Below are 144179 nucleotides of genomic sequence, written 5' to 3' on the forward strand. Positions count from 1 at the left end.
GGCCTTTGGATTTAATACAAGAATTTGATTAAGTTGGCATTTGATAATTTCCCATATTAATCATTTCAAATATTAATTCCAACACCTAAATAGTACATAGACACTTGCATTTTTAATACAATGAATTCCTAACATACTTAAACTTAATTCAGTAATTAAGTCAATAAGGTTTGTCTAGGACAGGGGTCGGCAACCTACGGCACGCGTGCCAATCATGGCACGCAAGCCGATTTTGAGTGGCATGCTGCCTGTCCTGTGAGAGGAGGAGGAGGAGTAGGAGGGGAGGTGGGGCAGGAACACACCATGCTGGGGGAAGAAGTGGGGGAGGAGGGATGCTTGGCTGCCACAGGACCAAGCTTCTGCTTCCTGCCCCCCGCAGGGGAGAGCGGTAAGGACGGGGCCTTGGGGAAGGGAGTGGAGGTGGAACAGGGCATATCCCTCCCAGCCCCCTGCCATGAGAACCCCCAAGCAACCCAGCCCTCTGCCCTGAACCCTCCCCCCACACCCAGCCTTCTGCCCTGCACCTCCACAGACACCCCAGCCCTCTGCCCTGACCCCTGAACTCCCACACACACCCAGCCTTCTGCCCTACACCCCAGCCCTCTGCCCTGACCCCTGAACTCCCCCCCACACACCCCAGCCCTCTGCCCTGACCCCTGAACTCCCCCCCCACACCCCAGCCCTCTGCCCTGCACCCCCCCACACACACACCCCAGCCCTGACCCCTGAAACCCTGCCCCCAGGTCTGGGGTCCCGACTGCTGGCGCCTTGCCAGCTGGTGTCCTGGCCGCAGGCCCCGCTCAGCCCACTGCCGGCCTAGGTGAACAGAAACCCAGGCTGGAAGCGGGCTGAGCAGGCTGGCGGCGTAAGATCAGCATTTTAATTTAGTTTTAAATGAAGCTTCTTAAACATATTGAAAACCTTGTTTATTTTACATACAACAATAGTTTAGTTATATAATATAGACTTGTAGAGAGAGACACCTTCTAAAAACGTTAAAATGTATTACCGGCACGCGAAACCTTAAATTAAAGTGAATAAATGAAGACTCGGCACACCACTTCTGAAAGGTTGCCCACCCCTGATATAGAATCATAGTATCACGACAAAGTCAGTGGGTTTTATGTGATAATACCAATTGTTTAAATGTCACTTTGCTTTAATGCCATTTAGCTTTTGCTACTATAATTTCTATCTATTTATCATAGGTAAAGAATTTCTTCAACATGTGGAATTGTATTGAACTTCTGACAAATGATGACACAGGAAGTGGACGACTGAACATAGGTTCGAGACAAGAATGTGGAACTGCCCTGTACCAAGAGAATACGCTAGTTAAAATAACTTCCTCTGAAAAGGTAGAATTTATCAGTATCAGAGCTTATTATGCTGGAATTTATTGGAACGACACCTCTACCCCGATATAACGCGACCCGATATAACACTAATTTGGATATAACGCAGTAAAGTAGTGCTCCGGGGGGGCGCACTCCGGTGGATCAAACCAAGTTCGATATAACACGGTTTCACCTATAACGCAGTAAGATTTTTTGGCTCCCGAAGACAGCGTTATATCGAGGTAGAGGTGCATGTAAAAAAATTGTTTTAGACTAAGACTATTACATATTGTCTTTTTTTAATTGTTAAAGCATTACTCTTATCTGTATTTTTAAAGGTACTTTTAGTTGCTTATATTTCATAGCTCTTCTTTTTATTTCTAAGGTCTTGTGTAATCCAAAACTATATGCATGCAACTCAAGTGATGGCTGTATTATTGTGGCTGACAGATCAGTGGCACTTCTTGATAGCATTTGCCAGTCTTTTCAGATGCACATTCAGTTTGGTGAGTTTATTGTTTTGGAATTAAACTAACTAAGTGAAAATTGCCTATGGATTCAGTTAATTAAAAACAGCATTATTATTTTTTAACTGAAAATACAGGAAGTATCCTTCATCAATATATCCTAGATTTAAAAAAAAAAAACACAACCCCACCATTATAACAGAACATTTGTATAAACAATACAGCACCTCTGTTGCCCATAGAGGTCATTAACAAAGCTCCTATTAACTTTATTGGGGATGTGTCTGAGTGCAGAGGTCCACCTATATGAAACTCTTTGCAGGATTGAGGTCTGAAGTCTCAATTCTGGAAACATTTATGGGTGAGCTTAATATTAAATATGTGGGGAATCCTAATGGCTTCTGTAGGACTACTCACATGAATGAAGATGTGTGTGTGTGTGTGTGTGTGTATTTGCAGGATTGGGATCAAAAAGTGAAACTACAGATATGATCCAAAGACTCCCCAATTTGCATCTTGAGTGAAAATTGGGAGAGATCAAATCTATATAACCATGGAGACAAACTATATCTGCTATTTTTATTACCTTAAAAGTATTTAATATGCGAGAAAGAAACATGACCAACTAATATTGCTTTTAGTTGAAAAAGATTTATTAACAAGTTAAACAAAACCATTTATATTATACAATACAAAACCCTGTTGATATTAGAACAGTGATTTACCAGCTCTTCACACAAAATGAATTGTGGACAATTTTTAGAATCATTATATTGGTCTCAAGCCTGATTTTGGGAGGTTTGTGCTGGGCTATTATAAATTGCTGAACTTGTATTTTTAACTTGTATCAAGGGTGCCTACAGCACCATTTCTCAAATGCGGCCTGTAATAGTCCGGTGAGGGGGGTTGTGCCCTCTTAGGGGCCGTCGGGCGCCAGGCCACCTCACTACATGGCCAAATCAGACCTCGGGTTCTGGAGGTCTAGGGGTTCCGCCCCTTAGGCAGGGGCTGAACAAAAGGCTCTCTGCCGCTGCAAGGAGTTCCAGCCCTCAGTCAGGGCTGGGCAGTATACCAGTCCTAAGCTCCGGTTCCTTCAGCCGGAGCTGGAGCTTACAAAGTTAAATAAGCCCGAAGGCTAGCTCAGGGCGGGGTAATACCCCAGGGTTCAAAGGGGCTCAGGTCCTTGCAACAGGAGGAGCTGAGCACTAACAAGCTCAGGAGGCCCAGGCCCTTAGTCAGGGCAGGGCGACAAACAATAGTCGAAAGGGCTCAGGTCCTTGCAGCAGGAGCTGAGCACAACAAAGTCAATAAGCCCAGTCCCTTAGCCAGGGAGTGAGCAGACAAGTAACGGCAACCCAGGCCCTAGGTCAGGGCAGGGCAGCAAACAATCAGTCCCTCTGGGGCCCAGGCCCTTAACCAGGGGCTGGGTCAGTTGGTGGCAGCCCAGGCCCTAGCTCAGGCCCTCAGGCAGGGCTGAGCAACAAAGTCAGTAGTTTAAGCCCAGGCCCTCAATCAGGGCGGGGCAGCACACAGCAGTTCTAGGCTCAGGCCCTCAGGTAGGGGCAGAGCAAGCACACAGTGCTTCAGGGCTCAGGCCCTCAGGCAGGGAGGAGGAGAGACTGCCACCCGGCGTGGGGGGATGGCAGGGGGGAACACAGGCCCACCCTCCATGGGTACCTGCTCCTCGCTGGGCTCGGCAGCGGGGTCCCACACCATGGGCTCCTCGGGTTGCTGAGGGCTGTCTAGGTCGGGCCGTCTAGGTCGGGCCGCTCCTCCGGTCTCTGGTCCGGCTCAGGTTCGGGTGGCTCCTCGGGGTACCGTGCTCGGGGCAGGCTCGGCCAGTCCACCTCAGGGTACCTTCCTCGGGGCAATCTCGGCCAGTCCACCTCGGGGTACCGCGCTCGGGGCAGGCTGGGCCAGTCCACCTCGGGGTACCTGCCGAGAGGGAGGTTGGAGCGGCGCTGGGTGTTTGGGTGCCTGGTTCTGGGGAGGCTCGGTCCGTCGGCGTCCAAGTACCTGGCTCGGGGTAGGCTCCGTCTCGCAGGAGCCCGAGCAGGAGCGTCTGTCCTCTCCGGCCGCTCGGCTCCAACTGAGCGCTGGGGCCTAGCTTTTATACTTCCTGTCCCGCCCCTTGACTTCCAGGGGGCGGGAACAGGTGGCGGTGGCTCCGCCCACTTGGGTGGCTCTTCTGGTTCCTCCCTCTCTGGGGTTGGCTCCGCCCACTTGTGGGGCTGTTCAGGCTCCTCTCTCTCAGGGGCTGTCGGGAGCCAGGCCACCTCACTACACGGCCACAGCAGCTTCTTGGGTGGTGATGGGGAGTGGGGACAGCAAAGCATGTCTCCGGAGACAGGTGGGGTACAACGCTCAAGGAGCAAGGTGAGCTCTCTACCTGGGAGGGGACGGAGGGGCTTAGTGGGGATTGGACTTCAGCCCTGGGGTGGTTAGGCAGTGGGGACTTAGGGAGCCTGGCTGCAGACTAGGGCTCCAGCCATGGGGTTCCAGCCTCCAACCCCTGGCCACACGCTAGTGGGCTCCAATCCCGGTTCTGGCCATGTGGTGCCGACCCCTAATCCCGCCAGCGGCCGCTGGCCCCAGGCGCTGACTCCCATCCATGTGCATTGACCCCCAGCCCTAGTCACTGATCCCAGGTGCCGGCCCCAGGCACTGACCCTGAGCTCCAGTGGCTGCTGGCCCTGGGTGCGGATCCCTGGTGCTGGCCTTGGGCTTCCGCAGGTGCTGGCTCTGGATGCCGCCCCCTAGCCCTGGCCATGTGGCAGCAGGCGCAGGCCCAAACCCTGGTGACAGCCAACCCCCAGCCATGTGCTCCGACCCCCAGCCCTGGCTGCTGACCCCAAGCACTGCTCCTGGATGTCAACCCTTGGTTCTGGCAGGAGCTGGCCATGGGTGCCGATCCCCAGGCGCCAGGCCCGGTCACGCGGAAGCAGGCACCAACCCCAGGCTCTGGCAGGTGCTGGCCCTGGATGCCGAATTCGGGTCATGCAGCAGCAGGCTCTGGCGAGTGCTGGCCCAGGATACTGACTCCTACCCCCAGCTGTGCAGCTGCAGGCACAGACCCTGGTGCCGACTCCTGGCCCCAGTCGCACAGCAGCAGGTGCCAGCTCTGGGTTCCGACCCCCACTTGTGTGGCAGTGGGTGCCGATCCCCAGCCCTGGCCACGCAACTGTGGGGACCGACCCTGGGCTCCAGTGGGTGCTGGCCCAGGGCACCGACCTCCAGCCCCAGGCGCCGACCCACACCTCCGACCATGCGGTGGCGACACCCCCCCCCCCCCCAGCCATCACCCCAACATCTGCTGCCTCACCCCTCCACTCAGGTCTTAACTTGCCAGGACTTGCTGTGAAAAGTGACATTAAACCTACAAATATCACTTTTCACAGCATTATTTTTATTATTGAGTCTGCAAAAAAACCCTACATAAATAAATTGCAATGATCTTGATGTGTATACATGCATATTTATTTGTTTTTCCTAAAGTTAATTAAGTATTTTAGAGAAAAGTGTCAGTGCGGCCACCAGCAAGAGTTGGTGGCCGCATTCTGAGGCCACCAAAAAATTTGTTGAGAACCCCTGGCTTAGAGCATGTGGAAGAATGCTCCTTTCTTAGCACTTCTATAAATCAAAATAAATATTTGAAGGAATTTGAGATGCTGCACTACTAACTTTATTCATGCCTGAACTGCATTGTCTATGACAATCTAATATTTGAAATTTTGGTTTGGAATTTTCAGATACTGAAGTGGATGTGGTTGGTTTGTGTCAAAAAGGACAGTTTCTTGTAGTCGGTGAGAGAAGTGGTAACCTACATCTTATTCATGTACCATCAAAGCAAACTTTGCTAACTAATGTACGGAACTTACTTTTTGCTCCATTCTCGGTTGCTTGCATGCTTTTTTATTTGTCAAATATCAAAATATTAATAAACTGAGTATCTTGAAGGTGACTCTTGCTTTGGCTGACTATGCATGTTAGGTTATAAGGAACTTTTTTCCCCACCACCATAAAATGTCCTGTGAGTAACAGATCTAGTGAACTTTATTTAAATACAAAAAACAAAACACAGCCCCATTTTGTATGAGGATAAGGACTATTTCTCTAAGAGTGTGCAGGATTGATCCCTAAAGTAATTATTTATGTTACCAATTCCTTATTATTCAAAATTGCACGTTAATGCAGAATTTCTGGAGGGGAAAAAAGTATAGGTTAACATTGATATGCATTATTTCCTAATAAACACATAATTTTAATCCAGTATGGAATAAAATTTGTCTTTATGTTGACTTGTATTTTAGGTTTTGGTTCAGAAATCTGCAAATGAAAAGACTTATCTAAACCTTATTATAGAAAAAGATAATGCAGATGGAGGTATGTTTTTTCTTATAATTCTTCCTAAAAATAGCCTGGTCTTAACTTTCAGAAGAAAAAATAAGATGGATGCGATCTTAACCGTGAGTAATTTATCTGTAATAAAAATGTATGTGCTGTGATAGCTGGACTTGACCCGTTAGGGCTCAACCCTGCAAGTGTGGAGCACTCTGGCCCTGATCTGACAGAGCACATCAGCACATGCCTAACTTTAAGCATAGGAGGAGTCCCATTGAACTGCATTCTTAAAGTTAAGCACATGCTTATGTACTTTGGTGGATCAGGGCCAGAGTGCTCTGCACCTTCCAGGGTTGAACTCTTGACTGAGCTCATGTCTGACAACCTCAGGAAAACAAGGAGAAGTGTGCTACTTAGTAACAGTTTGTGTAGGTTATATTTTTCTGTACATCTCTTCTTGCTGTGTGTTAATATTTAAAAGTGGATATGCACATGTATTCAGGATATTGTTTAAGAGGCTGTCTCATTGCTCCTTTAAGGCCAGAGCCTGTAAACGTACATGTACTTAACTGTACACATGTGAACATTTCCATTCACTTTAGTGGAACTTCTTGTATGTGTACGGTTAAGCACAAGGATAAGTGTTTGCAGAATCCAGACCACAATCACTTACTAAAGTGTTTTGGTTAAATTTAATTTCAGATTTTTAATTTTTTTTATTTATAAAATATTGGGAGATAAGCATGTTATTTGGGATGACTGTACTCCAGAACTTTTCATTTTCCACAGCTACTGTCCCAGGAAAGCTGCTCAGGTTTCCTATATATAGTTTTAATTAATTATTATGCCCGACTTGACAGGTGGCACAGGCAATAGGGCCTGATCCAAAGCCCACTGAAAGCAGTGGAAAGACTCCTATTGACATTGCATCAGGCCCAACCTGAGCATCTGGTTATTCTTGTGATGAAATCTTGACTTCTATGAAGTCAACATCAAAACTCCCATTAACTTTAGTGGTGAAGGATTTCACCCTTATACATTGTAAGTACATTAAGTCTTTAATAGTCATTAGTTTCACTTCTGTTAATCTAATCGAAGAAGCCAAATTGCATTGTTTGTAACTACATTTTGTGGTACTAATTTATATATTGAACTGCATATTGATTTTTTTTTTTTTTTGGACAGATCTATTTAAGGTAGTTAGTGACTAAAATTGTATAATGCCTGGTGGATGCTTTTTTAAAAAAAAGTTCTGATGCATGCCTTTTTACCAGTACTGGCTTCTATGTGAAGTACTTTGAGTTCTTTTTTGTTATTTAGAAGTTTGACATCAATATTCATTTTTTCCTCTGTTTGGCATATGTTCCCTCTGAAACTAACCTGGTTCTGGTTGTTTCTTTCTTTATGCACTACCTGTCTTTGCTGAGGCATCTTTTCAAATAGTACCTAGATATGAATGTCTGGGGTGATACATTTTCATTGGAGAGACTGTAACTTCAGCTATCCTTTCCTTCGCTGGTCTGACAGCATTGACCGGTGGGAATTAAGGGGATGAATTTAGGATCTATTCTCTCTGGACACTAGTGTGAGATTTTTAATTTATGTTGTTAGTTTATTTTTAGCAGGTAGCATCTTTTTGGTTGACTTAGAACCAGTTGTGAGAACTTTACTTTATTTTTACATATATGGATGCCTATTGACTTCAGAACCTCATGATTTGGCCTTTAATGGTGCATATGCACTTAGTGACATTAGTGATAAGGTGATTTTTTGTGAAGTTACAATAATACTTAACAGCATCGCTAGTATCCGCAAAGTTCTATGAATGATGTCATTCAGCTGCTGTTAGAGTTGCATGGGGTAATCTCAGGCTGTGTTATGTATGTATGTATGTTCTTAATTTTGGTCCCACATATATTTTAAATCTTTCTGTGCTTGGTAATATTCTTACTTTAACAAATAAAATGTAACTAATTTTCACCAGATTAGAATTTTAAAATAGGTCAAAGTTTGAGCTAAATAATTTTTACACTTTTAGAAACTTAAGTTTGTTGTATTTGTGTTTATTTTTATAGGAATCTATCATATATTCATTCTCACAAGCAATGGATTCTTTTGCATTATGTGCGTCCCACTTGCAAAAATTCAGGAAGGTATGATGATACAACTCATGTTTAAAATAAAATTCTGGATCGCTGTGTATTAACCTATAACAACTAAAATACTTGTGTGCTGCTTTCTGTAGTGGCTAAGGAGTCCAATCCTGTGAAGTGCTGAGTGACCTCAACTCCCATTGGCTTCAGAGGGAGCTGAGAATGTTCAGCAACTTCCAGGAAATGGTCTTAAAAACACTACGAATGAGTAAGATAGTGTGAACTAATTGTGAATGATGCAAGGTTTTAGTTTGTCTAACCCCCCCCCCCCAAAAAAAAACCCCCCTAGTTTTGTATACTATTCCCCCCCCCTCAACTCTCCCTCCCCACCCCGCAAATTACTTATAGTTTACATTCCCTTCACTAATTCTGTTTCTTATTGAGAGTATTGCTTGTTACAGGAATAGAATTCCAAGTCATAGTATTACTGTGTTAGTTATATTGAAGAATATTAGAAATTACTTTAATGAGGTCACCAACAGCACAGGACCACCCTGGGTTTACAAAAAGTTAATTTTCTATAACGCCTGACCACTGGAAAAGCATGTGAACTTTGATTATAGTGGTGTTAGTGCTGTACAGAGCTGTCAGGTTGGCATTACAGCTATCCAGTATGAAACTATGAAATTACGAAACTATATTTTTTGTTTTCTTTTTTTTATTATTTTTATGTAGCAATTGACAAGATGGACATGATTACAGCAAAGAAGGTAAATGCAGTATCTGCTAGTGTGCTACCTGGTGTATCTGTTACAAATTTCCAGTTTACAAAACTTTGATATGTATAGCTTATCAAACACTTTTTGTTTGAAAAATTTTTAATTGCTGTAAAGCTAACTGATAAATGGGTAAACTGAAGTTTTCTTTACATCTTAAAGATAGCATTTAAGTTTTAACAAACTTATTTATTATTCCATAAATAACTCTGTTTTCATTTTTCCAGTTACAAGGAATGATCAAGACTGCTTATATTTCTACAAAGGATTATCACACCCTTGGTTGTCTGAATTTTGTGATTGGTGACTCGATGAACAACATCCTGCTGATAATTGGGGTAAATTTACATACTGATATCTTACTGAAAAAATTTTTATGGAGACAAATGATTAAAATTATCTGATGCATTAAGATGTCTATAAATGTAATGATAGTCTGCAATATCAGTAATCTTTTGATCGATTAAAAGACAATGTCAAGTTTTTAGTTTTAAAGGGACAGTTTGTCATTTCAAAACTGGGCATAGTGCTATGACGGTTGATGGTAAATGTGTGGCGCTTTACTAGTGACTATACTAAATTGCGGGATTTTAGTTCATCTGCATGTGCTCTTGTATTTCTAATCTAATCCTTGTTCTCAGAGGTCCCAATCTAATGTCAACTGAAGTCAATGAGAGTCTTTTTATCGGGCCCACATTCAACAGACTTTTGCCAAAGTACAGTATAAAGTCCCAGTCTGCCAAAGTGCTTAAGCACGTGCATAGTCCCATTGATTTTAAGGGGATGAAAATTATGGACATACTGAAGCACTTTTCTGGACTAGGGCTCAATGTGGTCCGATAGATACATACTACCTATGGTCTTGATCCAAAACCCATTAACTTCATTGCAGGTATTTCCATTGATGGGCTTTGAATCAGGCACCATGTCCTACTTGGATGCAAATTGTCTGTTTGTAAATGTTCCATGCTTTTGGAAGAGCCCCCCCCCAAAAAAATCTATTTTAGTGGGCAAGAATGATTGATTTAAATATTGTGATATAGTCAGTTCCTGAAAATAGGAAAGGAAAAAAGCTACTTTGATTTTTGAAATGTTTATCTTAACTATTAAGAGGCTGTGTAGGATACTCAGCATGACTTGCAAATTCCTAGAAGCCTTTTTCTATTAAACTACAATGAATGAGACAAACTTGACAACTACCAGAATTTCTAATATACAACCAAAATTTGTTTTGTTTTTTTAAACAGGGTCAAGGTGACTGTGTGCTCTCCAAATGGGAGGTGGATCCTAGTAAAAACCTGGTGTCTGTTCAAAGTTTTGCTGATTCGAGTATGATTAAAGGTAAAACTTTAAAAAATTTGCCTGTAAAATAAGAAGTCTATTTATATAATTAGACAGGAATATAACTGAAAATATCTTGAGCTAATTTTTGTAATTGTTAGTTTACTGTTTTAATAATGCATGTAGTATTGCAAAAGGAGACTTTATTTTGTTGACTATATACTGCAAGCCTAAATCTGTGCTTCAAAGTCATTAACTTTTTGAAACAGATTTTTCTGCAGTGAAGTATTACAAGATGTATGACCTACAGCTGGATTTCCATTTTTTACAGGGTTGAATAAACTTTTTCCGTTAATCTGTTTTCAAATATTTGTCTCTAGCTGAGGAGTGAATGGGAGCATTGTTTAGTAATGTTATTATTCTTCCTCCTGGGCTTACTCCTAAAAGCTGCTGAGCACTCTGGTTTGAATCCAACAAAACAGTTCAGCAGATAAAAACTTAAATGCTTTCTGGACTGGGGCCTAACTGTGCCACTAGGATGACTGACTGTGTAAGATCCATTTTAAAAACTCTAAATAAATAAACTGCTTTGTAAATGGGTATTTCTACAAAATATTTGCAATCCAAATAAGTTTTTCCCAGACACACACATAACTTCACATTTTGCTGTTTTCTTTCCTAGATGCAGTGCAGTTACAGGTCATAGACAACTTGTTGTTTGTCTTGGATAAGGAAGTAAGTATAATGTCACTGATCTGTCTGAAATTGCTTTTACAATGATTTTTTTACCTAATGATTTTAAAAAACTTTTATAAGGTAGAAAGATGCCTTTCCTTATAGAGGAGTTGATCTTGCAATGTGCTTTATTCTTTTGATAGAAACACTTCAAGACCTGGTACACTTATTTACTGTATTGTAAATATATTGGTATCCTCCTTTTTGGACCTGCCAATCTAATAAAATATGTCTTGATTATGTCAAGAAAATGGATACCTGACTTTGTTTTCTTCTAGAACATTTTGAGCATGTGGGATGTTTATTCTCTTATCTTGACTTGGGATTGGCCTTCAGTTCATATTGAAGAATTTCTTCTCACTACAGAATCAGATTCTTCTTCAGTCATAAGGTAAATGAAGAATTAAAGTACCATCTTTAGACTATGAAGGGTCTATTACTGCAGGAACTGTCCAACCCTCATTTGACTTCCTGTGGGTCTTGGGGTAATCCCTAGTTGGCAAGGTCAGGAACTAAAGCTGAGATTTAACCATCGGGGAGTCTAAGGATTGAACTGCCTGGTATGACAGATCTCATTTTTGCTTCTCGCAGCATTCCACTGACCTTTTTCTAGCTCAGTAAAGCACAATACTGGACCTGCAGCCCAAGTATCCTTGACTTCCTTCCAGAGAGGGTAAAAATGAGGCCTCCTGCATAGTGACTCTCCTTATTACTATTAAAGCAGTTTAGAACCCTCCCCCTAGAATTGCAAGCATCATTTTGGCAAAACTCATCTGCTGGATTGAGCACTGGAGTATTGCTCTCAAGACTATGTGAAATACTAACATCCATAATAACTAGAATGTATATAGCATTTATCTTCAAAGTAGGAAAATAAGTGGTATTACATTTTGCAGGTTGAGAAATTGAGGCACAGAGTTTAGGTGAATTGCCTACAACTACAAAAGAAATTGGTAACAGAGCAGAGATTAGAACACAAGAATTCTAGCTCTTACCATTAGACCGTACTTGTCTTCCCAGTTTGCCACCACATGCATGGTTTCAAGCTTGGAAATTGAACTCCTATCCTATGTATGGTAACATACTGTGCTACTCTAGGGCCATAAACTGTAGTAGTACAATATCTCAGTTTTCATAGAATATCTACATTTTACAAATTGTTTCAGTATCTTTTTTATAAACTTCATAATTTAACATAAGATTGATTCAGTGTTTTTTCCCCCCCCCTTCTTTACAGACAAGGGATTGCCAGCCTTAAACTAATAACCTTGACAGTACCTGTTAACAAACAGGTACAAATCTTTCTTTATCTATATTCTGTTTTATTTTGATTACACAGCAGTTGAAAAGCATGAAGATATGAGACGGCTAATTGTGCATGTAGTCAATAGTTGCCTTTTTCTCAGTGTTTGCTAATTTCACGCCAACATTCTGTTTCAGTTATCTTAACTCCAAGGCCTGTTCACGTTGGGCAACTATTAGAAAGCAAAAAGTAACAGAGGGTCCTGTGGCACCTTTAAGACTAACAGAAGTATTGGGAGCATAAGCTTTCGTGGGTATTAGAAAGCAAAATAACTGTTGCTTTTTATACCAGTTTGGGGTTTCTTTAGTGCAGACATGCTTGTTTTTAAAAATATAATAAATATAGATGACATCTAAAATGTTCAACTTTCTCAAATTTTTGGCGTTCGTCCTCTGGGAGGCTCCAAAAAGTGCTCAATAAATTTTCTACCTCATTCTATAGAAACATTCCAAAAAGAATCCTGCAAATAACTGTGGGGATTAATTTATTTTATCAGGCAGCACCAAATTTTATGAGTTCTACATTTACCTTTTTGTTTTTTTCCCTTATTTTATAGATGAGAAACCTCATGGTTTTTTCACTGCCTGCAATGCACCTGCTCTATTCTTTAGAAGTATCTGTTGTTTCTTCACTCGTTCGAAGTGGAATCAGCACAGTATGTTAATTAACTTTTTTTAAAAATATAAAGTGTTTTAATATGTAGAACTTCTAAAGTGGTTGCTATGTTTATTTCTTTTAGATTAGAGCCCAAAAAGTGGTAAAAACTATACATGCATATAAGAACAATTCCTTCCCCTGATGATCTTACAATCTAAATTAAAAAAAAAAAAAAAAAAACCCTAAAAAATAATCCAAAGGACGGAGGAAAGAGATAAATTATACAAACAGTTATCAGGGTGGTGCTGAGCCCATGTCTTTTTAGTTTAATATTTTTATATTATTGGCAGCTGCCAATAAATCTTGTTGTTAGATTTATGGTTTGCGTGGCTTTGTTTTCTTAGCGTAAACAATTTTTTTTTAGGTGATGCTGCTGAGGTAGGTTTTTATGCTAGATTTAATTGATGAGGTGACATCTTGACAAATGGATTTTTGGAGGGATATTCCAAACACAATGGGCAGTTTGGAAGAAGGAGCTGAGAGATAGCCAAAGGGTTATCAAGGCTTGTGTCATTGGTAGAGTGGAGCGGGTATTGGGAAATGTGAGTGGATACCAAGACAGAGGTGTAGGTAGCTGTGCATTACTGCCCTCATTTTCAAGGTGCTAAATAAGTTCTAGATTGGCTGTTCAGCACAGTGCAGACCTGGTGAAATGACTCAGGAGTGTAATATGTTTGAAGCACTTGGCAAGAAAGGTTATTTGGGCAATGGCATTTGGAGACAATAGAGGCTAATATCAAAGACCAAAGAAGAGGAGATGATGATAGTCAAGACAGTAGGTGGTCAGGACAGAAATTTTGGCTTTCTAGATGAAGAGGAAAGGTTGACTTTTAAAGATGTGAAGGAAGAACTGACTGTCAAAGTTCAGGGCCACTCCACCTGTATGCCTCTCCATGGTCCCTTAGGGCCTTCACTTTAGACTCCTGGCTCTTGGGTAGACACCTGTGTGTGTCTCCCTCCTGACCGGGTTTTTTCCAGGCTGCACGGTTCCTGCCTACACTGTGATATTCCCAGCGAGCCAGACTGCCTACACAGGCCAGCATCTGTGCTTCACTTTCTTTCCAGAGGCTATGAACAGCTATAATTACCAGCAGTCACAAGTGACCACACAGCTCTTTTGTAAGCAAGTACGTTTATTTTTAAGGTGAAAACATTACAGAGAAAACATTTAAAAATAATAAAGGAAACTACACACTTGCTAAAAAGCTGATCAGAGATCACCCCGTCCCCGACTCCAACCTCAGACTCTGGGAGATGTTAGTCCTTCAAAACCCACAACTGTTTTTTTCCCATTGTAATAAGTTCATAACTGTCTCAGATTCAGAACCAGAACAACCATGAATAGTTAGATTTTTTTTTTCTTTATATTGCTTGGGCCTTTGATCTTGGCCTCCTGTAACAGGTGAACCACAGACAAAACTCCACTCCTGGGGGCATATCTTGAAAAGGCTGGGTTTTTGTATAACCAGAGGTGGGCCATTTGCATTCACTTCCCCCTAGATATTTACCTGGAAATCCACTTTACATATATTGTCCCAAATGTCCATTCTTGTTAGGCATATTGTTCAGTATATTCCTTTTGATTATCCAGGCCTTGCATTCCATTTCCCCCAAAGAGGTTACATACAATCCTGGCCTAAAGTAACACACAAACCATTAATTTAATACATTGGACCTCAAAAAATATTGAAACTTAATTCAATAATGCCTCCCAAGGATACTGCAGGAAATTGCCATATCTGTCAAGGTGATATGGCCTGGATGTAGGAAAAGAAGGTGAGGGCGAAGTCAGAAATGACACTACTGTTGAGGGCTTGAGTGTCAGAATGAAAGTGTCAACAGTAATTGAGATGGGATAACGGGGGGATTTGGGGTAGAAAGACAGAGTTCAGTTTGGGCCATCTTAAGTTTTAGATGGTGGCAGCCATCCTGGACAAAATATTAGTGAGACCGCAATAGATGAGATATTGGATAAGAGAAAAGAAATATCTACATTCCAAATTAATAGCTTCTTCATTATTGCTAGTTGCTTTGTACTGCTTGAGATTTATTTTTTTGTAACTTTAGTTTCTAATAATTGTCTACTGCAGGATACAATATATTTTTTGGAAGGAATTAATGAAAATCACCAAAAGTAAGTCATATATTTATGTTTAATTAGATTACGGTTATATGGAGATGTGTCCAATTATTTTATATCCATACACTATCATAATTCCATAATCACTTTCAGGTCCCCTGAAGGCCCGGTGTCTGTTTTAGTATTGAGAAGTTTAACAGAAGCCTTGCCAGAAAACAGGTATATTTTCTGCTTTGAAATTTTGCTTTCTCTTTAAGTAACTTTGATACGTTATCACGCTTTATTTAATTTCACTCCCTAGATTAAGACGCTTACTTCACAAACACAAGTTTACTGAAGCTGAGAATTTTGCGATTCAGTTTGGACTGGATGTTGAGGTAAATGACTCATACTTGGCAATACATTAAGAGATTAATTTGTGAGATTGAATTTATGAACCGAGTTTCTGTCTCTGTTAATTTCTTAATAGGATATAAAACATTCAAATTGTGAATTAGCTTTTAAAATAAACTGATTTAAGATACACAGTTGAGTGTGAAAGAAGTAAATTTTCATCTGACGTAACTAATATACCTCTGAACCATTCTGCATAAAGTACTGTATGCCTTCTGATGGAGGTTACCCATATAAGCATCAGGGGGTGTAGCACTGCTTGAAGAGCAGCACTTAATGTATGTTGATTAACAATAATAAGACTGGTTGGCTTGAGTCATTGCATTATTATTAGAACTTCCTTGGGGTATTGGATCTAATCCTGCAGGGTACTGAGCTCCCTCAATTCCTATTAGAGACCTCAGCACTTCCCAGGGGAAGCTCTCTTGGCCTTATTGTGAACTTGAACTATTTCTTTTATAGACAGACCCTTCTCGGTTGACAAAAAATCATGTTGGGGACAATGCTGCACTAGCTTTTTCTATGGCAATTCATGGGAGTTTTGCCATTTGACTCGAATAGTAGCAGAAGCTGGACTGTAGCATTCGTCTTAGACACGAAATGCTAATTGTTTATGTGCACTAGAAAATTTGATTAATCATATTTTCTGAAATTGATCACGACAAAGATTAGAATTTATCAACAAATAATTTTACTTAGAAAGAGAGTGAGTTAATGGGTGATCAAGGATTAGCAGCATGTTTTGATTAGTTAACTTTATAGTTCTTCAATGATGAGTTAAAATAGCCATAGGCTCTTTTTTAAAAAAGAAAAAAAAGAAAAAAGAATTTAATCTTTCCAGAGTCCTGAAGATAAATAGGAGTTTATAAAATTAACACAACTTTATAAAACATCATATGGAAAAAGCCTAAAGGACTCTATCACCCACCTTGCACTCCCGCGCAAACATGTAGTTTAGTAAACCAAAAAGTACCATGATAGTTAAATACTTAAATGAGGACACGCACCTTATTTGGACCTAGTTTCCTCCAGAATAATATTGTGATCTGACCATGTGATGATCTTTCAACTACAGAGAGAGATTATCTCTTTAAAGAAGTAGGATGCTAGTTTTAAAAGTGTCTGCCTTTGTTTTTTAAAACAGCTTGTTTACAAAGTAAAAGCAAGTGCTATTTTAGAGAAATTGGCTTCATCTTCCATTGGGAGTTATGGTCAAACAGTTTGGTTAGACCTTGTGGATGAAGCTAAAGAAAATCTGCATAAAACACAGGTAAATGCTTTATATGTTGCATGACTCTTATTGTACACATTCAACCAAGCTGAAAGGGAGCCGAGAATTAAGAATTTTAAACTGTTTCTTTAATCAAACAGGATAACCATTTTGTCGTGGATTACTGTATAAATGCTCCATGGCCAACGTATGAAACAACTCAGGAAATGTTAAACTACGCTAAAATCAGAGTAAGTTTTATATGAAATTGCTCATACCAGTACATTTCTGCTCCGTTTTCCCACTTGACTTGAATGACTGTCACTCCTACAAGGGATGTTGCAGCTCAACAAAGAATGATACTGTTTTGGAGGGCTAGCCAAAAAATTATGCAAACTAAGGGCTAAGCAAAAGGAGAGATGCTGTTGAGTACACTTTGTTGTTGCTGCTCCACTCCACGCTAGGGTAAAGCCTATTTCCAGTTAATGCTTACTGTCAACAGCAAGCATGCCAGACACATTGCCTAACATGAAAATCATTTCTGCTTGTAGATGTGGTGTGTGGGCTAGTTTTCTAGATGACTTTCCTTGTGCTCTTGAGTGTTGTGAAGGGATCCTTTTCCCCTTTCCCCTATGCAAAGAGCAGGACAGGGTTTCGTTTGCACATTGGACACCAGGATTTAGTCTTGGGCAGCAGGCCTACCAAGCCCTTTGCATGGACTGAAAACTAAACATTTGAATTTTTCATTCTTTTCACATTCCAGACTTTCCTGCCTTATTTAAAAGAACCAGGTAGATGTATTATGGCCCTGATCCTGCAAACACTGCATACATATAGAGCCCTGCACAGATGTGTATCCGCATCCGATCCACAAAAATTATCTGCAGGTATCCACTGATATCCGTGGATTTGCTGGGCTTTACACTGGGAGCTGGGCTTAGGCTCCGAGGCATCATTCCCCTCCCCCCCCCCCTTTGCCGGAGCCCAGTCAGGGAGAGCCATATGGGCAGTTGTGGGGAGCCTGCGTCTAGTCACGGACCCTCCACCTGTCCTCGGCTGGACGGAGAGCCTGGAGGCCGGGGACACGGCCGGGGGCTGCTCTCAGCCCACTCCCCCAACACACACACACACCGCGGGCAAGTAGAGGGTCCACCGCAGCTCCCCAGCTGGCCTCCACGCTGGCTTGGGAGGGGGGAGACCTGTGGAGCAGCCTGGGGGCCACTCAGGCCACCTGCCCAGGGGAGGTGGAGGGTCCGCCGCAGCTGCCCACCCAGCTCTTACCGTGACCCAGGTTGCAGCTCTGACCCGCGCCGCCGGCCCCCCCCCCCCCCCCCCGCGTGCGTATTCAGCAGAAATGGTCCACGGATATAAAGCGGATACCTGCAGATTTGCGGGGCTCTACATACATGCAGAGATCCCATGGAAAGATTGAGAACTTGCAGGATCAAGTCCTTGATTTATGAAGATACTAGTTTTTTGTTAGTGTTTACTTTAAAATTCTATAGTGCTGTGCAATATGTGATACATTATGCATCTACAGTATTGCCAACTATTGTGTGTTAATACATTCATTTCAGATCTTGAAGAGAGATGACAAAATGATTGCTTCTTTATCAGATGGGGTTCAAGTGTCCATAACAGAAGTAAGAGAACAAATAAAAATTGCCTTTATTTTAAAAATGGTTAACTTCCTTTAAACAGTTAGGCAATTTTAAAAATTGGATTAATGTCTATACGTCTTAAAAATTTAATCTAAAAATACTCTTAAAATATGAGAAGAGATCCTGATATTGATATTCCTTTCAGCATGAAATGTTTCCTCTTGCTATAGAAATGAATGCTTCTTAAGTACTCTAGAAACCAGAGAGATCAATCTGATGTTTGTCTCTTGAATTTTTAATGTTGTTAAGGAGCTTTTAAACAACTATAAAATGTTTTTGTGTTTATTCAGCCATGTTGTAGCTAAGATGGTATTCTTACAGTGTACAGGAGGTGGAGTATAAGCCATTTATAGTCTTGAATTTTTGGAATAATATGTACTAAGTAAATTGTCCTGCTTGACTAATTGGTTAGAGATTTTGGAAAACACCTGTACCTATCATTTTTATATTGTTTTTTTCTTAACCATTTTAACATCACTCTCTGAATATCTAGAGTTTTCCCTTCAACTAAAATAACTCCTTTATCTCTGTACAGGTACTGAGAGCTCAAGCAAGGCTAACTACTTTCTATGGAGTCTTTGGACCAGAGAAATTCAGGTTTCCATTAAATTTTTTTTTTTTTTTTTTTTAAATGTTGGGGCTTTCCACTTGGTGTCGCCTCCTTCACTCCTACTTTTACTCTCCCCCCCCGCCCCCAGAGCAGGTAGTGGGAAAGCGGCAGAGCTCCACTTCTGTACCTAACATGGCAGCTGAGCTAGCACAAAGGAGAGGGAAGTAACCTGGCTGCAGTAAGCTACTTCTGCCCCAGGAACATGGTGGGAGAAAGAAAGGAATTCTGACCATCAGTCATGGTTCCTTTACTCTGAGTCTCAATTTTTCCCCAGAGCTGCTCGTGGTGTTAGCCAAAGGCTCAATCTAGTACGTCAGGCTTTTTCCTTTTCCTTCTATGGTCTTGTTTTTTAATTTCCTATCTGCATAAGATGTCAGCCTGCTCTGCTGTTTGTCTGCTTGCTTGCTTGATTTATTGATTTATTTATTACAAGCAAATTAAGCAGAGAGAAATGTGTGTCTTCCTTATATGGGGGTCTAATTTTCTCTCCATGCCTGTACGCAACCATTAGGTTGGTGGTAGTTCTGCCACACACATAGGGGAAAATACACTCCAGCGCCTTTTTTTGGACATTAGTATTCATTCCTTCATTGGGCTCATGATATACCATCAAGTAGCTGCATTGTGCCTCCTTGCAAAACAAAATCTGAGGAGGCCAGAAGGGAGCACGTAAAGTAAACCCTGGCCATTTGAACCAGAAGAGAAGTCAAGCCAAGCCTACGTGGTGAAAATATGTAACCTAGATTTTTCTGTTGCAGATGCTTTATTTTAAGCATTATTTAGCAGAAAGTTGGTATTTGTGGATGTGTGCCATGAGGGATATGATTTTTCAAAATCTATATTCACTTTACCACTATCTCTGTTCTTTAAAAACATGTTGGAATGTGTGTATGTATGTGTAATATATCTTTTAAATACTGTACATGAAAGCCTAATCACTTTTCCTCATCATACTCCTAGTGGAATTGCTTGGACTGAATTCTTGAATAATGAAGATATTTTCAAGAACATTCTTTTTCAGCTACAAGAAGGCAATCTCCCTTGTGCGCAATACCTCTGGCTTAGGCATCAGGTATGAAGTCTCAGGTGTTTTTTTAAATCTCTGTTGTTCTAGAAAGACCAGTATTAAACACCTCCTTAACAAGTAGAAAGTCTAAGAGGATCCCATCTTTGATGAGGCTGATTACATTATCCTATTTCCTTTGCATTCTGAACTTGTTACTGGTTAGACAAATTAATTTCTGTTGTAACATTACAGATAAGTCCTTTTGGGGGGATGCCAAAGCCATGAAAGATGACATTTCTGGGACTCTGTCAGGCTTGCCGTCTTGTGTTTACCTTCTCAGGAGCCATGGACCTTGCTCACTAACAGAATTTTTAAGGCTTGCTTAAGACTTGTTTGACTGCTCCCTTGAAAATGCTTTAAAAGCAGCTATGTAAATTGAGATGTAACAAATCCAAAATGGTGGCCACAAGCTATTGAATTTCCCATTGTCTTGCTGGAGAGAGCTAGAGATCCATAACTTTTTGGTTTTCTAAAGCGATGGCATTGTAAGCCCATTTCTGCTTCCACTGAAGTTTGTGGCAGCAAGATTGTGTTCTATATATTGTGATAAATTCACTTCACTTAAGTTTTGTTTAACTTGACTACACTCTCTTTAACATGAGAATTTTTTCTTGATTTCATATCTGTGAATGTCCAAACTCTTCACTAAAATAAAGAGCCATGTTAGAAAGAGAAGTATCTTTATCTGATATTATATAATATCAGATACACTACAATAAAAACATAATTGTTTTGCTTTTATATCTTAGGCAGATTTTGAAAGCAGCTTTGATGTGAAAATGCTGGAGCACCTGCTTAACACAATCTGTACCACCATTCCTGTAAAAGAACTGTGTCTGTGGTTAAAAAATGTTGTGATTCCTTTTGTAAGGAGGGTTGTGCCAAAAGGACAGGTAAAACTATTAAAAGAAACATCCATGCAGATGACTTTTATATAAAATATTTTTTTCAGATTAAGGTATACTGTTATATGTAAGCCTCTTGCAGAAATGGTATTTTTTTATACTCGGAAAAGCCATTTCTTTAGTATTGTGACTTTCTGCAATTTGTTTCAAAAATTAATAATATTACTTCATATTATTGTAAATGTTTTGCTTTAGCACACAACATTTTAATCACTTTTTGCATTTCAGAAAATATTAGCAAAATGGCTGGAACAAGGAGCTCGAAATCTTGAATTAACTGATAAGGTAAAGTACATTTATGCTGCAAAAACCTTGTATTTCTACATACGTTGTATTTCTACACTTGTACTGATAGTCTCACTAATTTCTAATATTTTGGGTAGGTAAATTGGCCAGAAAATGGACTTCAAATGGCAGAGGTGTTTTTTACAAGTAAAAATCCAGGTGAACTGGGACTGGCATCTTCCTGTCGTTGGATTCCCTTGGTAAGGAGTATAGTTAATTGATTACACTATGTTGTTAAATATTTACATTACTGGGACAGAGATCTTAACATGTAGTCTTTTTATAATCTGATTGCTAAAACCCAGCATTAGCAATAAAATACATATTCTTTCGGTGAGGGAAGATTCATTTCAGGGGAATGAGGAATTAGGTTCCCATCTTCCTTTGTCTTATCTTTTAGCCATGTTAACAAATGTCCTTTTTGCTAGTCTTAACGTATTTGCAGTTCTGAAATTGGAATGTGACATGTCTCTCCCTAGCCCAAAGGGGGGCGGGGGAGGGGGAATTACTTATAGCATGTCAGAAAGTTCCTGACTGCTCTTCTCAACAATATTTACAACAAATCTTTTGTGAAATGCTGAACTCGTTTCAGTGATTATACAAACCAAATAAATTATGGTAGCTCTATCAGACAGTTTGTTTACTGCTGTCTCTTCAGCAATCCAACATGATATGTTTTTGCAGTTTGTCACTTTTATTGTGTTGTGACAAATCATAACACTTAGCAGATTCCTGTATTCAGTTCAGTTAAGTTGAGAATCTCAACTCTTGCTATAAATCCCTATATATGAAGGTAGTAAATATACTATAGTACAATTTTGTATAGCACCTGCAATATAACAATATTACAGAATGATTTATGGCTTTTAAAAAAGACACATTATCAAGAGGACATAAACCTATTAGCAAGACACTAAAAGGCTACCGTATGGGGAGTGCCCACCAGTCAGGTTCAGGGTCCAACTCAGGCACACAGATAATAATGATGGACAGCAATACAAAACGAAGATAGAACTCCCTTTGTTTCTTCTTCACTTCTTCTAGAGCCTTCTGGTTGCAGTGAAGAGGGGCAAAATGGTGTTTGCCACTCTACCTCTCACCAGCCTCAATTTTTTTTTTTAAATCCTATTCCTACATGAATAATTCTGGTGTCTATTAGTCAGCTTTTCTTAGCAGCAGCATGAAATTGACATGATTCTTGACAGTGTCACTACTGAATAGAAATGGTGAAACGAATTAGTCTTGTTTAACTTGTTGCTGTTTGCCAAAGTTCTGGACCATGGCAAAGGCAACGAACATGCCTATTTGTAGGGGCAGGAAAATGACACTGAATTGGCTTACGTTCAATTCACATTTGAAAGAGTATCTCCACAGAAGTAAGACCAGCAACTTAGTAGATTTTGTTTTGTTTTAATGAAAGCTTAAATTCCACAGAAATAGGACTTCCCCACCTTCCCAGGCCACGGGAGTGTAGGCACAAGTAGCTTTTTCAAATCTTGGATTAGTCCATGCAAATAAAAGTAAATTTATGTAGGTTATAATAATATGTATTCTATAGATACAGTAGCACCTGTAGATAGGGTGGGACAGAGGTGACAAGAAATAAAGTGCAAAACAAAGCAAACCAACTGCTCATTGTCTCTTCCCACTCCTGATATGTCCCATTTTCAGACTATGGGCTGACTTTTTTTAGTGTATATTTTTTATGAAAACAATAGCAGTTCTGCAAAGTATGCAAACTTCAGACAATTATCGATTAAGCTCCTCAGGAAATTTTTCTCTATTATGTTTCAGAAGTGTGGTGATTGCGAAGAGGTACATCGGTTAAAAAAGCTTGTAAATGATTTACAAGAGTTGGAAGATCTCCACAAAAAGTACAGGTGCAAACTAGCGCTCTGTGATTTTGAGAAGGTAATATTGCAGGCATATTAAAAATAATCTGAGTACTGTCTATATGGTTGACACTTCATAAAAATCACTGAAACAGAATAGTTCTGTGGATTATTGAGCATAGGATTTCAAGCCAAAAATTTACATGGTAATAGTCCCTGCTCTGACACCAACCTTTTGGTTTCATATTCACTTAATGGCATATAGAGTACACTCAGCTAGCATGGGTATAAATACCAGTGTAGATGGTGAGGCACTGCTTAGGTGATAGAGTACAAACATGCCAAACCTTTTTACAAGCCCAAACACTGCCTTCCACATCTACAGTGCTATTTTTAGCAGTCTAGAGTCCCGCAGCCTCCCATCCCCCCCTCCCCCCCCCCCCCAACTTTTCATTGCTGCAGGTAACGACACACCAAAGTGTGGACACAGCTCACTTTTAACTGCAGCATTTGCCACCCTCCTGCATCAACGGGTGAGTGAACTTGATGGGGTCAGCAGTGAAAAGGAGATAGTCCCAGTAGCAAGGGAGGGAGACACTCCCCAAACGACAATAGGTAGTGCCTCCCCCTGGGAATCTCAGGCCTCGTCTACACTGGGGGCGGGGAATCGATCTAAGATATGCAACTTCAGCTACGAAAATAGCATAGCTGAAGTCGACGTATCTTAGATCGACTTAGAATTACTTACTTCGCGTCCTCGCGGTGTGGGATCGACGGCCGCGGCTCCCCTGTCAACTTTGCTTCCGCCTCTCGCTGAGCTGGAGTTCAGCAGTCGACAGGAGAGCGATTGGGGATCGATTTATCGCGTCTACACTACACGCCATAAATTGATCCCTGATGGATCGATCGCTACCTGCCGATCCGGCGGGTAGTGTAGACGTACCCTCAGGCACCCATTGGCCAGCTGGGGGAGAGAGGTGCTGATTGGCCAACATTTCCCAGAATTTAGCCCAGTTCAGGGGCCATGTGGGGCCTCTTTTGGCTCTGTGCCAGCAGCCCACTACCCACTCAAACTAGGAATAAGAACCCAGCCTGACAGATGCTGTGGGTCTAGCCGATCACCTATTTAGGGGGTCAGGAATGAGGTTTTTCCCATGTGCCAATTGGCAGAGGATCAAGGAGTATTTTGTTTTCCTCGCAGCACTTTCAAGCCACAGTGGGTTGAGTAGGAACACACTTAGTACCTGATCACTGCTGACTCACCGGTGCAGCGCCTCTTGCTGGTCAGTCCTGGAATTAGCTTATTCAGCTCAGGAGTACCCTCCTCTGGCCAGTTTCTCCCTGCCCTTACCTGCCACTCTGCAGTCCCTTTATCTCCACCACGTATAGGCCCCACGTGCCTCCTGGACCACGGTGTCCCTTACCTTGGGGTGCTGCCCCTCACCCAGGGAACCCCACTCGCCTCAGTGACCCACTGCCAGTCCTCATCTAGCCCTTTACTCAGGGGCAAACTGCAGTCTGCAATGGCCACTCATCATTGGCTAGGGGTTGGACCTGCAGCCCCAGTACCTCCTTAAGCCTTCCTGTCAGGCCTCTGCCAGGGAGGTCGCCAGGCCTGAGCTCCCCAGCTCAGCCTGCCCCTTCCCCAGCACTGCTCTGTTGAAGGTACCCTGTGCTCCCAGGCAGCCCAGTCCTTCCCCCCCAAGGCTGGAGTGAGACTGCCTGTCTCCTAGCTCACAGCCCTTTTTATACCAGCCCTACCGGGTCTGGATTGGCTGCTACCTGCCTTCATCTGATTGGCTCCTCAGGCAGCCCTTTCCCAGAGCTGGTTTTAACCCCTTTCTCCCCGGAGTGGGGTGCTTGCCCCACTACAGGACCTACCGGGTATTGGGGTGGAGTTGTTTGTTCATCACAACTTGCGTCGGGTTTCCAGTGCAGTTAAGAGAATACCGTGAACAGTTCCCAGAGGTAAAAGACCTGGGATTTTGGTACTGGGCCTTGGGATCAAGTGATAGGGTGAGACTTTGGCCTTTGTGGGCCAAGGTCAGACCTTGTGATCCTTGCGGGCCGAGGTCCTCACCCTGCTACACCCTCTGTCTCCCTTGTGGTGGGGAGGATGATGAGACTTGGAGCTCAGACCTGGGGGTTGGCTGAGTAGAGTCTACCCTGTGTTATGGGCTATGTGGTAAGGAGCCCTGTAACCCCTGCACTGGAACCAATTAAATGCCTGGTATAAGAGAATATGAGTGATAGGCAGGTAGCACCCCTCCATTGTGTTAAAGTTGTGACCCGCTGCTTAATTCCATGCATGTATCTGTCCTCATTTTGCCACTGTGTCCATATCAAGTAGCTACATGTACCCTCCATGCTGTTGCAAGTGTAGACAAGGCCTTTGACTTTGGGTAGATCATTTAATCTTGCTGTGCCTTACTTTCCCTATACATAAGAACGGCCATACTGGGTCAGACCAAAGGTCCATCTAGCCCAGTATCCTGTCTTCAGATAGTGGCCCATGCTAGGTACTTCAAAGGGAATGAACAGAACAGGTAATCATCAAGTGATCCATCCTCTGTCGTCCATTCCCAGCTTCTGGGAAACCGAGGCTAGAGATCCCATCCCTGCCCATCCCAGTGAATAGCCATTGATGGACCTATCCTCCATGAATTTCTCTAGTTCTTTTTTGAACCCCGTTATAGCCTTGGCCTTCACAACATCCTCTGGCAGAGAGTTCCACAGGAATAATAATATTAAACCACCACAAAAGGGTGTCATGAAGTATGTTTATTGCATGGAAAGGCTTTCAAGATATAAACTGCTATATAAATGTGATTAGGCATGGTCCCTTCCCCTATTAGTTTACAGTTTCTGATAGTGTCTATTGGATGACAGTACACCTTGTAGTGGAGGAGAAATCAAACGTTTAGCTCAACACAAGAAGGCTTTGTGGAAGAAGTCTGTAGGGGGTTTGGTTTTCTTTGGGCTGGGCAATGAATATTAGGGTCTGAAGTTTTTCCTTTGACTTCATTGGGCATTGGATAAGGCCCTTAGAGAAATGAAGGAAGAATGCTGTTCGCTGTGCTGTTCTAACATGCTGTGGAGCTTGTGTTTCTGTAACTGTTTTTCTGCCCCCTAGGAGAATGCAAGTACAATAGTATTCCGCATGTTTGATAAAGTTTTGGCACCAGAGCTCATTCCATCCATTTTGGAGAAGTTTGTAAAGCCATACATACATGAACATAATCTACAACAGGATGAACTTCTCTTACAGTATATAAAGGTATCCATTTTCCCTCCCTTTTTAAAGGGACGTTATTTTAGGCGAGAAATCAAGGATGATTGTTTGCTATTTACTCTTACAATTTAGGACCAGCTTCTGATATCCTTACTCCTGTGTACAATCCAATTGATTTGAATGATAAAATCTGTTCCTTAGTGTTTAAATTATCGAATGCTCCTGCCATAATTCTGAATGTTTAATATTAAACTTTATTTATCAAAATACTCAGGACTTGCTAGAACGCTGTCGTACACGATCTACATCAGTGTTTGAAACTGCATGGGAGGCAAAGGCAATAGCTGTCATTGGCTGCATATCTGATACAGATGTAAGTACATTAAATAAATGTACAAGTGGATCTTACGCTTGTTTGTTGTGTTATGAATGAAAAAATTATGTTTGTATTCAAGAACAGAATACATTGCGTGGTAGGAGTAAGGGATGGGCCAAATACTGTCCTGCATTTCAGCCAATCCTAGGAGGATTCTTTGCTTGATCTAGTGCCTTTTACCTTTCCCTTTACTTAAGGCTGTTTTGTTTCTGCTTTCCAGCTATCATGGGTAGTTGTGCAAGTGGCCTTCTGCAAGGTGCAGAGCACCCTCAATTTTCATGATTTTGGGGTGGGAGGGGGAATCACAGTGGTGCCATTTTGGAGAGAGGCCAGCGTGGTTGTGCATTTCATTATCATTGAGCCACTAGGATTACCTCTGTCGTCACCATGGCTTTGTAGTTGTAGGTTTATCTTTTAGAAGAGTTGTTTCATTATCAGCAGTTCTTTTTTTCTCATAGAATACTATGTTAAGGTACATATAAATTTTTGGAAGCATTGCAAGAGCAACTTCCTGAGTCTTTTAGTCATTTAATAACAATTAGACCTACCTTCAAGAACTTTATACAACCTTGTAGCACACCTTGCATGATTTAATACTTTATTTAAAGTTTTTGGAAGAAGCTCTCTAATCCCTTTTAATAAGGTTGCCAAAAGACAGAAACTTAGAAAAAAAATAAAGCATACATCTTAGAAAACTTTAAAAATATAAAACACTGCTACTAACATCAATGGGAGTTCTGCATGTGGAACTCTAACAGAATTGGGCTATAAATTATTCTGATAGTTTGAAGGCTTTCAGGGTGTATCTGTGTTGTGTAAAACTTAGGGATACCCCCTTGTATAAATGGAGTTTGGGAAGGAAACCTTCCATGTCTAACAGAGTCATGGGTAAACGATACTTGAAGGAATTATGTAATGTAGAGCTTTGTTTTCAGAGAAATTTGGATTTCTTTGCAGCTGATATTTGATGCAGTACTGCAGATAATGCATGGTGCTGTGGTGCCTTGGAGTGCAGCTGTGGAGCAGCTGGTGAAGCAGCATTTGGAAATGAAACATGTCAAGTAAGGGAACATAACTTAACTCCTAACACCTATCTCCTCAAAATCTTTTAAGATATTTTACTCTTTTTTTTGTTTTTTCTTTCAATTAGAATTCAGGGTTGAACTCTACCTTTATTTTTTTTTTAATATGCAGTTAGAAGAAGCAAAGCTATTAATAATAGTGACACATCTATTTGTAGAGTGAAGTTATTGCAGGAAAGTTCTAGACTGATGGAGATGAGGAAGCTGTTACGGGGCTATGGAATGAGAGATACTAATCTTTTAAAGGACAAAGAGATGATAATGGTAAGTGACGAGATACTACTTTTATTTATATTATTTTTACTTTGCTTCTATGATATATATTCAAATAAAGATTACTACACAAGGCTTTGAGTATTTTCACAAGACTTTAGGAGCCAGATTTTGAAAAGATCTTACCACCCAGCGGCTCCCATTGTTCTATTATTTCTTTTGAAAAGTCTGGCCACTTCCTTTAGATGTCTAAATGAGAGCCGAGCTCTATTGAAAAAAATCAGACCACACAAAGACAATCCAGAACAAGTAAAAATAAAATTAGCAAAACAAGTGTAACTTTTAGTCCTCATTCTCCTGCTTTCGGGAGACAGGAACATTTAAGAACTACTAAAATGGTTTGTTGGCTGGATTAGAAGTAAGCATTTGTAGTCTACTGTTGAGACATGTTCAGAAAGGTGCTTATTAGTTCTTTCCATTGTTAATGCTACCACAGGCTATTATCCTGTACAAAGGAACCAAACACAAATGAGAGGATTACAAAAGAAAGAAAATGTAGTCCTGCATTTTCTAATCCAAATGGGATTTTGTAACTACCTGTGGTTTGGTGCACTGTCCTTTTTCTTAATGAGATGCCTGGTAAAGAAAAACGCTATTCAATACAGATCTCTGCAAAGTATTTGAAAAGCAGTCTTAGTCTGCTTCCCACCCCCCATCCGCCGCAATGCACCAGTGGCAATTCTCAGACAAAGTTAGAGATTAGATCTTTAGCATTTCTCATGTCCCTTGGGCTCTGTCTACACTTATGGCTAGGTGTAGAATACAGACAATGAACACCCATGTGACCATGGTCACTGGAGGGCCTATGCTGAGAATGCTCAATCAGGCAGACTGCAAAGAATAGGGCAGACAACCTTAAGACTGGTGGTGTAGTTTATAATTAGGGCCCTACCAAATTCACAGTCATGAAAAATGCGTCCCGGACCATGAAATCTGGCCTCCTCCCGTGAAATCTGGTCTTTTGTGTGCGTTTCCCCTATACTATAAAGATTTCCTGGAGGAGACCAGTGTTTCTAAAATTGGGGGTGCTGACCCAAAAGGGAGTTGCAAGGGGGTCGCAAAGTTATTTTAGGGGGGTTGTGGTATTGCCACCCTTACTTCTGCGCTGCCTTCAGAGCTGGGCAGCTGCAGAGCAGCGGCTGTTGGCTAAGCATCCAACTCTGAAGACAGTTCCCCACCAGCAGCAGCAGCGCAGAAATAAGGATGGCAATACCGTACCACGCCACCCTTACTTCTGTGCTGCTGCCTTCAGAGCTGGGCGGCCAGAGAGTGGCAGCTGCTGACTGAGGGCCCAGCTCTGCAGGCAGCAGTGCAGAACTAAGGGTGGCAATACCATACCAGGCCATCCTTACTTCTGTGTTGCTGCTGACAGTGGCTCTGCTTTCAGAGCTGGGATCCCAGCCATCATTCACCACTCTCCAGCTGCCCAGCTCTGAAGGCAGTGCTGCTGCCAGCAGCAGTGCAGAAGTAAGGGTAGCAGTACCACAACCCCCCTCCCCCTGATAACCTATACACACACACACACACACACACACACACACACACACACACACACACACACACACACACACACACACACACACACCTTTTTGGGTCAGGACCCCTACATTTACAACACTGTGACAATTTAAATAGCTGAAATCATGAAAGTTATGATTTTTAAAATCCTATGACGGTGAAATTGACCAAAATGGACCGTTAATTTGATAGGGCCCTATCTGTAATTAAATTTCACCAAGCCAGTAACTAAATAGCTTCTGTAATGCCTTACTGGTTATCAAGAAGCCAAAATACAGTTCCCTTTAAGCATTCCAGCCTTTGGTTCCCCTCCAGACAGTCAAGTCTAATATAGTGAGGGTTACTGAAAACCTTATTCACTATATATGAAGTTCTGCCAATCCCAAGAGATCAGATACATTACCCACCAAGTCAGTGAATATTTCAGATCTTACCCAAGTACATGCTTACAGCCAATCCTTTTTAACTAAATCTAAGATTTATTAATAAAAAGCGTTGCTATAGTTAAAGATCTTTATATATACAGATATGAATACAGTTCTTAGGTCAGTTTCATAGCAGAGATGGTGAGGTTGCTGATTTGTAAAAATCCTTCTAGAATCAATTTAAAAGGTTATAGTCCAATAGGCTATCCATGTGCAGAGTTTGTTAAAATTCTTCCATGAGAAATTGCAGGTATAATCCAGAGTAGACCTGGAGACCTCAGTCTTGTGACTTAGACTTTCCCTGACAAAGTTTAAGCAGATCTGAGATAAAACAGGATCAGGTATGACTTCCTTTACAGTGGAAGCAAGCTGTGGTCACAGCAGGGCTTCCTTGGCTGAAGAATAGGTAATGTATATAGTTGCTTTGAAGCTAATCCCTATTTCCTAGGTTTACACCGGAAACTAGTTGCATTTATTAGCATAAGGCAATTAACCATCAGGCAGTTCACAGGTAGTCTACTACAAATTTCAAAGACAAATGACAATATTATTACACCACACGTTCCATCTAAATATTAATATCCCCTTTTGATTGCTGAATCAATAGAATATAGTCATGAAACATTATTGACAGGAACAGAAGTTTAGCATCTACAGGCTAATTAGATCACATTGTTAAACTTATAACAACATATAGGTAAACACAGACAAATACAATTAGTATCTATTCTTAATTCTCTAACAATTCAGGCCTACATTTCAAGGACTGTAGTCTATTTCAGTGCTTCTCAAAGCTGGTCCGCCGCTTGTTCAGAGAAAGCCCCTGGCGGTCCGGGCCGGTTTGTTTACCTGTTGCGTCCACAGGTTCGGCCGATCGCGGCTCCCACTGGCTGCGATTCGCCGTCCCAGGCCAATGTGGCCTGCGGGAAGTTGCGCGGGCCAAGGGATGTACTGGCCACCCTTCCCACAGCCCCCATTGGCCTGGGACGGCGAATCGCAGCCAGTGGGAGCCGCGATCGGCCGAACCTGTGGACGCAACAGGTAAACAAACCGGCCCGGACCGCCAGGGGCTTTCCCTGAGCAAGCGGCGGCCCGACTTTGAGAAGCACTGGTCTATTTAACATGGCTTTGCTAACTATCTACAAGGAATGGCCCTGTTTACCATTTCAGTACTCTTCTAATATGTCCTTAAAGGTTATTTTTGGGTCATGCAGCCTTCTGGTTGTTTTAACCCTTGCTGGCTCAGCATCACAGCCCAGCTAACACAGGTATAAATAGCAGTGTAGTTGGTGAGGCACTGTTTAGGCAAGTAAAATCCAGATGCACTAGATCTTTACGGTATGTACCCTGCATGGCTCTTTACATGCCCAAGGAGTGCTTCCCACATTTACATTGCTATTTTTAGCAGCGTAGTGTACTGCTGCCTCCCTGCTGCCAGAGCTTTTCCCTGCTGTAATGAAAGGCTCCAGCATTGTGGAAAAGCTCAGGCAGGGAGGAAAGGCTCTGGCAGTTCTGCTTCTAACGTTTCCAGCAAGATTTAGTATCCATGTCTGTTTTCTTGTTTCAGAGACAGGTGAAATACATTCTCAAACAAGATACCCCTACTTCTTTGGAAGATGCTTTGAAAATTGTAGCAGCATATATGTTGCCAAGTGTGGAAGTCTATATTTTGAGGATGGTGGACCTGATTGATCGAGATAGGGTATGAAAGTTTTCGTAGTCATTTGATATCTACCTTAAAAAATACTTGGGGCCTATTTTTCAGAACTGCACAATTACTGCAGTTTGACAAACATCTGTGTATGCAATTCGTGCAATCATACTAACACTGGTTGTAGCCAATATTATAGTATTGAAAATCAAGCCTATATATATAGACTAAGATATGAGTAAGTTAAATTTATCATGGTTTTCCATGAACTAATGCATAATCACTGAAAGCATGTGTACAATACAGAAACTACCATATTTTGATATAAAGTGAAAAACATGGTAAATCCTCCTTCATTCACTGCCAAAAAGAATGAAAACAGTGGATGCTAAAATAAAATATGCTAGAAATCTTCTAATAAGCTTTTCTGCAGTTGCTGTTGAGTGTGGTTGACTTTCTCCAAGCCAGCAAGAAAAGAGTCCATTTCTGGCTTGGCAGCATTGCCATATTGCCACAGGGTGTCAAAACATGTCAGTTTCCATGTTGTAAAGAGGGCCTAAGAATTGGAGTATGTCACAAACCATTTTTTGTGGGAAGGGCTATTGAGCAACTCTTTACTGGCACAAACACCCTCCTTCTGCATCCCTATGACTAGCAGGTGTTTTCCTCTTCTGCAGCGCTTTCTGACTGGACAATTTAGGTCACAGTTCACCAAAGCACTTAAGCACATCCTTAAGTCCTACTGATGTTAGTGGGACTCAAGAATGTGCTGAACCTTCAGCATGCGTAAACGGGGAATTAAATGATTTAGCACCGCTGTATTATGAGAGGAGTCTGTTTAGTCATTGAATTGCTGATCACCTTTATCTATGATTTAAGGCTAAGATTTTGTTATGGTTATTTTTAGTAAAAGTCACAGACAGGTCATGGGCAATAAACAAAAATCCATGGAAGCCGTGACCTGTCTGTGTGACTTTTGCTGCTGCAGCTCCATGGTTTCCCCCGCCCCCATGGTGACTGGGAGTTGAGGTTCCCCTTCTGCCCGCGGCAGCTGGAAGCTGCAGGGTGAGCATATTTCCCAAAGAGAAAACAGGACACTCCCAGCCACTCGCCGGAGGTGTCCCCTTCCCCCCTTCCTCCCCCCCCCCCCCCCACAAGGCTGTCACCAGTCACTGGAACCCTGAGGAGGGCCCCCTCAGGAGACTGTCACCTATCACTGGAACCTTGCAGGGGGCCTCCTGTCACTGCTGTCACTAGAACCCTGCCAGGGCCCCGCTGGCTGCCAGCCCGAGTCCCACAGCCCCTGGGGCTGACCAAAGAATGTCAGGGAGGTCTCTGGACGTCATGGATGGATTCCGTGACATAAAGGTAGCCTTATCTATGATTATTCTTGCATATCAGGATCTGGGTCTAGGATATTCCTCCCTGTAATGGACCTGCAGTGTGGTAGGCTCCTCTAATTGAGGAACTAGACAGGCCCCCTCCAAAGTACAATTTCCCACCCTAAAAATCTGAGAGTCATTTTTTCAACACTAACCAACTTCTGCTATTCCACTCTCTTACCAGCATGTGGTAATAAAAGTAGTCATACTTGCATAGTCCTGCTTACAAATGCTATGTAATCAATTGTTTTGCAAGAACTCTTAAAGAAATAGCTTTTTTCTTTACCTATTGTATTTATCAACAAATAAACTTGTAGTTTAGCTGCCCTCAGATCTCTGAATCAAAGGATCTACACATGTTAAAAACTATTTTGGGATATTAGAGAGTTTGTATGTTATGGCAAACTGTGTGCTCTATAAAAGGGGAGAGTTAATAGACTCCCCAAGTTGTAAATTGAACTTAAAAAGTCTCTCATCTGGTGGGGTGCCATTATAATGTCAGACAGTAAAGAGATAATGATAAGATAACTGACAAGAAAATTAAAGTTCTTTCAACAACAAATACTCACTCTTGTCAAACTATTTTTGACTTCTGCCTTATAACTTTGTTTTCAGGGAGAGGACTCTCTAAACTTATTAAAATCTCTGCCTATTGCTGAAGCTGAGGAAGTTGCAGAGAGATTGTCTATATGGGCAAGATTGGTATTGCAGAAAGAAGCAGATAATTCTGAAGAGGTACTAACTAATTTCACTTCGTAAAATACATGTACATTGATCATTCTAAATGCTGCTTTCAACACGCGTAAAAAATGGGGGTGATTAATGGAGAACTGGTAAAAGCTAATGTACCTTTCAGAGATATAAAGGTGCACATCTCTTGCTTTCTGTATCCATTCATCCATTTGTAAAAAAGCAAATCATGTAAGGTAAAACCACTGTGTCAGAAATGTTCCCTGTATTTTTGAGGCACATTTTCATCTTGGTACAGAGACTTGCATATTTGACTCCCATGAGTATTAATTAAATTACAAATGTAAATCCTAATGCATTACAACTAATTTTACCCCGTTGTAAATTCAGGATTTAACAAACAAATATAGCTCAAATAATTTTAAAATAAATGTGGTCTAAGATCTAAAAAAAGTTTGTAAATGGTATAGCATTGACATGTGCCAAAATTACATAAAGTTCTTCTTTTAGGAGTGTCCTTGTGGGTGCTCCACTTTAGGTGTCTTGGCGCCCTGCGCTTCTAGTCGGAGACTTGTGGTAGCAGTGCCCTGGTTGGCCATGCATGCGCGGCAGCTGTCTCACGCTGCTCTGAGTGGTTACTCCGCACGGGCAGCCAACCGTTACCCAGTTCCTTCTCTACCACCTTTGGTTTTGGTCGGAACGATAGCAGCACCCTTAACAGCTCTCATATTCCTCTAATTTCTTCCCCTTCCTTAGTTATTTCCCTCGTTATTGATTTCTCCTTTCATTTTTGTTCTATTTTACCATTTAGAAAAAAGGGGAAAAAATCCCGCCCCCCCTTTTTTTTTTCTCCCCACCTCAGGTGCGCAGTCGCCGAAGAGGCATTGGCCTGGCTCTCCAGGTTTCAAACGCTGTCTGACATGCAGACTTTCAATACCTGTGGCAGACGGCCACGCACAGTGTGTCTGTTGCCTGGGGGAGACACGCATTTACCAAAAGTATCCTCACTGCAAGAAACTCACAGTGAGGACAAGAAAGGCTAGGGGCCTCCAACTAAAACTTTTAATGATGGAGAGATCCTTCTGACCTGCCTCCGACCCCAAGTCCAGGACACCTCCTCGCCAGTCCTTACCTGCAGCTGCCTCAGTTATGGGGTCCTCTTCAAAAATGGCTGCTAAGGACCCTGGTCCTAAAAAAGCCACAAAAAAGTGGTCTCGTGCTTCTCCACACCGTGATTCGCCTCCTAAAAGGTGATGTCCACCCGCAAAAACTGCCCCGGTACCGACAGCGCCGGACCGCGAGGCACCAGGGCCGTCCGGTACCGAGACGTCCCAAGGAGCAAAAGACCCAGTGCGGTCTAGCTCTCATAGTTTTTCTCCTAAGCCTCATAGCTTGGCTCCGAGGGAACCGAACAAACCTCAGGCACAGAGCAGCGCTATGGCCCACATCCTAAATTCATACCCAAGGTTGCCTCCCTCTTCCATCTCAACGAACCCATTTACTTACCTATATTCTTTCCCAAGCTGCACATCGATAATCTGAGCTGTGTACCTAAGACTATTTACCCACCAAAGGCCAAATGAAATATTAACCTTTTTTTTTTTTTTTTTTCCAGCGCAAAACACAAATGTGTATAACAAAGACACTTGTGGAGGTTCTTAAATTCCTGCTTAGCATTCAGAAAGGTAAGTTGTAACTTACCCCTTTATGTATTGTCCCAGTAAGTAGCTCAGTAAGTAACTATTTTTCCTATTTTACAGAAAATCCTCTGAAGGAAGATGAATGTAAAGCAAACTTAAAAATGTTTGAAACACTTGCTAGCTTGCAGGTAAGTATTTTATAGTTACAAGAAATTAAAATAGGTTTGAAATTACCCTGATTAATGTTATTAAATGATGCATTTTTAAAAATGAATCCTATTAAAATGTAATTTTAGCTACAATTTTACTATGTTCTGTGTGTGTAATAGTAGCTTACAAATAAATTAAAAATATTCAAATGGCTATGGATGATGAAGATTGATCAACAGATTTTGTCATTTAAAACATTATTTCCATGCTAGCATTTTAGGGAATATAAAGCAGAGTGGATAAAAATAAATATATATATTTTTAAAAAATGAATAAATTAACCCTGATTTTATTTACATTAAAGGTTAAAAAAAAAGAGGAAAATATATTTAAACAGGTTTATTTTTAATTTGAAATTATGACAACTTATGTTAAGGCCTAAACTTAGTATAATTTAAATAAATAAAACTAATGTGCTGCATCAGTGAGCCCTTCTCAAATTTTTGAGTTAAAGGGGTCTGCTTATTTAATTATATACAGAATCAGGGGGAAAATATCCGCTCACATTTTATTAAATGTCACAAATGTCATGTACTATATTCAGTAACTATTATTATTTTCAGTCTTTACAATGATGTTGGTATTTACATTTTTTTCAAATGTGAATACTTCCAGTTTCTGTTGTGCAGAAATGATTTTGCCTTAATTACTTTTCGTTGCAGTTTAGCTAGCAGGTGCAGAGAGAACACTTTTTTTAAAATTTAATTCCAGTTTCCATCTAAATGCAGCTTGACCGAAGTTGTGTAATAAAAAATTAACGTATAGTAAATAAGAAATGTGACTCCCATTTCCAACATAATAAAAAATGTAAAAATTAAGAATTTGAATAAATGTATGTTGTGCTTTATAACTGCTTAAATAAATATGTATAGATATAGTGTATCCTCCTGGTTAGCAAAACGCGAAGTGTGAAACTTAGTGTAAAAACTATATTTAGTTGCAAATCAATGAGAATGAACCTTTCTTTGGGAAAATAACCAAAAAGCACAAGAAAACAAAATTAAAATGGATTTAAATCAAGGCTTCCTGTTTGCTGATTTAAATCAGTCCATCCTGGTATAAAGTTCCCAGGCCATATGTTGTTGGTGGCTGAAAAAAATTCATACCACTTAATCTTGAGTTAGGGCATATCTACACGGTGCAGCAAGACGCATGCTAGGGGTGTGATTCTTACTAAACAGGAAGTGTGGTCTAATGGACAGAGCACATTAATGGTACAATTTGAAATGGTCGTACATTAAAGAACATCAGGGAACTTTTATTGTGCACCAGCAGGGTCGCAGGGTCTACATGGACCTATTCATGCACAATGCATTAATGTGCTTTAGAAATCACACCTCCATAATGCGCATTGCCATGTTGTGTAGACAAGCCCTTAGTGGTGTTGATGTTCACCATTACTTTTGTGGCATGCTCCAAGCTAGTCACTGCCTTGTTAGCACTGACTTGCCCAAAGCCATGCAGTGAGTCATTTGCAGAGTTGGGATGCTTTTATATTTTTATGGGTTTAATTGTTTGTTTTATTATAATAGGTTTATATTAAAGTAGTTTGGCTGTAACGCAAGGGACCTACAGGCCATATCCTGCATGTTGAGCTAAGGCAAAGTTAGCATACATAGGTTTGGGACTAGGTAAATAGTAATAAGTTAAGCATAAGGTTCATATATGGCTGTAACCTTTAACTTAAATAGATATGCAGGTTGGCATAGGGGGCTTTCCGAAGTTCATGTCCTCTGTAAATCACAGCTACACCACAAGGTACACAAAACAGGTACACCACAAGGAAAGAACCAAAATAACCGGAAAAACAAAAATAACAAATGTAAAAATAATTCAATGTTATTAATATGTATATATATGTTATTAATATGTACAAACATACCTGCCTATAAAATAAGTGTACCCCAACATTTCGGTGGGTAAGAAAACTAAGTTTGGACATGGAAGAAGGGCTCAAGCACCCACGCCCTATAAGAGGGGTGACCCACCATGCCAAGGAGGCGTCTAAGCTGCTGCTGCTTCTAAGTTTTTTGTTTTTCTGAGCTTCAGAGCTTGTTTACTAAGTTTTTTCTAAGCTCCAAGCTTCTTCGTTCTTAACTTATTAGTCTGTTAGTTTTAATTTTAAGTTTTAAGTCAGTCAGTTAGTTAAGTCAAATTCTAAGTTAGCTTCAATAGCTTTTGCTCTCTAGCTTCTTCTAAACTCTGTATCTCCCACTCTGTATCTCCCACTCAAAACCTGAGGCAAGGCTGGTCCTTTGACTCTTATCACCAGGTCATGAAGAAAGGGTGTAAGTATTTTAATCAAAAGCTTTATAGTATATCATATGTATCTTTAGAATAATAGTACTGCATTTGTAACTCTAATTATTTTACCATTTAATTACTATTTAATTATAATTCTGTTTATCCCAATAAAAGTCTTTAAGAAATATTGGTCCCAGTGTGAGCGTCCTGTCATACCCCGAGGGTCTTTTGCATACGCTGTGTAGCCTGATTCTGGGACAAGAACTTTATTATCTTCTGATTAGATTAATTGGCGAGCCTATAACCCATACTGTCCAAATTAAGAATATTAACCTCCTAAATCAGGCAACACTAGTAATATATTTAAACTATCAAGAAACAATATCATCTTGCCAGTTCTCACTTCACTGATCCAAAAATCTGATGATCTTGCCAAAAATCCTAATAATTCCACCCACTTCTCAGCAAAGATGTTCTAATAGTGCGGTAATGTTGCATATTACCAAGAATTGATTACCTTTTGCATAGTAGACTGCAGTATATTTGCTCTATTAGGAAGTATTACATAGTTAAAACGCTTTTTGATGCAATCTCTTTTATTTTGTTTGTTTTGGTTTCATACTAATTAGCTATATTCTTTAATCTACAGTGGGTTTTCTAGTGACCAATGTGAACTAGTAAACTCTATTTTGTGATCAAATTCATCTGTGAATGAGGGAACCAGTGTAAAAACTTAAACAAAACAAATTTCTAAAGTAAGTCACATGAATAAGAAGGTTCTGTTCTATTTGACTTTTTGTTGCAGGAGGATTTTGATATCTTTATTTCAGTCAAGGATTATGGGAATCCTTTGTTGATGTCTCAGCTCCTTGAAGAGCACATAAAAGCCTATGAAAGTATCCGATCCACGGCAAAATCTAGAAAAGTGCAAGCAACGAATTCCAAAGATGATAGTAAAACAAAGAACTGTTCCACTGAATCAAGACTTTACAAACTAGCTTTGCTTCTGCAAACAACAGAGCAAGAGTTGGGGACAAAGCTGGCACTGAGGTCATTAGATGCTGGAAAAATTGAAGAGGCACTAAAGCTATGCAGGTAAAATTTCAGAAGAGTTTAGGACTGGTTAGTATTAAAGTAAGAAGTAGGCAGTAAACTATTTCTGGTACTCTGCAATAGCTGGTAGCTGTAATGCAAAGGCAAGATTGACTAGAGGGAAGAGGAGCCACACAGCTGATCCACTTAAGCAATATACTGTGTTGCGTAGAAGGCTGCAAGAGTAGGTTCACCTTGGATTGTTTGGTGTCTCCCAGGGTGTTTTTCCATAACTTGGTTATTAATGCCATCTCTTTACTAAGGCTATGTCTACACTAAAAAGTTAAGCGATGTAGCGACATAGTTAAGTTGACCTAACCCCCAGCATAGACAATGCTAGGTCAACAGAAGAATTCTTCCATCAACCTAGCTACCACCTCTCTGGGAAGTGAATTAACTACAGCAACAGGAGAACTCCTTTCCTCGCTGTAGAGAGTATCTACACAAGCCCTACAGCAGCGCAGCTGCAGCATTTCTGGTGAAGATAGCCTAAGTAAAGGATCTCAGTAACACAGCTGAGCGAGAGTGTGTATTTTAATTCTAGCAGTTGAATACTGTTGTACTGGATGAATAATCATTCAAGTAGACAATATTAGCCAGCCACTATATATAGCTGAGCTTCTTGAGTCCCAGGAATACATGAAAACCATCCAAACCCTAAGCTATCCTGCCTTCGGTAGCTGAAACTCTTTGATCAGCATACCTGTTTAGTTAGGGCCCTCAGTTACTTTTCAGTTATCTTCCTGAAAGTGGCACAAAATGGAAGTTAAACTAAAATAATTTATAACTAATTTCACAACAGACAGTAGTTGTATACAAGGTAAGCACTAGTTGTCCTTTTTCTTGCATATCAGTTTATTCAGTTTTCAGGCCCAGCAGCATCACCTATTGGTGAGCTAATTTACTTAAATGTTGTTGGATAGGGTTACCATATTTCCACAAGCAAAAAAGAGGACACTGGGGGAAGGGGGGGGAGGAGCCCCGCTCTAGCCCTGCCCAACCCCCATCCACTCCTTCCCACCCCCTGATTGCCCCCCTCAGAACCCCCAACCCCCCCCCGCTCCTTGTCCCCTGACTGCCCCCTCCTGGGACCCCTGCCACTAACTGCCCCCTAGGACCCCACCGCTTATCTAAGCCGCCCTGCTTCTTGTCCCCTGACTGCCCCCTCCTGAGAACGCCCTACGACCCTACCTGTCCCCTGACTGCCCCGACCCTTATCCACACCCCCACCCCATATTCACACACCCTGCCCCCAGACAGACCCCCGGGGACTCCCATGCCCTATCCAACTGCTCCCCGCCCCCGACAGGACCCCCAGAACTCCTGACCCATCCAACCCCCTCTGCTACCTGCCTGCCTCGACCCCTCTCCACACCCCTGCCCCCCGACAGCCCCCCCAGACCCATCTAACCCCCCCGCTCCCTGTCCCTGACTGTCCCAACCCCTCTCCACACCCTTGCCCCCCTGACTGCCCCCCCCCCAAACTCCCAACCCATCCAATCCCCCCTCCCTGTCCCCTGACCAGGGCCGGCTTTAAAGAGCCCAGGAATTGGGCTGCGCTCCGGCCAGGGTTGCGGGGCTTGGGGCCGGGCCGGCGCTGCTGGGGCCCGGGCCGGGCCGGCGCTGCTGGGGCCCGAGCCGGGCCGGGTCCGGGCTGGGGGTGCTGGGGCCCGAGCTGGGCCGGAGCCGCTGGGGCAGCCGGGCGCCGCTCGGCCCGGGCCGGAGGGAGCCGCTCGGCCCGGGCCGCGCCTCCCCGGAGTTCTGCTCCTCGCGCCCCCCGCCCCAGCTTACCTGCTGCTGCCTCCCGCTTGCCCCTGCTTCTTTTCAGACTTCCCGCGAAGATCTGATTCGCGGGAAGCAGGGGAGGGGGAGGAGCAGGGGGGCGGAGCGTTCAGGGGAGGGGAGGAGGGGGAAGACAGCTGCGGGCCGGACAGCATGGTAAGGCTGCAGGGGATGGGGGGAGCCGGGAAGGGGCTTTGGGTGCCCAGCGGTGCTTGGCCGCCGCTTTTCTATCTATAAATAGCCGACCGGGGGGAAATCCCAGACATTTTTAGATTTTTAAAAATCCCCCCCGGACGGCTATTTATAGACCGAAAAGCCGGACATGTCCGGGGAAATCCGGACATATGGTAGCCCTATTTTGGATTAATATATATTCCTCAAAAGAAAGACAAGTTGATTTTTATCTTAAATAAAAATCTAGCATAAATTCCCCCCCCCCTTTTTTTTCTTTTCTTTTCTTTTCTTTTCATTAAGAGATTTATATGAACATCACTGTAATGAACAAACAGGGAAGTTGCTGTTTTTAGCTTGTCAAAAGCTTTGTGATATGTTGGGAGCTGATGTTCCAATGATCACACCTAAAGAACTGAACTTTCCAGCAGTGATAAATGAGATGGCATGCCAAGCAGCTACAATATGCAGTCCAGGTAATCCAGTATCATAGTTTCTTATTTCAGAGTAGCAGCCGTGTTAGTCTGTATCCGCAAAAATATTTTTATAGTTTCTTATTTGTGTTCATGTTGGAAAGTAGATTTTCAGACAAATCACTTTTCTATGAAATATGAAAATAAAAAGTGAATTTCTATGCATGCATACCTCTGTAAAAATGGGTGACACCAAATGGTGATTTTCTTTATAATAGAGAATATATGACTTACATAAAAGAATGACAATAACTTTAATTTCTCACAGCTCTGTTATTAGATTCTCTGGAGCTATGTAAATATACATTGGCTGCTAAGGAAATTTACGGGCAATGCCAAATAGAAAACTATGGATTTATAGCAAAGGTAACATCTTCAAATTTGAACAATTTGATGCTTTAATTTTTTCTTTTATAGTGGTTTATTAAATATTCACTGTTTGTGCATCTTTGTCAACTTGCCGAGGAATACCCAATGATAGGTGCTAATTAGCTACTGCCATCCAGACCAAAATGATTTTATCAGCTCCTCTGTCTCATGTCTCCTATATCTCAGAACAAAAGCTATTGTATCTTATATTATGTATCTTGTGTTCCCAAAACATCTGTTTGTGTACCATTATTAATACTCTTAATGTAATGTCTATTAATTTCTGTTGCCAAGACAGCTTGAAATCATAGAACACTGATTCTGAAAAATCTTTTACAAAAAAGTGGTGAGGTTGTACAATGATATCTATATGGGTGTGTGGGTGGTGGGTTTTTTGATAAATACATGTAGAATTTGGAGACACTCCCATCAGTTAACAACTTTAAGGTACCATTCAAGAGTTTGACCTATCCCTTTGTTACTGTTTTTTGTTGTTTGTTGATAGCCAACAGCAGTTTGGGCTGCGAAAAATGTAAGGATCTTAGTCTAACTAGCATAGACCAAACAGGTGGAACAAATAAAGGCACTTGTGGCCCGGTGCAAAACTCACTGAAGTCAATGGGAATCTTTGCACTGACTTTAATGAGCTTTTGATTAGCCCCTGATTTGGGATTTGAGTCCAATCTTAAATGGTTAATTTTCAGTTCCATTTAGTTCTTGTGAAAACTAGTATTAGAAAATGCAGATGTTCTCTGGAATGCTAACAATAAATGAATACACTTTAATGCACTGTTTTTAAAAGCCAAATTAAAAAATGTCTCCCTTTCAACATTAGTGGGCGTTATGCCCACATAAGAAGAATGTCTTTCATTCCCAGTGCCCAGCAAAAATAAGTATCTTGAGGACACATTTTCAGACATGAGCATCTTTTCTTCCTGAATTTGGAAACTTGATCTGTAATGTCATGCAATTTATTAGTTTTACAATTATACATACTTTTTAGCTGATCCCTTTATGGAACTTCACGAGCATTTTATTTCCTGTTCATATTTTTTGCAATGTGTTAATTTAGGCAGCATCTTTTGGAGCTGATAAGGATCCTTATGAAGAATGGACTTATGATGATTTCTTTAGTGAAGATGGGATAGTTCTTGATCCACAGATGACGCTCCCAGTTGCATATGAAACTATTTCTTCCCTTGTGCCTATTGCTGGTAACCTTTTTTCCTTAATGTTATGAGTTAGTGTACAGTCTTTATCCCATTTCATATTAAACTGTTTTTAGGTAGGAATTTAAATAATTCAGTACACAATTTTTTTGAAACCGATATCATTCCCCAAGCTTCCCCATCACATAGTTTTTTGATAACTTCAGCAATTATGAATAGACATTTGTATTGTATTAGGTTTTGTCAAGAGACTTGTATTTTCAGTTATGCATCAGAAACACTGAATATTCTAAAACTATTTCTTGTGTAGAATGGTAAATATACACTTTCATTTTCTTAATATTTCATTGTATAAATATTTCATTGTATTCTAAATATTTCGTTTTTTATCTATAAGCATTCTTGGATAGGGTCAGATCTATTTATAAATGATATGCTAATTGACTAGTAAGCTAAAAATCAAACTTTCTGAGTATGAAGGAAATTGTGTTTGGCTGTGGTGGTTTTGGTTTTGGTTTTTTCCCTCACATGGGAAAACGTTTGAGATCTATAGTCCCGTCCGGGCAAAGGAATTTACACATAGCTCCTGCAGGGTTAATGGAAACTATCTGTTTATATCTCTTCAGGCAGAGATGAGAAAATGGTTCCCCTGTTATGAAGTAACATCCAGTTATACACAAGAAAATCACAGAAAAGGTCCTAACTCTCTGTCAGAACGGGGCACTAATTTAATTATAACATAACATAATTATTTATCTAGCTTTATTATCTAGCTTTATTTTTGTATTGGTTTCAAAGTATAATATTTTAATAGTAATTTCCAATGTTTATAACTTTGCTAAGATCTTAGTGCACTGCTCACAAATATTTGTCTTATTTGCAGATAACAAGATGTCTCCTTTGGACTCTGTGAGCTTGGCAAACTGTCCATTTATTAAAGGTACTGTGAAGACCTATTAACAGCACAAGAGTAAAATACTCTAAAATGTTACTAAGTGTTTAATTTAATCCCACAAAAGCAAGAATATACCTATTTAATGCTAAATAATTGGTTAAGACTTCCCACTAATATGGAATTTTTACACCCATACATCGCCACAACCCTCTGTTATAAACTACAGCTGGACCACTTAAAAACAGTGCACAACACAGCTTTTAATTTAGTTACTGGTACTGCCTGCAGGGACTATATTGTAACTGTGCTCTAGAGATTGCCCTTCCTTCTGTTTTATTGCTTGGTGTTCATTCTGACCTATACAGCTCCGCATAGTAGACAATCCTCTGCATCTTAGAGAACCCATCGCTACATGTCTTATCCCAGCAGCTGATCAACTTGGGTGCTTGAGCTGCCTATCTTTAGATAGTTTTTATCTGGGGACAGGGTGTTCTTAGTGGAAGGTCCATTATTAATTATTATTATTATTATTATTATTATGCATTACAATAGTGCCTCAGGGCCTTGTTGCAGGCCCTGTACACCTGCCTGCTCTGAAGAGTTTACATTCTAAATGGACAAGACAGGCAAAAGGTGAGAGAGAGGAATAACATACAAGTAGAAGATGGGAAACTGCAGTACAGATAGCCTAAGCAACTTGTTTACCATGTAGGAAATTTGTAACAGAACTGTGAATTGAACCCAACCTATCCTGAGTTCCAATCCAGTACTTTAACCACAAGATGATCCTTCATCTCTCATTCTTGAATATGAATCGTACCCCTGCCTCCCTCAGTTATCTTACAGGGTACATTACAAAGCTATACACTTCCCCAGGGATGGGTTGAATGTGGATGAGTGGGTTGAAGATGGAAGGGTTTTATTTGTATAGTTGAACCTCAGAGTTACGAACACCAGAGTTACCAACTGACCAGTCAGCCACACACACCTCATTTGGAACCGGAAGTACACAATCAGGCAGCAGCAGAGGGACGCGCACACACACACAAAAGCAAATACAGTTCAGTACTGTGTTAAATGTAAACTACTAAAAAAAAGGGGGGGGGAGCCACATTTTTCTTCTGCATAGTAAAGTTTCAAAGCTGTATTAATTCAATATTCAGTTGTAAACTTTTGAAAGAACTATAACATTTTGTTCAAAGTTAAGAATATTTCAGAAGAACCTCCATTCCCGAGGTGTTTGTAACTCTGAGGCTCTAATGTATGTGTCTAGCACTTTTGGACAGGCCCATTTGTATATATCTAAAATGAATATAACTGTCCAAAAATGGACCTTACATACAGATTGAACAAGAAGATTGACATAATACAACTCTATGGTAACCCACACAAGAGTGTTCTTGAAACAGAAAAGCAATCATCTAATACTATACTAAGGAGGCAACATGGTCCAGTGGATAGGGCACTTGATTGGAAGTCAAGAGACCTGTATCTGCCACTCACCTGCATGCCTTGGGCAGATAATTTTTACTTTTATGCGCCTGAGTTTCCTCATCTGTAAAATGGAGAAAATGTTACTAACCTTCCAAGCACTTTGAGATACAGATGACCAGCTAATTAGTAGTAATAATACCCTGTAGGTCATTTCATAGAGAAGAGAAGAGAACTGCTCAGAAAAGACTGATTGTCTCTGCCAGAGTCCACAGCTGACAAACAACATCTGATTGTTAAACTAAAGAGGATTTTTTTATTAAGGCATTAACTTCTGAACATCAAGTTTGTAAAGGAGGCTAAAATTGACCTACCAATATCATCTGCACCATTATCATTATTTTTTTAACAAAGAATACCTTAATGTGGAGAGAGAGAGAGAGAGAGAGAGAGAGAAATCAGCCTTCAATGTAAATTTCAAGAACTTAATTAGACTTGGCATACAAGTTTCGTTAATATATACGCTAATCATTTTCTTTCTGGTGAAACATTCCATAGGACAGAACCTCCTGTTGCCAGTCAAAACGCCCATCTGTGCACTGCTTCAGAATCTAATGGAATGCAGTCAGTGTGAGTTAGCCTTGCACCTAACAGTCTGTCTGTTTGGATCCTGTCTTCAGCACTGTGTATCAAACAACATGGATATGTGCCTGGGTGAGAAGGTATGGACAAAACCTATGCTGAATTTCACTGAAAGTAAATTTACCAAATATGGCTGAGGAATAGGTATTGAGATGAACTTCTAGTGAGAGGATGTGTATCACATCACCATCTGATGATCTGTTTAGTTGCCTGTATGAAACAAGATGGTGGTCTCCCCTTCTAGTGGTTTCACATTGCAAAACCACTATCCTAACTGGGACTCTTGAGAGACTCTTTAGGGAGACCAGGGGTTGAATGGGTGTTGATAACAAATATACCCTGCCACTATCTTCCCTCTTCTGAGGTGGCTTCTCTTTTCCATCAGCGTTGAGGGATATTGGCATAGGATGGTGAGGGGAACAGTGCAGGTTACACTATCCAAACTACATCCTTCTTCTGGATAAACAGAGGACTTCTGTGTCCAGTGCTCTGTCTGAAATGTTTCTCAAGCATTGAATTTACTCTGAAAATATAACAATTTACTTGCAAGATGACAGGTTTCAGAGTGGTAGCCGTGTTAGTCAATGTCTCTTAAGTGACAAAAAAAAGTAGTAATTTGAAAGTGATTTTTTTTTTTTAATCCTTAACAGTTACTTTCCTGTCTGCTTTTTTTTTTATTTATTTATTTTTTTTCCAATAGTTACATGATGGCAAAATGCTAGCTGATGCCAAAAGCTTTCTTATTGCTATGAAACAAAAGTCCACTTCAGTGATTGTCGCTGCTGTCCTGGCCTTATTACACAAGGTAAGCATACTGTAAGGTAAGCATACAGGGCAAACTGGTTGAAACTATAGTAAAGAACAAAATTGTTAGACACATAGATGAACATAATTTGTTGGGGAATAGTCAACATGTTTTTTGTAAAAGGGAAATCATGCTTCACCACTCTATTAGAATTATTCGAGGGGGTCAACAAGCATGTGGACAAGGGGGATCCAGTGGATATAGTGTACTTAAATTTTCAGAAAGCCTTTGACAGGGTCCCTCACCAAAGGCTCTTAAGCAAAATATGCAGTCGTGGGATAAGAGGGAAGGTTCTCTCATGGATTGGTAACTGGTTAAAAGATGGAAAACAAAAAGAAGGAATAAATGGTCAGTTTTCAGACTGGAGAGAAGTAAATAGTGGTATCTCTCAAAGGTCTGTACTGGGCCCAGTCCTATTTAACATATTTATAAATGATCTGGAAAAAGGGGTAAACAGTGAAGTGGCAAAATTTGCAGATGATACAAAACTACTCAAGATAGTTAAGTCCCAGCAGACTACGAAAAGCTACAAAAGGATCTCTCAAAACTGGGTGACTGGGCAACAAAATGGCAGATGAAATTCAATGTTGATAAATGCAAAGTAATGCTCATTGGAAAACATAATCTCAACTATACATATAAAATGATGGGGTCTAAATTAGCTGTTACCACTCAAAAACGAGATCTTAGAGTCATTGTGAATAGTTCTCTGAAAACATCCACTCAATGTGCAGCAGCAGTCAAAAAAGCAAACCGAATGTTGGGAATCATTAAGAAAGGGATAGATAATAAGACAGAAAATATCATATTGCCTCTGTATAAATCCATGGTACACCCACATCTTGAATACTGCGTGCAGATGTGGTCATTCCATCTCAAAAAATATATATTGGAATTGGAAAAGGGTATGGAACGGCTGCCGTATGAGGAGAGATGAATAAGACTGGGACTTTTCAGCTTGGAAAAGACGACTAAGGGGGGATATGATAGAGGTCTATAAAATCATGACTGGTGTGAAGAAAGTAAATAAGGAAGTGTTATTTACTCCTCATAACACAAGAACAAGGGGCCACCAAATGAAATTAATAGGCAGCCGGTTTAAAACAAACAAAAGGAAATATTTTTTCACACAATGTACAGTCAACATGTGGAACTCCTTGCCAGAGGATGTTGTGAAGGCCAAGACTATAACAGGGTTAAAAAAAGAACTAGATAAATTCATGGAGGATAGGTCCATCAGTGGCTATTAGCCAGGATGGGCAGGGATGGTGTCCCTAGCCTGTTTGCCAGAAGCTGGGAATGGGCGACAGAGGATGGATCACTTGATGATTAACTGTTCTGTTCATTCCCTCTGGGGCACCTGGCATTGGCCACTGTCAGAAGGCAGGATACTGGGCTAGATGGACCTTTGGTCTGACCCACTATGGCCGTTCTTAAGTATACAGAAAGAACCATTGCATGGGGCATTCCTGTCTCTGATTTGAGTTCTGAGAAACCCCCCTCTAGTCCATTTTCGTCACTCCATGTCCCTCTCTTCTGAAGAATACTAGAGGGCTCACTCCAGAGCCTCACTATTGCATTCTTTTATTACTTCTTCACTCCCACATGTAGGCTGTACAGGCCCCAACTGAGCATAGTATCAGCTTTAAATGATGAGGTTGGTCTTGTGGTTAAGGCACTTGACTGGGAATCAGGAGACCTGGAGACTTGGTTTCAGTTCCCAGTTCTGCCACAGGCATCTAATGTTACCTTGGGCAAGTCACTTAATATTTCCGCCTCAGCTCCCCATCTGTAAAGAGAGAGAATTAGTATTCCCATTCTTTGGCTGTCTTGTCTATGTAGATTGTAAGAGGGAGGCCTGTCTCTTACTATGTGTATGTACAGTGATTAGTTCAATGGGATCTGATCTCATTTGGAGCCCTCAGGTGCTATTGAAATAAAATAATAATGGCATGTATGATTTATATGCATTCTCTATCCCTATTTACTGTACTTTTCATTTTAAGTGATCTTTTTCTCTTATTTCTAAAAACCTTCTCAAATTGAATCAAGGTTTTAAAAGGCTACCTGTGAATCCAGTAATGTACAGTTATACAACAGTGTCCAGTTATACAAAAGTCTGTTGGGCCTTTAAGACTAGTAACCAGCATTTTATTAAATTTACTTCAGTAATAATCCTTTTGCTTTTTAGGAATAAACTTGGAAAGCACTACTGTATCTTCCCTACTAAATTATAAAAATCTTATTTTCTAACTTAACTAAAAGGCCCAATAGACCTTTGTATAACTGGACACTCGATATGTATAACAACTGGACATTTATTTAACTGGCAGTTTCTAAAGTATGCTTATTGTGGATTTAATGTCTGTAGGTTTTCAACTGTCGTCTGATAGATCATAACCTGGCATTGGGTTACTGCACAATTTTGCCCAAGGAAGATATGTTTGAAAAACTCTGGAATGTCATAAACAACACAAGGCAAAATTACAACAAAATTCTGGTAAGCCTGAAAAGGCAGTATACTTATCTTGGCATATACATACTATTAAAGTGCTGCTTGGAGACGTTAACTACATAGTGTAGCAGGGCATTAGAGTTGCCCTCACTAAGGTTTGAAAGTGTTCTGGAGAAATTTGAAATAAGCTTGCACCTGCAATAATTTAAAGGGGAAAAGTCTTCCAGGCAGTAATTTTAAAGAATGGAATGGGCCTTGAGGTAAGGAAGAAGGGAAGGATTAAAAGATAACAAGGCAATGGGGAAAGAGAAGGAAAGAGTGACAGAATATGTGTATTTTAAAAAAACTCAGTTATGTTTTAGGAGTTTCTAGTGACATCTCATTCTGTCTGAACTCTGTTCTTAATGTGAAGAAGAGGAGGTAATGATGATTATTCTCATTTTCCAGATTGGGAAATTGAAACACAGAAGTTATGGCTTCCACAAGGTCATGCAGTGACCTGGATTTCATGATTTCCAGTTTTCTAGCCACTAGACCATGCTTTTCATTCACACCTTTTTTTTGTTTTGTTTTGTTTTTTAAGGCAGTAGCTCTGGTTGGAGCGCAGCTTGCTAGTCACTATGGTGAAGCAGGAGAGAGACAAAAATTCAAGGAATTAATTATTGATGCAGAGTGGGGTATCCAGCTTGGTAAACTTGGTGTGAGTATACTTTTAAATGTTTTAATCAGTTACGTTCTTAATTTAAAATGCCAATGTGGTTTTATGAGAGAGAGTTTTTTCATATTTGTTGGCGTTCACTTAAGAGCAGTTTCTTGACAGTTAAATTAAATTTTTTTTTTTTTTAATTTACTGCTTTTCATGGACACACATCATTCAGGATGTGCACTGAACTTAAATTTGTGGTAAATTTACCACCTTGAAGGATCCATGCAAGAATCCTGCTTAAATACTTTGCTGAATGGGGCCCATAGTAATGAGGTTCTAGCACCACCACTTCTGGAGCTCAAACAAAGATCCCTATGTTATAGAGGGAGAACAGAAGTTAACGGTTGGAATAGAAGAGTGCAAATGAATAGTACCAAGCATACTGAAAATAATTCCTTGATTGTGAAAGAATATTTGAAGCACCATTACTAGACTACCCCTTTTTTGTATCTGCAGATTTCTTTCCAGACTGTATTTAGGCAGCCATCAATAAGAAAGAAAGAACTCATAAGAACCCTGGTACAGAATCCGAATGTAGACACAGACCTTATATTGAAATATTGCAGGTAATATCTGAAGCAAGTCAAAATTGTGTTATTGCTGCCATAATAAGTAATGTGTTTATATGATTCTGTTTCAGTTTAAATATCGGCTGTTCATGAATAAACAAACTCGAAAAATAACTATCCACCTTCGTAAAATGCAGTATGAGTAATTCTGGCTGTTGTGAATTTCTTCATAATGAAATCCACACCCTAATCATATTGATTTAAAATGAAAACATTTTCTCCCTTTTCAGAACTTTCATGTTGGACAGTGATGCCGCACTGCAGCTTTGCATTGAAACACTCCTTCTCCAGAGTGCTAATGCAAATCAAGTTGAAGGAGACTCTGCAGGGGATACTGTGAAGCAGCCTCATTCCACACTACTGGCCAAATCAGTAAAAATAATTCCTTTACTGAAAAGCACAAAAGACCTGGTCATTAGCCTCAGTGGAATACTGCACAAGGTAAAACAATTACAAAGCATGCATGTCACTTCAAACACTACTTTCATAGCTATGCTCTCACTCTGATGAATGTGGCTATCATTTATTAGATAGCTATAAAGGAATCTTAAGAACTACATTTAGATCTTTGTTACTACTGTTAATGTTTTGTTAGTTTAATTAAGAAAATACTACAAGAGACAATGTGTTAGTCAGAGTTTCCTCTTTCTTTTTTTTTTCTCTCTCTCTCCCCCCCCTTCTCCCTATTGATTGAAAATAAAACAAAAAAAACCTAGAAATGCTTCAAAAGTTTCAATTAAAAATATACATCTATTTGAGTGTATCCTGGGAGCTTACTCTCTCCTCTTCTTTCTGTTTGTTCATTACTGACATAATTTGGCCTCTCTGGAATGCCATGACCACTTTGTGAGGTTTTGAGATTATGGTATGAGTAGTGATCTAATTTTCCAGAATGGAAGTAATAAATGCCAGAAGTAAATAAGAAGGTGCTTTGAAGCACTCGGGTTCTTCATCTTATGCCTATTTAGTTGAAAATAAAATTTGAAAAACCATGAAGATTGAATTTGAATCCGTTCTTTTCTTGTTTTGTTTCTTGGACCAGCTTGATCCATATGACTATGAAACTATAGAAAATGTACTGAGAGTGATACAAAGAGCTGATGAAAATAGCACAAGTATCCAGCTTAACCAGGTACAATTAAAAATAAGCAACTGTTACTTTCTTTACAGCCTCTAGCTCAGTCTTTGTTTATTTGTATAGTTTTAAACTAATTCAAACACAGATTCTTGCATTACTCCATTTGCCTAATTCCACTGGCATCAGTTGGAGTTGCATGTTTGTACAGAGGGCAAAATGGATGCAACTAAATAGTGAAGTGTAGCTGTTTCTCAGCAAAGGCTCACAAGAGGGGGAAAAAACACTATAGCTATACAGGAATCCTGGCAAAAAAAATATACCCAAAACTTATGGGCAGATGTTGAGACTGGTTTTTTACTTCAGAAAAATAAGTAGTTATGTAACTTTTCTTCCTGTTTTTTTTTTTTTTTTTTTTTTTCCTTCTAGGCTTTGAGCTTATTGAAACACCTGGAATCCTATAAAAGAACTTCCCCTCCTGTGGATCTGGAACACCAATATACTTTAGAGCATGTGATTTCCCTGTCTCCAGCTGCTCAAACCAGGCTGCCTTTTCATTTGATATTCTTTAGAACCACGCAGTGTTTCTGGAGTATTATATGTACGATCAGTATTCTAGCTATCTATGTATATATTGTACTCATTGTACTATCTGAAAGCCTCACAGATGTACAATCTTTAATGTATTTATCCTTCCAACACTCCTAAGAAGCACTGTTGCCCCCATTTTACAGAGGGGGAAGCTGTGGCACAGAGAAACTAAGGGTCATTTGATTGTAGTGGAGCTATGACAATTTATACCAACGGAGGACCTGCCCACAAGTGACCTATCCAAGGTTACACAGGGAGTGTATAAAGGAGGATGGAATTTACACCCTAATCAGAGAACCATCCTTCGTCTCATCAATAGATTCCTACATTTAGCAAAAAAATTAAATTACTTCATTTCTTAGGGGGAAATTATATTGGGACAGGGTAACTTTTTGTAGATCATTGTCTGATTTTTCTTACAGCTGCAGAGCTTACTGAGGAGTCCTTCCCATCTCTTCTCTTGATTTCCAAACTAATGAAGGTACGGCTGTGCCTCTGTCTAGGGGGATTTTTATTTCAGAATCATTCATTCTTTTCCTGTGGGGAAAATGCATTTTTTTTCTTTTGAGTGTTGTTGGCCTCACTGTATACATGTCAGACTTAATCAAATTTTAACCTGCACCCGATACTCTTCTAGGTTTCACTGGATACCCTATACATGTCTGCAGCCAGGCATGTCTTTGAAAAAAAATTGAAGCCAAAAGTATTTGAACTGACAAAAGCTGGATGTTCATCAGTGATTAACAAGGAAACTACTAAAACTGTGCAAACCATTCAATCCTACCTGCTATCTATAGTTAATCCAGAATGGGCTGTAGCTATTGCTCACAAGATTGCACAAGAACTTCCAACAGGTATGGTGTGCATGTGTTTGGTTTTTTTTTTGTTTTGGGTTTGATGGGGATTTTTTTGGGGGGGGAGATGGGAGACTTTCTAGTTTTGCTTCTAACAAGCATTTTTGTGTAGCATTTTTGGAGACTAACCTACATCTAGCCTCCCCAAATAATTTGCCATTTTTGTTCCTAAACCTAGTTTGGGCAAAATGGAAAGATGCCAGTTGCTGAATATAGGTGGAGGTGATGTTTTACATGTTTATTTGTTAATAAACATTTATGTTGTCATGCCATAACTTTGCATGGCACTTCAACGGTTTTGTTTGTTTTTTAACCATGTTTCAATCCTGTCAATGTGATGACCCCACTGAAGGAAGTAGGTCCAGCTCCCCTCTGCCAGAGCAGGTGCCCCCATTTGGTCAATTGAGAGGGCAGGCAACACCTGGCGGTTGTAAAGGATCAGGGAGAGATCCAATGAGGGGAAGTCCCTGAAGGAAGTCAGGAGAGGGAGTCCTAGTGAGTCAGTGCTGACTGGTTCAGACAAAAAGGGTTGATGATTGCTACCAGGAGACTGAAAGGTACCGGAAGGAAGTAGAAAATGTTTCCTGGGGGAAAGGCTGAAGTCAGGAGAGCAGCAAGAGGGATTTGTTGGCTGGCACCCCCAAGCTGGAGAGCCAGGGGAGCAGTGGAGGAGCCTACCTGCTGACCTCTGTTGGAGAGCTGGTCCCAGAGGACCCATGAGAGGGCCAGAGGAGTGAGGGATGCTCTCCTGGTAAAGATGATCTCCCAGCAGAGAGTCTAAGGGGGTTCTTGCAGGGAGGAGCAGGGTTGTGTTTCATCTGGAAGGGCTAGGATGGCTGTCCTGAAAGTGGGAAGGAAGTGAATGGACAAGGCCACCTAGGTGTGGCAGAAGACATCAGGGTTCCGCAAAGATGCTTCCCAGAAGGGATGTTGTGAGGGTTCCCCCTGGGAAGAGCGGGAGTATACTCCAGCTGGAAGGGCTGGGGTGGCTGTCTTGGTATAAGGATGTGAGAAGACTTACGGAGTTAAGGGCTGTGGTGGAGAGTTGGGGTGTGGTGAGAGACACCAGGGTTGTGTGTTTTATGTACTGTTCAGACTATGCTGGGGGATGATTAGGGAGAGCAGAGACTGCTAGGAAAGAGCAGAGTCCTGGGATCTGGCACTGAGCCTCCAGCTAGGAAGGGCTGGGAGTAGTCTGCTAAGGAGAGACCCTGAACAAGCAGGGGAATGACAGCTCTCCAGGCAGAAAAGTCTAGGAGTAGGAAGAGGAACATTTGTTTGTGGGGCTGTAATTTGGGACTTTGAGTTTTCATTTGAGTTTATTTTCTGTAAATAAACCCGGGCTCCTGGGTATTTTGGGGTATTTTGACCACAGAAAAAGTAGTCTGTGTAAGGGGCCCTGAAGGAGTGAAACAGAGGCAGGATGTCGTAGAGTGACCTCTGATCCTAAGAGTCCTCAACATAAATGCGACTAGTCAAAGAAAAGGGGTAGAGAAAAAAGGGACAAGGGTTACACAAATCACTGAGTCTTCTTTGTGTTCTGATATTTTGAAGTCAAGACTGAGGTGAAGTGGCAAAGGCAGAAGTGGGAAGCAAAGTGAAAAGTTACATTTTGGGAAGAGTTAGAGACTTATCTTGCTATTAAATTTCTGTTAGGTTAGGGTTGTTCATAGGATTTAAACAAGTATAAGGCTAAAAAGCTAAAATCTGGTACTGGTTACTTACCAGAGTAATTTCAAGTCATAGTTTTTAGAGTCTTGAAAGTAAATATTCCAGCAGCCCTAAAGTGTTAAACCAATGAACTTGCTTCTCATTTATGTTTTAGCTATACATGTAAGATAATTTTCCATCTTTTCTTGCTAAGGAAAACTGACTGAAAACTCGATCAAGAGAACCTTAACAGTTAGCTTGTAAACATTTTCTTAATATTCTAAACTAAATGCTTTTGAACCCCAAGAGAAGGGACCAAAACATTTTAAACAGGTTACTCTATGTACCGTAGAAGGGATTTATGAAAACATATTTATTATTCTTTACTGTTTTCCTTTTAAGGGCCTGACCAGATTCAGGCATTGAAATTCTGTCTCTATTTAGCTGAGAAATGGCTAACGAATACTACAACCAAGGTAATGACACCAGAGCCACAGGACATACCTGAATATATAGAGATGATGATTTTTATGTTTTTTGTTTTGTTGTAATTTGGGTTACAAAGTGTGCATCATATCAAACCACCAAAGACTTTTTTCATTCAAATAAAAAAAACCCTATAGTATAAAGAATAAAACCCTTTTTATATAAAGTGCACCAATGGGAAGTGACTGACTGGAAAAAATGGCATCTACTACAGAATTACTCTCTGTCCAATTGTCATTTATCTGTTATTTCTTAACAAATATGGGTTATGGGTTGATTTTTTGTCTGTCTGGGGGGGAGGGCAGGGGGATATTCTCATACTTTCCTATTTAACTGCATTTCCTTTGATTAATTTGGTTCCAATTACAGAACCTTTACTGCTGATAGATTCTTTCTAGCATGCACATCCCTAACTCGACTCTCAGATTCCAGGCTGAATTTCTGGGCTGGCAGTTGGGGGACAGAGGAGGGAGGGGGAAACTTGCTGTGGAGTCACTGAGACAATGAACATAAAACATCACAGTGAGATTTTTTCGGAGATTCAAATTAGATTAGAGCCACTCTTAAATTGTAGGTTTATTATGCTTGCTAGGCTTATAGCTGAACCCAAGTTTTCTTCAGCTTTATCCAAACTCTTTCCCATAAGGTTGCTTATCTACTATTACATAGTAATAGTCTACTATTATCTATTCTCTACTATTACATAGGGATAGCTCAGTGGTTTGAGCATTGGCCTGCTAAACCCAGGCTTGTGAGTTCAATCCTTGAGGGGGCCACTTAAGGATCTGGGGCAAAATCAGTACTTGGTCCTGCTAGTGAAGGCAGGGGGCTGGACTCGATGACCTTTCAAGGTCCCTTCCAGTTCTAGGAGATAGGCTATCTCCATTAATTTAATTTATAATTTATTTAGACATATCACTTTTGCTGGCTTTTCCACAGTGCTCATTATTGTCCAAGGACATTGGCAATGAATAATACCATTAAAATCCTTAAACTACTGTTACATCCCTAGCAGCTGCTCCAGAGAGCTGTCTCTCTGCTTGGCACATAAAGGTCTAGAAACTCAGAAGGAAATACTACAAAAGCAATAGGCTTTACACACTAGTTAAATGTTCAACTGTTACATCAGACTGAATGTTATAGTGAATAGTCAACATTGTTTTTCAAGCTTCTAAATGGAAGGAAGTTTATTTAGATTTGTTACAAATGTCACTATTTTGATAAAGGATGAATCGCATGAAAAAGCTGAAGTATTGCTGAAGAAGTTACGTATGCAGTATCAGAGATCAGCCACAGAAACTGTGCTAATAACCCACAAATTAAGCACTGCAGAGCATCTGAAACTTACTGGAAAGCCAGCAAATCTTATTGTTTTACTATATGAGCACAGCAGCATAAACCAAAGGATTCAAAATCCAACCAACAGAGATTATCCAGGTTAGGAAACTTTCTCTAGTAAATTTCTGAGGGGCAAAATGGATATAATTTACAAATGAATCTTGCTGAGGATTTTAAAAATAAATTTGCATTTTCTATGTATGTAGATATTCATGCAGCAGCTAACGAAATAGCTGAAATTAACAACTTGGATATGAACAAAATCTGGGATAAATTGCTTGAAAAATGGCTGTGTCCAAATATACCAACAGATGAAGTAAGTAGGGAATGAGCTTTATATTTTATAGAAAACGATTATTCTCAGCGCTTCACAAACCAGGGTTGTGAGCATTGAGAAGAGAGATCTGTGCAATGTATCTAAAACAGACTTCAGGCCAACTTCATTTCAATGTCTTTTTTAGGTCTTTCCAATCTATTATGCCTGATAACAATTTGAAATGGCTTTCCTTGTACTCTGTATAGAGATCAGGACCCTCATTCTCTGGTCTGGTTGTTAGTTCTCTTTAGTGCAGATCCCAAGAAAGGTAGGGAATAGTAAAGATGGCTTTACACATCCTTGAGCTTGGAGCCAGCTTGGGGGTAATTCAGCTCCCAGTGCAAGTTAGAGCAGTGTTGGGGTTGATTGCCCAATACTCTGTACTGCATGTCCATCCCAAGCAAATGGATGGACAGGGAGAAGGAATGGGGAACCCTTAGCTTCAACATTCCTTGTCCCCAGAACACCAGCCAGCAAAGTGAGGAGTAATTAGCACTTAATGAAAGGATAGCATATATATTGGAGCAACAAGGTGCAGAGCAGAATAGGAATTGTGACAGAGGCAAAAATTTATTTCCAGTGCTCCTTCTGGGGTGGCACAGCTATGCACAGCCCCTTACACAGGATTTGAATAAAGGCTCAATCTAGCCCTTGAATGATTTTTTTCCCCTTCAAAACCTGCAAGTTCAAATAATTCCATAACTACTTTTATCCACTTCTGCTTTATAGAAAACTCAAAGCTTTGGGGATGTACAGGAAGATGAAGAACTCGGGAGGTATATTTGTCTTATGATATATAGTCAGTTTTTGTTAACTTAAGTTTTAATGATTTTTGGCTTCCCAGCAGATAAAACACAATACTGTAGCCCCTAATCAGGCAAAACTCCCATTGGCTATAATGGGACACTGGCTTAGGCAAGGAATGTAGTATTGGGCCCACAGTACTGTTGTGTTTTTAAACATGATCCTGCTGCCCTGCCAAACATCCAGGTGGATGCTGTAAATTAATTGATAACGTGCGTAAATGGGCTGTATGTTGGATGTGGCTGAACAGATGGCACTTTCATATAGTTACGTCATTACAAGTTACAGGAGCTAGATTGTTGCCTCTTTAAAACCTGCTCAAAACTAGTTTGTAAGACTACCACATAGTGCAAAATCAGAATGGGCAATCATTGTTCTCTAAACACCAGGGAAATGGAAAAGCACTATGTTGCACATCTTGTATTATCCCATCTGTATTTTCTCTGACCATAAGGCTTGAATCTTCAAATACTTATTCCCTCAGGTAGTCTCATTCGTAATGAAACTACATGTGAGGTTAAGCACTATGCATGGAAGTAAGGGTTTCCATGACTGGGCCCACAGCTTTGTCGTCATGTACGCTGTAGGCCATATCCATAATCTAGGGTTAATCCATATCTCATATTGGTAGTAAAATATATTTGTCTGGAATAAAATGAATATGCTGTATTATAATGCAAAGTCTATGCAACACTGTACTTTTATTAAAAACAAATGATATTTTTCAGAGTTATATATCTACTTCAACCACGCCCAATGGATTACAGCTCAAGAATGCTTTTTGCAATTACAACATCTGCCACATCTGTAAGTTTAGAGACTACTTAAAAAAAAACACATAACAGTGATTTCCCATCTTTATTATACTTTAATAAATCTGTTTAAAGGAATTGGTGTTAAATATGAGGCTTTGTAACTTGCTTTAGCATATGCACATAAATTATTCAGTTTTATACTTAATCATTTTTCTCTTTTGGTGTGAAATCCTGACTTCATTGAAGTCAATGGGAGTTTTGCCACTAACTTAATTCGTGGCCAGGAGTTCACCCTTGAACTCCAGGACTTTGAACTATTGCTGATTGATCTTGCCTTTGGGTGGTATCAGGACTAACTTTAAGAGCACTTGATTAGGTAGCTTTATAGTGCACTAAGCTATTGGCTCACGTTTTCTTAGTGGGGGAGGGGAACGCCAACCCAACAGTTTTATAGATTCTAGGACTGGAAGGGACCTCGAGAGGTCATCGAGTCCAGTCCCCTGCCCGCATGGCAGGACCAAATACTGTCTAGACCATCCCTGATAGACATTTATCTAACCTACCCTTAAATATCTCCAGAGATGGAGATTCCACAACCTCCCTAGGCAATTTATTCCAGTGTTTAACCACCCTGACAGTTAGGAACTTTTTCCTAATGTCCAACCTAGACCTCCCTTGCTGCAGTTTAAGCCCATTGCTTCTTGTTCTATCCTCAGAGGCTAAGGTGAACAAGTTTTCTCCCTCCTCCTTATGACACCCTTTTAGATACCTGAAAACTGCTATCATGTCCCCTCTCAGTCTTCTCTTTTCCAAACTAAACAAACCCAATTCTTTCAGCCTTCCTTCATAGGTCATGTTCTCAAGACCTTTAATCATTCTTGTTGCTCTTCTCTGGACCCTTTCCAATTTCTCCACATCTTTCTTGAAATGCGGTGCCCAGAACTGGACACAATACTCCAGCTGAGGCCTAACCAGAGCAGAGTAGAGCGGAAGAATGACTTCTCGTGTCTTGCTCACAACACACCTGTTAATACATCCCAGAATCATGTTTGCTTTTTTTGCAACAGCATCACACTGTTGACTCGTATTTAGCTTGTGGTCCACTATAACCCCTAGATCCCTTTCTGCCGTACTCCTTCCTAGACAGTCTCTTCCCATTCTGTATGTGTGAAACTGATTTTTTCTTCCTAAGTGGAGCACTTTGCATTTGTCTTTGTTAAACTTCATCCTGTTTAACTCAGACCATTTCTCCAATTTGTCCAGATCATTTTGAATTATGACCCTGTCCTCCAAAGCAGTTGCAATCCCTCCCAGTTTGGTATCATCCGCAAACTTAATAAGCATACTTTCTATGCCAATATCTAAGTCGTTAATGAAGATATTGAACAGAGCCGGTCCCAAAACAGACCCCTGCGGAACCCCACTTGTTATGCCTTTCCAGCAGGATTGGGAACCATTAATAACAACTCTCTGAGTATGGTTATCCAGCCAGTTATGCACCCACCTTACAGTAGCCCCATCTAAATTGTATTTGCCTAGTTTGTCGATAAGAATATCATGCGAGACCGTATCAAATGCCTTACTAAAGTCTAGGTATACCACATCCACAGCTTCTCCCTTATCCACAAGACTCGTTATCCTATCAAAGAAAGCTATCAGATTGGTTTGACATGATTTGTTCTTTACAAATCCATGCTGGCTGTTCCCTATCACCTTACCACCTTCCAAGTGTTTGCAGATGATTTCCTTAATTACTTGCTCCATTATCTTCCCTGGCACAGAAGTTAAACTAACTGGTCTGCTGTTTCCTGGGTTGTTTTTATTTCCCTTTTTATAGATGGGCACTATATTTGCCCTTTTCCAGTCTTCTGGAATCTCTCCCGTCTCCCATGATTTTCCAAAGATAATAGCTAGAGGCTCAGATACCTCCTCTATTAGCTCCTTAAGTATTCTAGGATGCATTTCATCAGGCCCTGGTGACTTGCAGGCATCTAACTTTTCTAAGTGATTTTTAACTTGTTCTTTTTTTATTTTATCTGCTAAACCTACCCCCTTCCCATTAGCATTCACTATGTTAGGCATTCCTTCAGACTTCTCGGTGAAGACCGAAACAAAGAAGTCATTAAGCATCTCTGCCACAGTTAAAACAACTGTGGTTCCCTCTCCACTTTACAAGAACCAGCAGTCCATGCAAATTTAAAAAAAACAACCCAATACAACAGGCCATAACTATTTCATCTCTACTGTAACATTCTAAAAGCCTGGAAAATCAGGTGGGCCCAGCAGTGTGCCTCGAAGTTCAACAAATAGTTTAACTGGACAACAAATTCTTATAGGTTGAAAGGAAACCTGTCCAAGTTAATCTGCACAACATTTGTGCTAAACAGAGCCCATGAATGTTAGACTGAATATGTAAATTATTTTAAAAAATCCTGTTTTGTTACTGTTCAGCAAATAGGTGTACTTTACCAATAACCATCTTTTCTCTTTCAGCCTATTGGTGTAAACCAGTTGACATTTGCCCAGAGAAGCAGAGCTCTTAAGTGTCTGATCTACTTAGCAGATGCAGATACGGTTGAATCACTGTTTAAGAAACCCATTGAGAAAGTAAAGTAAGCTGAATATTTTTCTGTATTAGAAATTATTTCAATGAAATCCAACTGTGCGTCCATAAACCTCTTAGAACAGCACTTTTGCTGATTTTTTTTTAATTAATTTGCTTTCCCTTTTCTCCTCCATTTTTTAACTTATTTCAGAAGCACACGCTTTGTCTTCTTGCATGTATCATACAATACTGCATAATAGTAGTGCCCATTTTTAACTCTGAAAGTGACTTAGAAATTTCTATGATGTCTGTGCTCAGGCATGAAGCTGATTTTTAACTACTTTCTTTGTAGAGATTAGGGTTATTTCCGTAATATTTGAAGCATTTTCTCTCACCATCTATGAGCCTTATGTTCAGTCCCTTTAGGAGTCTTGTCTTGGGTACACACCTTCTCCTTAGTCAACAGACACTGTATTTGGGGAGGATATTTGCCTCTGCAGAAAAATTATGAGTAATTGTAATTCTTTTAAGGTATTATCTCCTGTAGAGCCACGCTCTCCAACTCCTCTTGAGAATTTGGATTGTGGATTTCTTTTATAATTAATCTGGGGCAAGGGCCCATTTTATCCATAGAAAATGATGTCTAGAATGCATAATGCTGCGTACCTACATGTGTCTGTGTAATTCTATTAATCTCTGTGGGAAAGTGAGATTCTAATGTAAGAGTTACAGTAAGTTTTTAGTCACTAGTGATATTTTGAACTACCCATCCTTCTGTGATGTTCCCCTCTGGTGTTATCTGGACCGGCGATCTGCTAGGTCACTCCAATCCTTGACTCTGGGAGCCAGCCATACCCTGCTCTGCTGTGAGAATCCCCACTCCTGGGCTGTTCACACACAGCCTCTGGCATGTAAGCTGCTCCTTGGATTGTGCAACCGAATGACACTAGCCAATATCTCTGGTCCCAGACACAACCCTAGGAACCTCTGTCTTGCAGTGCCCAGTTATGCCTGCTGGACGCTGCAAGCTTATATGAGTTTGTCAATTTAACAAAGAAATTGATATGTACCAGGCTTGTTATCCCAAGGGGAACCTCTGATACGCTTCAAACCAAACACACTGCTTCAGGTAGAATAAACAAGCACATTTATTAACTATAAAGATAGATTTTACGTGATTATAAGGCAAAACATAACAAGTCAGATTTGGTCAAATGAAATAAAAGGAAAAACACATTCTAAGCTGATCTTAACACTTTCAATGTCCTTACAAACTTAGACGCTTCTCGCCACAGGCTGGCTGGTTGCTCTTCAGCCAGGCTCTCCCCTTTGATCAGTGCTTCAGTTGCTTGGTGTGGTGTCTGTAGATGTAGGTGGACGAGAGAGAGCGAGCATGGCAAAGTCTCTCCCTTTTATCATGTTCTTTCTTCCCTCTTGGCTTTGCTTCTCCCCCCTTCAGAGTCAGGGAGTCTCTCGAGGGAGTCACCCCCCTTCCTTTGGTCAAACAGATTCTTTTGTTGCTGCCTAGGCCAGCGTCCTTTGTTCCTGTGAAGCATGAAATTATAACCTATAACATTACTGTAACAATTACTGTAACATCACTATAACAACCATGCTCAGTGCATCATGAGCCTTCCGAAGACACCTAACATGACAAACTTTGCATTGGATACCACACAATCCTTTTATAAAGGTGAACCTGGGGGTGTAGGGTGTTCTCATTGTGCAGTATCTGGTTAATTACTAGAAAAATGTTGTGTCCAATAAAGTTGCTTTCATAAGACTATAGTTGATATTGGTATTGTCTCTTCTTCTTTTTTTAACCAGTAGTGCATTAAATTTAGTTTTATCCTAACCGGTAAGGACTACATGGATTATAAAACAGCTGTCACTATAAGTATCACAACTCTTCTGTTTTTGCAGGTATTTTCTACGATGCTTCATTTATCTGGCAGAGTTGGAAACAATGAACATTCCATATACCTATGAATCCTTTCACAGGAGTCCTAAAGAAGGAATGATTAAGGGACTGTGGAAAAACCATAGCCACGAACCCAGGGTATGATTAAGAAGAGAGAGTAAATTTGATGGTGTATATGTGTGAATAATTATATTATACATTTTGTGTGTGTGTGCATGCCTACATACTGTGTGTTTTGTATATTTTTAGTCTTTAGTTGCCTGCTGATTATTTTTCAAGGCCTTTTTAAAAAATTACATAATTTCACAGTGTAAAAATCTATTCTATTTTAATGGTACAAATATCAAAGGATGAGAGGTGTATACCTTTTGAGCAATTGTTAGTTATCTGACTATGCTAAATTGGCAGTGGAGCCTTAGCTATACCCGGTTATACACTTCATTTTGAATTTTTTGTTTTACATCCAGTGATTTGTTGCGTTAAAATATCCAGTGCTTCATTTATAACTTTAAAAAGTTGAGTTAAGGAATAACTGAAGAGAAGACAGAGAGGCAAGTTTCTGCGGAGAAATTATTACATGTGCAGAAAGGACACTATCCTACTGAGGAAAGTTTCAATGACAACACTTCTGTTTGTATACCCATAAGATGGAAATGGTCAGATCTTCAGCAGAGGGGCATAGTTCAAAATATGGAAATAAGAGAGCGAATGGGGTAACGGAAGAAACACCAACACATCAAATAAAATGTGGGGATTTTTAAACATGCTAACATCCTGCTTGTGTGTCTAAACCAACTTTGGGGATATATCATCTAGAAAACTACAGAGGATTCTAAGATAATGTAATTTAATGAAATAATTCAGTTTGTCTTGTTTTGCTTTAGGCTGCGAGACTGGTGACTGAACTTAGTTTAGAATATAAAGTGTATGATCCTCAACTCTGGAGTGGCTTACTGCAGAAACTACTTGGTTTCAATATGGTAAGGAACTTTTAGGTAATATTTGAAACATACTGTTCCATAGGGACATTAAAGAGATGCTACATTGGGGCAACTGTGTTTGCAAGCAAATGCAAAACAAACACACACTAGGCACATCAGCCTCTGATTGCTAAACAGTGAAATTAAAATGCATGTTATACAAACTTGGCTCGTGTAGGGAACAGTTGGCGTGCTGCAAGCTGCACTAACATGCTGCACACTAACTTTCCATGTGGACCCTGCTACTGTGCTCTAAAAGTTCCCTAGTGTTCTTTGATGTATGCTTATTTCAAAGTGGAATACATCAAAGTGCACTAAGAAACTTTTTAGTGCACAGTGGCAGGGGCAACACAGCTAGCTAGCATGTAGCATGCTGTAGATTTACATATCAGCATGCCACACAGTCTGTCACTGTGGGTTATTGCTGTCTTATCTGTGACTGATTATTTTTTTGTGCTGTTGGTAGTGAGAATTTCTAAAGCTTCAAGGGGTTTTGTATTTGTTTTTTAATTTATTGTGTGAAAACTTGAGCAGAACCATTCAAGATCTACATCATGAATTTTGGAAAATGACTCCTTTCAAAGTTAGTTGTAGGAGTGTATTTTGTTACACCACCAGATACAGACATATAATTGATAAAATGTTACATTCAACTTATTGAGATGCAGGATACATTGATAACATTCTTAATTTTGTAATACAAAATATTAATGTTTGCTTGGGTTGTCCAATTTAGGAACTGCAAATTCACAATTTAATGTCAAGAGCATAAGTATAATTTAATCCTTTAGGTTCTTGTATAAATCTATAAAATACTAAGACATTTTGTAATGGAATAATTGTTTTTCAGATTCATTATCTCAGGAAAGTTTTGATCGCAATTACTGGGGTTCCTTCATTATGGCAGGTATGTAAATCTCTTATGAATTTGCTCTGCGCCTCAGTTCATCTAAAATGGTATACTTTCCTTTTTGTAAACAGTTTTGTCATCTGTTGATGGAAAGTGCTAGACACAAGTATTCCATAATAAATGGTACCAAATTTTATTGCCATTTAGATGTAATTGTTGTTTTCTACTGTAGTGTAAGATTGTGTCATTGCTTCCTTTATTAGACCCTTATTTTGAGGGATTTGTAAATTGGTGGTAACGTTATTTTGTCTAGGTCAATCCTGCAAAGTCAGGAGTCTGGTAAAGACTAACTAGGAGGTCTGAGATTTATTTAGTGTCTGATGCCATTGCCTCTGGGAGCCATGGAGTTTAAAAAGAAAAATGTAGAGCTTAGACACTAGCCTCAGAAGGCAGACATCCAAGAACCCAATGTTTAAAATCTTACCGCTTAAATTCTAGAATATAGACTATAATAATGGATATTACCTTAGTCCAAAGTTGAGTTGTTTAAAAAAATGAATTTGATAGTTTCCAAAATTCTATATTGTGCTGGCTTGTGAATATTATGGGTGTTGTTTTAAAAATATATTTACTTTCAATAGATTCCTAACTTTAGCCGAGCTTGGAGAAGTGTAATTCTGGCACCATTTCTTGCAGGTAGGTTTATCCTTAGCTCTCTTTCATGGTTGTGTCATAATTTGGCAGTACTGTATTTTAGTTTGTCAATATCTCCTTTCTTTTTTTCCCCTCAGCTTCTTGTCCACCAAGTCCTAAGCAGTTAGAGGCATGCTGTGAATGTTTTGTTGTTCTACTGAAGTAAGTAAATGTTACATCCTGCATTTGGTTGGAAGATTGGAGGTGGGAAATACTGTGCGAGAGATTCTCACCCCTCCTCCAACCCTTTGCACCTGGTAAAAGGCTGAATCAGTGTAAAGAAACTCTAAAAGTCCTGGATCTGACTGGGGGAAATCCCTGTGGTGCTGGAACTAAGACAGACAGCCCCCTTCTCTGCAGGTTTTTAGGGGGCAGGGCCCAGGACATAGTGCTGTAGATTCTTGGCAGCACTGCTGTCCATAGGCAGCCAGGAACAGGTACCAAAAGTTAGACAGCCACTCACAGCATCTAAATTACACCAGGGCCTGCTCCAGCCCCTGGAGAAGCCCAGTGTCTGGACAATCCGAAGGTCACTTATAGCCACTTCGCCACCCTGTCCCTTCCACTGGGCTGTGAGTTCTGTGCTGCCTTTAGAGGCGCATCACAGAATCTCACTCTAAAAGTGCAATTAATCATAAAAAATGTTTACAGAGCATGAAGTGCACGAGAAACTTCCCAGACCATTAGTTTATAGCACAAGAAAAATGTTAAATAGAAAAATCATGTTGATTTATATTCTTATAGAGAATAAACATGACATTTTAAAGTATTAGCACTAATAATCAAACACAGACGTTTATACACAAAGTTAATCTATCCAAAATCGAGTTGTGTATGCATAAATGGTTTGTTCTCCCTCATCTGTATCCGTCTACATTCTAGTGAAGTCCTACAATTTTGCCACAGCTAGTTGTAGAAATTCTTGTGGCGACTTCAACAAAATAGTACCTAGCTCTTTTTAAAAGCACTATGTTTACTTATGGAAGTGTGCTTGCTTATGCTCAGTAGTAATTCTGTCTTGCATTTGTAACTACTAACTTGGTAGAAGATACAATAGCACAGTGGTTCTCAATTTTATTTTACCCCGAGACTCCTAAACTTAAATAGACAAACCTGCAGATCCACAACTCCTCCCTCATTAATTTGTTTCTTTCATGTTACTTTAATAGTTATCACAAATATTACTGTAGAGAAATTATTTGAACAGATCAACAAAAAACACAGCAAATTAAAATACTGACAGCTTACCTGATACTAATGATAAATTACAGCATTACTAGGTGATATATATAGGTATTTAGGGGGTGCTGGAGGCATGACACTACATATCCCCACACATGTTGCTTCTGGTAGGGACCAATCCATTCACAGACCTCCTTGATTTTACTGGTGGGCCCCTAAGGGTCTGCCAACCACTGCAATAGCAATATTTACAATAAATATTGGTGTGACAGCAATAGCAGCACAAAAGAGAGGAGATTCAAGCCATGGTTCTAACTTAGAGCACTGGTATATGTAGTTATACTATATAGAAGAACAATATTCTAGGCAGAGCTGATATTGCTGCTTAATTTGCTCTTAAGGTTGCCTGACACTTCCCATTGTCAGATCCTGTTTTCATTTGCCTTAACTCTGCCAAACTTTAACCATTCAGGCTGAAATTTCCCATGCTGGGTGTATGCCTTAAAGGCTCAGCCAAAATGGTTCAGCTATTTCTGAGAGTATGAGTAGATTCATAGATTCATAGATTCTAGGACTGGAAGGGACCTCGAGAGGTCATCGAGTCCAGTCCCCTGCCCGCATGGCAGGACCAAATACTGTCTAGACCATCCCTGACAGACATTTATCTAACCTACTCTTAAATATCTCCAGAGATGGAGATTCCACAACCTCCCTAGGCAATTTATTCCAGTGTTTAACCACCCTGACAGTTAGGAACTTTTTCCTAATGTCCAACCTAGACCTCCCTTGCTGCAGTTTAAGCCCATTGCTTCTTGCTCTATCCTCAGAGGCTAAGGTGAACAAGTTTTCTCCCTCCTCCTTATGACACCCTTTTAAATACCTGAAAACTGCTATCATGTCCCCTCTCAGTCTTCTCTTTTCCAAACTAAACAAACCCAATTCTTTCAGCCTTCCTTCATAGGTCAAAATGCATTGTTTTGCCCATGTTCAAACATTTTTAAAATGCTCTAGTGCTTCCGTGCTTTGGTGCTGGGACTTCAAATTTAGCAGGAAAGCAGTCATCCTAGCATCAGGTATGTGCCTTTTGCCCTCTCTGCAAACATCTGTCCAGATTTGCTCAAATTATAATCCCCTGGAAAAAATCCTAGTTCGCACAAACTCAGATTTGTTTGGCAGTTAAATTCTGTAAAGATTCTATCTGCACTGAGCATGCTTCAGACCAGAGGTACTAGAGCTCAGCAGGACTTTTTTCCCCGACAATTGCTCCTCCCAGCTGCCGGAGCACCTGACCTGAGAGCAGGAAGACTCTCCTGTGCTCTGCCACTTTTCTGGTGCTAAGGCATTGTGGAGGAGGAGAAAGAAGCAGCCATACTGGAATGCAGAGGGGTGAGAAATGGAGTGGGGGGGGTGGGAGGGCCTATAACCACTAGAATACACTGCTTTGTAGAATCTGAAATTGAATGCAGAAGTCCTCAGTCTCCACGTTCCCCTGCTGTCAGCAAATAGCTGTGAAATCCACTGGCAAAATGTTTCATCCCCACTTAGTGAGTGGTCCACATAGAGAATATCAGCCTACTGCTTTTACTAGTTACTTCCACTAGCTCATGTGGTACTGTGCCATGGAACTAATGTTCTGACTTCTACTGATGACCCTTGTTGGGGGTCAGAATAGCGTCACATGATAGCATTGATGGGGGGGGGGGGGCTTGGGTTTTTTTTTATCCATTACACATGAACTATGTTTGACTTTGCAACCTTAGTGTTCTTTTAACAGTTTTTAAAAATGCAATCTTATATAATGTCTGGGGGTCAATGTATACAATAAATATTGGTGTGACTGCATTTTTAATTATGTGGATTAGTATTTGAGAGATACAAGCAAAAAGTGACATAAGGAAGGGGAGGGGAAGGTGTGTTTGGCTTTTTCCCCCCTTGCAGACATCATTTTTAAAAAAGCACTCTTACCTGACAGAGAGATGATGTATTACATACATCTGCAGTTTTGGTAACTTCCCTAATTTGCCCCCATTAATTTCTGAATTTGCAGCATGTTATTGATCTAATAATACCTGACTGAAGCAGCAGATGCTTTTTAACAACCTATTTCTGTTAATTCACTGGAGAAATGGGGGGTAGTGGGGCACATTAGCATGGATTGTGTGCTCCCTTCCTCTGGTTGTATGGGGTTCATCAGAGCTGAGTGAGACAACAAATATTAAATGCAGTTGTTAACTGCCAATATAAAAATACCCTTTTTAAGCAACTAGTGAATAATGTAGGTATAAAACCATGCAACCCTGGAATTAATATAAGCTTTCTCTCAAAAATCTGAAGAAAAGGATAAGAATATTAACTAAGACACCTCCCCATCTGAAGGTGTCCTGTTCTAGCTGATCTAGATATAATTGGAATTGCAAGGCAATATGCACAGTTGGACCTTACAGCTTTTGCTCTGGGATGCTTGCTGCTGATTCCCCAGACTAAGAAGAGAGAGCAACAGATTCAGGTAAGCAGTGGTTTACATTTCTATGCACCTGAGCTGGCAAAAAAGCTCACAAAAGAAGGGCATGGAGCTTATTGCTCATGGGAAATGCATATTAATCGGCTTCTTCCATCAATACTGAGAATTTACATTAACCAAAACTAAACATTAGATTTCAACACCTGCTTAAGGTGAACAGAATGTGAAGAAAAGTAACCTATGTGCAGAAGCAATTAAAATTGATGCTACTGTGATAATGTTCAGTGTGATTATCATGGGACTAGTCCCATGTAAGCTATAAAATAGTGCTGTGATGCCTTAGTTAAAACAAATTTGTTTGCCCTAATTTTTAAAACTTGTAATCTGCCTAATAGTTTAGTTAGTTTCCTTAATATGAGACGCTTGACACCTTTGCCTCTCTTTAGAATGAACATTTGATGTGAGCATCTCACATGTTGTGACCCACACCTTTTCTTTGCATTAAAGCTGTGTCCCAGCTGCCAATTTGTATCTTCACTATTCCCTTTCCTTTCTCTCAGCATTTGCTCCTATGGAGTAAAGGAGGAGGATGGAGTAAAAGCTTCATGGGGCCCTGCATGCTGCTCCTACTACCAAGATAGCATTGGCAGTACTAATGCACACATTTTTAATTTATTCATATGGCACAATATTAATTTGTGAATACATCTACAAGCCACCCAAGGTTTAGTTTGTCTACATTTTACAAATGCTTGTCTATTTTTAGTTTCACACATTTTTACATTGTATTTGTATTTCTTTATGCAATATTTTTTCTTTTGTGGAGAGAGAAATTCCTTGGCTCAGTTTCCCACAATGGAGTAAATCCAAACTGTTGACCGCAAGTGTATAATAAATTCTGCTGTAGAACATGTTGCAGGAGTTAATCAAAACAAAAGCTTTTAAGCAAATAGTATGTACTGAAACCAAACAATTTCTCATTTGTTCCCCTGAGAATTTTTAGACTATAAAAATTCTGCATGTTTAACGTCAAACTAATTTTTCCAAGGGTTTCCTATCTTCATGTAACCCAGAGACTGTCCTACAGCAAGTAGATGAACACATGGACACTGGTGAGGTAGCAGGCTTTGCATCACAGGTAAATAAACTAATGTAATCTCCTTATTCATAGACTTTAAGAGGAGAAGGGGCCATTAGACCATCTAGTCTGACCTGTGTATCTCAGGCTATTAACTTTCACCCAGTTACTCCTATGTTGAGCCCAAAAATGTGTCTGGCTAAAGCCTATTTTCTAGAAAGATATCCAGTCTTGATTTTGAAGATAGCAAGAGATGGAGAATCCCACCACTTCCACTGGGAGTTTGTTCTAGTGGTTAGTCACTCTGTTAAACTTGTGCCCTATTTCTAGGTTGAATTTGTCTGGCTTCAGCTTCTAGCCATTGGTTTCGGTTATGCCTTTCTCTGCTAGATTAAAGAGCCCTTTAGTACCCAGTATTCTTACCTTGTGAAGGGATTTATACACTAATCAAGTCACCTCAATTTTTCTTTATGATAAATTAACCAGACTAAGCTCTTTAACGCTCACTGTAAGGCATTTTCTCCAGCCCTGGAATCATTTTTGCAGTTCTTCTGCACCCTGTCCAATTGTTTGTGGTTTTTTTAAGAAGTAAACACCAGAACCTTATGCATTATTCCAGAAGCGGTCACACCAATGCCATACAGAAAGATCACCTCCCTACTTATTTCTCCCTCATTTAAACATCCAAGGATTGTACCAACCCTTTTTGCTTGATTAATAAGATGGTAACAAAGAAAAACACAAGTTTGATGCACAGAAGGGCATTGTTAGTACACTTTGTTTGTTACCAAAATAAGTCAGTAGTAGTTGTAAGGAAATAAATTTTTGCAGTCTGTTAATTATTCTGTAATTGACTCACTGACGACTGTGATTACACAATGCTGTTCCGTAGCACACTCCATGTATGGAGGGCAGCATTGTTTGAAGAATAGCTAACTGTCAGATCAGTAGTATGGTACTAACTAAACACAGCAAGGCTCTAACCAAACAAAACTGCTAAGAACAGCTCTATACTGTTTTTCTGGCTCTGTCTGACTCACTGTGGGTGAGTTTACTTAATTTCCCTATCTGAGAGACAAGAATATTTAATCCTCAAATCATCCTACCTTCTTTATAAGAGAGCTTATATTTTCAAAGTGCTGTAAAAACATTAAGTGGAAAAAAGCTAGTAAGATAGACCCTTAACAAACAAATAAGAGCTCAGTATAGGAAAATTTAATTTAATTGTATCTAAAATATTTAAATAACTCTTCTGCCACTTTCAGATTAGGTGTTTAATTCTGGACAACATCATAAACGAGAAACAATATGAAAGATTTTTGAAAACAAAATACTTCCCATTATTGAAGCTACAGGTGATGAACACTCACAGAGTGAAAGAATTAGTGGATTACCTTGTCAACAAGAGCTGGTAGGTTAACAAGGTGTAGTATGGTGGTGCACTGTAGATAAAATTAGAAAAAACTCCTATGGAAGTTAGAATCTTACAGTATTTACTGTAACTTTTTTGTTTACTAGGACTCTAGTGACTTACCAGCACACCGTATCCAAGAGTTTTACAAGCACTGACAATTAAATGTTTTTTCTTTAAGGTGACTAAGAAATCCTCCATGCTCCCTGGCACTCTACTTACAGTGCTGGGGGCATTGTCTGAAAGTAATGGATCACTTATTTGGTAAAGTTATTTGTACCAAACTTCAGGAGTTGGCATTTTGCTCCTTGACTCAATAAGACTTGGACATGTGTTCTATTGAGATGAAAAGAGTAAGCTTACTGAAAGTTCCACAGAACAGCAGTTTTCAAACTGCAGACTATGAAACAGCCTATTGAGCTGACTGGTCACATGGGACTGGCTCTCTAGGGTTTTTTTATGGAAATTAGCAGCGGTAAACAAATATTTACTCTCCCAGATGAGCAACTATACGTGCCACAGTGTTTTGTGATCACAAATGGGTGAGGCTGCGTGTCTGTCATAGATTCCGTGACTTTCTGTGACCTCCATGGCGGTTGGCTCCGGGGCTGCCCAAGCAGCTCAGGCAGCCCCAGGGCCAGCCGCACCAGCCGCTGCTGGGCCAGTCTCAGGCCACCGTGGACCCTCTCTCTCAGCAGCAGTTTAGGTGTGGGAGGGAGCTCAGGGCTGGGGCAGAGGGTTATGGTGTGGGGCAGCACTTACCTCAGGGGGGCTTCCTGGAAGCGGCAGGCATGTCCCTGCAGCTCCTAGGTGGAGGGGCCAGGGGGCTATGCACCCTGCCCCTGCCTACAGCCACCATCCCAGCAGTCAATGTGAGCTGCGGAGCTGGCGCTCGTGGCAAGGGGCAGGGCATCAAGCCCCCCCCACACACACACATGGCCTTCCCTCCCCCTAGGAGCTGCAGAGACATGCTGGCTGCTTCCAGGGAGCTGTGTGGAGCCAGGTAGGGAGCTTGCCAGCCCCACCAATCTTCCTCTCTCCCCCAGCACCAGCAGGGGTCCCAGACCACCATCCCAGGCTACCACCTCAGGGCCCAAGTTTCAGTTAGGGCTATATAGTACAAGTCATGGACCGATCACGGGTTGTGAATTTTTGTTTTCTGCCTGTGACTTGTCCATGACTTTTACTAAAAATACCCCTGACTAAAACTTAGCCTTACACATGGATAGAAATCCACTGTAAGTCTAAACTCCTGCTATAGGGTATAGCAGGTGTTGGCTTTTCATAAATAACTAGGTTTTAGGGAGACCTTTTTCCCTTCCAGGATTATCTACTGAAAAGGGGTAGAGAAAAATAGTCAAAACTCCTGTTAGGCCTTCAGGGCAGGGGTGGCCAACCTGTGGCTCCGGAGCCACATGCAGCTCCTTGTATAGGCGCCGACTCTGGGGCTGGAGCTACAGGCGCCAACTTTCCAATGTGCCAGGGGGTGCTCACTGCTCAACCCCTGGCTCTGCCACAGTCCCTGCCCCCACCCCTTCCTCTGAGCCTGTTCTTCCCTCCCATCACCACCCCTCCCCGAGCCTCCTGCACACCACAAAACAGCTGATCAGGAGGAAGGGGGAGGCGCTGATTGGCGGGGCTGCTGGTGGGGAGCTGATTTGGGGGGGGGGGGCTGGTGACATTACTGTAGCTCTTTGGCAATGTACAGTGGTAAATACTGGCTCCTTCTCAGGCTGGCCACCCGTGCTTTAGGGAATTGGAAAAGAAGAAGAGAAATCACAAAAACTTTGTTTATATGCATTGTTTTATAGTTAAATGCACGTTGTCTAAATTCTCCGCATTGTGGAGTATTATGGGAATTGAGGGAGATTAGTTTTGTCAGCTGTGAAACAAACTTTATTTTGTCCTTTACAGCATGGATGATGCAGCAGCCCTAATAGTAGAATATCAGAAACGATGTGGAAATCCCATTCTGGCAGATAGATCATCTTGTGATATTTTGAAGGTAAAAGGCTTTAGTTATCCGACTTATCTTGGTTTAAAGAGAAAATACTGAAACCTAAGACATTCATTCAGACTAAAGAACAAGATGCTCTTAGACCAGTTAAAGACTCTCATATATTAGTTATTTTTCTATTTTAGTATCATTTCATGGTAGAATTCTAAGTTTCAAATATGCAAATAAAATCTATGCAATATTTCTTATATAAAAAGGGAACTTTATGCCTATTTCAATGCTCCTATCCCATTTTCCTATAAACTTATCCATTTGTAATACTTCTATTCCTATAAAAAGTTACTAAGCTCTTGTGTGTTCCTCTTTTCTTCCCCTCCAGATGTTTCTGAGTGGACCAGAGTAGACTTCTGCATTTTCTTACTGGAAACAGCTATCCCGAGGAGCATGTAACTTGATCTATATCCCTTCTCTTCCAGGGGCAAGATTGTTTCAAACTGTATTGGTCACATGCATTGTGTTTAAAGGGGAACTAAGCTGAAACCTCCTAAGTACCCTTTCAACAAAAGTTACCATTCACTTTTTTTTTTTTAATTGCTCCTGGCTAACAGACATTCACATTAGTTTAAGTGTGCTGTCCCATGTGAAGGAGTTAAAGGCTTCCCTTACATTGTATGACCGCTTTCTTCTCTTCCACTTCCCCCTCCCAGACAACTTGGTTTAATCTCAGCACTTCAATACTGGAAATAATTAAGTGAGAATTTTAAACTTCACTTCCTTTCAAGAGTTATATGAAGTCATTGCTGTGGCTTTCTAATTTCTCCTCAATGTCAGGCTTTTTTGCTTTGTTTTTTAAACAACCTTTCCTAGTCTCAAATCCTATTAAGATAAAATTCACTTTGTAAGCTGTGTGATAAGGATTTCTAAACAAGATTGTAAATGTTAGTGTATCTTATGTAAAATATTTTGTAGACTTGGTTTTCATTCAAGGATGGACACAAATAAAACAGACAAGCTCAAATTTTGAACTTAACGTAGAAAATACTAATGTTTGTAATGTAAACTAACTAACTAAGACATTCTCCCCAGACTTTCTATACATGCTACTTGAATAGGGTAAGTTGGTACTGATTTCAGTGAAATTAATATTTTAGATAATTTCTCTAAAACCAACTGTGTGTATAAACAAACAATTTAACTGCCATTGTTTTATTGTGACACTATTCTTTCTTTGAGACAAAAGTATATGGATGAATTCCTCCAAAGAAAACTGAGTACCTTCCTAAAACTGAGTGGAAACATGCCAATAAACTGAGCACACTTAAAATAGATACAACCAACCTGTGCCCTTATATCTTTAAGACCCATGTATATATTCTAGTAATATCATACTAACAAAAGTAATAACCAGATGGCCGTTTAATTAATCTAGCAATAGTTCTGTTTTTCAGCTGTCAGCTAATGCAGACTGAATAACACAGTAAAACAGATAAGGGACTAAGTTGAATAAGTGTTATACCAGCTGAGTGAGGAGAAGGAAATTAGAAAAAGCTTTGTCCTTGAGTTATAAGAAGATACACCTACAATAAATACTCTCAGCACTTGAAAGGAGAATCACTCTCTTTCGTGGAAAAGCAGTTTCTTGTAAAAACAGTTAGCTATTCTAGTGTAGCAAGCCACTCTCAGAATGCAGAGAAAAAGATGCTTGCTGTTCTTTATGAAACAAACATCAATAATACTCTACAAGAAACGCTGCTATGGCTCCCTTTCTTAGTGGGATAATTAGTACAAAATGGCAGGCATGAGCAACAGAAGCTACCCTACTATGTGGAGCTTGGGTTGAGTGGTTTCAGCTGAGAATAGGAAATCCACAAGTCCTAGTATTTCAAAACCAAAAATGAACTATGGTCTTCAACTTTCTAAAGATGAGCAAGTCAAGTGAAACTAAACTGTCTAAACTCTTGTATACAGACGGGACCACTTCTATATAACCTCAGTTTAACATTTTATCTTGATTTACTTTTTCCTTTAAATCTGGAGTAAGTAAGGCAAAGCTAATCAGATGGTCATTGGTTAAACTGGAACAAGTAATTGAAGACAGTTTGTGTATGCTCCAAAACTGGTCATGCAGTGCTTTAGAACTAGTTTGATTTCATAGAGAAGTTGTACTTTAAGTAACAGAACCTTAACATTAGTTTTATCCTGGTAATTTCAGGAACAGTATTAAATCATTTTACTCTTGCTCTTGGCTTAGACACTAATCTGAGTGAGAAATATTAAATATGGTTTAAAACAAACACGTTATGGCTCACTTCTTACTGTTTGTTCACACATGCTTCATTTTAGCTATTCCAAAATAATTTTGTGCGGCCACTTATTCTGGAATAAGTGCCAGTTCCAAAGTGGATTAAACTAATTACAAATAATAAACTCATTCCACCACATAGGGCATATTTCAGAATAGCAACTGCACTCTAAATTCACACCCTACTTTAATTCAGTTTAAGTTTCACGGGTTAGACAAGTCTTTTGCTGTCAAGAGGCTTCAGCTAATTTTTTTCTAAAAATGGATAAATTACTTTAAATTGCATTAAATGTGCAGGTTCTGTAAATGCTATTACCAAAAGTAGAGTACTGTCACAAGCTTATGAATAATTCAGTATATTTCAAAAGAATTTCAACTGTTACACGTAACTTTGCCTTAATGGTTTATCATTCAAAATATATTTTATATAAATAAAACCTGACTGATTGAAAAACAAGTTTTATTACAACATGAAAGGTAGTTATTTAACAAGACTGATTGTACACCTAAGGCATTTTGCACCATAACAGGATATTTTACAAGCTGAACCATACATAGAAAACAAGCAAGAATGTGCCATTGTTTGGAAGCTATGTATTATAAACTAGTTACACTGCTATAGGCTACAAGCAGTTAGCAAGTGTTTAATACTGCAAACAATCAAATATTGCAGACAGTTTGTGGTTCTTGAATGCTCAGTTACTTGACTAGAACAAGAGGAAATGAGATGGTAAAGAGCACCAGAAGATTCATTTTAGGGTTTTTTGTACTCAATTCTTTCTACTTTCACATCATCTCCAATTAGTTGATACACATAGGTCACTACTGTGGAAGCTTGGATATCCATCAGCACAAATGAAGGAATGATGTTGCTGGAAAGAAAAACTGATTGTTAATATCAGGTAATTATAAAACTCCAACATTAGGTATTTCTCAAAGCTAGATTCCTTAATGAGTTGCTCCAAGGAATTTGAATTTTATAAGCATGATCTAACAAAAAGTTGGAAAACAAGACTAGATATTTCAACAAACTCATCTTAAGCAAATGGATTTAGAAGGTATTGTAGGAAAATCTTTGACACCAACAGCACAATGTGTTTTGGTTATCTAGCAAATAACCCTAAAAATTAACTCAGGCACAGCAGCTGTTTCCTCTGATAATTCCCCAGCAGTGATGTTAACTATCTATTCAACCTGACAAAGATTAGGAAGGCTTTAGTTATTACTTTCTAGTCTGTGTGCACAGGAAAGAGGCAGCAACAATAAAAACACACACATGCTGAGCAGCTGTTTTCAACCTTTTCTTTTCTAGACCCAAACCTTTGAGAAGTGATACAGAAATGCAATACTGAAGTTTCAAAAAAAAAAAATCATGTTAGTGTGGATAAAGCCTGTTAGTATGTATACGGCTTGAAGATAAACATGTATCATGATAACAGGTGTATTAGAACAGTTATTACTGTAAAATTAGTGCTGATGAACAATGATGGGTGTGATATAAAAACCTAGGTAAATAGACAACTGTCCAACTTATTTTAACTCACTTCTCCAAGGCACTATAAGCTCCTGTGGCTGACCCGGGGTTGATGTAGAACTTGTTTTCATGCTCAAATGCCTCAAATTTGTGGGTATGCCCTGAAATTAAAATGTCCACATCAAACTGCCTTTGTAGCAGTGCCAGGCTGGCCATATCTCCCCATGGTATAACTTGATGGCCATGGATCAGCCCAATTTTGAACTGCCCAACGGTTACAACTTTCTGTTCTGGATAATTCAGGTTCTAAAAATTAAACAAATATACAACATACAGATTACATATACTGAAACAGATTCCATCTTCAAAGGAAATTAAGTTATTTGCTATGTATTCATATCACACAAAAACCTGCTACTCCTGAGAATGAGCTAGAGACCCTCTTCAACTTAAGTTTTTCTTCACTGAAGAATGCAGAAACTTCTAGCAGGAATACCACACCCAGCCAGAAATCAACTGCATCAAAGCCAACTATGTTGCCTTAAAGGTGACACCAAGACTGAAAAGCTTATAGAAATATTGCAATAATAAATTTATTTACAGTTTCAAAATTAATTTAGAATTACAAAACTGCATCTGACCAAGGAACTTCAACATCTTGGCAACAGCGGCTATTTGATGGCAAATAGGTTCAACTATTTTATTACAATGCTTAATCAAATGTAATTAAATAAACCAAACTACATGAATTCAAGAGTCAGCTTTGTCCTTCTTGGGCATGGGGTAAGAAGTAGGCTTAAGTCATTTTACTGGTTAGGACTATAAAGTACTGCTTATTTGCTTTTTACCCTGTTCTTTATTAAGTAACTATAACTGTCTCAATTTTGTCCATTTCCTTAAATGGTGTAAAGGGAGTTATAAATAACTCAAGTGTCAGACTGTTTTTAAAAGTCTTTGTAGAGAGGTCATTACCTCATCAAAGTCTCCTCTTACGATGTGAACATCCCCAGCCAAAGTCTTGAGATAGTCATAGCTCTCCTTGGTGCAGAGGTTTCCGGTGCAGAGGATGTGCTGGATCTTTCCTGGGACCAGCAGTTTTTTGAACTTAGCTGGGAGGTAGTTGCATCGATGTGGGATGTGAAGGTCTCCTAATACTAATACCAGCTTATCAGGTGTCAAGGACAGGAAAAAGAGAGAAGAATTACAGAACCTAACTGGAGCCAATAAAAATCAAGAAGCAAGAAATTTGCAAGCTTGGTTATCTTCAATTTCACAATTCTGCATTTCTGATGCAAAATTATTGAAAAAAGAACTGAAACTGAGCTTATGATTGGGATGTGGGTCTCAAAGTGAGTGATGTCTCACTAAGAGAGTGGTACAGACTGATGCCTTGTCTACACTACAAGGGTTTTGCCAATATAGGTATGGCATTAAAACCCTCTAGCAATAGATGCACTTAATATGAAAGTCCTTGTACTTGTATAATTTATGCTGGTTTTGGGAAATGGCATAACCTATACCAGTACAAGCACAGTTATACTGGTGTAACTGCATCTACAGTCCACCTTATATTGGTTGTTAGTAAAAAAGACACATTCCTGTCAGACATAGCTTAAGTGGTAAAATTTAAGTTTAGACCAGGCCTAGGTGATGGCTACTTCCCTTTCATTATTTCAAGTTTCCCTTTACTTCAGTATTTAATCATTTTGTTTTCCTAAAATGAGTTTGCAGTGTGTCTCAGTGTTTAAACTGAATAAAAAGTTTGTCAAAAGCCAAAATAATAAAACCATCTTAGCTTCCATTAGACTGTATCAAGTACATCTTTGTCAAAAAGTTGATTTTAATAGAGCATTGTAAGCTGAACATGAACCAGACCAGAATAGAACTATGAATACATAAAACTATTCAAGAAAATGCTCTATGAAGCATGGTAAGTGCTGACAGAATACAAGTGATGCAATCAACCAACAAGTAATATCTGTTAGTCTATCTCTCAAATCTAGGATGTCACCATTATTAAATAAATCACCTGTACTATCATCACACCTTTAATTTGAATAATTGATTACAAAGGTAGCCTACAATGTAATGTCACAGACTTTTTAAACTTGTTATTTAGGAAACAAAATTAATGCAGACAAAGTATCAATAAGCCAAGCTTAATTTGATTATGCAACAACTCTGAAAAGGGTTGTAAAGAAAAAATTGTTACAGGCCACATGAACATCGGATAAAAAGCAAGCATTCCTATTATTCTGATAAATAAGTCAATATACTACTTGTTTTCTTCCAAGTGTAGTGTTGTTGATTTATGGTAATACCCAAAATGTAATAACATTGGGCTAGTCTACACTGGCAACACTTTAACGTGGCTTGTGTAGCCGCGGCAGAGCGCTGGGAGAGAGCTCTCCTGGCCCTAAAAAAACCCACCTCCGTGAGGGGCATAGCTACCAGTGGTGGGAGCATGGTTCCCGGCGCTGGTGCACTGTCTACACTGGCGCTTTACAGTACTGAAACTTGCTGGGTGAGTGGTTTTTCACACCCCTGAGCAAGAAAATTGCAGCACTGTAAATTGCCAGTGTAGATAAGTCCATTGTAAACAAACATATAAGCTGCTCTCCAGACAAATATAAAAGTTAGATATCACTACTTGTAGCTACACTATGAATTAACCATAACCTTGTCTAGATTATAAATTTCGTCCTTTGCATTTTATTCCAGCAAACATGCAGCAGCACTCAACAATGTTAACAGAAGTGCAGATAGGGCTCAGGCATTTTTACCAGTGTTGTGAAAGCCTGCTCAGTGTAAGGGTACGGCTACACTACTCGCCGGATCGGTGGGTAGTGATTGATCTCTCGGGAATCGATTTATCGCGTCTCACCTAGACGCGATAAATCGATCCCCGAACGCGCTCCCCGTCGACTCCGGAACTCCGCCGCTGCGAGAGGCGGAAACAGAGTCAACAGGGGAGCGGCGGCTGTCGATCCTGTGCCGCGAGGACGCAAAGTAAGTCAATCTAAGTCGATCTAAGATACGTCGACTTCAGCTACGCTGTTCTCATAGCTGAAGTTGCAGATCTTAGATCGATTCCCGCCCCCCAGTGTAGACCAGGCCCAAGTATCCAAACTATGCAAGAGAGGGGAATTGAAAGAATTGGTAAAGTGATACAGAATCTTTAACCTGTGAGCCACCGGTTCAAGTCCAAGTCAGTAGTGATATAAAGCACTTACTTCTTCTGGTAGTCTCAGAAATAAGAAGGCCTTCCACTAGTTCCCAGTGGACAGATGTCTTATTACTCCTAAAGATGGTCCCTCCAGCTCAAAAAGGAAGCACAGTGGCAAGACAGTGAAGTTTGCTGGGCTAGTGCCAGTGTTAGTGTTGTACCTGTTCACTGGATAGGCCTTCATTCCTCAGGGCTGTTAGGCTTTTCACCAGCACTTTGTTTATATTAAAAATTCGATAGGGCAAGGGAGGGAGAAACTTAAATTCTGGCCTTCCTGTGCTACAAACTTTAAAAAAGTGAGCTAACATACTTGAGCTCCCATATTGTTAGAAAATTTTAAAATTTACATTATAACAATGTTATACCCTCTACATACTGATAGCATAACCATGTTAACTGAAACAGTTTTAAAACAATTTCCTAATATGGCTGATTTTGTAGCATAACTGATTTTGATGGCAACAAAACAATATGTGGGGTCTTTAATCAAGTCTTACAAGATTTACATGCAACACTAGCTAGTTACATATGTAACGCCCTCCCCCAAATTATGCTCTCAGTTAGAGACACTCAACCTCGCTGAATCCAATATGTGTTGATGAATTGAGAGAAACCATTTTAGCCCCTAGTTCAGATTCAAGTTTCCACCTATCAAGATAACTTGCTAGACTACAACAAGCAGCATTTTCTGCTGTACTAACTGTATCACATTTATCTCTGATAGACACAACAATCATGACAAAAAGCACATAAGAATTTGGCTTTCAACAGAAATTTAGTTGCGGTCTTCACTATGGATTGGCTAGCAGCTATTCCATAATTCATACCTATTTTAACATTTAGTAACATTGACAAATCATCTACCACCAGTGTTAGCAAGAGCCAAGAGGAGTAAACTTACTCTGTGCCCAGCCTTATTGGAATGAAGAAGTTGATTGCAGACAGGGGGAATGAAAAAACAGGGTGAAACATGAACAATGTTAAAAGAAAGCAACAGAAAAGAAAAAAATAGACATATGAATAGCCAAATAATGATTTTTTTTTAATGTTATGAAAGGAAGTGTTAAAAAATCAGCTTTCCTGAAACTGTCTGAAACAATATTGGAAGACTTTTTCAAGTTGCCACTTCACAAAATATTCATACCACCTGTTGAAACTTTCCAGTGAACCAGTTATTCTTTTGAATATTTTTCTTCTACCCCAATCTTTTTGAATTTCACATTAGACTGACTTAGTAAACAGTGACTGATCAGAATTTCCCCCCCAAAAACAAGAATCTCCATTGATGTCAATTTCATGGATTTCTATTCTTCCAATAAATTGGTCACATATACTTCCAAAAAAGATTATTCATATAAATGAATACTATTAAAGCAAACAATGTTGAAGATTACATGGTTAATACAAAATAGCATTCAAAAGAAATACAGAGGAACCTTGCTAATTTGCCTAGATGCCTGGGGGCCCAATATGAATTTCTGAACTTGGCATTAAGATGCACGTGAACAAGAGATAAAAAGCCAGGGACTGTTTTATAAACAGTTGCTTAGTTTTAGTTATTCTGTTACTTCGCAGTAAGCGGGTTAGTCTATATGTTGTGTCAAGTTAAGTGTGAAGAACAGCAAGGCCCCGATACAGAACTGTCCCTACAATTAAAGCTTTGGGACGAGGAGTCCGTTTTCGGTGAGCGTCACGAGACGGGAGGATTAGCACGGTTCTGCTGTATCGCCGTGGCTAATGTAGCTCCGATCCCAGGGGAGCAGGGACGCCTCTGGCCCAGGAGCGCGATGGGGAGGGGGGCGGGACGGGGGCCCTGGGGCAACAACGCACTGGGGGTGGGAAGGGGAGCATGGCCCCGGAGCTGGGCCCTCTCCAGCGTAGGGTGCGGGTCGGGAGCTCCCTCTCACCGCCCACAGTCCCCGGGGTGGCTCACCATCCTGCTCCAGTCCACTCGTCACCTCCTTCCCTTCCGGTCCGCTCCGCTCCGCAAAGGGCCAAGGAGCAGCGGGCCGTCACGGATTCCGGAAGCCAAGGGCGGTTACAGCCTACGGCAGCTAGAAGGGATCATTCCAAGTCGGTACACACGAGGGCGCGTTCCTTAGCCGTCAGGCCTCGCGCTTCACCCGTCACTGTCAGACCGCGAAGGATGAGCATCATCCGGGTTCCTGAGGCGCAGTTGGCCCCGCCCCTCTAGCAACTGGCTGGTTTCCCGCCCTTTTGGGACGTGCTGTGTGAGGGGCGAGGCTGGGTTGGGAAGGCCTGACTGAGGTGCTGTCGCCCAGCTCCCAAACCATGAAGTGTGTGATTGGGGGGACCCACCTCAGAGGTAGCACCCGCTGCAACAGGGGGATGTGTGGGGCTGCTCAGGGGCAGGGCAAGGGGGCTACACCCAGGGGCTGCCCAGGGGAGCACATCATTGGGACCATGAAATAGGGAGCTGCGCTGAGACCTGCTGCTGGGGACACGGTGACAGACCTCCAGAGTGGATGTTCGGGGGCAGAGAGTGGGGAGTCAAGGCTACATAGATCTCTTGGAACAACAGGTGTGACAGCATGTGGAGGCCAATGACGCCATATTGCTGCAACTTAAGGTGCTTCCCCCCCCACACACACACACAGAGCCCTGTGAGTGTGTTTTGCCCAAGATCGGCGACATGAGGTCTTTCATCAACCGAAAGGTCTCCTTGGAGAGCACCTGATGGGAACTCTGTTCAAATCGTATTGTCCCTACCTGTGAGCAGAGCTCAGTGTCTCCTCACATGCATGCAGAACACGCAGCCCCTTGTGCAACATGATGAAAAGTACTGCTACTTATAGTGTTGTTTCTAGCAAAGGCCTCTGGAATTTGGGTTTTAAGACCTGTCTATTCCTGTCATACAAAATATACTTTAAACAGATGTTGCCATGTAATTTAAGACAAAGTGTGATTTGGTGGACCTTAAAATGTTATTAGAAAGAGGAGGACTTTTTGGTATGTAAAATGGCTGCTTTTAAATAAAGACTCTGTCGCTCATTTGAGCAACTAGGGCTCTGCATATCCCCAACAGAATCTTTCTTTACATTAGTTTGGTGTTTCAAAGGAAGTGCTGCAGCTGCCAGTGCCAAGGATTCTGGGGTGCATAGATGGAAGGAGAGGGAGAGTCAGAAAATCTGGCCTCTAATTCTGACTGCTATTGATTTGCTGTGTGATCTTGAGCAAGGCACGTAACTTCTCTGTGCCTCAGTTACCCCATCTATAAAATGGGCATACTGGTTCTTACTCTCTTGTAAAAATCAATCTATGAAAGAAAGTGTGATACAAGTTCAAACTATTAGTAGTAGTAATTCTTTGGATACAAGATTATCCCTACTTATTTAAATTTTATTTTAAAGAAAGCCAGTCTTAAGGAAGCATTATTCTGGTGATCATCTTTGACGTGGTGTTATTTTAAGATTATTATGGTGGGTTTCCCAATCATTAATGTAAATTACCAAGGTACTCCTATATTGTTTCAAAAACTATTTTATTTCAGCTATGCAACCTTAAAGTTTATTTCAATATATACAGCAATAATCTTTAAATAAGTTGGCTGCTTTTATGCCTAAAAGCTAGTAGTCCTAATAGCAAATTTCAGTACAAGACCTAGACCAAAAGTAAAACCATTGCTCTTGTGCTTCCTGATGGCTTTGTAACAGCATTTCAAGAACTAACTCTGTTAATTGAGTAGTGCGCCACTGCTGACCGGGTGCACAAAATAAAAACAAATACAGCTTGGTAATTTCAAGTTCGTGTTAAGTATGGGAGGTAGGGACTCAATAGGTCAAATACTGGAGTCCTACTCAGTGGAAATTTTGCCTTTAATAGCAGTCTTGATTTGGTGTTGTGCTTTTTTATTTTCGTTTAATGGCTTCAAGGCTCCATCGCCAGATTTTTCAGCTGTGACCACTGGTTTTATGTGTCTCCGTTTTTAAGTGCCCAATCTAATGTACCTTGGGGCTGATTTGTAGATGTGCTGAGCAGTTGGGTTTGTGAGTGCTTAGCACTTCTGAAAATCAGGCCCAGGTTATCTCAAGTCGGGCTCCTGAAACTGAGGTACCCAGCATTGGTGGCAACTTTTCAACCTGTGGTGCATTTCTGTTGCCATTGTGAGCAATACAGAAGAGATTTGCTGTGAAACAGTAATTTTTGTCTTTATGCTCCTCATTACATCATAACTTTCCTTTAAAATAGATGTAGGAAAGTTAGAATTTTTCTCTCCTTTAATTAATCTGGAGACAATGTTATATCACTTTATTTTTATTTAAAAATTACAAAATGCAAATTTCACATTTCTTTTGTCTTCTCTTACAGTGTTTGGACGAGCAATACATGCCATAGCACGAATTAGTGATGAGTTTTGGTTTGACCCAAATGAAAAAGGTGTAAGTGCATTTTGGGTTTTTTTAATCATTTAAATGGCTTTTTATGGGGAAATACAGTCTCAACATTAATTTAGGTAGCTTTTTGAAAAATTTTCTATACACGCCTTAAAGCATAATTCAAATGATCTTCCTTACCATCTCTCATTTTTTGCATGGCCACACTCCATTTTTTGGGTATCATCTTAACTATGCGAATGATATCATGGAAACTCTGTTCCTGCTTTTTATAGTTTTCCTGCTTTTTCATAGTTGCCAAACTAGAATTTGTCTATGACAGTAGGATTAGTGCCACAGATGTTTAATTATGACAAGTGGTCAGGGTCTCAGTTTTACATCTAATTTAAAATTACCTCTTAAGACCATATTCCAGCATTTCTTCATTTCTGACTCCTGAAGAATCGTCAATACCACTTCCTGCAGAATTTGGCATTTCTGTGGTGGTCTCATCCAGACATGTACTGACCAGTCCAATCCTACTTAACTTGTGCAAAGATCATAGCTTAAGTTGGGGTGATTGCAGGCCATCAGATAAAAAAATAAAGATATTATATTTTTAATTTGTAATGTAAACCAGCCTTCTCATATAGGCATTAATAGACCCATGCACACCCACTTGGATCAGGGAAAGGAACTATTAGATTTTGCTACCACAGGCTCTGATCCATCAATGCCCTTAAGCACAAGCTTAATTTTAAGCATATAAATAGTCCCAGTGGGGTAAAGTGGAACTATTCACATGCATTCATTTTGCTGAATTGAGGCCCTAGATTTTATCAACCAGTTCTGACTAGTAGGAGGAGTAAAACTGATTTGTTTACACATGATGATGATGTATGTATATGCATCCAACCAACCAACCATCTGCTGTATTTATTATTAGATGTATACATACATATATGTGTTTTGTTCTTATATATGATATTGGAGTATAGAATTAAATAAAAATATATATTTCATCATTTTTGATTATAGTTTCAATATAATAAAATATTAATTTTTAATTATATTTTTAGCTTGCTCTAAGATCAGTGAATTCTTCTAGGTCAGCGTATGCATGTGTCTTCTTTTCATCTATGTTTTTTCAACATTACTGCTGGACAGCTGAACCTGAACTGTGTCAGAAAAAAAGACAGTTACCCCTTACGTGTAAATTAGTAATGAAGGTAAATCTTAATGGACTAGTAAAGATGACTTTTTAAACAGCAAGGCAATTCAACTTTCTAATGGAATTGTGAGTGTTGTAGGGGACAGAATGATATATTACTCTATTTGAATAGAATTCATCCTTTGTGGAACTGGGGACCATTTGTGGCCTTTAAAGCTCTAACTTATAGCCCTCAAGCCAACTGAGGCAGGAACAAAATTTGTATTTATTTATGATTAGACATGTTCCCTGAGCTATGCCCTGCAGTTTCATCTAAACTGAAGTGTTTGAAATAGCTTCATCACTACAGAGAGGCAGTAGGGGGCACCATGTTTCTAATTGCCTCTGGCCATTTACCCTGCTGTCCCAAGAGCAGGGCTGGTGTGAGCCAGGAACACTCTGAGCAGTTACTGTCCCATCCCTGTTTCAGCTGTTCATTAGCTGCCCTGTTGGCCACCTGTTACATTGTAGGGGTGGGAGGAGAGGGGCACTCTGGTTGCTTCATTCCCTGCTTACTTGCCTGTCTGTGGAAGCTATAAAGATATCAGGACAGGAGCTTCAGAGGGTCTGCTTGAGACTAAGAGAGCAACAGGTAGTAAAATGTGGCTCACTTCTACTACACAGCCACCTAGGTCAGCCCAGGAGAGGGGGAAAAAGCAAAGCTGGAAACCAACAACTAGATAGGACTCCTTGATTCTCTACCCCAGCCTAGGTTACAGTAGTCTTTAGTCATGGACCAGCTGGAGTTATCCAGACTGAAACACACACTCCAGCCACTATTCCTATCCCAATCCTCCCCTGACATGCCCCCCCCCCCGCACCATGGGCTGTGGGAAGGAAGGGGTAGGAGCTAGCTGTGTTGGCTTTACAGCTATTGAGGAGTCCTCCTGAAACCCTATTTCTTCTCTCTACACTACCTGAGCTTTCAAAAGGAAACAGAACACAGCAGGGAATCTGCCACAAACTATTGATTGTGGGTTTTTGACCTTTTGAAATAATATATTTGGTCCTCAGATTAGAAAAAATTGATGCTGCTGCTGTGCACTAAATACTATTCTTGGAAATAAAAATACAAATATATTTGTATGTACAGAACTAACTCATGGATCCATCTTTCTCCTGTGCTTTTGCTAATTTAATTTGTTTTAATTGTGTGGTTGTGTAATTTTACCTGACTGTAACTGTCATTGCTTTTCTTTTTAATGTTTCCATTTGTGATTCACATGCTATTATTTAGCATTCTTTGTGTTGCTCTTATGGTGCACACTGTTAATGCACTTTTTCTTACAGTCAGTCCTCCCTGTGTTTAGATGTCTAAACACACTAGAAAGGAATGTAGAGAAGTGCAACATTTATACAAATGTTAATGATTGTCATATAACTTTTAAGCTCTTCTGCAAACATGGTAGGTTAAATGTATATGACTTTATAGAAACATTAAGTACTTTAAACTTGTAAATATTTTGTCACCTTTGTATTTTTGATTATTAAACGTATTTTCTGTCATTGGCAGAATGTTATGCCTAACATTTTCCATTATAAACGATTCTTGCAACCATTTCCTATCTTTTGGGTGCTTGACTTTGCAAACTAAAAAGCTTTGCAACCTAATAAAATCTAAAGTGGTTTTGTATAATATAATATAATATAAGACACTAGTGTATTCAGTTCTCATCTGCTGTTACAGACTGATTTTTCTCTTTGGGCTGCAATTACGCATATGATAGATGATTAATTTTTGTTAATTTCCTCACAGTATGTAATATTATTACTTTTATAAAAGGTTGATGTTTGTTGATAGTTATTTAGGGGAACTTGTCATAACAGTTGTGTTCTACAAAATAGGCATTTGGTAGATGGAATAGCAGTTTCACATCATAATCATTAATGATGTTTGTTTTCATGCACCTGGTCCTGTACAGTAAACATGGTGACTATAACAAGATTTATTTTATGCCTCAAATTCTTTGAACGATCCATGGTGGCATATCCTTTGTTCATCGTCCAAATAAATGCATGTGGCATGGGGAATAGAACTCTCAAACTTCAATTCCCAAAACATAGGATACTACCGCACTGAGATAAAGGAGCTGCTCCACTAACTGCCAGTATAAGAAACTGATACATTTGAAGAGGTCTTGGGATAGTACAAGGAGATGTACCTAGGAGTAATTGGATGAAGTTAAGAAAGGGAAAATGTAAGAGAAATATCAGGGGAAAACTTGGATAGTGAAATCTGGTACAGTAACTCCTCACTTAAAGTCATCCCGGTTAACATTGTTTAGTTGTTAAGTTGCTGATCAATTAGGGAACATGCTCGTTTAAAGTTGCGCAATCCTCCCTCATAATGCTGTTTGGCAGCCGCCTGCTTTGTCCACTGCTTGCAGGAAGAGCAGCCCATTGGAGCTAGCTGGTGGGGGCTTGGAACCAGGGTGGACCGGCAGCCCCCCTATCAGTTCCCCGCTCCCCTAAGTTCCCTGTGCAGCAGCTGCCCAGCAGGCTATCAATTGCGGGCAGTTCAGCTGTCCCTCGCCCCACTGCCATGTGCTGCTTCTGCCCTCTTCCTTGGAACTGCTCCCAGTAGCCTCCTGCTTGCTGTGTCAGGGTGTCCCCCTACCCCCCGCCTATCCCTTCTCCATATAGAGCAGGGGGGAGATACAACAGGGCTCAGGATGGAGAGAGCTGGCCGCAGCTGCTGTCTCAACTTCCTGATCTTTTTAAAGGCAATGTACTTAGAATGTGGTGTCAGCATATTTAAAGGGGCAACGCACATCTATCTCTCTCTCCCACACACAGGGTGTGTGTTTCTGTCTGCCATGCTGTCTCCCCTCCCTCCATTAGTGCTGCTTTGTAGTGTGAGGCTACATTAACAACAATGTGTTAACCCTTGAGGGCTCAGCGGAATGCTAGTTCATCATTTAGCAGTAAGGCATTCCCTGGGAAATATCCCACCCTCTAACTTCACCACCTCAACCAAGCTTTACAATCGTTGCTGTGTACAGTATTAAATTGTTTGTTTAAAACTTATACTCTGTGTGTGTATAGTTTTTTGTCTGGTGAAAAAAATTTCCTTGGAACCTAACCCCCCCCCTCCCCCCATTTACATTAATTCTTATGGGGAAATTGGATTCGCTTAACATCGTTTCACTTAAAGTTGCATTTTTCAGGAACATAACTACAATGTTAAGCGAGGAGTTATTGTATAATAGTGGAATAGTTTCCTCAGGAAAGTAGTGAATGTTCTACTGCATGCACATTTAAAAACTATGTGGGACAAAATACTGAAAATGCATTATAGGGGAAAACACCTGTTTTGGCAGTTAGATGGACTAGATGATCTAATCAGTCTTTTCCATCTCCAAGTTACATGGTTCTGTGAATTTATAACAGGTCTGACATATTCTGTCCAGTAGAAGACAGTGATGCACAATCACTTTCTGCTGGAAAATAAACCCTTAAAGTACCATTATAATTATTTCTGCCAGTATGGTACATAATGCATTTTCTAATATTTGAAACATACTTTTTTATATGAATAAGTGGAAACAATGTATTAAAGCTCAAGGCAACAAGTTTGATTTAGTGCTAGCTTAATGTGTGTGCTCCACTGAAATAACAGATTTCTTGCCATTTGTTGTTTGGGTTATATTTAATTTTGAAAGTTTGCATTTTAGAGGTGTATTTGGAAAAATGTAACTATATAATTTTCCCTTTTTAAAATTTGTTTTAAATTTGTTTGTATTTTTATAAACTTGCTATATATATATACAGAGGACCTGATAGCAAAAGGTTATTATTTGATAATCTTTCATGCTTTTATTAATAAAAATTATTAATTTGAATAGTGGAGTAAAGAGAACCCAACACATACATTGATAGTGGAAACGAGCCTGTGACATCTCTCACTATCCACCACAGAGCACTAAACACCATCTTTCATAAAACCTAAGCCTCAGACTATTTGGTATACTTGTTTGCAATAGTAAATGGTAATTAAGATAGCTATTCAGTAAATGTTTATAGAAGTTTATTATTTTCTTTTTTTTCATTATTATTATACCAGCCAACCACTCTGCCTTTCTTTTACATCCCAAACACCAAATGTACTTTCTGGGAGCTAACATGCCTGACACTTTGTTCTTATGGATCACCTGAGATTCTCAGAGAACTCTTGAGACCCACAAGTTTTGGAAGTGGAACCTTCAGCTTTTTACACGATGAAAGAATTCCTAGAAAACTGAGTTAAAATTCATGGAGTTTCCTATACGTAGGCAAGCTATTCCCACACAGGGCAGAATGGGACCTCTGTTGTATTTTTTTTTACAGAGATTAATGAACGTGTTAATTTAAATTTGTTAAGTTTAAGATAACATACAAACATATGTTAATTTCTACACCTATGCTATATCTTTAGGTATTGTAAAAACTCATAACCTGGCTTTTCATGAAAGTGAACCTTTACAAGCTGTTTTTTCAAGGCATATGTGTCCTAATGTACTGAAGATCCAATCAAGGTAATGGATTCAATATATTCTTTGTTTTAGAAATAATATAGGAGGAAGTAGTGCACTCAGAGTCCAATTAAGAGAATCAGGGATGAACATATTTTGGGCACCTAAATGTCACATAGTAATAAGCAATGTTTGATTAGTTTCACACTACTATACTAAATAATACAACATCTTGGGGACCTTAGGTCACGGCTGCATCAGCACTGCCATTAATCCAGCTTTGAGTAAAGACGATAATGTATAACTAGCAGCTTTCAGAAGCTCCTACAGAATATAATAAATACTGAAGTTTGCTTGAGTTGTTTAGACAAAGGAATATAAAGGTAAAATTACAAAATTTATAATAGCTACTTACAGTGCAGTTCTACTCTGAAAAGTGGCTTTCTGTAACAAGCATGGAATTCAACATTTATTGTCTCTCCATGACTTCTAGATTAAATTTACTCAGTTTAACAAAGAAAATGATGATTGTCTGACTGTCATTGCTGCAAACTCCACCTGCAGTCTGAAAATTGAGCTGGGTTATTTTGGCTCCTGCGTTATTGCTATTATAAAGATTCTAAAACTGAACTTAGTGAACAATTTTGTTGGTGATGATTAATGTGTTAGATATGAATCACGTTATTCTTCCTTAGTGGCAGCACTAACAAAGGTAAAAGAGAGCAAAATTTTATTTTTATACAAAAAATAAGCTTTGACTGTATTTATTCAACATTGCTGTTGAGTAAGAAGGTTTCATTTTTACATAGTCAACTTCTCTCACCTTAACCATCCTTTAGCATTATTGATAACTGTATATTATATTTTATATATTCACAATAAATACATTAAATATTGGCATAGGGGAGAGATTACTGGAACTTTTGTGAAACAGGTTTTCTTTTACCACTAGAAAAAAAGAAAAATAGTACCCTTTGTTGTGTACTTCTGGTGAAGGGAACTGAGGTATATGGCAGGAGTGAGGAGTATGACTGTGATATTCTGAGTATTACTCCTGGCAATTAAAATCCTGATTATGGCAGCTACACTACTCCCCCAGTTCAGGAGAAGATATGAGATATTTAATCATGGTGCTACAGTGACACTAAATGATAGCAAAGCACTTGCATTTCATATTTTGAAACAGGAAAAATAACTAAATGTTACCAAAACAGCAGAGTAGACTGATTTTCTCTCACAAAGCCTTGTTTGCAAAGACCTTATTATTGAAAATTACTGCACCTCTACCCCGATATAACGCTGTCCTCGGGAGCCAAAAAATCGTACTGCGTTATAGGTGAAACTGCGTTATATCAAAATTGCTTTGATCCGCCGGAGTGCGCAGCCCCCCCCTCTCCCCCCCCCCCGGAGCACTGCTTTACCGCGTTATATCCAAATTCGTGTTATATTGGGTCGCGTTATATCGGGGTAGAGGTGTATTAAGAATATAAGCAGTGGAATGTTATAGCAAAAATGTATTCATATAATGGTTACCAATTCAAAATGAAATATCAACCTTTCTATAATAGCCATTAGAGGGACAAGGTGGTTGAGGTAATATCAACAACACTGCATACTATAATGTACATTGGTTACTGCACAGAAGTAATTATACTATGCACTTGAAAATACCAGGGATTTTGACGTGCAGTCTTACTTATCTCAGTCAATTCTTCGAAGTAAAGAAATCTTATCTGTAGGTTTTTTGAAAAGTCACTCTTTTGAAGTTTGAAATCTTTTGGTTAAATATTGCTTTTGGGAGAAGTCATCATTAGTTAGGAAGTATTTGGACATTCAGTAAAAACAACAGTAGTATCACAAACATATATACGCCAAACGTTTCTACACCGTTCGCTGAAACGTTGCTCTCTTTTTAGGATTTCTTTTTTAAGTGCTCCCTGCTTTCAGCAGTCTCATTGTTAATTCACAAAAGATACAGTTTTCAAACTGAGGTCAGCAACAACAGGTCAGTTGCTCCAGGTGCAAATGCTATAATTAAAGGATTATTTAATATCTAATAGTCTTTGTCCAATACAAATTTGTACATCAGGCAGACATATTTTCTAGTGTACAAAAGGGAGCTAAGATACACAGAAGATATACCAGTGACTTGGTCAGAACCGAGAGTTGCAGTCAGGGAGAATATGTCTTGAGAAGATACCTCAAAGACTTAGAGCATGATCCAAAGTGCACTGAAGTCAATAGAAGTCCTTTCATTGACTTCACTGAGCTTTGAATTAGGCCTTTGTTGTGGTATGAAGATAGAAAGGTTTTTAATTGTCCATTGGTTTTTTGTGTATAGTTGGTTTTAGCACAAGTCAGAAAAAAAAAATCCAATGATCATATTAGCATAAGTAGAAAAAAGCTAAATATTTTTACCAGTGGGACAGTGAAGTTTGGAACAAGCATTGTAAGGGTGCTACAAGTATAGTTCTTAAACGTGCCATGCCAACTGAACATATAGAGAAAGATTTTAGCTAGTCTTCTGAAAAGCAAATTCTAGAACAGTGAACAAGAGCAGTCTGTTCCTGTAGCCATTAAAAGTGTATATAGGTTTTAAAAGTATTTACCTATACAAAAGAATATTAGCCTGACAAAGTTATATCTCAATTGGTCTTATATTGACAAACTTGCTGTTTTTCAGAGATCATGCAGGTGACATTCTGGAATGCATTAGCTGCTGCTTAGTGTGTTTAAATACAGGACTTGAAGATAGAGCTTGCTACAAAACTCAGTTTGTCTGTCTTGCTCCCATATCCATCAAAGTCAATGAGAGTCTTTCCACTGACTGCAGTGTGCACTGAATAGGATCCTGTATCTCTTTGTTCCTCAGTTTCCTCATCTGTAAAATGGGGATAATAATATTTACCCAACACACAGCATTCTTAAAAGTATTAATTAATTACTATTTGTAAAGAGCTTTCAGATCTTCATATTGAAAATGCTGTAGGAAAACAAGATATTATTATCATCATTTAATTTGGTAACAAGACAACAGCTGCATAGGCAGGTTGGAAGATCCTCCTTAATATCATTTGTGATAAAAGCACATCACTACCATTTTGAATGCTTGACATAAACAGCTACAGTTCTTCCAGTATTTTTAAATATTTAAGTTAATAGCATTTCAAAAACAGTCTAGGGGATTTAGGTCCATATCTTCCATTAATTTTAATAGATAATGTGTCTAAATTCCCTATTTTCCCTATCTCAGTTTCATTGTTTCATTGTTCTATAGAAATAGAAGTCTATAAAACCACAAAACATACTTTACATGATATTGTTTGTATAATTGAAATAAGTGTTTTTAAAGACTTGGTGTAATGCTCACAGTAGGAAGTGACTGGGTACACATCATGTGAAGGCCAAATGTTTATAAATATTTATAATGTTACCTATAGCATGACTCTGCACACCAGTATGTGCAGAGTAGATTTTTTAAAAAATTAAACATTAATTCAATAGAGTTGACAAATTGGTAAACATCCATTAAATTTTTCATGAACCTATTTTTAAAAATTGAAGCAGTTCAGTAAGATGGATATGTTTTTGCCAAGCTGGAAAAACTGTCACACTTGACTTTTTTTAAAAAAGAACAGTAAAAAGGATGTAAAGTAAGAGGTCATCTTTTTTTAAAATATCATGAAGTTGATACTGTCATGATAGGCTACACAATAAGGAATATTTTTAAGGGTCTTAATAATTCTCTGCCTTGCATAAAATATCTTCTATCATGGGTCTTTTTTTTTTTTAAATTATGATTTGGGAGGAATCATTCTCAATGTAAAAAAAGGGGAAAGGGGAGTGGTCTTGGATTTTTGCCCACTTAGTTTTTATATTGCAGTAGGTCTGACCTAGGGACACCAGTTAAGGCTCCGTGCTCCATTGTTATATAGACTGTACAGATATTCAGTAAAAAGAGGGTCATTGCCTCGAAGTACTTACATTCTATTGTTCAACTTAATGAGATTACTCACAACGCATCAACTCAGGAAGCAGTGTTGAGGGGTTTTGGAGAGAGCTGTGTCCCAGCCTTCCTCTTCTGGAGAGAGAGTTGCCACAACTATAGCACAAAGCCTTTGGGGATTGGAGGAGATATGTCAGGATTTCTTGGAAAAAGAATGATCAGTGTATTTCTTTTTGCAATCAGTATATGGAGAGACAGCCATCAATTGAACCTGTTTGTCTGTAGTAAACAAAATTTAATGCAAGCATTTTGCTTTTCCATCACCTGCAAATTTATGAACAAAGTAAAAATAATAAAAATATATCTAAAATGTTTATTTGGCTCTTGATATATTAATACTAAAAGGAAGACAAAATCACATTAAGATTATCATAATTATCATGATAACTAGATATTAACTGTTTAACAGTACTGTTAGATTAAAATATAATTATTATACATTATTGAAGCATAATATATAAAATCATAATCATATACTAAAAGAAAAGAAAATACAATTAAATCACATTTAAAAGTGGGGATAATACACAACAACCTATATTTTCTCTTGAAACGTTTTCAACTCATGGCAAAGTGACACTAATTTTTGTTACTAATGTGAATAGATAATAATTTGTTGTCTAAATTAATCTTAACATGCTATACAAAACATCTTAGGCTGCTGACTGATGTAATGATTCATTTTCCAACCTGTCAAGAGGAAGTAACTGTAGCTGTTACACCAATGAAAGTTTGTTTCAAGAGTTATACTGAGGAAGAAATCGGTAAGAATTAATTCACAATATTTTTGAAGGATAAGAGTGCTTTAAAACAATTGAAAAAAATAATAACTTTGCATCATGGTGGGAAAAGGTATCACATGGCTGAAAGTTAAACTGATTATTTAGATATCTTAAATGAAGCTAAAGGTGTGCAGAGGGTTTCAGGTCAGAGAACATGCCAGAATAGAAGATTAAAAATAGGACTGTAATCCTTAGAAGTTTTTGAGGAAACCTGTACTGGTGCATCAGTTAGACTTTTTTTGGTATCAATAGTAGATGCCACCCGAGCAGTACATCGAGCTAAAATTACGCAATTTGCTGCACGCTTGGACTGAGATCATTATTCTACAATAGCTGTAAAGAAACAGCAACAAACTGGGAGAGGAGGAGAATTTTGTATTTAAAAAGGAGATAAATATTTAAACATAAATAACATCATTGTAATGGCCATCATCAGCAGTGAGCATATTTCTAAAAGTGAATGTATGACAGCAATATTACATTTTAGCTGGTCTAGAAGTGTTATGTTGTGCACTAATGTGTGAGAATATAAGATGGAGAGAGTGTTTTCCTGACATCTGATTTGGAAGTATTTTGAAGATATAACTCTGTTTCTAAAGCATAGTGTTCTCATGCACGGCACCAGAAAGTGATGCTATAATACAGTTTTACAATGGTGTAATCAATTCATACACGTTTTGAGGGAGACACCTATAAATGTACTTTGTCACCCGTGCCTCGTGTGAAATACTTGCCACTGCATTTGGAGAGTAAGACCCCACGCTTTTGCATCCTTCCTGAAATGATCCAGTTTGATGGTGGCGCAGTTAAGGAAAAAGATGCTTTTGCAAGCAGTGGGGGGGTATATGGATTGGTGTGAGGGAAGGCTATAGAAAGGGAGGGCAGAGAGGCTCAAGTAGTAGAAATGGAGCAGAGTGTGAAACAGAGAAGAGAAAATAGATTACATCTTCAAGAAGGAGACGTTATTAGAAACAAGCATACATTTAAAGAGGATGAATAATTTGAGAAAAGAAACTGCATAAAGATTCATCAAGAAACAGAACTAAAAGAGCAGAGTAGGAAGAGAAAGAAGGGAGGGACAAAGGAGATGTAGTACTTTTTTTTTTTTTTTGTATTATAAAACATTTGCTTAATAGAACATATTAAGCCACATTCTATATATAAACTTGTGCAACGAAAGCAATATTTATACCTTTGAATATATGATTTAGTGGTGGTTTGGATGTCTATAGAAAAAATAAACCCTGAAAAATGGCCTGGTGTTGGAGATGGAGAGGGAAGGGATGACACCTCCTCCCTAGACCTGCCTTCATTTGCTTATTATAGGTCCTACATTTTGTGAGTTGGCAATTACATTACAAAATTGTGGTTCTTCTACCTTATAGAACACTACAGGGTTATTGTTTCATGTTCAACTGTGCATGGATGGAGGTTAAGAGAAGAAAATTCCAACAGGAAGAGTAAAAGACTTGAGACTGGGAGTAATTTATAGTACTGTTCTGTTAGCCAGTTAACTTTGAAAGAGTTTGGTTTCCACAGGAGTTCACTATTCATACTGCTTTAATATTTTCTGCACCTCTCTGAGACTCACACACACATAATAAAAATGTCTTTATATTTTCTTTCTGCACCCCTTCAAAGATGAGCACCCATGAGTGAAGAACATCTTTCATTCGTCTTACAGTAACTAAGAGAATTGCAATGTTCATTATAAGTGATATAATTTAATACTTAAAAATGAACTGCATAATATTTTCCCTTGTTTATATCAATTGTACAATGTCAGTGAAAGACTATTTTGTTAAAAAATCAGGAAACAGAATCTAAAAAAAAATCTAACTTTTTTGCCTTCTTTTATACTTCAGATGGCTGTCAACTATGATTAAGTCTATTTAAAAAAAACACACCGCAGCAATTGCCTTCAATTAATGTTTACATTTTAAAATAAACTCTTAAATAAAAGCTGCTGAATACAGGGTTTATATTGAACACCTTATCAACACTAAAGTTAGTGGGACTTTGCACAAGGGACTTCAGGGTCAAACCATAGGATGAAAAAAATGTAGAGTGCATTAAAAATAATTGGAAATCAGCATTAGAAGTTGTTTTAAGCAATATTTTTAAATGTTTTATTTAATTTAATAGTCATCTTAAGCTAACTTAAATAATCAAAAATATTTGTCTTTAACTTCTAGGTCACAGGGTAAATTCTAGAATTTAAATAGTTTTTAAAAATGGTTAGACAAACCATTACATTAACCAAAGCATTTCAAGAGTATTTTACCTAAAACAACTTTGACATCTGATTTACAGCTCTCTTAAATGGAACTTAATTTTCTGAATTCCAGTCTTCCTCGTGACATTGTCAAGACAGTAACTTCCAGTTTGATTGTTAATTCTTTTTAGTTGTTTGATAAGCTTAAAATTAGTTTAAAAAGTGATTTACTCTTCTTTGTGATTAGATGGAATTATTTTAATCTTTTTTCTAATACACTGTTTTCCACTGTAATTGTGCTGGTAGGGTTACTCTTGGAAGATAACAGGTGTAAATATTGTGACTGATATTATTTCATAATTATCAATATCAGTCAGTATACTGTATATTTACAATAAATACTCGTATACATGTTTGTAAGTTATTTGTTAGACTTTTACAATTGCTGGTCCAAAAGACATCTAGTTTCAGGGCCTGTGAATGCAATCATGGCCCCACTGACTTACTGGGGCTAGAATTTCACCCTCTGTTTTTAATCCTTGCCTTTCTCGTAATTTTTGAACAGATTTTTCAAAGGCAATGCACACTAAAATACATCTTAATCCAGAGGAATTTGACTACTTTCAAATTGGAGTAGACTCTGAAGTAACGTTTTGCCTTAAAGAACTGAGGGTAAAGATACGAATAAAATGTTCTTGATAGTAGGATATTTGTGTAGTATATATAATGTTTAACTATGGCGCTGCAGGACTCTCACTGAGGCAGCTGTTTTACAGTGCCTCACGTGCACAGTAGAATTTACTACCTGGATGAGGGGTAGCCATAAAAGCAGGCTTCCTTTTAGCACTGGAGGTTTACCTTCAGAGGGTACGGTGGGGAACAGGGAAGTGAGGATAATTTTTTGGTAAAAGCTTGAGGTTCGAGTAAAAATTAATTTATTAGACATGTATTGAAGATTTTATAATATATAGCTATAATAATGCATCTCATACTAGATGTGGAAAATATTATCTCTGGGAAAATCTCAGTGCATAGAAGGCAAGAATGTATACATGTAACAGTAGATTGGTATCCCTAATCCATGAAGATTAATCCATGGGAATAATGTAAAGGAAAATGTAGCGTTTAATATTTGTGTTTTAAGATACTTTAATAATCTTTTCTTTTCCATTTGTAGGGTCTACTAGCATTTGCAGAGGCTACTAGCGCTACTGTCTCAGTTCATTTTGATGTGTCTGGAAAGTAAGTTTTTGGGAACCTAACTGTATAGTAGTATTTTAGTAACAGCTCTGCATTCGATTTTCATCTGCAGTCTGGTTTATGAGTAATATTTAGCCATTACAGTAGAACCTCAGATTTATGAACACCTCGGGAATGGAGGTTGTTCGTAACTCTGAAATGTTCATAACTCTAAACAAAATGTTGTCCTTTCAAAAGTTTACAACTGAACATTGACTTAATACAGCTTTGAAACTTTACTATGCAGAAGAAAAATGCTGCTTTTAACCATCTTAATTTAAGTGAAACAAGCACCAAAAACAGTTTCCTTACCTTGTCAAATCTTTATTTTAAACTTTCCCTTTATTTATTTAGTAGTTTATGCTTATCACAATACTGTACTGTATTTGCTTTTTTTTTTGTATCTGCTGCTACCTGTTTGCGTACTTCCGGTTCCAAACGAAGTGTGTAGTTGACCAGTCAATTCGTAACTCTGGTGTTCTACTGTATATCAGTAAAGTGGTTCCCCTTTAAAATAACCAATAGCGTTCACTTATTAAGAGCTGTGTTTGTAATTAACCACAGTAATACAAAAGTTGAATAGTTTGTTATCAGATTTACGGAGCTTACTTTTATATGATAGACCTTATGCAAAACATAATTTGTCTGATTTTTCTGGATTGCTGAGCACCCCACATCCCACTGAACTCAAGGGAAACTTCAGGTGCTCAGTATACCTCTGAATATCAGGCCATCAGTTTCCTTTTCTGGGAACAGTTAAGGAAACAATTTTTTATTTAAATCTGAACTTTGAGCATTTGTCCACAAGTGTGGAAGCACCTTTGGCACTAAATTATTTTAAGCACAAAATTCCATAGTATTTACTCACTGCAGTATATAAAGCTGTAATGGGAAATAAAGAAGTTTCTCATGTTTCTTAAATAAGTAGTGAATAGAAATAGTCTCTATATCAAGCATCTTTGTGTGTGTGTGTGTCTCTCTCTCTCTAGAGAGAGAGAGAGAGAGAGAAGTATATGAACTAGCCTCCTTCCTCCCGCCCCAAAAAATAAACCCCACATATATATGTTTACACATACAATTCAGTCTCTGATTTTATATTTTTAGACCAATTGCTTTCAGTATTGAGGACATGATGGTAGAAGCCAGCTTTGTTTTGGCTACATTAGCTGACATTGAAAATAGGGAATCCTCTCAGCAATCTCTATGCCTTTCACAAAGACAGAAAAGGTAATGCAGGATTTAGGATTGTTTTGGCATTCTGCTCCTAAAGGTTGAACATCCATTGTCCTTTTTTGCAATTTCCAATTATGTTAGATTTGAGGTGGGAGGGAAAAGATGTATTGGTTCTTCTACAGCATTCATTGCTATGATAACTCATATTAGGGCATTTGCACACAAGTGATGTTTTATTGGATTAAAACAGGGGTTCTCAAACTGGGGGTCGGGACCCCTCAGGGGGTCATGAGGTTATTACATGGGGGGTCGCGAGCTGTCAGCCTCCACCCCAAACCCCACTTTGCCGCCAGCATTTATAATGATGTTAAATATATAAAAAAGTGTTTTTAATTTATAAGGGGGTCACACTCAGAGGCTTGCTATGTGAAAGGGGTCACCAGTACAAAAGTTTGAGAACCCCTGGATTAAAAGGACGATCAGGTTCAGATTAAGGAGCCTGATCACAAGATGAAGAGCTGGTATGATAACTTGAGACCCAAGACAGTGCACCAATTATGAGGAGAGGACACTCTTTCCTACTTGCTGCCTCTCTTATCCAGAGTACATATCTATCTTTCCAATACTATGGTGGCACTTGTCACCATAATTTCTGACAGCCAATACGTGTTGAAACAGGCAACTCAAACAATATTTTAATCTTTCTCATTGCCTTTTCAGATCTCTCCCTATTTCTAGTTTGTGGGGATGGCTTTCTGTAGATTTACATTACCTTCTCAAACACATGCTTCAGTTTCATGAAATAGACTGGTGCAATACCCTCTCCTTAGGAGTACAAGAGGAGCCAGCATCAGGGATTTTCAGCAGAACAAACAGCAGCACTCTTACTATTGTCAGTTTTGCCTGGGATCCATGAAGCTTAGCGTGGGGGAAGGGTCACACTAGATGAAAGCCTAGTTCTAGAGTCATCATGCTTTTCATTAGTCATTTGTAATATCTATTTATTTATATGGTTTTATTATTTATCTAGTAAGACATCCAAAGTCAGGTTACTAACGTGTCTGTTAATCCCTCAGGCCTACCTTGATGAAGGCCTATGCAGATAATGTTGAAAATGTCTCAAACAACTCTGCAGATAATGATAGTAATACAGAAACAATAGCTTCAAAAAAGCCTTGTTGGACTGAAAGAGCACATAGCAACACGGAGTCACCTGTAGAGTGTAGGAAACCTCTGTCAAAAGGAGATATTATTCCCATAATCTCAAAAAAAGACATGAAGAACATAGAAGTATTGGACATGAGTGCAGCAGGTGACATTAAAATTGTGGAGGCAGTAGTACCCTCATATTCTGATCAGTACAAGGTAAGAAGAATTCCAAATCAAATCTACATTGTAAGCTAAAGAAAAATGAGTTTTGCCCAGACAGCAAAATAATACTTTTAACTAGTACTTACACTAGTATTTAGTTACTAAATGTAGCCGCATTTATCACACCACAGTGTTCAGTTCTATATAAATTGCTGTTTCAGTCAAGTTCAGTGCAACAGTATGATTTTCAATATATGTAGAATCTACAATTAAACAGTTCCCCTATAGACAGGTCCCCATGTACTTTGCAATACAATGGACCCAAATTCTGTGGCAATGTTATTTCAGTCTACTGCCCCACAATGCCCTTTATTCTCCTTCACACCTACCTATAGTTCATATTTGAAAAAGTTCATCCACCACAGAATTATTTTTACAAGGATTTTTTGCTATGCTGTACTTCCCAAGTTCCCATTATGTGGTATAGGAGTCCATCTCAGCATCTTTCCTGTCCATTGTGCGCCAGGGAGTTGCAGAGGAGGTGGGTTGGCTTGTAACTGTTTCAGTGGCGTATCTGCCTGATTCCTCAAACCTTAGCTGTTGTGCTGTTCTCCAGATATAAGCAGCTAAGTGGGGCTATTCTCTGGCTGCCCCCATGCCGTAGTTGCAAACTGAACTCCAGTTCTGGCTACTAGACGACCACCCCACCCCCAACTGCCTATACAATCCTACAGACAGCAAGCACTATAAACCAATTAACTCCTCTTGTGAGGAAAGCTAAAGAGCAAGAGGCAGCTTAAGGCAGTCCTGGTAAAGCACAAAGACAGAACAAGATAACAGGCTATAGGTTTCAGCAAAATGGCAAATTTTGCAGCAAAACACTGACCTCCATATCATCATGGAAAAATTGTAGATTTCACAGCTATGAAGTTGTGGAATTCAACAGAGTCCTGTTTTTGATGAATGGGATATTTCAGGTTTTACATAGAGTACAGCTGATATCACTGGCTCAGTTTATGCTTGATTCACTTTTTGAGGTTCTTCCGTCATAAAGGACTAGAATTTTTTCTTCCTGTAACAGGTAAATTCCTATGCCGTCCACCAGGCCTGACCTATAGATATCTTGAGAAGTAGTGAGCTTTATGTGATGCCTATTGCTTTATGGATTTGAGAGTATGCTTTAGTTAAGGTGACAAAGTAAAAGCTACATTGGAAACCAGCACAAATAAATCTGACTGGCTGGAGACTAAATCCCGTAAAAAAAAAATCATTTCACATCAGGGCAAGTTATAAAAAGAGCTTGATCTGTAAAGGAATATTAACAATTGCATTTTTAAACTAGCTTTATCTCTATTATCTTAAACATAAAATCAAAGTCTTTTCAAATCAAATTTTTCTCTTGTAATACTTATTGCTGAACAGCCACCGACACCTGATATTGTTCCCATTTTACAGATAGAGGAAGCAGAGGGAAGGTGACTTGTCCAGAGCCTTGCTATAGTTGAATTGGTACTAGAAACCAGTATTTCCAGTTCTATGCTTGCTCCTGAGCCCTAATCCTTCCCTCTTTAGTTTTCCTCCAACCCCCACACTTAAGTAAATTTGTGCATGTGTGTGCTTGCTGGTTTCCATGGACCAACATGGTCACAGTTCAGTGTTTTTGAGCAATCTTACTGTTGTTTCTGAGTGACTATTTAATCATGTTGAATAGGTATGTATTCTGAGACATGAGTATGAGAAAATATTTAAAATTAAAAGTCCATGTTTCCTCTTGGATTTATTATTTTCCTCCCTTCCTACTCATACCAGGATTTGAGCCCAATTCTTCCTCCTCCACCCCTTAGAGGACACCTGTATGCTTCCTATTACCCCCACCTCATGCTCTGACCTGTTTGCCCCCCCCCCCCCACCTTGAGAACCCTCAGAGGAACACATACATGCCAGCAAACACCTGCCCACAGAGCCTTTTCAGTGTCTACTTTAAGGCAGTGGAAGGCTCCACGATTATCACTACCTGTTAAAGTAGTGTCTGTGAAGATGCAGCAGTAAAATCCAGGGCATCAGCAGATGTCTTCACAGAAATGTCAGATGTGCTTGCTTACAGTATCAGCTGCTTCTCCCTCCCCCCCCCCCCGTTGAGGAGTGGCGGCTTGTCAGTTATTTCTTCTGCCATCTGACCCTTTCCTCTCTACCCTTCTGAAAAGGTTTAGCAGTAGCTGCTTCCAGCCCGTTTCCAGAGGGTTGAGAAGACCAGGTCTGGCAATGGCGTCTTCATGTCCACCTACCATACATAAGTGTATATATAGGAGTGCTGTATATTCAAAAACTGTGTCCTATGCATACCATAGCTGCAGACAAGTATAATCTCTGCTGTTTCATTTATGTGTGAATATTTTAAATATTTAGGATTTAAATATTCACATCTTTCCCCTGTTAAATTCAAACCTCTGAGGCAGCCTTATGTATAGGTCCAACTGTTTTCCTATATCTAGACTTTCAAATTTGCTTTAAATACTGAATTAGTGATTGCAATTAAATCAGCTGGCAAATTACCATACACTGGTACACCTCTAATGACAGCTGGAAATATTTGTAGATGCCAAATGTGTTTGTTAGTCTACATTGGTTACTAATTTTTTTTTTTTTTTTTTTTTTTTTTAAATAATGTGCTTGCCAAAAAGACTTAATCAGCAGTAAAAAAAAATCCCAGGAATATTGTGTGTACAAAAACTCACTTTATTAAATATTGCATTTTCCAGTTTCATTCACTTTTCTTTGGAGCAGTTTCATTTAAGGAGCAAGATGTCATCAGCCACACACTCCATAGTTTGGCCACAGCTAGTGATGCCGAAGACGATTTTGACAATGAGCAGCTCTCCCACGTTGTCTAGGGATATGTAGTGCCTGTACAACCTTTGCACAGATGTTTACATTCTCTTTAGGTATTAAAGTGTATTTTACATGCATAATGAATAGCTACGGTCTATTTTATAAACTTGTTGCAACACTTCCATTATGGAAATTTCCTAGGGTTTTCTATTTTTAGATTACATAGAAATTAGAACAGTAAATAGAAACTGCTGTTGATATTTGTATTTTATATTCTAGCCTATTACTAGTGTTAGTGATTTTGAGTTTAACACCTAAGAAGGCTAGAGTTTCAAGCTCTCAAGTGAATAGAGCTTGTTTGATTGTGCAGGTTCCCTCTTCTGCAATAAAAATACATAAAAGGGACTGGTTAAGACTCTTCAATGATTCAGTGTTTTATCATTTCCTGTTATAGTCACAGGTTAAAACTTGTAAATATTTTATATTCCAACTTATGTGGAAGTTTAACAAATATGTAATATGCATCCATAAAGCTTTAAGCACGAGTGTTTTACCCTCTGTCATTACCATTCTATGTCAGCCAGTTGTATGGATATGTCATCTTGAAACTGTAGTTTAAATTTTCATTTTCATAACTCAGTACTGGTGTAGTGCTGGATTAAGAATTTTAGATTGTCAAGTACACATGATAGCCCTAAAATGGGTTAGGGGTGGTGTTTTAGAGCAGGGGTTCTCAAACTTCATTGCACCGCAACCCCCTTCTGACAACAAAAAATACTACACAACCCCCGAAGGGAGAAGGATCGGGATATTCTGCAAGGAGACTTGGATGACCTTGTAAATTGGAGTAAAAATAATAGGATGAGATTTAATAGTGAGAAGTGTAAGGTGATGCATTTAGGGATGACTAATAAGAATTTTAGTTATAAGTTAGGGACGCATAGGTTGGAAGTGACGGAGGAGGAGAAGGACCTCGGAGTCCTGGTTGATCGCAGGATGACTATGAGTCGGCAATGTGACGTGGCTGTGAAAAAAGCTAATGCGATTTTGGGATGCGTTAGGCGAGGTATTTCTAGTAGGGACAGGGAGGTGCTGCTTCCGTTATACAAGGCGCTGGTGAGACCTCATTTGGAGTACTGTGTGCAGTTCTGGTCTCCTATGTTTAAAAAGGATGAACTCAAACTGGAACGGGTACAGAGAAGGGCCACTAGGATGATCCGAGGAATGGAAAACCTTTCCTATGAAAGGAGACTCGAGGAGCTCGGTTTGTTTAGCCTAACCAAAAGAAGGCTGAGGGGGGATATGATTGCTATCTTTAAATATATCAAAGGGATTAATACCAAGGAGGGAGAGGAATTATTTCAGCTCAGTAGTAATGTGGACACGAGAACGAATGGATATAAACTGGCCGTGGGGAAGTTTAGGCTTGAAATTAGAAGAAGGTTTCTAACCGTCAGAGGGGTGAAATTTTGGAACAGCCTTCCGAGGGAAACGGTGGGGGCGAAAGACCTTTCTGGCTTCAAGATTAGGCTTGATAAGTTTATGGAGGGAATGGTTTGAAGGGATAACGTGATTTTAGTCAATTAGGCATTAACGTGCCATCGCGGGTAAAATGAGGGTCCGGCTGTAGAATCTTGCCTGTATGCTCGGGGTACTGCTGATCGCCATATTTGGGGTCGGGAAGGAATTTTCCTCCAGGGTAGATTGGCAGAGACCCTGGAGGTTTTTCGCCTTCCTCCGCAGCATAGGGCAGGGGTCGCAGGCTGGAAGATACTGTTGTGGGTGGGTCAGCTTTTGTGGCCTGCATCATGCGGGAGGTCAGACTAGATGACCATATTGGTCCCTTCTGACCTTAAAGTCTATGAGTCTATGAGTCTAAGTTGAGCCTGCCTGAGCCCCATTGCCCCAATTGGCAGGGGCCCAAAGCCAGAGCCCTACCACCCCAGGGGTGGGAGGGGCAAAGCCAAACCCCCAAGGGCTTCAGCCCCAGGTAGGGGGCCTGTAACCTGAGCTCCACCACCTAGGGTGGAAGCCCTCAGGCTTTGGCCCCAAGCCCCAGCAAGTCTAAACCAGTCCTGGCAACCCCATTGAAACAGTTACGACCTACTTTGGGGTCTCAGTCCAGTTTGTTCTAGAGGCTCCATAGTTGTTATAGTCACCTGAACTACTGAGTACACTGCTTCAGGAGAATTAAGGCTATACATGTGACATTCAAAGTACTGGGGTAGCAAATCCATGCATTCTAGCTAGGGTTGTCGATTAATCGCAGTTAACTCAGGCCATTAACTCAAAAAAATTAATCGCAATTAATCGCAGTTTTAATCATACAGTTAAACAATAGAATACCAATTGAATTTTATTAAATATGTTTGGATGTTTTTCTACATTTTCAAATATATTGATTTAAATTACATAGTACACAAAGTTGATAGTGCTCACTTTTTTTATTACAAATATTTACACTGTAAAAATGGCAAACAAGATAGTATTTTTCAATTCACCTCATACAGGTACTGTAGTGCAATCTTTTTATCGTGTAAGTTTAACTCACAAATGTAGATTTTTTTATTACATAACTGCATTCAAAAACAAAACAATGTAAAACTTTAGAGCCTACTAGTCCACTCAGTCCAATCGCTCAGACAAACAAGTTTGGTTACATTTACAGGAGATAATGCTGCCCACTTCTTATTTACAGTGTCACCTGAAAGTGAGAACAGGCGTTCGCATGGCACTTAGATACCTTGCAACGCCGGCAACATAAGTGCCAGTTATGCAGTTAAACATTCATATGCCCCTTCATGCTTCCGCCACCATTCCAGAGGACATGCTTCCATGCTGATGATGCTCATTAAAAAAATAATGCATTAATTAAAATTGTGACTGAACTCCTTGGGGGAGAATTGTATGTTTCCTACTCTTTTACCCACATTTTGCCATATATTTCATGTTCTAGTAGTCTCGGATGATGACCCAGCACGTTAATTTTAAGAACACTTTCACTGCAGATTTGACAAAACACAGAGAAGATACCAATGTGAGATTTCTACAGATAGTTTCATCACTTGACCCAAGGTTTAAGAATCTGAAGTGTTTTCCAAAATCTGAGAGGGACGAGGTGTGGAGCATGCTTTCAGAAGTCTTAAAAGAGCAACACTCCAATGCAGAAACTACAGAACACGAACCATCCAAAAAGAAAATCAACCTTCTGCTGGTGGCATCTGACTCTGATGATGAAAATGAACATGCGTCGGTCTGCACTGCTTTGGATGGTTATCAGGCAGAACCCATTATCAGTATGGACGCATGTTCTGTGGAACGGTGGTTGAAGCGTGAAGGGACATACGAATCTAGTGCATCTGGTACATAAATATCTTGCGATGCCAGCTACAACAGTGCTTTGCGAACGCCTGTTCTCACCTTTCAGGTGACATTGTAAATAAGAAGTGAGCAGCATTATCTCTTGTAAATGTAAACAAACTTGTTTGAGCGATTGGTTGAATAAGAAGTAGGACTGAGTGGACTAGTAGGTTCTAAAGTTGTACATGGTTTTATTTTTGAATGTAGTTTTTTTGTACATTATTCTAGATTTGTAAGCTCTTTATCACAAAAATTGAAATTGCACTACGGTACTCTTATTAGGTGAATTGAAAAATACACCTCTACCCCGATATAACGCGACCCAATATAACACGAATTCGGATATAATGCGGTAAAGCAGTGCTCGGGGGAGGGCGGGGTTGCGCACTCTGGCAGATCAAAGCAAGTTCAATATAACGCGGTTTCACCTATAACGCGGTAAGATTTTTTGGCTCCCGAGGACAGCGTTATATCGAGGTAGAGGTGTACTATTTATTACAAATATTTGCGCTGTAAAAACCAAAAGTGAGCACTGTACACTTTGTATTCTGTGTTGTAATTGAAATCAATATATTTGAAAATGTAGAAAACATCCAAAACTATTTAAATAAATGGTTTTCTATTATTAACAGTGCGATTAATTGGGATTATTTTTTTAATCGCTTGACAGCCCTAATTCTAGCACAGCCAGACACATTTATTGCTATAATAAATGGCCAGTAACTTTTGCAAGACTAGCTTTTAGGTATAAAACTGGTTGCAATCTGCATTTCCACAGCACCTTGCAATAGATCTTTTTAAAATTAGAAGTATTTTAATCTACTTGACTTGTATATTGTAGGATATTTTGTGAAGTATGGAACAAGATGCAGTGAATTAAAAAAGTTTCATTTTAGAACTTAGTAATTCTTCACCCGCCAAAAAACCAAAGAAATCAGAACGAGTTTGGTTGTTTGATCCTGGTAACTGTCTGTTACCCACAGCAACCTATTAAACAGTAGTCAGACTTCGCCATTGTCATTCTTTGCTCAAGATTGCTTCACTGAATGAGAAAGGACATAGGACTGCTTTTTCAATACATCAAAAGAATAACTCCATTTGACTTGTACTTTGATCGAGGGTGGGGGTTTGTGTAGTTTCTTAGAATGCATCTTTACCAAATGCCAAAAGTAATGAACATTTGCCAGTATACAGTCCTTATGTACACATTTTGGAATACAATTGGTACTCTGGGACTGTTTGGCAAAGCTGAGTGGACCTCTTCTGTATTACCATAAATATGGTTAATTTAGTCACTCTCAGAGAAATGTCTGGTGCCATTCATTTGAGTGAGAGAGAACAGAGCATTGTAATTTATGTTGTAATATAGGACTCAGGAGACTTCAGAACAAACAGCTCTTTCATGCACATATGGAACACAGTTTTAAAAAGTTGGCTTTTAGGTAAGCCAAATGACTTGGTAGAGGGCTGTTCACAACTATGTTGGAAAGATTATTAGGTGGTAGTTCTTTAAGGTGCAGATATTGCAAAGGTTAGGCTCTCAGCAATGTAAGAAACGCGTTCTTTGAACTTGCCTATCAGCATGTAATGCAAACCAGCATTATCTTCAGAAGGATGTTACATCTCTTGATTATAGGATTGCTATTGCTTGTATAGGTGACTCACTATTGAAGAGGATTTAATAAGTGAAAATGAAGTCTAGAACAATGGAACATGTGAAAAATAAAACATCTTATAGACACACACTCCAAAGCTGAGACTCAGTGGCTGGGCTCCTCTGCAACACACAATAGGGCTCTTATTGCATAAATGGAAAATAAGTTTGAAGTCAGTTACTTTAAAACCATGTTAGTATAAATACTATATTTATTAAATATCTTTACAGTTCATTTAAATGTATTTACAGAACTATTCCTGCATACTTCAGACATCCACTTCCCATAATTGCCTCTTAGGTAAGTATAGGTAAAATGATAGTCTAACACAAAAGCATCCTCATTAGATACAGACTCAGATTTGTTTCGTTATCTCAGCTATCTTTGTCAGAAACAACCACACACAGTCAACTTCTACACATTCATAGTCTGGTTTTCCACTGAGAAGTTACCTATTACCAAGAGATATGAATTCCAATTACAAAATACTTACATCATCTTTGCTACACTTTCACACACCCCGTCAGATAGTTTTGTTATTATCCAGTCTGGTCCCAAATTCTAGATAGTTTTTCCCATTCCTTCTTTATGGATGCACAGGTAACAACTCTTAAATGAAACTGGATGTTGTAGCTCTCCCAAAGATAGCTATTAATGGGACAAGGAACCAGGAACATGTCAAACCCTCCAAAAGCGTATTATCCTAGGCCTCTCTCACCTGCAGACACCCAGCTCCTGCAACTGCTGTTGCATTACTTGGTGTGATAGGTTACTGGTATACAAAGCTGTTCCATCTTTTCAGATTACTGTTCCCCACCAAACAACTGTTGATACAGAGCAAACCCTCTCCAGCTGGTGAAAGCTTGTTCACCTTTCATGTTTCCAACTCAAATGAATACACCTGAAATGTCTTTCCTGTGTGTCCCTCTCATGATAAAATTACAATAATCTAATTCCTAGGAAGGATTACTGCTTCATGCATCATTTTAAGGTTACTTTAAATACACGGGTCCTGTCATTTCCTTTTCTGTAAATATTTATTGTGCGCAGACAGCTTAAATTCATAGGAAGAAATTAGGTTCTGATATGTTTAGAGTGCACATCTTAAAACAGAAAAACAAAATTCTCAAGCATGTGATAAAAATATTAACTCTTTATAATACAGTATTGCTTTAACAGATGGAAAAAGCTATAAACTTTGCTGGTCTTTGGTGTGTCCAGTGAGGGATAAATTTACAAATTGTAAATTAAAATCCAAATTTGTTCTTTTTTTTATAAAGATCTATGACGCAAATGGCTTTATATATACTATTTGACTAAAAACTGCATTAACATAAAAACAAGATTTAGAATCAGACCCATTAGGTGAGACAGTTCAGCCACTAACAGGACAGCTGAATTTCTATGACCTAGGATTCCAGACCCTGGATCAGTAGAGGCAGAGCACAGTGACAACTGAGCTCAGGGGAGAAAAAAGCACCTTTGCCACTCACTTATCTGATCCACATACATACCCTAATTTGTAGTTATAGAAAATAGTGAACAGGGAGGGCTGAGCAGGATTATACAGTGAGGAAACAGTCCAGCTCTACAGGGGCATAATATCAGAGTAAGTTCAAGAATAGGGAAAGATAGTAATTGATCAAGTCTGCTCTAACAAGGAATTGTGACAGTAAATACTGGAGAATTTAGTGTAGAGAATGTCCAGATTTGAGAGACATTCCTCAAACACTAGAAATGAAGCCCTGTACCGCAGCATGAATACATTCCTTCCACCAACGTGTACCTAGATACAGCTTGCTCAAATTTTAAAAATGAAAGGGACTGCAAACAGTTTGTGCTAAGTTGTCTGCCACTCACTGTTACTTTTTTTTATTTTGTATATACAAAATAAAAAAAAGTAACACTAAGATTTTCTTCATTAGTATAATCCTTCTCATATCCCCACCAAACTACTACTATTTTGGCCAAGTTAGGGTAGTTAAGGCATTTTGACAAGTAGTTAAAGGTGATTTAAAATGTATCTAACATTAGGTCAATTTATGACTAGCAGATAAATTACTGAACAGCTTCCAAATTAATCACTCATTCTCAAATGAAATGCCTGTTACAAGCATGATGCATTAAAATATAGTAAAATGACATGTACATGGTACATGTTAAGTGATTTTAAATAAAATAAAAGCTTGACATACCATTATGCAAATATACAGTACAACTCCACCAAAAAAAATTCTTTTAACAATTTGACATTTCCTCAAAAACTTAACAGTTTTAATACAATGAACCAGGTAGTAAAATCTCCTTTCAGATAAGGAGAGATTCCTTACTGACCAAGTTTAACTGCACTCATCTAAACATCGTTACCTGACTTTTATATAAAACATGGCTTTAATTTATTTCTAAGTACTTTTCTACCAGCAAAAAAAGTTAATGAAAAACTGACCAAAAATATATATGATCTTTATAGCTATCAGCTTTTATGCACCTCAGAAAGAGAGCTTGCAGAAATTGGGGAAACAATTGCGAGCTACTAAAATTCATAAGGAAATGCTATATTGCAAAGTGGCTATTAAATAATTGTAAACATCATGAAGGTTCATTCTGAAAACCCTAAATATCAGTTACTGAAATGTAAATTTTGCTAGTTACTAGTTAACTATTTTCCATTTGTATACTTACTGCTGCTGCCGCCACAGCATAAGCAGAGGTGCACATTTGAGTCAGCATGACAATCAAATTAATTTGGTACAGATTCTATTTTATACAAAGCAAGAATGGCAATATTAACACAAACTATGCCTAGTTAACAGTAAAGTTCTCTGCAAACAAAAGCAAGGAAGTTCAGAACTGAGGATTATCTGTTCTTAATGCAACCCATCATTCTTAGATATTGCAGCATACATGGCATGTCACCACACGCTGATCAGAGACAGATTAAGGATATTATGCTAAACCTCAACTTTGAATATTCTGGCTTTTGTGAATTTGAGTTACAACTTAACATATTAATAAACCTTTTTTAAACAAAAAGTTCCCCTCTGCCAAAAAACATCCAGAGATACCAGGCTCCATTATGGACGAATTATTTGCAAAAAACTTTCATGTATAAGCTCACGATTAAGCACCTGAAATCACAAAACACTTGTGCATCCATACAGCTCAAACTAATTTTGTTTTTTCAAATTTTGTACTAGAAAAAGGCTAAGGCTGACACCATGTATGCCAAGAGCAAAATGTTTACAGCAGCTATAAACCCCTTGAAAATTGGAGTTTATATATAAACAAACCCTCACCTATCACTAACAAGACTATGTTTATGAAAGTATGCTTTGTAACATCTCCTTTGTTGGAGAATGGCTGATTCTAGCAGAATAGTAATACACCCTCTTGTGGAGGGTTTATCAATTTTATTTATTAAATCTAGTTTTGAATTGTAACCAATCAATATCAATCATTTGAAACTAGTCACATTTTAGAAGTAGTAACCATATGGATCTGGTTTCCACCACCTTGTGAATGATTACTAAGTTTTGAGAGACAAGCTTCATGCCTTAAGTTTCTTCATTTCTTGCTGGCAGACGAAGACCAGTGTACTACAATAGTGGTTCTTAAAGGATCTCAATTGTGTCATAAGAGGCAACAGGCTTGAGTAACTGGCCATTGAGATCAGCTGCAAAGAAAGAAAGCGATCCTGCCAGCAGGAAACAGTACACACAAAGCTAGAAACTCCAGAATAATGAAAAACAGACATTGACATTTTAGGCAAATCAGTCTGTATATTCAGCTACTATAGAAAGAAGGACGGTGATGTCATCTGGCTTTCCCCCTGTAATGCAAGAAAATCAGATGTTTTAATCTGAAGATCAGATCAGGAAACTACATAATGAAATAAGGCATGGATAGTTTGATGAAACAATTCTACATGGAGGTTTTGGGGGTTTTTTTGGTTAAGAAACTAATCAAGATTCAAAATTAGTAATATGTTTAGACACATGCATCTAAAAGCCTCTAACTCCTCTACTTCCTTTTCCAAAGTAACTGATGGCATCAGAGATACCTATAAGAAAAGCACTTTCCTATATACTATTTTAAGCATTAGTGAGAACCTTCAGCATTGTTTTTAACAGGTAAGTGGAAAGCCTATTTTCAAATTATCTTTTAAAAGAATTTTCTTCCCCCCTCCAAGTCTGGACATATATTAAAACCTGATTCAGTACATCACTGAACTCAGACCTAGTAAATCACTCAAAAATAAGGAATGTCTTTAGATACCTCCCCTTAAAGAAGATTGTTATTCACATTTGAAAAGCAGCTGAGTGAGTTTAATAGTCTTTGAAAAACTTTTATAATTTTGTAGTGCATATATTTGCAGTAACAAAATGACTTGTATTCTACAAAATGCAGGTGTATACACACCCACATGATATATTGCAAGGATCTCAGAGGGCTACTGATCTATTTTGCTAATGCAAGATACTACCAAACTCTTCAACTGCAAAACCCATTAAAAAGGATTGTGGGTTGTGGTGCTGTAAGAATGCAGTGTAAGGTTCTGGTGAAGTTACTCTGTGAAGTGGTATTTTGTTACACAAACTCCCATTAAGCCTGTGGATACAAAGGACCAGCAGTCACAAGGGAAGCAGCGAATGATTGTGCTCTGCACAGCTAGCAATAAATTCTCTGGCTGGCAGGAGTTAAGATTAGAGATTCACACCCACAAGGCAGATGGAATGATGAGAGAGGCACACAGGCTAACAGCCCCCCAACAATAGGAGGGGGTTTCAATGGGCCTTGAAGGCAGCCTTGCCCACTACATTAGGAAGACTTTTTCCTTTCTTTAAAGTGAATTATTAAATGGAACCCTCAGGACTCTGCCAGGTGTACTAGAGACCTCTCCAGAGAATGGAAGAGGAGGATCACAGAGGGTAAAGGGACTGAACAATGTCAGATGAACGGGGAGCATTCTGCAAACAGACTACTAAAATAAAAACAAGGGTTATATGTATTCTGGTAATGCCTATAGAAGAGTTTACAATCTAATCAGACCAGAGGATGGGAGGGAAAATAAAGAGGGGAGACATGCTATGCCCAAGGCCACACAACAGGTCAATGGTAGAGCCAAAAACAGAATACAGGTCTGACTATTTCATCAATGTCCTATGCACTGGATCACACTACCTCCCAATTATGACTGGCATCCTTCTTTCCCAGAACATACCTAAGATCACTTACTATTCAGGAACTCTGGCATGCATCCAACAAAGGAATTGCATCTGACACCATCAGATTTATGTTACCCAAGAGAAGGAAATCTTACCTCTCACATTCAATCCATTGTCACATGCAAACTGTGCAAAAGGTGACATGTAAGTGGGGTCATATGCCAGTTCGTGAGCTTGCTCAGCAATGCTTCTTGCTGTCTGTTGTATACTCTCATAATTAGAATTCTAAATTGATGGAAGAACAAGTTATTCTTACAAGAGCAACCCACCACAGGAATTTTATTCAGGCACATACACATTATTGGAATATTGATACAATTAACATGATGTGAAAATAAACATCTTTCTGTTGCAAGTTATATAGTAGGTATATCTCCATATATTATTTATACCTATCTCGTAGAGCTGGAAGGGACCCTGAAAGGTCATCGAGTCCAGCCCCCTGCCTTCACTAGCAGGACCAAGTACTGATTTTGCCCCAGATCCCTAAGTGGCCCCCTCAATGATTGAACTCACAACCCTGGGTTTAGTAGGCCAATGCTCAAACCACTGAGCTATCCGTCCCTGTCTTTGTAGACAGTGGTCATTTAAGTCTGACAAAGGACAAATTTCTGAGCATATCTGAATTTCCCTAACAGTTTGGGGAGTGAGCAGGCTTTGACAATTCTTGACTCAACTTTCCATCATAACCCACATTTCTATTTGCGGTCTTACCCAAATGTGCCAATAGGTGGCGCTCACGTTTCCCCTGCATATCCATTCTAGACTAAGAATATGTTGTTTTAAAAGTGTTAGCAGATAATGGTCAACCCTAGGCACCCCTCCAACACATTTTTCAAGGTGTTGAACCCTGTCTACTACACCTTTAAAAAAAAAAAAAAAAAACCCACAATACCTAACCTAGCCATAGCTTTAGACTGAAATGGAGCCTTTCAGATTTGAATGCTGTTTGGAAAAAAGGATGAAAGATGAGAGATTTCTGGTGGAAAATAATGAGAATTTCTCCTGTTACCCACAAAAGAGCAAAATTTCAAGCAAGCGTTTAGACAATTCCTAGAGCATCTCCGACTCACTTTGTCTACAAGGCAGCCACTTACTTTCTGTCTACCAACGACTTTCAGTAATTTATCTCAGGGATAAGATCCTATCAGCAGACAAGCCTCTTTTGAAACCACAAAATGAAAGGCCACTGAAAAGTTAATATGCAGGATAATATCAAAATAGCTTCCTCGAGGATGTTACACAGGTTTATACTAGTTCTTATACTCCATTTTCAGCTTTTACAGCTGACTTGTATTGTATTTTCAAGCCCAACAATCCTGTCACCCCAGATAAAGTTGTTTAATACAATGGTGTTCTGATTCATTCGTTACGTAAAAAAGCCATTCTTGGAACATTTAAGAGGCAGTAACAACTTTTGCCCATTATTCATATTATAAATCAGTTATAGTATCGAAATTCAATGGCACACACTTCATTTTCGGTTACCTTCAGCTTTTTTAGCTCCTGAAGAATCATATAGTCAGGCATGTTATCAAAAAGTCCATCTGTTGCTGTCAGAATAATGTCTCCTAGCTGAACATCAAAAGTAGTACTGTCAGCAGCATCCGGGCTGTGAAGAGAACACCACCATGTCAAAGAAATGGACATTAGCTTATGCTAATGGTACCAAATCCTGTTCAATTACAGCATCAATAGGTTTTGCAATTCACTGACGTTATGAAATCTGTTTTCTGGAAAAATACAGCAGTGTAGTTTGTCATGAAAGCCAGTATAACAGAAGTATAATCACAAATAGGTGGCATCTGAAACACTACACCAGAGAATTGCACTGAAAATGCTTGATTGGGATAGTTCTTCAGTCTAATATATTTTGCAAGTATATCTCCATTGTAACCATCAGGCGGTACTGCAGTTTGAAGTTTCCTTCTCATTCCCACTTAAATATGTAGAACAAGGCTATAACCGAAAGGCTAATTTAAGATTGAAATGGCAAGCCTGCTTACTGGATACACCTTTTATCAAGAAGGATCCCAAAGTATTTCAGACTATTTAGGTACATCACCAGCAGTGGGCAGTAGCCAGATAGTCCACTGGTGCAGAATACACAGGAGAAAGTATTTATTTTGGCATAGACAAGATCCTGCCGGGAGATTTTTGGATAAAAAAAATGCATAGCACACCATAGAAGGATGCAGGGTTGTGATTTAAACTTGTAGTTTCAGAAAGGTTAGCATTTCCAAATTAGAGTTTTAGGTCACTTGACTCTCACTTGGATAGAACCAGTTTAACATTAAGCTTAGTCGATAGAAGAAAAATACTGAGATTTACTCTGACTTTTAATTACCTTTGCAATTAATGTTAAGAGTGCAACAGACTAGGTGACTTGATATAACCATGAGTCAGAGTGGAAGTGTGGGCATCTTAAAAGCTGATCATCTCACACTTTCCTTATTTCATGATGACTCAGTCTTTGTTTTTCTAATTTCCAAGAACGTTATTCTTGATAGCTACTTTTGTCTTTTCATGTAATGGACTCTACTTTTGCAGATACCTAGATTTCACTCAAGAACTATTAGAACAATGTACAGTTACTGTGCAATAAAGACGACTTTTAAAGTGCACGGATTTCAAATTCTTATGACAGCTCTCCTCCCTTCACTCTTTGTATACTTTCCTATAATTAAAGCCATACACAAAGAACAATCAGTAGTTGGAACTATTTCCAAACATCCTCAAAAGAATTTTTTTGGTATTAAAAGTTATAAAGCCCAAACCTTGCCCAATTTGGAGTCTACAACCTCAGAACAAGAACTTCAGATTCATACTGCATTCCCTGGACACAGCTCTATCACTTTCTATAGTCAGGATTAAAAAAAATAAATAAAAAGAAAAGAAAAAGAGAGAGAGCACTTTAATGAGTCTATAATCTTTGATTTAAGAAATGTAACTTGTACAATGTTTATATAAAATAATTACCGAATAAGTCAAGAAAAAGCATTTCCTTTATTACAAAAATAGCCCAAGGACAGACAGACAAGGAGGTATGTCTTACATTTTGTGTTTTAGGGTTCACTAGTGAAGTTTCATTAGTTTAGAAAAATTATTAGCCAGCAGTGAAATACAGATTGCTTTGAAATCATGTCCTCTGCTAGTCCTCTGTTTTGAAATGACTTCGTTTCTATTGGACAGAGTGTACTTCTGTAACATTCCCATCTCTGAGCTCGGAGTTCTGCCAAAAGGGAGTTTTGCTCATTTTGATTGAACAGAGTGTGCTGCTGGAAACTTAACTGTACTGAAATGCAAGCTGCAGTCACATGCTTCCCTGCTCTGTTCCTCAAGTATTCACTACCTCACTGCCTGGCTATGTAAGTTAGTGTATTCCCAATCAGTCCCAAACGATGCATGGGGGTTGGGAAGGAAAACCCGCAATAAAATGAGGCACTATTGCAGTATACAACAACCTGAACAAACTGTATTTGACTTAAGTCAAATGGGAAGGAAAAAAAAAAAAAAGTGTTATACATTAGGCCAGCTTTGCTAGCTAATTGTGCACTGTGTGTTATAACTATGTCAATCTTTATTTGCATCTCACTGCAGATATGTTGCAGCCAGATGCCTGGCAGTTACTTTTCCATGCTTCAATATTCTTCCAGATAATGGCATAATATGTACTTTACATAGGTTCCATAAAGTAATTCTCCTATTTTAGTTTAAAATAAATAAATAAATAAAGCTTACTATAGCATAACATATTTTATGCCATCTTCCCTGACCCTAGATGGGCTACCAAAAAAAAAAAAGGAGAAAAGAAAATGCACCAAATACTGAATCATTAGTAGGCCAATATTAAACTTGCATTTGAGGCTCCTACAAATGCTGCTAAATAAAGAGGCAGCAGCCAAAAGCTATTTGCAATTGCAATAATGTTAAGAGCTCAACTTAAATTGCAGAAGCAATCGAATTTATCATGAAGGTTACTACAACCTGAATTTTTCCTGTTGTGTCTAGATATTGCAGCACATGACAGCTGAAGTCATTTCTAGGAACTAGACATAAAGTGGACACATTTATGGTGTACAATGTACAGAAACAGGTATATTTGTATTTTCATCAGAACAGTTCCATAATACACAAGTCCCTGTGAGGATATCAGAAACGCTTTATATTCAGTGTGCACCTAACTTTACAGAAAGGAATCACTTGCATGTAATCAAGATCGTTGCTACCCCGAGCAGAGATTAGACCATGGCAACAGCCTATAAGATTCGATAAATTCAAGCCTGAGAAATGCTTACACTACCTTGAAGAAAAACAGGTGGAGAAGGGGATTCGCCTTTCAAATGGGAGCATTATTAAAAGCCTGTGTGTGAAGTTTCAGTACAAAGACCAGAACCGTGAACCCTTGGGAAGAAAATCTCAAGTTCTTGATCCATGTTTCTGATTAATTCCCCATCTCACCTATCACTTAAGACGACTCCCTCTGCTTCTGGTGGAGCTATTGACAGCTGGAATGGAGTGTTGAAGTAATGTTGCTGCTCATCAGACCGATGTACTACTTCTCCTCCTCGGACTACCAGAAATCCAGAATCTCCTAAGTTTGCTGTATGTAAACGATGACTTGTTCTGTCCAAAACTACTATGCAAGCTGTACTGCTTCCTAGGGGGAAAAAATAATTAATTAGATCAACTGGAGATAGATCCTATAATGTATATGCTGCTACTTCTAGTCTATCTGTTCAACAGATTTTCTTCTTAGGCCAGCTGTTAGATTACCTATCATTGTCGGCAAAAAACAGAAGTAAATACCCGTTAACACAAAACAAAGTGAATATGCATTAAGAGTAGGAACAAAGCACTGAGATTACTGCAATCATTTCCAACCCCAGCTACAGATTTGTCTCATTATATTGTGCCGCTACATTCCAGTACATTTCCTATTACAAAATATTTAGGTGTTGCTATGTCAGCAGAGTCTCCTATAGGAGGCTTATTTTACAGACAGTACCACTCTGAAACTAAATAATGAAACTCTGATTAGTGTGAAGGTATTAGTAGCAGGATTCTGTAGCACTTACACTATGCTAGGTGTTGTCCACATGCTTTCATTCACTACTACAAATAATTTGTAAAGAGTAAATAGATTAATGAAAGTGGTCAGTAGACATTGTTCCAGTAATGGTGGCAAAGCAACGAACGTGCTCCTTTTTCCTTTTAAGACAAAAAAACTTTGTAAGACTGGCTCCAAAGGAGGTCTAGATTTTAAGAGGAATGTATGGTATATTAATATAATTCATTCAGAAATAAGTGCATTGCTTTAAAGCTCAAGAAATTAGCTCCAATATTTAAACAAGTGCGAGAAGGCACTGTTAGCTGCTTAGACACTTTATAGCTGGCTGATCAACATTCTGACAACTGGGAAAGTTTCTGTAACATTTACAACAGCATATGCCAAGTTTTTAAACTAGGACTATCAGAAGTTCATTCAAACATTATCACTTGTTCTGTAACTGATAGCTTTGCAATTGTCTTCAGTATTTATCTCGGGGGCCGGGGGGGTGTCTTAAAGAAAGTTCTTGTCTTGTTTTTGGTATACTAACTTCCTACTAAATTTCCTTTTGTGAAACACTTTTGTAATTACCATTCTAGATGGATTAAAATGTAGAATAAGAAGGGGAGGAATTGAAACATCCCTGATAATTTCAGAAATATTCCACTCATGCTGAGGGCATTGTAGAGTTTTCATTCATTCCAATGTAGCATCTGCGACTGGTTGCTCATGGTGACAGTAGATAAACTACAGCAAATATTATATTGTAAAAGGGCCAACACTGTCCAGGTCCTTCATAGAGAAGGAAATACACTGACTTCCTTAAAGAGGGTGGTAATTCTAACTAGAAAAAACAAATCTTTCCTAAAGAATGTGAAGTACAACTGAAGCTAAAGCGTGCTCTCACACTATTAGAAACCATCTCCAGCAGACGTGCTGATACCATACATTAGTGAAAAATCTGGATTTTCCACTAGAAGACGTTTCAAAGCACAGCTGCGTTTTTAATAGACCCTGGTGTTTACAGTGAGCTAGACTCAGGATCCAGACCTTTTATTTAGCACACGGCCATTAACTCTTCTACCTCTGACAGAGGTCTTTGTTGCAATTGAAGAGCAATGAAGTCCTAACTCTTGGGTTCATATAGGACCCTGATTCCCCCAAACCTTAGAGAAGGACAAGTAAAAATCATGTCAGCTTAAAAGAAAACAAGCTCAGCAAAAAGTCACTTTACACTTACAAAAAGTAGACTGTTAGACTCCAGAATTAAGAAACTAACGGAGTCCAAAACAGAATGGACAAAATAGCACTGCAACACAAATATTGTGCCTGGAATAACTTCAGTTTTCCTCCCTCTCCCTTATTATTTCATGTCCAAGTATTTGCAGGATTCTGCACTGAGGAAACCAGCATCAGGCCACAAGCACAAGCAAGGAAAGATAGTTCATACTTTGGTGTTCTTAAGCAGAGGAACTACTGCAAGATACGACATAAAAAGATCAGAGGGTTGGGGGGGGGGGGGTTAAAGAATAAAAACATGGAGAATAACTCCCACCACAAGTGACTCTTTACAGTGCTTTGAAGGGAAGAAAGAGCAGGAAAAGACTAAAGTTAGAATATGAAACTAATGAACCTAACAGGTACTGTAACTAGAAATCCATGTGTGGAATGCAGATCTTGTGACAACATATGCTGCTCTTGAGAATTTGAAAGGTCAAGCAGCACAAAGTTGGCCTCCCTCTATAAAAGGGCTGCTAGAACTCATTACCAGTGGTCCACCTTGTAGATCACTTGTTTACTTTGACTGTTTTGTACAAACAGCCCCAGTATAGTTAAACACTTAAACCCACCGAAGGAACAGTGCTATTCTTAAGTGACAAGGTCATTTCTGGGGTTTGTACCCATTCTTTACATGTATAATAAAAAGTGAACATCTGTTTCTGAGCTCAGCAAACTCTAGCTAAATATAGTTTACATAGAGCTCTTCTGGCAAAGAAGTTTAAGGTCAGGTGAGAAGCATGTGAGTGAGGCAGAGTAACTCGCTCTTGGTCTGAAAGGTTGTAAGTGTCCCCTTAGTGTTCAGTTTTCAAGGTTGCCTATTCAGAGCCAAATTCTGCCTTCATGTCCACTCATAATTCCCATTGCTTTCCAAGGGAGTTAGTGTACATATCCAAAGGCATACTAGGTGCACAACATTTAACAAACCATTATTTCTAGCATATTTCTTTAGTTGTGCTTCATATAATCTCTTCCCACAAAGAAAAGGACATACAGTAGGATACCAATGACTGTACAGCACAAGCCATTTAGCGTACAGTCCCTTTCAATGACATTCAGTGAAGTCTAAAACCCACAGTGCACAGGAAGCTCAAAAGTAGCAGTAAGGCAAGGAGACCCAGTAACCAGAGTATCCTGTTACTATCTTCAGAAAAATATGGGTTCAGGCTGAGTTTGGTCACAAAACTACAAACTCCTAAAAGGTTTCAAATTGAGAATGAGTTTGTTGAACATATAGTGAGTAGCTGACTTCAGTAGGAACTTATTTTGTATCCATTCTGCAAGATGCTCACAAGACACACTGGGTTACAGACCTGCAATTTCATTTCATGTTTTCCTTTTTAAATTAAAAAGCTGGCCCTGGTTTGTCGTGCTGGTGTACTAAGTTTAAACATTAAAACCATTTTGAATCTACAAATCTGTGTCTAGAGGACATGCACAATGAACAATATTTACTGCTCTTACCAAGCAAAGGTACTTTGTTCTGCAGCAGCTCACAATAACTTGTGGTAAGAATTCCAACAGGATTGCTTGGTACGAACCGTCCTTCTTTTACTAAACGTTCGCATGTTCGCATTAGCGTCCCTGAGAACTGAGAAGGGTCAACCCCATAGTCTCTCCAGCCGCCTACACCATCTGCTACCCCTAAAAAGAGGGGAAAACACAATTTACTGTTAATAAAACAAAAGTTTCAAACAGTTTGATATTCATTTCATTCTAGCATATATACATAGAAGGTGCAACAGCTAAAACACACACCACAGTTTGCTAACCATAATTCTGTAAGAAACATTTTTTTCCCAAATAGTTATTTACAATTTTACTATGACATGAGATGACAGAGATAATCTAACAGAATATCGTTAGAGACCTGGAAGGGAATTTTTGGTTTTAAAGAAGTACACATATAAGTGAACTTCCAATGTTAGCTGTGGGGTAAAGGTCCAGACACATCTGACAGCTAGTAAAACAGATTAAAAGTCTAAAGCTAAAAAAAAAAAACAAAAAAAAAAACACACAACTTAGAATTATGTTCTGTGAAGAGACTGACTTTGCTATAAGATAGATTTCTTGGCTAGTTAAGTAGCTTTTCAGGGATACAAATTACACTTCCATCCCTTCCTCTGTGTGGGCTAATGAAAGTGTTGGGGAAGAAAAAGCGTAAAGAAGATTTTAAATAGAACAGAAATGAAGATAATGCAGAGAAACTCCCTCCCCATCCAATATCGCCAGATAGGTGTTCTTTTGCTGCTCATTCACGGTGAGGTGGTCCCTTTCGTGAGTGGCAACTTTTGTAGAAAGTAAATTTTTTTTTTTTTTTTTTGGTTAATGGAAAAGTGTTTGAAGAAAGGCTTCCAAATGTGAACTATTCAAATCAATGCAATGTTGTGTTCTACACCAGCAGAAAGAGCACTCCAGCACTTCTGTTGTTGCTTACACCTTTAACCACGCAAGAGAGTTAAAGCGCACTAGGGCTCACTGTAGCTATTCAGAACAGCGTTGAATCAACCCTGAATCAGGTCAGTTTCACTCTGATAAAGCTTTTCCAAGCTTTGAGCAGCAGCAGAGGCAAGTGCTAAAGCTAGAGCACAGTGGAGCAGGAAGGGGGGGGGAAATTAGCACAGTCCCTCACTACTAGCAGCAGTCTGGAGTCTCTGGGATGTGAAAGTGAGGAGAGAGAGATTTCAGAGTAGCAGCCGTGTTAGTCTGTATCCACAAAAAGAACAGGAGTACTTGTGGCACCTTAGAGACTAACAAATTTATTAGAGCATAAGCTTTCGTGGGCTACAACCCAAGTGGGTTGTAGCCCACGAAAGCTTATGCTCTAATAAATTTGTTAGTCTCTAAGGTGCCACAAGTACTCCTGTTCTTTTTGAGGAGAGAGAATGTTCCTTTTCTCTCTCCTAGTAGGAATAGGAAGTAGAGGGAGGAAAGTTCAAGGTACCTATTAGCCAGAGGCTACAAGAGATGAACCTCTGAACTGGATCCAATGAGGACTCTAGTAAAGACCCCACCATCCTAACTTTTTCCAAAAAGTCTGCAGGGCTGTGCATTCCCTGACAGTGCCACACTTCTTCCCTTTTCTGTATTATCTTTGGTAAGTTTAGTCCTTTGGCCATTAGGTGCACGGTAAATTTACAATTCCTATGGCAGAAGGGGTGCATGGACAGTGGCAGTGGGGGAGATATTGACCAAAAGTAGGGTAGGGAGGGGTTGTTTGTTTATTTTGCAAGGGGAGTGGGAGAGAAAAATATAAGGGAGCAGATAAGGTAAGGAAACAAGGGGTTACAAGGGGTGAGGGAGAGAAGGAAAAAAATGAAGCCCAGAAGGGATAGGTAGAACAAGGGAGACTTTTTTAAAAAAAAGATGTAATAACTAAATAGCGGATTGACAACATTACAAACACAACCGATTTACTCCTTCAAATTATTATCCAAGGCTACCAGCCACCCTATAAGTGCTGAGCAAAAACGTTTCAAGACTTGTTTTAAAGTGACAGGGCAGTAAAAGATTAAGATAAATCACAATAAAAAAGGAAGTTATAGAAAGTTGAGCTACAATAGTTTATAAGATATGACTGGCTCACCTGACCACAAAGTGATTTTAAAGCTTTTAAATGATAGCAGTGTGGTGGTTTGTTAACAGCTAATGCTAAAGTGCTGTCTGTTCGGCTAAAATATTTGTACAGTCTTTCACAGTCTGTTCTTAATGCTAACACCACTGCATTCAAATATTGTCTGAGGGACATATTAAGATAGATTGCAGATACCCAATAAGAAAAATAATCCTATTTGAAAATGTTTCCATTATTTAATTTGGTGGATCTGTCTGATCTTCAGCATGTAAGTCATAATTTGAAGGAATATTCTGTATTGTATGGTATTTTGGGGAAAAAATGAAGCTATTATTCATGATACTGCATGATAAGTCACTCTTTCAGAGCATGCTTAAGTAAAAGATGTATTTTGGAAAAAGGATAGAACTAACCTCTAGTTGAGTGAAAATTTAAACAGTAAAATGCAATTTGTTCATCTACAAATGCTCTTCACATAGGATGCCATTTGAAATCAAAGTGGAAGATTTAGAGTTGACCTTGGCATGAACTACATAATCCAACAGCAGGTTAGAGCCAGATTCTGTATAGCTCATCGACAATCAGATTTTCCCCCAAAATAGTGCACAACCTTTTAGACACCTGCTTTGTGTGTGTGTGTGGGGGGGGGGGGGGGGTTGTTGTTGTTTTAAAGTACACTATGCAGTAGCCAAACCCCACTCTTAAAATCTCTGAGCAGAAAAAACACAGAAGATCATCTGTCTAAGAACTTGGAGCAGAGCTCACCAGAAAGAATCCCAGGAAACCCCTCTTCTAGTTCCTTCAAAAACAGCCTCTCCACAAGAGAAAGTTACACGTAACTTGTCAGGGTAAAGTATGTTATTGTACAGAAAAGGAATGTGACAGAGCTTCAGATTAAAGAGTTACTTTATTTTATTTCTTTTCTTCAACGGTCAAGGAGGCTGAAGTTCAGCAAAGAAATTTTGAATATTTTTCAATACGTTGAATAATAGACTGAAAAATTGACACTCCAAGATCAGTAAAAAGGAAGAATTTAAGACAACTTCAGATGCTACCGATATATAGACAAGACTTACTTGTAGGAGTATAATAGCACATCAACTCAGATTTCACTGAAATAAAATTCAGAACTAATCTACTGGTACTTGTTATGTTGCTGCTGAGGAATCAGAATGTGCTGTACTGATTTATACTATCCTTGTTTACCTTGCTTTCACCTTGGACACAGAACATCAATACAAAAAGATCATCAAAACCGTAGTTGTCTTGAGTTAACAGCATTGTTAAACTTCAGTTTACTTACTACTTCCATCATATTTCATAACATGCAATGTCCTCAAACCCTGAACACCCATATAACACAGTAATTGGTTAAGTTTTAAAGTTTAAAATGTTGCTTAAGTGACAGAAGAATTACTAAATTTAAGTTCTTTGAAACCTTTGACTTTGTCAGTATACTCAGTAAAAGTCAGAACACCTACAGACGCACATTTCCTTGGACATATGTATTACTCTATTTTCAAAAGCATGCAAAAGGTTAAGTCAGGGCTTCTGTATAGGAGAACATAAATCATGGCAAAAGGGAATAACGTCAGCAGGTAAAGAAAAACATGTGAAGGGCAAGATTCCCTGGATTACAGCTTCTCCTACAGCATTCATTTATGGGAGTTATCCTGCTAAGCTAGAGTTACTGCGTATGCACCAGTTACTGTGAAGCTGGCTTCATCCAACCTCTTCACGAGTACATCAAGGACCCTCAGAAGTCTCAGAGCAAAGCATGAAGCAAGTCAGGCTGCAGTGCTAAACCCAAGGGAATCAAAATGTGGCAAATACCACTTGCAGTTATTAAATTTTCAGCATACTGGATAACAAACTTCAGCAATAGTTATAAATTAACTGGAGGAGAAAACAACAAACATACAAAGCTAACAACGGATGGGTTAGTTGTGCACATTCCTCCCCTCCACATACTCAGCCAACATATATAAGATACTTTAAAAACCATTGTGACCCCAAATCCCCCTCGATTACAACTGGCAAAAGTTCTCTATTCTGTAACAGCAACTGCTATCAGGCCTGAAGAACTCACCACACCCAATGTATTGCTGTCATAGTATTTATCTATAAAGAATCTTGTGTGAGCTCTCAAATGAAAACCAGGATCGCGCTGGTCATTAATATCATAGTGGCACCTTAGAGACTAACAAATTTATTAGGGCATAAGCTTTTGTGGGCTAGAACCCACCTCATCAGATGCATGGAGTGGAAAATACAGTAGCAAGTATATATACACAGCACATGAAAAGATGGGAGTTGCCTTACCAAGTGGAAGGTCAGTCTAACGAGACAATTCAATTAACAGTAGGATATCAAGGGAAGAAAAATCTCTTTTGTAGTGGTAATGAGAGTGGCCCATTTCAAACAGTTGACAAGAAGGTGTGAGTAACAGTAGGGGGAAATTAGGTTTTGTAATGACCCAACCACTCCCAGTCTTTATTCAGGCCTAACTTAATGGTGACCAGTTTGCAAATTAATTCCAGTTCTGCAGTTTCACATTGGAGTCAATGCCCCTCTGCCATGCACATTGGCCAAACCGGAGTGGTTTTTTTCCTTCCTTTATACCTGCTACTGTATTTTCCACTCCATGCATCTGATGAGGTGGGTTCTAGCCCATGAAAGCTTATGCCCAAATAAATTTGTTAGTCTCTAAGGTGCCACAAGGACTCCTCGTTGTTTTTGCTGATATAGACTAACACGGCTACCACTCTGAAACCTATTAATATCATTGTGAAATGTATGTACAGATTTTAAAAAGTATGTCTATATACTGAAAATATGTCCTTATAGTTTATATCAATGTGTTACTCCCCAGCAGAAGTGAAGAACTGGTTTTGCCAGACAAAGGAATGCATATTCACGTTTGCCTAGGTTCCTATGTAGATTAAGCTTTGTAAGCCAAACACAATGGCAGCTACATTTTCCTTTCAAGTCAATCCAAGGATAGGAAGACAACTTGGAGCCAGCACACTGGAGAACAAACAGGGAGTCTGGGGTCAAAACAATGAGTTTGGGGAAACAAGAAGCAAACACACCATTCTGGTATCCATTTACTGAGGAAACTCCTTGTAGGGCATAGGGATATTCATGAAAACTTGAATCCTGGTTTTGACTGAAAACCAGCAGCTTTGTCAAAGACTGAATCCTTGGGAGAAAATCTATTTTATATAATAGGAAATTTAACCATTAATAAGCATAGATCTACAATTGCATTTTATGTTTTGTTTTATATGTGTAACCAGTTGTTGTTTCTACTCATTCTCTCTCAGTGCTGTGATGTTGTAAAGGACCTGATCCACAGTTGTACTAGTCAAACTGTGGATACACTTCTCACTTTGTGGAAAGCTTAGTTGGTAATTATCGGGAGTGTCCAGTGACAAAAGCTGGATACTGCAGGGAGCACTCTAAAGACTCAAGGGTTGATATGTACCTAGCACTTGCCTGTACAGAGAGGGTGAGATGTGGGGGGACCTGGAAGTCAGTGCATGCGGGGCCAAAGGCTAGTGGTTTCAGGGAGCTGAATCACATCAGGCATAGAAAAGACTGCTTCATGCTAAGGGCAAGTAGTGGCAAGGTGCGTCACAAACTGGACAGGGGGACTGAGGTGAATTTATATCCCATTTAGGTCAATTTTCCATGCAAGACCAGATCTAGCTCTCAAACTCAGTGACAACATTTTTACTAACTTCAACAGCAGAGCTGGGATCAGTGTAATAGCCAAGTAGGAGGCCATTTGGAGGGGGGGGGAGGGGGGCACAGGAGAGAGTGGGACTTTCCAAATGCTTAACACAAACTTGTCATTTGAGGAACTGCTTATCAACAGATTTAAAAGTTACAGGAACACAGTGAAGTCTTGTCTACACTAGGGAAGTTTTGCAAGAGTTTCCCAGCATAGCTAACACTAGTTCAGCATCACAGTGTTGAGCAATATTGGGAGTTCTTGTGTACCTGGACTACCAGCTGCTGCTGGCATTGGAAGCATTGTCATCTATCCCTGCACAGAACAGATCTAATTGACCCAGTATTTAAAACGCTGTCGCCTGTCTACACTAAGGCTCCCAATATTGCTAACAAGTGCAGATGAAATAGTGTAAACAACAGTGGGATATTTTTGCAAAGTTTCACCAGCATAGACAAGGCTTGATCTTTGCCTACTGTGTTCAGTTTTGCTTCTTGTTTCCTTGCACAGAATTGACAGAACAGTGTTCTCCCTTCAGGCAGCCACACTCATGCCTTGGGTATGCAAGGAAAGTTGCATATTGTTCATGAGTGTCAATAGTGGGTGTGGCTGAACATGCGTCTAACTGTAAGCACAGGCCAACAAATCATGTTCAACACCGTTACAGAAACTGTGGTTAAGAAAAAGACCAAATAAAAGCTGTTTTTGCTGAAGATGTATGAATCATGTTTCCAAAAGGCTACATTCAAGCAGTATTTAAGAGTTCTGTTGACGTATCCATTATCCATCAGAGAAAAGTGTCTGCTAGAAGCCGTATTCCCTGACATACCTACAAAGAAACTGTATCTTATTGACAAGACAATATTTGTTTAGTTCATTCTTCATATATTAAGTAAAAATGTTACACCTAATTCATGGGTCTACAACTTTTAATTTATGTGTTTGTTTATTTTTAAACACAACCACTAACCTCCCTGGATTACACTCAATGTACTGAACTAGGCATGCCATTGGTCTGATCCAGCACAAGTTTCTCTGAACAATGTCTTCAGAAACAAAAATCTTTTAACATTGCCTTCTATGCCCTTCTGGCATCAGATACAGAACACACTCCTGTTCTCATCTACCAAAATAGTTTGACACTATCTTGATCATTTTCGCAGATCCTCCATTGTTTGCTTTCCCTTGGGCCTTTTTCCTGCCCAGTAAAGTGACTGACACGAAGTGGGGTTTTTTTTAACCCTACCTACCTACAGTAGTATGTTACAGTGTAAATAAGAAAATGGAAAGCGGGACTACCTTGTAACTAGACAGACTGCTGCCACATTCAGTTTCAAATACAGCACTATTCACTAAAGTTCTAACTAACTACACTACATTCTTCCACGCTCTAGATTTTAAGCAGAGGGAATAGTTGCCAAATTTGAATTTTACACTGGACAGTAATGCCCTGCTCTGGGCCAGCATTTGGAAGCCTCAGCAGCCATGAAATTGGCAATGATCACATGAAAACTATGGATAGCAGCAGCATGCAATGGAAATACTCATGAAGGTACCAGAAACAGAGGTCAGGGATAGTAATAGAAATTGGCTTCTTTTCGCCAAGGAAATCCCAGAAAAGAAAACAATGAAGAGGAGTCTGAATTGGTAAGTTTGTTCTCCCTTCCAGTCAGGGAGTAAGGTATCTGTTAAACTTGCAGCCAATCAGTTCTTGGTTAACAGGAAAGATAAAGCCTCAAGAACCACTGGTAGTAATCCCAGTCCCATCCCGTCCCCTTTACCAACTGCTGCAAGATGAGTGCGACATGACTTTTCATCAGGGTTTTGTCCCGGATCTTGCTATGAAAGATTGGCATATACTTCAAAGCTTGAAAAAATTACTAGTTTCCTAGAAGTCAGAGACTACTGAACTACACAGCACACATGAAACAGTGATGACCAGCATTTTTGTATTTCAAAGGCCTGGTCTACACTACGACTTTAATTCGGATTTAGCTGCTTTAATTCGAATTAACGCTTGACCCGTCCACACAACGAAGCCATTTAATTCGAATTAAAGAGCCCTTTAATTCGATTTCTGTACTCCTCCTCGACGAGAGGAGTAGTGTCAAAATCGGTATTGTTAATCCGAATTAAGGTTAGTGTGGCCGCAAATCGATGTTATTGGCAATTAGATGTTATTGGCTACCCACAATGCAACGCTCTGGAAATCGATGCTACTACGGTAGCTTGGACGCACACCACCGAATTAATGGTGCCTAGTGTGGCCGAATACATTCGAATTTATAAAATCGGTTTCCTAAATTCGAATTATATAAATTCGGATTAATCCTGTAGTGTAGACATACCCAAAGAATATCAGGGTTGGAAGGGACCTCAGGAGGTCATCTAGTCCAACCCCCTGCCCAAATCAAGACCTAATCCCCAACTAAATCATCCCAGCCAGGGCTATGTCAAGCCTGACCTTAAAAACCTCTAAGGAAGGAGATTCCACCACCTCCCTAGGTAACCCATTGCAGTGCTTCACCACCCTCCTAGTGAAAAAGTTTTTCTTAATATCCAACCTAAACCTCCCCCACTGCAGCTTGAGACCATTACTCCTTGTTCTATCACCTGGTACCCCTGAAAACAGTCTAGATCCACCCTCTTTGGAACCCCCTTTCAGGTAGTTGAAAGCAGCTATCAAATCCCTCCTCATTCTTCTCTTCTGCAGACTAAATAAGCCCAGTTCTCTCAGCCTCTCCTCATAAGTCATGTGCTCCAGCCCCCTAAGAATTTTTGTTGCCCTCTGCTGGACTCTTTCCAATTTTTCCACAGCCTTCTTGTAGCGTGGGGCCCAAAACGGGACACAATACTCCAGATGAGGCCTCACCGATGCCGAATAGAGGGGAATGATCATGTCCCTTGATCTGCTGGCAATGCTCCTATTTGAACTATTTGAACAGTTCTATGCTAAAAAACAACAAAACTGTCTGACCTTTTCGCTATTAAAGAGAGGAAAAAATGTGTAGCCTCTTTGATGTTAAGTCAACTCTTTTTTGACCCAAGAAAGAATAAATCCCAAGTACCCATGCAAATTTTCCACTGAATGGGAGTGGCTCCACACCCACATTCAGCCCACTCAGGCTTGCTCTTCATAAACTACTCTGCCAAAGTATCTGGCAGACTTTTGTCACTGAGTGACTAATAGGAAAAATCAAATCTAAATGGAAAAAAGACTTTGCAGTTGAAGGATAAATGTAAACAGTCCAAATAGATTTATATAGGCTATGTCTACACTACAGACCTTAGAGCTGCACAGCTGTAGCGCTGCGTTGCTGTAAGGTCTCCTGTGTAGCCACTCTATGCTGACAGGAGAGCGCTCTCCCATTGGCATAATTAAACCACCCCTAACAAGTGCTGGTGCTTCTGTCAGTGAAACTTATGCCGATCAGGGGTGTGTTTTTTATCCCCAACCAAAGTGCTAGTATTCTGCTCTACTATAATACTAAATGTACAAGGCTCTTCATTAAACAAATTAATGAGAAACTAGCTCTAAAGATTTTGAAAACAGGAGACCAAAATAAAAAAAAAAACAAAGCAACACTTCAAATGCAAGAGGGTTTGGAGACATAGGAAGAGTTTACAGAAGAGAATTTTAAGGAAAGAAAAGATGCCAAGTGGACAAGAGGTGGGAGACCAAGACAAAAAAAGGAGACAGGGCTGGGAGGAGCACAGGAGGAAGAGAGGAGGTCAATACGAACAGTGATCAGACAACTAACATAGTTAACATCAGTGTAAATGGCAATGGATCTGAGGCTAAAATAGGAAAACGAACAAGTTAACTTGTCCAAGGAATTCTTATATGTCTTCAAGTCAGCAGGGCCGAATACATCCTAGAATACTTACGGAACTGGCTGAAGAGATTTCTGAGCCATTAGTAATTACCTCAGAGAACTCATTGACGACAGGAGATACACCAGAGGACTGGAAAAGGGGAAATATTGTACCCATCTACAAAAAGGGAAATAAGGACAACCCAGGGAATTGTAAACCAGTCAGCTTAATTTCAGTACCCAGAAAGATAATGAAGCAAATAACAAAACAATCAAATCTAGAAGCGCTTAGAAACAAATAAGGTAATAAGTGACAGTCAACATGGATTCATGAAAAACAAATCATGTCAAATCAACCTACCATCCTTCTTTGACAGGGTAACAATCCTTGTGGATGGGGCAAAGCAGTAAAAGTGATACATCTCTATTTTAAAGCTTTTTATACTGTCTCACATGACCATCTCAAACTAGAAAAATATAGCTTAGATGAACCTACTATAATGTGGTGCACAACTAGCTGGAAAGGAGTTATCGATGATTCATAGTCAAGCTGGAAGGGTATATTGAATAGGGTCCTGCAGAGATCTGTCCTGGGTCTGGTCTAGTCAATATCTTCATATATGATTTAGATAATGGCACAGAGAGTACACTTATAAAGTTTGCAGAGGATACCGAACTGGAAGGGACTACAAGCGTTTTTAAAGACATACTTGGAATTCACAATGGTCTGGACAAACTGGAGAAATGGTCTAAATAGGATGAAATTCAATACAGACAAATGCAAAGTACTACACTTTGTACAAAGTACAATCAATTACACAAATACAAAATGACTACCTAGGAAGTACCACTGGAGGAAAGGATCTGGGGATTATAGTGGATCACAAACTAAATATGAGTTAATATAATACTGCTGGAAAAATAACATTCTGGGATGTGTTAGCAGGAGTGTTGTAAACAAGACCCGAGAAGAAATTCTTCCACTTTACTCAGCATTGATAAGGCCTCAACTGGAGTATTATGTCTAGTTCTGGGCATTACACTTCAGGAAAGATGTGGACAAATTGGAGAAAGTCCAGAGGACAGCAACAAAAATTATTAAAGGTCTAGAAAACATGACCTACAAGGAAAGATTGAAAAAAATTGGGTTTGTTTAGTCTGGAGAAGAGAAGACCAAGAGGGGACATGAAAACGGTCTTCAAGCACATAAAATATTGTTATAAAAAAAAAAAAAGGTGATAAATTGTTCTCCTTAACCACTGAGGACAGGACAAGTAGTAATGGGCTTAAAATAAAACTTCCTAACTGTAAAGGTAGTTAAGCTCTGGAACAAATTGTCTAGGAAGGTCATGAAATCTCTGGTCATTGCAGCTTTTTAAGAACAGGTTAGACAAACACCTGCCAGGGATGGTCTAGATCAGGGGTAGGCAACCTATGGCACACGTGCCGCCTTCGGCACGCGAGCTGATTTTCAGTGGCACTCGCACTGCCTGGGTCCTGGCCACCAGTCCGGGGGGCTCTGCATTTTAATTTAATTTTAAATGAAGCTTCTTAAACATTTTAAAAACCTTATTTACTTTACATACAATAGTTTAGTTATATATTATAGACTTATAGAAAGAGACCTTCTAAAAACATTAAAATGTATGACTGGCACGCTAAACCTTAAATTAGAGTGAATAAATGAAGACTCAGCACACCACTTCTGAAAGGCTGCCGACCCCTGGACTAGATAATATTTAGTCATGCCTCAGTGCAGATGATCTATCAAGGTCCCTTCCAGTCCTATATTGCCATGATTTAAAGCAATATGGATTGAGATACAAGGTTGAATTTTTATGTCATCTAGAATTATATTGGGTTCTGATGTCCACAGAGCATAAAGTAATTTTGAAGTTATTGGTACATTTTAATGTTAGAAAAGCAATAAAAAGCCAATTAAGATGGCTTCTTCTATAAATTCTATTAGTCTGCCAGTAATTTTCTGTTTCGCTTTCCTATTTAGTATATTTGAATTTAAATAATAACTCTCCTTCTGCCTGACCCTGCAGCGAAGTTACAATCCTGTGATTGTCGTCATGTTGCCATGAAAATTAATGAAAAGAAACTCGGCATTGTAATTCTCTGCTGAGTCCAGCAGGAAGGCAAGATGGGCTGGGAAAAGAGCCGCACACAAATATGATATGGCTACCAATTATGGTACCAAAAAAAATTGAAGCGTCAGTAGATCCACTAAGTGGAAAATGCCACCTTCCTTTCACCTTCCCTCCCCCTCCCATGCACAGAGTCCACCTATCTGAAAAACAAGTTCCCCAGGTGCTTCATTTCTGGGGAGACTGATCACTGAACATTCAGTCATCCATCAGCACTGGACTTGTACTGAACTTCAAAAAACAGCCAATATGGGTCACAGATACAGCAGTCTGACAGCTACTTTTAATGGGGGGGAAGGGGGAAGAGAAGAAGAGAAGAGAGGGAAAGACTCAGACCCAGTGGAAAAGATGCAGAGTACTGAACACACGGATCAGATTTCCATGTCTCCCGGACAGCCACAGCATCATCCACAGCTCCCTTAAAGGTGAACAGAAACATTGTTTCTTATCACCAAGTTATATACTTTTCTGAAATAATGTCTCCGTCATATTCAAGTAATCAAGTTACCACAGACGCTCCACATTCTGAAGTACTGCCAATATCACAAAGTCATGACATATTCCAACACAAGCCCACTGTTATGGTCTAATCAAAAAAGGCTGGAATTCCATTAAGATCTTTTTAGTACTATAAAGTTATGGTGCAAAGCTGGTTCAATTGCTGAGAAGCTCAACCCCTGAACTTTGATTAAAATTCAACCTCAATGATGTCTGAAAAAGATCATGCGCCCCCACAATATTACTATTTACAGACTGACAACAATTATCCAGACTTATTCACTGCTCGTGATGACATCTGAATCAGAGTAGTCCTGTGTATAAATCAAAACTGTACTGTGTAACCAAGGTAAACTGGGTGCTGAAAGTGAAATCTGACATTTGAAACCAGTCTCAATGTCACTTTGCCTTTCAACTGACAAGGGCATCGTGTGCATTGAAAATAGGAAGTGTCTGTTTCAATGACCTTTTCTGTTAAAGTTATTTACCACTCTTAAGTTTTAACCACTTAAACAAGGAGCACTGCATGAACAGTTGCCTTTCTGCTTTTCACAGACATTAGGCCTTGCAATTACAGGTAAGATACCAAAGGCTGGGCCTAACCACCCAGCAGTCAGTCCACCACTTCTCCAAGGCCTTGTCTGGGCTAGGAACGGCCCCTCCATGGAAGCACGGCTTGGCAACGGCCTTTCCTTTTGACATGTTTGGGGGGCCGTGTCTATGGTGCAAGTGACCCGCACATGGGCTGTGCCAAAGGCGGCCCCTTGCAGGCAGTGGGGAGGGAGAGAGGCCGGGCGCAGCGTGAGCACTTACCGAGCACATCAGCGGACCGGTGCCTGGCCACGAAGCAGGCGTCATCCCCATAGCACATGCCTTTCTTGAGGATGCCCTTGCGGAAGTCTTTGCCGAAGCCGCAGCTGGCGGTCACCAGGCTGTAATCGCGGGAGTCCGTCTGCGAGAGCCCGCCCAGGACTGCCCGGGCCACCAGCCTGCCATAGGACAGCACCGAGAACATGGCGCGGGCCGCCCGGCAGCCGGCACGAGGGGAACCTCAGCTGCAGCAGCCGCCCCCCCGGCTTCCCCCTCCGGCCCTGCCCACGGCAAAGCCAGGCTTCCTCCCCCTCAGCGCTGGCGTCCTGACCTCCCCTCCCCTCCGCTCCTCGGAGCCGGGTCCCCCTGCGGGGCACCCCGGAGCCTCGGTCCCCCTCAGCCCCGGCTTTCCCTGGGATCCCCTCAGCGCCTCCCCCGGCTCTGCCGCTCTCCGGCCGGCTCGCTCCGCCTGAGAGGCCGCTCGCAGCCGGCGCGCGGGTCGGTGGGTCGGTCAAAGCCGGCAGCGGTCGCTGCGCCGCCTCCGCACCCAGCTGCGCTCCGCCGCCATCTTCAGCTCGCGTGCTCCAGGGTTCAGGCCCGGACGGCAACCGCCACTACGGGGAGAGAGTAAGGTCAACCCCGCCCCCAGCACTGACCCCGCCTCGCCGGCTGGGGACGCGCCCCCAGCATCCGGGACCTCGCCGCTACCCCCAATACTGTGCGGGCGCCCGGCTGGATCCTCATTAGCTACCGGCCTCAACTCGTTTGCATAAAAAGGAAAAATATGTCTGCCGCTCCCATCACCTCTGTTTCTAAAGGTGATTTCTAGTCCCAGTATGCAACAGGCTTAGGACTACAGTTCCCAAGGTGCAATGCGGCAAAAAGTGCGCCTCTTAGGCAACGAACGGTAGCTGTTCTAGTCTGGCTGGAGCGTGGCATGCTGGAATTTGTAGTCCCCCCAGACAAGACCTTTATTGGAGTCCCCCTCTCCAGTCAAGTTGGAGGCAGCTGCAGGTTGTAATTCCATAGTTGTGGCTCATGACTAGGGTGACCATATTTCCCTATGCTGATTGTGGGACACCTGGTAAAATTACTCGTATTCAAATGAGTTCAACAGTAATCAATCAGAACTATTCATAGATTCATAGATTCTAGGACTGGAAGGGACCTCGAGAGGTCATCGAGTCCAGTCCCCTGCCCGCATGGCAGGACCAAATACTGTCTAGACCATCCCTGATAGACATTTATCTAACCTACTCTTAAATATCTCCAGAGATGGAGATTCCACAACCTCCCTAGGCAATTTATTCCAGTGTTTAACCACCCTGACAGTTAGGAACTTTTTCCTAATGTCCAACCTAGACCTCCCTTGCTGCAGTTTAAGCCCATTGCTTCTTGTTCTATCCTTAGAGGCTAAGGTGAACAAGTTTTCTCCCTCCTCCTTATGACACCCTTTTAGATACCTGAAAACTGCTATCATGTCCCCTCTCAGTCTTCTCTTTTCCAAACTAAACAAACCCAATTCTTTCAGTCTTCCTTCATAGGTCATGTTCTCAAGACCTTTAATCATTCTTGTTGCTCTTCTCTGGACCCTTTCCAATTTCTCCACATCTTTCTTGAAATGCGGTGCCCAAAACTGGACACAATACTCCAGCTGAGGCCTAACCAGAGCAGAGTAGAGCAGAAGAATGACTTCTCGTGTCTTGCTCACAACACACCTGTTAATACATCCCAGAATCATGTTTGCTTTTTTTGCAACAGCATCACACTGTTGACTCATATTTAGCTTGTGGTCCACTATAACCCCTAGATCCCTTTCTGCCGTACTCCTTCCTAGACAGTCTCTTCCCATTCTGTATGTGTGAAACTGATTTTTTTCTTCCTAAGTGGAGCACTTTGCATTTGTCTTTGTTAAACTTCATCCTGTTTAACTCAGACCATTTCTCCAATTTGTCCAGATCATTTTGAATTATGACCCTGTCCTCCAAAGCAGTTGCAATCCCTCCCAGTTTGGTATCATCCGCAAACTTAATAAGCGTACTTTCTATGCCAATATCTAAGTCGTTAATGAAGATATTGAACAGAGCCGGTCCCAAAACAGACCCCTGCGGAACCCCACTCGTTATGCCTTTCCAGCAGGATTGGGAACCATTAATAACAACTCTCTGAGTACGGTTATCCAGCCAGTTATGCACCCACCTTATAGTAGCCCCATCTAAATTGTATTTGCCTAGTTTATCGATAAGAATATCATGCGAGACCGTATCAAATGCCTTACTAAAGTCTAGGTATACCACATCCACAGCTTCTCCCTTATCCACAAGACTCGTTATCCTATAGAAGAAAGCTATCAGATTGGTTTGACACGATTTGTTCTTTACAAATCCATGCTGGCTGTTCCCTATCACCTTACCACCTTCCAAGTGTTTGCAGATGATTTCCTTAATTACTTGCTCCATTATCTTCCCTGGCACAGAAGTTAAACTAACTGGTCTGTAGTTTCCTGGGTTGTTTTTATTTCCCTTTTTATAGATGGACACTATATTTGCCCTTTTCCAGTCTTCTGGAATCTCTCCCGTCTCCCATGATTTTCCAAAGATAATAGCTAGAGGCTCAGATACCTCCTCTATTAGCTCCTTGAGTATTCTAGGATGCATTTCATCAGGCCCTGGTGACTTGCAGGCATCTAACTTTTCTAAGTGATTTTTAACTTGTTCTTTTTTTATTTTATCTGCTAAACCTACCCCCTTCCCATTAGCATTCACTATGTTAGGCATTCCTTCAGACTTCTCGGTGAAGACCGAAACAAAGAAGTCATTAAGCATCTCTACCATTTCCAAGTTTCCTGTTACTGTTTCTCCCTCTTCACTAAGCAGTGGGCCTACCCTGTCTTTGGTCTTCCTCTTGCTTCTAATGTATTGATAAAAAGTCTTCTTGTTTCCCTTTATTCCCGTAGCTAGTTTGAGCTCATTTTGTGCCTTTGCCTTTCTAATCTTGCCCCTGCATTCCTGTGTTGTTTGCCTATATTCATCCTTTGTGATCTGTCCTAGTTTCCATTTTTTATATGACTCCTTTTTATTTTTTAGATCATGCAAGATCTCGTGGTTAAGCCAAGGTGGTCTTTTGCCACATTTTCTATCTTTCCTAACCAGCAGAATAGCTTGCTTTTGGGCCCTTAACAGTGTCCCTTTGAAAAACTGCCAACTCTCCTCAGTTGTTTTTCCCCTCAGTCTTGATTCCCATGGGACCTTACCTATCAGCTCTCTGAGCTTACCAAAATCCGCCTTCCTGAAATCCATTGTCTCTATTTTGCTGTTCTCCCTTCTACCCTTCCTTAGAATTGCAAACTCTATGATTTCATGATCACTTTCACCCAAGCTGCCTTCTACTTTCAAATTCTCAACGAGTTCCTCCCTATTTGTTAAAATCAAGTCTAGAACAGCTTCCCCCCTAGTAGCTTTTTCAACCTTCTGAAATAAAAAGTTGTCTGCAATGCAGTCCAAGAATTTGTTGGATAGTCTGTGCCCCGCTGTGTTATTTTCCCAACATATATCCGGATAGTTGAAGTCCCCCATCACCACCAAATCTTGGGCTTTGGATGATTTTGTTAGTTGTTTAAAAAAAGCCTCATCCACCTCTTCCACCTGGTTAGGTGGCCTGTAGTAGACTCCTAGCATGACATCACCCTTGTTTTTTACCCCTTTTAGCCTAACCCAGAGACTCTCAACACTTCCATCTCCTATGTCCATCTCTACCTCAGTCCAAGTGTGTACATTTTTAATATATAAGGCAACACCTCCTCCCTTTTTCCCCTGTCTATCCTTCCTGAGCAAGCTGTACCCATCCACACCAACATTCCAATCATGTGTATTATCCCACCAAGTTTCAGTGATGCCAACAATGTCATAGTTGTATTTATTTATTAGCACTTCCAGTTCTTCCTGCTTATTACCCATACTTCTCGCATTTGTATATAGGCATCTAAGATACTGGTTTGATCTTTCCTCCCAGTTTTGTCCTGACCCTCCTTTCTCTCTGCCAATATAGCCCACACTCCCTCTCGTTTCCGACCCATCTCCCAGGTCTCCATGTTCCCCACATGCAGGGCTAACATTAAGTTGACTGAGCCCTTGTTAAAAAGAAATACTGCATAGTTGGATTCTTTTTATTTAGCTGCTTATCTTTAAAGCTTTAGGGTTTACATGGGGAGGGGTGACACACACACACAGAGGGAGAGATGACACACACAAACTCCTGTACACCTCTCTCACATAGTGTGAGTAACCGACCTATGCGACCATCCCTGCCCGGCGCTCTCCACCCTGCATGCCTAGCTAGGACCCCGGGACGGACCCACCTCTCCTGGTGCCTTGTGCCACATCTTCCCAAGGGAACACGTTGGAGGGAACAACGCAGGGTCACTTGCCCGCTCTCCCTCCCCAGATTTCTGCCAGGGTTCACCCTAGAATGTGGCCAGCAGCAGCCTTTAGGCACTGTGTGGAAGGGAAGGGACAGGAGCTGCTTCCAGGGGAGGGGGGAGAAGAGGGATGACCTGGCCCGTCTTTGCAGAGCTCATCTCTTCTTCCCCCTCCTTTTCCCAGTGTGGCTGGAAGCAACTTGTCCCTTCCTGCCCGCACAGTGTCAAAAGGCAGCTGACACCTCCAAGCTGAGGTGTCCAACATAACTGGCCACCAACATAACCCAGCCGCCTCCAGCTACAGCCTGGGCAGGAAGGGGTTAAGCCCTAAAGATGCACTGTGCACCAGGGCCCAGGGAACCTGACTGCAGGGGCTTCAGTTAATCTGGCCAGAGGTGGCTCAACTGAGGGTGCCGCCTAGGGAACAGAGCAGCCCTGCACTCCCTGGGGCCAGGGCCCAAGGTGGAAGGTGGGGGCAGGTGAGGAAGATGCTAAGCTCCTGCCCAGAGGGCTGCTGTGAACAGGCTGGAAATCGCTTCCCTCCCTCCCCTCCCCCCCCCGCAACTCCAGAGCTTAGCTAAGGGGCAGAGAGGCTTCCCTGTGGCAGCGCTGTGCAGGGCTCTGGCACGTGCAGGGCTCGGCTCCTCCTGGCCAGCACCCTGGGTCGGAGATGTCTTTGGCTGGGCTGATGCCCCAGGAAAACTTGAGGCAGTGGGGGAAGGAAGGAGCCTACCAGCCAGCTGTTGGTGAGCTGACCACTCCGACCAGGGGCTGGTTCTCCACACAGCGCTGGGAGTGGGATGGGTCCTGCCGGGGGGAGATGGAGAAACAGCAGGGCTGGGGGAGTGAAGGGGCAAAGCAGGGAGAAGACTGCAAAAGGGGGAGCATGTAAAGGGCTGATGGATGGGCAGCAGAGGCAACACATAACTGGCCACTACCTGGCGCCTGCCCACACTCACCAGCCACCATAGCAGCGCGCAGCCAGTGCTAGCCGGAAACAGGACGGGGCCCGGCTGGCTGAGAGCCAGCACGCAGCAGGGGCTGTGCTGATGAACCAGCAGGGGGAGCAGCCGGCCCTGCATGCTGCATTTTTGCCCCGCCACCAGCCTTACACACCCACACCCATCAGCAGCCACTTGACACCCCCCTTCCTGCCCGCCCACCACTGGTGGGCAGATGGCTAGTGAGCAGGGATCTGGCCAGCAGCAGGACCCACCAGTACAGAAAATATGGGACAATTTGCCTGTTTTTAAGAAAGAGTCAGGACACCTGCAGGAGGGCTTAAATACAGAACATCTGGTCACCCTACCCATGAACCATACTTTAGACACCTTATGGTCTCTGCATTGCCAGCTCTTGTGCTTTGTGCATAGGAATGGACATAATGGGTCAGACCAATGGTCCATCGAGCCTCAAATACCATCTCTGACAGGGGCCAGTGCCCAATGCTTCTGGCAATTAGAGGTTTAGGGACACCCAGAGCACAAGGTTGCAAGTTTTGTGATACTTTTATTTTTTCTATAAGTCCCCCCTCTTGGAGACTTTCAGCTTTAAACAAGTAAGTTTATAGCAGGCATGGCTGTGAAGTAAAGCTGGAAAACATGAAACTTAAAGGCTCAAACACCAGAAGGCAAAACAACACACAAATTTATTATTTTAAAAAAAATTATTTTTTGGAGCTTGACTCAGAATTTTTGAACACCTGGCATGGGCAATACTGTGTCTGTCCTATATTTTTGAGGACTACATTCATATTAGCTGGATGATTCCACATCACACACCCTCCCAACTCACTTTAAGGGACATTGTGACTACCTCTATTTCAGAATTAATGCATGGCAAAGCTTATTTTGAAGGGATAATTCCCCACAATGTTATTCATGGTACAAAATCATACAGAAGACAAATGCATACATTTATATCATAATGTATGATCCTTCACAGGATTACTGCTGAAATATGGGATAAAGTGTATTGTATATTGAGCTATATAGGATGATAGACATGAGGTACCAAATAACAGACAGCCTGTCATAAATATAAAGGGAAAGATAACAACCTTTATGTATGCAGTAATATAAAATCCCTCTTGGCCAGAGGTACAGAATCACTTGCCTCTAAGGGGTTAATCAGTTCAATTAACCTAGTTGGCACCTGACCAGAAGGACCAATGGGGAAAGAAGATACTTTCAAATGGGGGGAGGGAGGGCTTTATTTGTGCTTTCTGTGTGTTCCCTCTTGAGACAAAGAGAGAGACCAAGCAGGTAATCCAACTCCTGCTAAAATGATACATCTAAAATTACAGAAATTGTAAGTAATAGCAAGGAAATGTGTTAATTATCTTTTGTTTTAGCTTGTAAATTTTCCCTATGCCAAGAGGGAGGTTTATTCCTGTTTTGTAACTTTGAAGTTGAGCCTAGAGGGGAATCCTCTGTGTTTTAAATCTTTTTATTACCCTGTAAAATTACCTTCCATCCTGATTTACAGAGGTGCTTCTTTTTCTTTTTTCTTTATTATAAAGTTCTTCTTTTAAGAACCTGATTGTGTCCTAAAAACCCAAGGGTCTGGTCTATGCTCACCCTGTTAACCTATTTGGTTGATATATTATTCTCCAGCCTCCCTAGGAAATGGGGTGAAGGGGCTTAAGGAATATTTTTGGGGGGATAGGGCTCCAAGTGGCCCCTCCCTGAATGTTTGTTTAAATCACTTGGTGGTGGCAGCAATACCGTCTGAGGACAAGGAAAGGAATTTGTGCCTTGGGAAAGTTTTTAACCTAAACTTGTGGAATATAAGTTTAGGGGGGTCTTTCATGCAGGTCCCCACATCTGTACCCCAGAGTTCAGAGTGGGGAGGGAACCTGACACAGCCCTTAAAATAATGTCACCCTATTTAGCAGCCACAAACGTTCATAACACATTGCCATGACCCCACTTAAGAAAGTGATGTAAATAAGGTGGGGCAGAAAAAAATTGTTACCCCATGGACAGAGAATAAAATGTTTACTTTTATTTAGAGTAAGGAAAACAACAAATAACAAAGTCGCCACAAAAGAGAAGTCAACATGTTTTTTCGTCTGCAGGAGCCTCCATTTTCAATCTCCTCAAAGCTCTACCACCAGCAGCCTGACAGGCAGGCTAACTGACTTCTTAAATTTTTAAGCACTCTATGCAGAAAACAGGACCATAGCTACATCTATCACAAAAACAGGGTCCTTGAAAGACAAATAAAAGTGTTATTTCTAATAGTATTTTGCATTTCTATAGTATCTTTCATCTGAAGATGTTACATGGTTTTACAAGTAATTATTAATTAAGCGTCACAGATTCCCTATGATGTATATTATTATTCCCAATTTACAAAGTCAAAGTCAGTGATCACGCAGAGAATAGAACTCTGATCTCCTGAATTCCAGTCTGGTGCCTTCCTCCTAAAAATTATAATTCATATACATATAGCACCTAAATATGACAGTGATGAACACGTTCAAAATATGCAGACAACAATTCCTTAGTTCTAATCTTTCTTTTTGAATAAAGTGATTGAATTTGATCTTTTCACAATTATCCTTAGTTGAAAATAACAATCCTCGAATCAGCCCCATGGAGCTGGACAGTTTCAACAACAAAAATACTCAGTCTTGATTTTCCTCTCACTTTGACCAATTTTAGACCAATATAAATCCCATGATTTAAATGGAGCTACTCTTAATTTGCACAGGTGTAAATTAGGGGACAATCTGGCCTTTGGTAACAGACTGGACACTAAAATGGAGAAATTTGACTTGACATGCAGAATAACCATGGGGAAAACTTTATTAATTGATTAAAACCTTTTCCACAATGTGTCCTCAGCTAACGAGAAAATATTTTCACAATAGCCATATCCAACAGTGATTAAAATATCCAATTTAAGATGAAAATATTTTTTTTTCATTCGATTTTTTTTTTTTTTTTTTTTAAAGAACTAAAATCAGTAACTCCAGACAGATTGTCAAAATAGGATTCTGGCTCTACAAAGTATGTTGTATTTAATTTTGTTTCTACATCTTTCATAGGGATTAAAAACCGGTACATGCTTTTCATGTACCGTCACCTTTTTAATATTGCTGACTGCAGACGTTCCTTGAATAAAAGTACTTTGGTCAGAAAGAGTATTGGAAGGGAATATCACCAAGGATGTGTGTAAAGTTAATAGCTGGATTCTGAACTGGTCCATATTTTAGTAAGTTCTTGAGGTTTAATTGTTCAATACTATTGGTAATGGGCATATTATAATATTTCTTTAAAATCAGTACCAAATATGAAGTAATATTAAGTAACCTATTATGTCTTTTCTAAAAGATTCACTACACTTTTCTTCAACAGTGGCAACAATTTATTGAGTTTCTTTTAATAATGTATTCCAAAAGGCACATACGGCTGAAAGTAATCACTGTATTAAAAGGGCCTAACTAAGGGTTTGTTTTTTTTAATTACTTGTGATTTTGGTTGCTTCAGTTTTTGGGTACTCAACCTGAGACACCTTAATGGATCCAGATTTTCAGAAGGCACTGATCATCTATCCTTCTGAAAAATCAGCCCTGTTAGGTGTTCAAGTTAGGCACGCACAACTGCTAGTCACTTCTGAAAATGTTGTCCTTTGTAGGTTTAAAATAACAGTTGTGCTGTGATTTGGATCTTCCAGGTGTAACAAATTTCTGCATGAACATTTATCTGCAAGAGGTTGTCTCTGCAATATATAAGCAGTTGAATGTGCAAACAGCAAAACAATGGACAAGGAGAAATCAAAGGTGGGG

The 144179-nt window shown here is 39.9% G+C and overlaps 4 protein-coding genes across 4 annotated transcripts; 2 read left to right on the forward strand and 2 right to left on the reverse strand.

Annotated features, from left to right (window-relative positions):
• The first annotated feature begins 1226 nt into the window (after positions 1-1226).
• KNTC1 (kinetochore associated 1) lies at positions 1227-73360 on the forward strand. Its single transcript, XM_065417797.1, has 62 exons — positions 1227-1358; positions 1723-1843; positions 5554-5669; positions 6115-6187; positions 8221-8298; positions 8974-9008; positions 9242-9352; positions 10262-10355; positions 10978-11030; positions 11309-11421; positions 12268-12322; positions 12890-12988; positions 15081-15124; positions 15224-15289; positions 15372-15447; positions 16608-16733; positions 16835-16924; positions 18251-18316; positions 18870-18931; positions 19905-20016; positions 20760-20903; positions 21144-21200; positions 21299-21400; positions 22995-23111; positions 26166-26309; positions 26539-26637; positions 27598-27701; positions 27881-27986; positions 31506-31640; positions 33587-33706; positions 35277-35346; positions 35422-35489; positions 38561-38850; positions 41104-41276; positions 41542-41639; positions 42715-42856; positions 43695-43751; positions 45696-45859; positions 46480-46584; positions 48956-49084; positions 49623-49739; positions 50202-50311; positions 50545-50755; positions 51357-51446; positions 51819-51990; positions 52403-52461; positions 52618-52834; positions 54887-54960; positions 56197-56407; positions 56515-56624; positions 57354-57400; positions 58157-58235; positions 60677-60795; positions 62652-62787; positions 63534-63629; positions 64480-64536; positions 65121-65175; positions 65271-65334; positions 68731-68860; positions 69864-69953; positions 71159-71304; positions 73219-73360. Exons 1-62 carry the CDS (start codon positions 1227-1229, stop codon positions 73358-73360), a joined length of 6678 nt encoding a protein of 2225 aa, XP_065273869.1.
• Positions 73361-75952: 2592 nt separating this feature from the next.
• VPS29 (VPS29 retromer complex component) lies at positions 75953-82357 on the reverse strand. Its single transcript, XM_065417647.1, has 4 exons — positions 82197-82357; positions 78010-78201; positions 77108-77343; positions 75953-76435 (listed from the first exon to the last, which is right to left on the reverse strand). Exons 1-4 carry the CDS (start codon positions 82197-82199, stop codon positions 76318-76320), a joined length of 549 nt encoding a protein of 182 aa, XP_065273719.1. The 5' UTR covers positions 82200-82357; the 3' UTR covers positions 75953-76317.
• A 198-nt stretch (positions 82358-82555) lies between these two features.
• RAD9B (RAD9 checkpoint clamp component B) lies at positions 82556-103875 on the forward strand. The gene is made up of 12 exons (XM_065417986.1): positions 82556-82589; positions 84593-84663; positions 85677-85826; positions 87098-87212; positions 90222-90321; positions 94922-95028; positions 97827-97933; positions 98439-98503; positions 99605-99727; positions 100750-101038; positions 102407-102459; positions 103695-103875. Exons 1-12 carry the CDS (start codon positions 82556-82558, stop codon positions 103873-103875), a joined length of 1395 nt encoding a protein of 464 aa, XP_065274058.1.
• An 8723-nt stretch (positions 103876-112598) lies between these two features.
• On the reverse strand, positions 112599-135172 carry PPTC7 (protein phosphatase targeting COQ7). The gene is made up of 6 exons (XM_065418044.1): positions 134971-135172; positions 121846-122025; positions 118515-118713; positions 115542-115665; positions 114149-114278; positions 112599-112657 (listed from the first exon to the last, which is right to left on the reverse strand). The coding sequence occupies exons 1-6, from the start codon at positions 135170-135172 to the stop codon at positions 112599-112601; spliced, it is 894 nt and encodes a 297-aa protein (XP_065274116.1).
• Between the last annotated feature and the right edge of the window lie 9007 nt (positions 135173-144179).

The sequence above is a fragment of the Emys orbicularis genome, chromosome 16 (assembly GCF_028017835.1).
Source record: "Emys orbicularis isolate rEmyOrb1 chromosome 16, rEmyOrb1.hap1, whole genome shotgun sequence".
Classification (NCBI taxonomy): domain Eukaryota; kingdom Metazoa; phylum Chordata; order Testudines; family Emydidae; genus Emys; species Emys orbicularis.

Excerpts from the sequence above, each read along its gene's own strand:
- KNTC1 (XM_065417797.1), top strand. The coding sequence starts at position 1,227 with ATGTGGAATTGTATTGAACTTCTGACAAATGATGACACAGGAAGTGGA. Across the intron at positions 15,125-15,223 it reads ATTAATGAAAATCACCAAAA|GTCCCCTGAAGGCCCGGTGT; the intron begins GTAAGTCATATA and ends AATCACTTTCAG. Across the intron at positions 69,954-71,158 it reads TAGCAGGCTTTGCATCACAG|ATTAGGTGTTTAATTCTGGA; the intron begins GTAAATAAACTA and ends TGCCACTTTCAG.
- VPS29 (XM_065417647.1), bottom strand. Across the intron at positions 77,344-78,009 it reads TAAGAGGAGACTTTGATGAG|AACCTGAATTATCCAGAACA; the intron begins GTAATGACCTCT and ends TTTAATTTTTAG. Across the intron at positions 76,436-77,107 it reads GCTTATAGTGCCTTGGAGAA|CAACATCATTCCTTCATTTG; the intron begins GTGAGTTAAAAT and ends TTTTCTTTCCAG.
- RAD9B (XM_065417986.1), top strand. The coding sequence starts at position 82,556 with ATGAAGTGTGTGATTGGGGGGACCCACCTCAGAG. Across the intron at positions 90,322-94,921 it reads GTACTGAAGATCCAATCAAG|GCTGCTGACTGATGTAATGA; the intron begins GTAATGGATTCA and ends AAAACATCTTAG. Across the intron at positions 98,504-99,604 it reads CATTTTGATGTGTCTGGAAA|ACCAATTGCTTTCAGTATTG; the intron begins GTAAGTTTTTGG and ends TTATATTTTTAG.
- PPTC7 (XM_065418044.1), bottom strand. The coding sequence starts at position 135,172 with ATGTTCTCGGTGCTGTCCTATGGCAGGCTGGTGGCCCGGGCAGTCCTG. Across the intron at positions 115,666-118,514 it reads GGAGTCGTCTTAAGTGATAG|CCCGGATGCTGCTGACAGTA; the intron begins GTGAGATGGGGA and ends TTCTCTTCACAG. Across the intron at positions 112,658-114,148 it reads CAATGGATTGAATGTGAGAG|GGGGAAAGCCAGATGACATC; the intron begins GTAAGATTTCCT and ends CTTGCATTACAG.